This window comes from Eucyclogobius newberryi, unplaced genomic scaffold (assembly GCF_026437365.1).
Source record: "Eucyclogobius newberryi isolate DKJ021-1_F unplaced genomic scaffold, fEucNew1.0.hap1 SCAF_6, whole genome shotgun sequence".
Classification (NCBI taxonomy): domain Eukaryota; kingdom Metazoa; phylum Chordata; class Actinopteri; order Gobiiformes; family Gobiidae; genus Eucyclogobius; species Eucyclogobius newberryi.
The window spans coordinates 22396715-22540893 of record NW_027316278.1 but is presented as its reverse complement, the minus strand read 5'-3'; the positions used below and the strand labels follow the sequence as shown (position 1 = coordinate 22540893).

At 40.0% G+C, this 144179-nt stretch overlaps 4 protein-coding genes across 6 annotated transcripts; all 4 read right to left on the bottom strand.

Moving 5' to 3' along the window:
• Positions 1-10189: 10189 nt before the first annotated feature.
• tars1 (threonyl-tRNA synthetase 1) lies at positions 10190-20462 on the bottom strand. The gene is made up of 19 exons (XM_072432823.1): positions 20310-20462; positions 19616-19678; positions 19155-19345; positions 18960-19083; positions 18448-18569; positions 17561-17678; positions 17418-17482; positions 17258-17336; positions 16929-17075; positions 16316-16414; positions 15317-15483; positions 14499-14661; positions 13495-13632; positions 12429-12506; positions 12252-12352; positions 12069-12173; positions 11867-11939; positions 10694-10808; positions 10190-10609 (listed from the first exon to the last, which is right to left on the bottom strand). Exons 1-19 carry the CDS (start codon positions 20367-20369, stop codon positions 10461-10463), a joined length of 2157 nt encoding a protein of 718 aa, XP_072288924.1. The 5' UTR covers positions 20370-20462; the 3' UTR covers positions 10190-10460.
• Positions 20463-53125: 32663 nt separating this feature from the next.
• tmem8b (transmembrane protein 8B) lies at positions 53126-89095 on the bottom strand. Its single transcript, XM_072433450.1, has 13 exons — positions 88859-89095; positions 83896-84085; positions 83280-83487; positions 79052-79185; positions 78126-78394; positions 74019-74401; positions 68470-68566; positions 68222-68345; positions 64814-64956; positions 62425-62603; positions 61155-61301; positions 55775-55891; positions 53126-53525 (listed from the first exon to the last, which is right to left on the bottom strand). Exons 1-13 carry the CDS (start codon positions 88950-88952, stop codon positions 53190-53192), a joined length of 2421 nt encoding a protein of 806 aa, XP_072289551.1. The 5' UTR covers positions 88953-89095; the 3' UTR covers positions 53126-53189.
• A 3876-nt stretch (positions 89096-92971) lies between these two features.
• mccc2 (methylcrotonyl-CoA carboxylase subunit 2) lies at positions 92972-98194 on the bottom strand. The gene is made up of 17 exons (XM_072433023.1): positions 97914-98194; positions 97532-97598; positions 97276-97360; positions 97090-97191; positions 96871-96998; positions 96630-96742; positions 96426-96539; positions 96286-96350; positions 96108-96207; positions 95946-96041; positions 95765-95837; positions 95611-95687; positions 94599-94665; positions 94371-94527; positions 94048-94162; positions 93610-93695; positions 92972-93116 (listed from the first exon to the last, which is right to left on the bottom strand). Exons 1-17 carry the CDS (start codon positions 98049-98051, stop codon positions 92999-93001), a joined length of 1701 nt encoding a protein of 566 aa, XP_072289124.1. The 5' UTR covers positions 98052-98194; the 3' UTR covers positions 92972-92998.
• A 5429-nt stretch (positions 98195-103623) lies between these two features.
• On the bottom strand, positions 103624-134715 carry LOC140346532 (transducin-like enhancer protein 4). Of its 3 annotated transcripts, none has more exons than XM_072432646.1 (20): positions 134651-134715; positions 133980-134077; positions 131998-132061; positions 131871-131915; positions 124872-124934; positions 119392-119466; positions 116722-116926; positions 115194-115210; positions 112447-112563; positions 112282-112335; positions 111996-112148; positions 111788-111920; positions 111522-111709; positions 110262-110338; positions 109938-110187; positions 109412-109659; positions 108588-108735; positions 107273-107423; positions 106352-106428; positions 103624-106015 (listed from the first exon to the last, which is right to left on the bottom strand). In XM_072432646.1, exons 1-20 carry the CDS (start codon positions 134693-134695, stop codon positions 105908-105910), a joined length of 2316 nt encoding a protein of 771 aa, XP_072288747.1. In that variant the 5' UTR covers positions 134696-134715; the 3' UTR covers positions 103624-105907. The 3 variants fall into 3 exon arrangements, with proteins under 3 accessions (XP_072288747.1, XP_072288748.1, XP_072288746.1); XM_072432647.1 differs by having other exon boundaries at positions 116722-116923; XM_072432645.1 differs by having other exon boundaries at positions 111788-112148; positions 116722-116923.
• Between the last annotated feature and the right edge of the window lie 9464 nt (positions 134716-144179).

The window sequence follows — 144179 nt, the reverse complement described above, 5'->3', positions numbered from 1 at the left end:
TCACTACTAAATAAACCCAAGTGAATTCCAGTGACTCTGACGAGCTTTCTCCTCCCTGTAATTACCCTTTGCTCGACAACCTCCAGGAAAGAGCCGTGCCTTAACCCCCAGCGATATACCACCTCCCTGCTTTGTGCTTGTAATGTAATCATAAAACAACACTGCACTCGAAATTAGCACTGTGCCGCTACACAAGGCTGATGTGAGGGAAGTCGTCCCCAGGCAGCAGACGATTTCATAAATGTCATCTTTAAACATGAAAGGTAAAAGCAGGTTCACAGTAAAAGAAAGAAGTGAATAAATGAAGTGATAGATGCTGATTTGCAAACACTCAAACCATCAAAACATCATGTTCTGATGATGGAAATTGTGCTGATTTAAAATATTCATTCAGCACAGAAAAGCTTCATTAGCTGAAGACTGTGCTCTGATGTGAGATACCGTCGCTATTATCTGTTGCTTGATTACAGTCCATAATAAGTTTACTAATGTTCATGTTGCCTCTCAGATCCTCAAGTGGTTTATGTGGCCTTATCTGACACTCTGGGTGCTTGTTCTTTTAATATGTTTTTACAATTTCGCCTTGATTACTTTGCCCCTGTGACCGAGTGTTGAATTAAATGCCTAATTTAACATGGCTCTTTTGTTGGCTGCCTCTTTGTGGTCGAGCCCTTTCTACCAGCGCAGGGGGCTAGTATTGTGGTCGGCTGCGGGCCAATCACTGGCTGTTATTATAGCTCCATGACAGCGTGTCCTTGGGCAAGGCAGCCGAGCTGTCAGGTCTCCGTGTCACAGTGGTCCACAGGCGCAGGCAGGGGTCCTCCACTTCCAGAGCAGCAGCTCATCTCCAGGATGCCAGCTGCCGTCGTGTAGCAACGGCCAGTGTGAGAGCGCAGAGTGTGATGGAGCCCTGACAGTGGGGGCTACACACAAACAAATCAAACAACACGATGGGCCCTTTGTCACCTCACCAAAGAGGAGGAGCTATCACAGAGACCACTGTGCATCCTTTCATTGGTCCATGTCCTGGGAAGAGCAGACAGCCACGTCCTCACAACAACTCAACAATGAACCCTACGGGCCAAACTGCTCTCATACCACCTGAATGAGCCTTTCTGAACCAGACAAGTGATACGCCATACGTGAATACTCCAAAAATACTCCAGACTCCATACAGGAGAGGAATATCTTTCCACATGTTACATTTATTATTGAACTCGCTCCTCTTGTTTGGAATCAGCTGCCTTGGGACAGACTGTCAGGAGACGTGTCTGCCTTTAAAGCACCACCAATGGCATAGTCAAAGTTACACATTTTTACAGGTGTTACAGCATGTTACTGTACAAAGCTGCAGAGATGCAGCTTTATATTGTATTGTATTTCTCATTAATAAGGTCACTAAGCACATTACAGTTTTTTGTTCCATCATACCTGCATATGTGGTGGATACAGCAGCAGAAGCTACAAAGCGCTGGCAGCTTGTGCCTGAGTGCTTCCTCTTTCTTTCATCTCCTTCTAATCTGCTGTTTGCACAGCTCTCCATCTTGTCAGTGGAGTTTGTTTAGGTTTTATTTCTGACAATACAGCTGTAGTCCTGGACCCAGAGGACTGCCTCCATCTGAAAAGATCATTGGTGATAGATTTGCAGCAGAACATTTCCACAGCCACGATCCAAGGCCTTGCCTTGAAAATGATTAAGGCTCTGTTTCACCCTAAATGGCTGCACAGCAAACATATGTGAACTGGTTATATCTCCACCATTGGAAAGATAAAAAAAACTGCTTATTTCGTTAACAAGCTGAATAACATACATTTGTGTAACAAACTGAGACTACTTTTGTGTATGAAATGGAATACATTTTAGCATTTGTTTGTCACACACCAGAAAGAATTTATCTTTAGAGTAATTGTATTGTTCTTCTGTCACTGCAGTCAAAGTTTACAGATCAGTTTGAACCCAATGCTGTGGCACTACCTCCTCCAGATAAAGACTGTGTTGTTTCACTGCTACGGTGAGTCACACAAAGTGTCCTTCCCACTGACAGACTGACAGTTTCATATTCATGCTGTCAATCCCGGCCTAACCCTGGCAATTAGTGGGGTGGTCCTGGACAGATGTGGACTCAGGGACAAGAGTGCCTTTTGTTGAGGCTTGTTTGAATGCAGTCACCTCTCCCATGACAACATTACGAACCAGACCGAGCCACTGGCACCAACACAGCGAGAGAGTGGATGAAGTCATACATTTAAAAGTATGATGTCACCTGTGGGCGTCACGTCATGTCAGGTTGCATTAGCTGTAGACGTCGCTAACTGTTGGGCTATTAACAGCATTTCATTACTCCGAGTGTAAATATTGTTCAGACTCAAGTGATGCATGTAAAATTGATTGTATATTTTGGCTACGGGTAAATACTAGCAGGTGTGTGGTGTAGTTTCAGAGTCGCAGGTGCATATCTGTCATCAGTCATTTAATCTAGTGAGGACAGAACAGGGAACCTTTGTATTGGCTTCATTTGGAGAGCTATAATGGGCAAAACAGACTGAAAATCAAATGGAAACTTTCACTTTATCTGCACTTAAGAAAATACCAGAACTGCTACGGAAAACTTACGGCTACAGCAACAAAATTAAACAACAACTGTGTTTATATATTTTACATTTACACATATAAAAATGTTAAAAAAAAAAGATAGATAATAATCAATGCTAAAACTAATCAAACCTAGATGCAAATAAAAAAAAATACAGTTAGTTTTAAGAGTCTGGACTAGATATAACTACTAAAAGACCCCTGACCCCCCCTAATATACACCCCGTATACAGATACTATTGGAAGTGTTGTGTTGAAAATAACATTGTACAAAGTGTTTATAATATTATTGTGCTATCAAAATCGGCGAGTTTCACATTTTACTGTTGTGTTGTGACTACAAAATACACAAAAAAAGTACAAAATGTCTGCATACATGGTAAACTAAATCATGTCTATACACCCTTCACTGTGTAGAAAGTGGGTGCATTAAAGGTACGTTGACCATCCAAAACAGTGCAAAGTCATCATATTGCATTGCTGTTTTCTTTTTACCAATGCCACATAAAAGCGTGCTATCCCAATATTTTTAAAACTAATTCGCACATGTACTTTTATGTGTATATTCAGAAAAGTAATCCATAAATGATTTTATTATGTCTGTAGATTCAATCACGAAACCACAGTTGGTCCTAACACTTCATAATTCTGCCTCAGTGACATACAGGCCTCACTGACATCCCCGCTCTCTCTCTCTCTCTCTCTCTCTCTCTCTCTCTCTCTCTCTCTCTCTCTCTCTCTCCTGCAGTGGTCAGTGGTCAGCCCAGTGCTCAGGCCTGGCCTCAGAGCTGTTTTCTCTGCTAACACATCAGGCACCACAAACACCACAAACAGCAGCCTGCGCGCTAACACAAGAGCTCTGATTCAGCCCGTCTGCATAGGTCTGCCTTTGTGAGACACATGTGAGGAGTGCACCAGGAGGGCTTCACGTTCACACCAATGCACAGTGTCAAAGACGCTACTAAAATGGTAAATGTCGCCTGACGCTGTAAGACAGAGGCAAGTTAAAAGGGCGTAACACACACACCCCAAAACAAAAAAACTCTGCAGATCTTCAACTTTAAGAACCTCAAGATTGTATTGTGCCATAACAGAAAAAGAATCGGACACAAGTACCTGCTTATCTTGTTTAATACATTTAAAAAGACAGTGTGTAACAAAGGGTGTATTCACTTTGGACAAACACCCTTTGTTACAGCGCTCACCTGAGTGTTTGACGACACAATCTAACTCGAGATTGTGTCGTCAAACACCATCAGAATTTTTTGTTAGGCTAATGTTAAGCTAGATTGAAAGATTTAAAGAAGCTAAATACTACATTTAGCCTTCATTCACACTATAGAGTGATAAATGTTTCATTATTGTTTTAGCAAATGTATCTCTATGGACGTTTGCACTGCTGCCAAAAATATGTTGCTTTACGGCGTTTCATCCCGAGCTCTATATAATAACAATGTAAGTCATTTTAGTGAGATAATTTCCTCTGCAACAAAATGTTCCCGTGCTTCTCATGGGGCCTTCAAATCAGCAAACTCCATAGTTTATTGTTCTACTATTCCAGTCTCAAATAAGAATGCTCATTTAAATTGCACACTGAGAACAAAATCTTCATTTTCACAGATGAATTGTAAAAAAATACACACACAAAAAACAAATACAAATACTTTTGTCAAATACTTAACAACACTGTACTTGTACTGAGCAAGTCAAAAACACACATCTTCCATTCCATGCTTCATATTCTCAACAGGAAACGGGGCAGTGGGGGTTTGTTGGGTTTCCTCGTGCACACAGCTCAGGGGCCTCCTCCGAAGGTACACTGTTGTTATGCTACAACAGGGACCCGGGCCTTGTTATTGAGCAATATGCTGCGTATTGTGTGTTGGAGGGTCCACCCCCCACCCCTCCTGCTCTGCTTGTGTTTCATCTGCCTTTATACAAAGAAAGAGGCCCCACATTCAGCCACCTTCACACCTCTCCTCACAGCCCCGCTCAATACGCTCCAATGTTCCCTATTTGTACATGGAACAAATTCTCTCACTCACTTCTTGCAAGGACGTCCAAAGATCCTTCTGTGGGAGAGAGCCACACGCTCCTGTTGGCTTGAAATGTTTATAGGTTTTTCCAAAAAGGCCATTGGGGAGCGAAAACGGTCGACAAAACGCCCAAAACAACTGCAGGAGCTTGGAACCTTTATGGAAGTGCCAAATATGAATCAGTGCGCTGCGAATGCCAGACGGGCCTTTCCTGTGTTGCTTAGAGAGCGAGTTGGAGATGGTGTGTGTGAGACGGAGGGGTGGAGGGCTCTAATGTCCCAGGATGGCTCTGCAGTGCTGCACGCTACATCTGACTTGATGCTCCTGCTCCTGGGTGGTCCCACTTCTGATTTTGTACCGCTACCTATTAGCACCACAAGCCAGTGATTTACTCAGCTCCGTCAGGTCCGTCGGACAGGGGGCATTGTCAGTAACAGAAGCCTCTACCGCTGAGTAAACCACCGTCGGAGAATAAAGAGGTGAAAATGCCTACTATACAAGAGACGCAAGAGTTCTGCCCTGTGAAAAACTTCCAGCTAAACATCTGGTCTCTGCAAAGAAGAGACTAAAGCTTGGCGAGAGAGCGGGAATTCACAGATCTACAGAGCCAAACACATTAAGAAATATAACATGTAACAGAAAATAACCCGAGTACAGGTTATGGTGGTGGGATAAAGATTAGAGGGAGGTCACTTTAGCTTGCTGTTCAGTAGCATTGATTTGTAAAGATACTTTGAGGGAAGTTTACAAGGTTAAACTTCTCTCAAAGTATCTTTACAAATCAATTATTCCTCATGAGTCTGAGAAATGGCGAATGAACTACTGAAGACAAATTGTAAGTCAATATGCCAATCTGCACTGGTCATTTTAACAGCTCATAGGAAAAGCCCTGTTCCTTCTCAAAATTAGTGATGAATAAATAAATTTCATTACAGTTGGTGCAATAAAAACGTAAAGGTTTTTAAATCAATGTTGTGTTTTGCGCTAATCAATACAGCAAGTTTCAAGTAAAAGGCTTGAGTTTTTGCTTGGACCGTGTAACGAAATAAATCTTATTCTGAACTAAATACATATTCAAAGTATTTTCCCCATCCTCTACTAACCTCCAGGGGTAAAGAGAGTAGCCAATAATAGTACTTAAGTAAAAGTACTGGTACCTCAAAATAAAGTTACACGAGTAGAATAAAATACTCATAAAAGAGTCAAAAGTATTGGGAAAAACGAGTTGCATTACATTTGATTCATATTTTAAGTTAATGTAATTGGAAGAACATACATAAAGAGACAAACTAAATCATAACTGTATGAGCGGGGCAGGAAACACAAATGCTTAAATCCTTCAATATTGTCAACGTGCTGCTCTGTTAAACAACATACTCAAGCGGGAGTAAAAGTACGCTGCATGGAAAAGTACTTCAGTCAGATCACTCTCTGAAAAAGACAAGGTACATTTCTGTGAGCGAGCACGCGCACAAATGCACAGAGGTTAGAGTTAGAGTACATTACGAGGAGGGGGTCTATGCAAGAAGGTCTATGCAAGATACTGACAGGTGTTTAGGAGAGAGATGTGTAGAATGTATGGAGCTGTGCACTGTTGTAATCTGTTAGGATGGAAGGTGTAGCAAACTCCCTTTATTTACCAGCGAATGAAGAAAAAGGTGTTATTCCTGAGGCTTTAGTCATGTTGTAATGAGGATGCAGGTCTTCCCATAAACCACTGCAGCGCCAGTGCCAACAAACAACGGAATAAAATAACAACAGACCTGATTCGCTCTTACATCAATGAGAAGAGATTTAGCACACACAAAAACAACTCAGGCTCCTGATGGGGAGATGACATGGTGAAAACAGCACAGGTTTTAAGCTGTCAGGAGCTAATTAAAGTCAATTTTGCTTTTACTACTGTTGTAATCTGACACCGTTGAACTTCCTACACTGTTAAATAATACTGTCAAAGTTAGGGCGTGCTAACTGAGTGAATTAAGGAGGGAAAGTGTTTTATCAGGGCAGAGCTTCTCCCAAACACTTGGAAATAAACACAATTTCTTTGGAAATGGTCTGCTATTGCAATCGCCAAATCTTCATATTTAGTTTTTTTGAATGTTCAGCCTGGTTTCACACACACTTTTAGTCATAACTGCCATTGTGCATTATCAAGTATCGGCAATGCTGACTTTTTACCATGGAAAAATGTACAGTAGATCTGCGGCAAAGAAAGGATTTCAGAAAGCATTTGTAAGGGATGGACGGCAGTGAAATGAGGGAGAAACTGAAGCTGGGATAGCGTGAAAGGAAGTGGTAGTTATTTAAATCTATCCAACTCGTTCTTAGCTATCACAAGCTCTTTGGCAAATCAATAATATTCACATGTATGAATCGTGATGATGTAGAGCAGCATTCTTTATGAAGCGAAGAGAAACAGGGGCGGACCGCCGAAGCGCAGTGAGTGCTGGTGACGCTAGTGGCTTTCTTCTGGGTTTGCAATTGATAAAAAGACACGTGCTACTTTTATATACTCTACAGGGACAAACCAAAATATGACAACTTCTGGTGATACATTTTTTTTGTCATAGAAAATGAAAGAACTAAATATATACGTTTTACTGATCAAATTGTGTACAAAGGTAGTATGTCTGACCATACATTTGAGAGGTTTTAGATTAGATGTTTCTGCTCTTTGACATGTATTTGTATTGTATTTGCCCATCCCACAGACCTACATCATAGCCTCGTCTCGTGAAACGTATCCAAATGTTACTGTTGGTTACATGTAGGGTGTGACTGGCGGCGAGGCCCTCCCCTCTGTGTTAAGTGGTTTCCTTAATTTATGCCGGGTCAGAACCGAAGGTCATACTTTAGGAGATGAGAAAATGCATGCCAAGGTCACATGCTATAGCTTTCCAGATGCCGGAGTCGTGTGATCCAACGGTTCCCAATTAGAAGCATATAATTTGCTAACATTATGATATTAAAGATGGCAGCTCGGTTTTCCCAAGCAAAACTAACTTTGCACGCGGCTCACCATAATTTGGGGTTCGGTGGCATTTATGTGTGGGGTAATGGGCCAGAAGGGGCTGCAGTTTGGTTGGCGTGCCAGTGGCTGCTGCAGAGAGGACAGAGGCGAAAGTGCTTGGTCTGTTTTCAAATATGCATTTCTTTGGTTCAGAAACAGCATGACTCTGGGATGAGAAGGCAAGGGAGGGTAAGTATGAGCATGTGCGACGTGGGAGGAGCGGGGCGTTTGGCTGGAACTGTCAGGGAAAAACGCTTCACATGAACAACGATGGAGGCTACTGCTGGTCGCCATGGTGAGGGAAAGTATACACATGATGACAAAAACAACTTTAAACTGTATGTCGTGTGATCAAAGCTCATGGGGGAAAATCCAGTTATATGTTATTTTATTGATTTAACTACTTTGCAATTTACTATGTCCTAAAGACATTCGGAGAAGTGTTAACGTATGCCGATGACATGAAGAAAATAAGCCCTGACAGGAATCAACAATAGAGATTGGGAATGTGTAACCAAACCACAAAGAACTCTGGGAATAGCCCTATTGACACATAATAAATAAAATAGTAATACATTTAATGAATACTGCATGTTCAGGATACTCAAAGACACATAAAGCACATATAAAGTAAGTAAGATGCAACTTTATGAGGTAGTTACGTTAATGTAATAAAACTGTATGGTTCAGTTGTGATTGTATTTTAAAACCACAGGCTACACGCGGTTTAAGCCTTTTAGCAATTTCCAGTACTGCAATATCTACCTGAAACCATAATTGTCTCCAACTTGGTTTGAACAAGTACTCTTGGATTGTAAGGAAACTCAAATGAGCTGTGTTTGATGGCTACCTGTCTCTCCAAAGTAGGTGAACAGAAGTAAAAGGTGCCAATATTCAAAATTGTGTTTGTGTTTAATTTTAAAGATGAACTATTGCCTTGAGCCGTTATATTTAGATCCATCTCTGTGCAGACAAGCAGGCGACGTCACATCTGTGGAGAGGCGAGTGCCCTCAATGTTCTTCGAGGTATATTTGAGTTATAACAACACAGGTTAGATATGCTTAATGCCATTCTGTCTCAATGTAATGGCCTAAATGACTGACCAACCACCAGAAAAGTCACATAGTGCACCTTTAAATAGGTATTACTGGACCACAAATCTGGAATAACATGTAAATTGAAATCTAATGAAGAGACACTATATCATTTCATAAAATTGGGTCCAGAAAATGCAACTAATATAATAAACTGGATAATGGGACCAGCAGCAAGCACCCTGCTGCTGTGCTTCCCAAACAGGATATGCATTTTCCTTATTGTCCCTTTTTCCAAAATAATAGTGCGTCTAAGAGGTGAGAACAAATGTAAAAAGTCTGTTTTTATGAACCGACAGCGACATAAATAGTCCTCAACTCATCCCTGAAGTATTCCAACACATTTCACTTAAAAGGCGTGCACACACTTGGCCAGTTGAAGGGGGCTTTGCTGGATGCAGTGGAGCGTGGTGACCCCGGTGGTGACCCCTCGTCTGCAGGTTTGCACTGGAGCGTCCAGGAGGATTCACTCACACGTGCTGCAGGGCGAAGACGAGCAGGTCCCGCGAGGTTTCCGCCTGTTGCTGCCTCCCTCACTCCATTGACTCTTTCATTAACCCCTTATCAAAATGTTTTTCTCTCCCACACTTTAACAACGTCAGGCTTGGAGTTTTCCCCTGGCCTGAACTGGAAAATTCTTGGTCAGCTGTTCCACCTACTGGTCAGAATTGGATACAAGGTTTATGGAGCCTTTTGTTCTTCTGTTCCATCATTCAGGGTGTAACATTATTGGAGACACAAATAACCAATGCTGGGACAAAAGTTGCATTTCAAATATCCCTAACACACAGTTTACAGTGTCTAGAACACAAACTGCCTTGTAAATGTTGAGGAACCCAACAGGACAGGTCGAGGCCCACAAAATATATATTAATTGAAATGTATTTTAATTTAAAGTCATTTTGAGGTAATGACCAATTTCTTTTTTATGATGAAGGCCTAGTGAAACTTTCAATTAACAATGCAACAAAACATTTCTCTCCGGGTTTTCCACTATACTGAACTTTTATTCCTTTCCAAAATGAACGTTTTGTAATAAGTTTATAGGCCACTTTAATCCTCCTGAGAAACTGCAGCAAGGCCTCCCTAAAAACAATGATTTGTTTTGTGCAAAGAAACAGTGCCCACTAGTGGCAGAGATTATGTCTACAGCAGAATCACTGTCGGGCTCCAAATATGGAAAATATTATGAAAGGCATTTCAGAAGAGAACTCAAGAAGGAAAATAACCTAGTGTTTGCCTTTTTTGTTCATCAAATTTTGATTGGAGCCGTGAATAGTGTGATGGGTTGGTGATCAGGTGTTCACTCAGCAGCACAAACTGAACATTATGATCCCAGCAAGTAGTTCAGCTTTCCATCTTATTCATCAAATGTGATGTTCAATTCAACACGACTGGAAAGCAGTTTAATGAGTTTGAACAGATGAGCAACAAAAACACAACAATCTGAAATTGAAGAGAGTAATAAAATACTTTTATTTTCCCCAATGTTACTAACAAATAGAATAGTTAAGATTCTTCCACAACCATTTCCTTAGTTGTACCGAGCCTTTAACAAGCTCTAAATCAAACAGTGATCTTTTGAAAAGTTGTTTAATTTAAGCATTGCATGATTATATATAATGCATATTACAGCTTTGTATTCATGAGAGTAAAAACAGAAATATTCTTGCACTGACAATTAAAGTTACAAGACCTACAGCCACCGATGACAGACTTATTCTCAAAAGTCTTCTTCAGCGTTCCGGCTTCTGGAGGTTTTGAGCTGCTTCAGTCGCTCGACGCACTCCTCCACGCTGCGCTCGCCGTGCACCTTGTTGTCCCGGGTGCGGACGTTCACCGTGTTGCTGGTCCTCTCCTTCTCCCCCACCACTGCCACGAGTCAAGAACACAAAAGAGTGAGGATCAAGGAGCACAGACTGTAGTGGACAGACAGAGCGGTGTGGAGGCACTAACCCAGGATGAAGTTGTACTGGGCCAACTGTGCGTTCCTGATCTTTTTGTTCAGAGTGCAGCCGGGGTCCAGGTCTACGTCGCTCATGAACCCTGCACTGTGGAAGTCCTGTTGGACCTGCCGCACCAAACAAGACAGAAAAGGCTTTGGATGTATGACTGAAAAGCTTAGATCAGATGCTTAGTTCATCTAGAGTATCAAAACTAGACCAGGGCTTGCATACATTTTAGACTATTTAGCCTAAACTAAAAAAAAAGACCAAGTAACGCCATGGAGAGAACAACACTCTTTTTATGCAATTGCCACATTTCATATGCAAACTTTTACACCGTGTGGTCTGGTGTCTAGGAGATATTGCACATCAATGAACATCAAACAACACGTAAACATGCCCGAGTTAACTGATTTGAGCTCATTATCATTGGTTAGATTAATTCAATGACACGAGCCTTCACATGCAGTAAAGGGAGGACATGCAGTAAAGGGAGGACATGCAGTAAAGGGAGGACATGCAGTAAAGGGAGGACATGCAGTAAACTGTCGGGAGTCTGGATTCAAACTCACAACACTGCGGTCATTGAAAAAAAATGATTTAGTTCTTGTGCTTGTTGCTGAGGATAAGTCCACTTGCTGAACAACTTAACAGATTATTCATTACAGCGCAGGGCACAGTTAAGGGGGACATATTTACGATGAGCTTTAAACCAATGGCTGTAGTTACACGCGCTCTCAAAAAGTGATTATTTGGAGTTCTGTCCGATAACGATCCCTTCAAAGTCAGATTTTGCGGTTTGCGTATAAACGTAGCCAGTGTTCCCTCACACCTCGGGTTGAAATCTATTAGTTACAAGTTATTTTTGAACAATAAAAACACATACATGAACATCTGCAGCAGAGTTGTTTAACTTATTTCAGATCAATATGTCAGTTTACAATGAACAAAATGTAAAATAATGATCTACATTTTAACGCTGAATGCTTGGAAAGAAGCATAATATGGCTTCTTTAAGATATAATCTGTTTAAAACTGTGGTCATATTGAATGGTGCACAAAGAATATGCTGCATGTCCCTATATCTTTGTCTATGTGGTGAACTAACAGAACAGACCCAAGTATGGCAGAGTCTGACTGCGAGGAGCAGTGATAAAGAGCAGAAAGCAAGCAGCAGTCGTACCTTCTGGGCGTACTCTTCGCAGGTCGGTCCCACTGGCACCAGCATCACTTGGCGAGGAGAGAGCCACAGAGGCCTGAAACAGAACAGGGCTGTATTTAGAGCAGGTGACCTCTACATATATTTACTCCCACACAGAGCTGCAGTCCTCCGAGTCTGCGCTGGAAACTATTATCAGTGCTGAATCACTGCCGAGGACACACACCATTTGCCTCCGTAGTTTTCAGTCAGAATGGCAATCATCCTCTCCACTGACCCCAGGATCGCTCTGTGGATAATGACCGGCCTCTTCTTGTCATCTCCATCATGGCTACAAAAAGAAGAGACATTTCTGGTATTTCTGGTATCTTAGTTTGTCTGCTCATTCAACATTCTTTCTTTACCATACCTGACAAAGGTGAGATTGAAGCGGATTGGCAGTTGGAAATCCAGCTGAATCGTTGCACACTGATGATAGCGACCGATGGCGTCCTTGATCTGAATGTCAATCTACAAAGAAAGGGCAGCAGTCTTGAGCAAACCTGCCTATCGTTTAAATAAATCCTGCATGAGTTTTATCGCTTACCTTTGGTCCATAGAACGCTCCATCCCCAGGGTTGAGCACCCATTTTTCACCAAACTCGTTTAAGCTGTTTTCAAGTTGCTAAAATCAGAGGATATATGGACAATCACAGTGTAAATACACTATTAATATAAATATGAAATAATTTAACAATTAATATTTGCCATCATCTTCCACTAGTCACTGAACTGTAAAGTAATACTTTCTGGAGTTAATGAGACGTTTGAGAAAAGCAACGCATTCCAATCTGCCGTGTTTGGAGTTCACAGTTCATTTTGGGAAGTTTTTAATAGGCACTTTGGTGGAAGCAAACATTCATCACAGATTCATCACCACTGCAGATGATTTAATATAAGCACAAGGTTTGGCTGAGAAGAATGGATCTGGTTAAAAGATGACAGCTCAACCACCTGAGCCACAGTTCCCCTGTTGTGATCATTGAATATTACAAGTTTAGAGTTGCCCTTTTCCCCTGATTAACATGTTGCAAAAGGGACTTAGCGGTAAAAGCTTCTGTAAGTCTACCCTAGGGCAGCTGTGGCTACAGTCCACTAAACCACTAAAGTGCAATGCAAATGTAAAGCATTATTATCATCATCAAACTTTCATTTCATCAACTACTGTTCATCACTTTTACTCATGAGATTTTAGCGGTTTTATTTAAGGCTGGAGGCAGAAACCAACACACGGCTATTGTTCAGTGTAATTGTGTTACTTGCATCATTACTTTGTATAAATTTGTTCTAAATATTACCTGCCATCTCAAAGCGGCTCGGCTAGTGCACACAATGTAAAAGTAGAACAATAAATGCGACGCTGCGGCTTTGAGAACTGGTTTTATCTGACAGCCACAGCAGATACTAATAACACTGATGCAGACTCTCAGGAGGACAGGGGACCAATTTCTGCCTCAGAAAAGAAGCCGAATGGGACTTGTTCATTACAATATAAATGCCCTTTGTGCCTTCAAATCACTCTCTCCCCAGTCGCTGCCTGTCCGTGTCTGAAGACTAGCTCCAGCATTTCCAATCTGATCACCTCACCACGGAGCATTCTCATTCATCATTACCTTTTCTGCTTGGTCCCAGATTTGTGGCTCTCCCAGGAACTTCTCTGGCCGTGTCGAAAGATTGAGTTTGAACGTGAAGCCAAACACATCATACACAGTGCGCAGGAAGTCCAGGCAGCCTTTGATCTCCGCCTCAATCTGCAGACAACACCAAACGTTAAAGAATTCCTGTTGATGCCGAATGCAAAACGACTTTTTCCCCTGAATAAAAAAAGGCATTTGCACAGACATCAGCTGTTTCAATCATTCAAAGTAGTAATTCAAACCATCTTAGGGGAAAATGGTTCAGAAGCCAAAAGGAATAGTTGTGTGTCTAGTCTACTGCAGTTAATGACAAGAGGAGTTATCAAATGACTTGGACACCGTCTGTTTAAGGAGGCATAACACAAATACATTTTGAAACCATCATTATATTATTATAATCATTTAAACTGTATCAATTTGAGCAATACTTTCTGTCGGCAAAATTGGCGGCAAGTAAAAAGTCAAATTTACCATGTAAAAAGCACATCTAAAACATCTATTCATCAAACTACCAGCAACTGTGGCCTTCAATGGATTTTGGGTAATTGACCCGCATGTGTAGGCTCAGCACAACTCGGCCGGCACAAATTTGAAAATAATATCCAATTCTTATTTTTCTGACAAGCATTCTGTTCAAGCTGCATTTTAAACATGTTCAGGAGCATTAGAAATCGAAAGAAGACTATAATATAAACAACTAATGTAAGAATTCCATGCATTTCTTTCACATTTATGGATTTAAAGTTTCTTTTTGGCTGGAAATTACGCTTCTCTTGATATAACTGCAGTGTTAGCGATTTGCCACTTGTGTCCACTGCAACTGTGAAGGTTTTAATAACAATGTATCTATGGAGACAAGCAGGTGGCCGACCCTCCACCAGAAAAGCTACATGGTGCACCTTTAAAGTGACAGCGAGACATTTTTATTGGGACAGTGCTGCGAGGCCGAGTAATGTAAGAGCAGGAGCCCGGTCTTTAACCTGGTCCATGGAGCAGAAGATGTGCGCGTCGTCCTGCTGGAACCGGCGGACTCTGGTGAGCCCCGTCAGCGCCCCCGACAGCTCGTTCCTGTGCAGCACGCCGAAGTCAGCCATGCGCAGGGGCAGCTCTCTCCAGGAGCGCGGCCGGTGGTCAAACATCAGGCTGAGGAGCACAGACGAAATGAAAAACTGTCAACGTCAGGCCACAGGGTTGGAATAACTCGGAATATCAATGCGACAAGAAGCAGACGCAGATATTAGCATGTAGCGACCTCATTTTCAAAAAGTTAGAGACGCACCGTGCAACTTTTCTGGAGGAGGGTACACTACCTGCTTCTAGCCATGGAGATGACTTTGCTTGTGAAGAGAGTTCCACAGTAAGGCATTAAATATATCCATCTTACATTTTCCACTTTTGTAGACGTTTTCATTGCTCAAAAATATGCATTCTTACAGTGACCTCTCCATAGGTCTGACCTGTAACTTCACCTGGCGGCCTTCTTGTCTCCATGGCGATAGACAAGTTTAATACCATACTGTGGAACATTCCAGGCAAAGGCATAACCATAATCCTGAACATATGGCACCTTTAAATATACATATAAAGGATTGTGGAGCTGCACTAGAGGATTTAAAATAGTCTACAATCTTAAGACATGACACAGAGACATTTTGAAACGATGCTTTGACTCCCACTCACAGGAAGCACAGCCACACCACACCCGTGCAGATTTCAGGAAAGATTTGTAACAAGTGGAGGAGGTCTTGTGCCACTATCGTCAAACCAGTGACAAACAGAATATAGTCCTCTTGCTCACCAGTGTCCGGGACAATTCATGGGTTTAAGAGCAAACGTCTCCTTTTCCACATCGAAAGAGAACATGTTCTCGCTGTAGTGCTGCCAGTGCCCAGAAGTCTGCCAGAGTTTACTGTTGTAGATATTTGGGGTCACCACCTCCTGGAAGCCCCTTTTTTTGTATTCACTCTACAGGGACGAAAAGAAAATCATATACTTGTTAGTTCTCAGGAATCTGCGCCAAAAACATGATAATGGTTTTGTGAACGCTTCAAAGTCAGAGAAAATATATTTTTGTGACCTGTTGTGTCAAGATAAGAGTGTGGTAAATGACTACACTGCAATTTTCTACAAACCACTTTTACCACATTAGTCCAATCATTAACTAACTTTTCTGGCTCTAACTCAACTAATAAAAGTTGAAAGATGCATTTTGTGCTGGAGTTGGCAAAGCAAAATATTTTGAGTTTCAATTTATTCCTCAAAAAGAGCACAAAGTGGAGCCCTCCATGGGGGTTTAATTTGGCCCTTGAAGGGGTGGTGGTGAGATGTGTGAGGAGAATCTATTTGGATTCAATTAATTGCTGATAGGACTGTCAGCAATTGTAAAGAAGACAAATCAATCTATTCGCCCGAAACATGTTAATTACAGTCAATTAAATCCCAAAAAAATTTGTGAACAAACTGTTTAAAATGCAACACAAAAATTAGGTCTGGCCCCCTGTTCCAACAGAACCATCTTCTGCAAATATTCTACTTCTAACTTGTAATGGAATAAATAAAGTCACTTTTCAGTAGTGTTGTCAAGTTTCCAAAACGTACAACAAGACTAAAAACACTTATTTCTATACCAAATTATTTTAATATGAATGTAATATTTTTTTCAGCATTGATACAAATGAGTATATGGTTTCAATGAGTATCTGGGTATTGATTTCTTTGACAACTCTACTGAGACACAAAATTCCTCTCTGTTTTAACATGACTGGTCTTATTACTGATATTGAAAGTGTGAACTCACTCGGATGAACTCGGTCAAGGTGTTGTAGATGTAGGCGCCTTTAGGCAGGAAAAAGCAGCTGCCGGGGCTCAGATCATGGAAGAAAAACAGGTCTTGCTCCTATTGAAAAAAACAAACAGTTAGTGTGGTGCTGACTGCCCAGTGCTTTGACGCTCATGGGGAAGAGGACTTTTAACCAGGATTCATCAAACTAACATGAATTTGATGAGGAAACAATGTTAGAACAAGGTCAAAACCCAAAAAAATACAATAATTTTGCATATGTGCCTTCTAAATGACAAACTGAACACACGTTCACATCTAAACTGTTAAGATATTTAGACGTTACCGTGTATTATTCATCTTATAATGCCCTCATTGTTTACTTGTTTTTATGTTTGTACCATACGACCAGGCACATTATTAGTTTTAGTTTGTAGAGGCTTATTGTGTGAGAACACGTATCGAGTACACAGTGGACAAAAATATCCAAGACAATTTGACCTAGAACAACATAATCGTTCACAAGGGACATATAGTTTGTTTTAGCCCACTTTGGGAACACAACAGCATCTTTTCATGTTTTACTTATTGCTGAATGACCTTTCTTTGTTAAATCCCCCCCTTTCCCTACCCGGCCCAGTTTGCGGTGGTCTCGGTTCTTGGCTTCCTCCTGGAACTTCTCCCACTCTTTGAGCATTTTGGGGTCGGGGAACGAGATGCCATAGATCCTCTGGAGAGTTTCCATGTCCGCCTTTCCTTCCCAGTATGTAGATGAATTCTAGCATACCAGAGAGAGTGGGGAAAAAAAACACATTTGCCTTTTCATCACTTTCTTACATTCCCTGGGAATGAAGTACAAGGTAAGAGGAAACACTTTTTACACAACCAGGGCATGGTGTATAAAACTGATTTGAACAACCATCAGTCAAAAAGAACACCAAAACTTCTAAATATGCTTACCTTGTGGATCTTGAGGGCCTTAATCTTCCCAGTATGTCTAACATGGGGTCCTCTGCACAAGTCAATTAAAGGACCACATCTACAATGAAAAAAAAGCAATTTCAAGTTAGCTTAATGACATATTATTGTGTATACTAATAAGTCAGAATCCACACGTCACCTGTACACTGTAGTGGTAGGCGTGGTGACCTTCTCATTGAGGATACGGCACTTGAACTTGTTAGTCTGTCAAAACGGACATATGGTTGTTATTGTCAAACCGTTTACTTCGCAGTGTATTGTGATTTTGCGCTCTACATATACCTTAAACATTTCAAGCAATGTCTCCTTCTTGATCTCTAGTCGCTCGAATGGTTGTTTCTCTTTGATTATTTTCTTGCACAAGTTCTCCAGCCCAGGGAGGTCGTTGCTTGATACACCTCTGTTCATAACAGAGACAAACAATGTGTTATTAGATACAAAAAGCATGTTATTATTACTTAAATTCTAAAAATGAATCACAAAAGAGCTGTGAAATCACCGTCAGTATGACCATTCACTGCATTTTATTTTATGGTGACAAAGAACTGCAATGTCAAAATACCCTTGCAAAATGCATTCCCCACAATCGTGATTTGCATAAGGCGGCTTCATTATGGAGGTTATAGAATTAATTAGACAGCGCCCACAGTGTGATCTTTACTGCAGAATGAAGTACATACATTTTGGCAAAAGGTCAAGGGAACAGCTTTTATAAGAAAGGGCTTTGTGGATTCAAACACAAAAGATTTTAGGTGGCTTTATTTTCTCAGAATCAGAATAGGTCTTATTATTGTCGTCGTTATCGTCCGTGAACAAAATTCACAAACTATGAACTTAATTTGGTGTTGAATCTGTGGTTATCATTTAAATTAAACTATGTGAAGGATCCAAACGAAAAATGGCACAAAAACTTGGTAATCGCCATGGAGACAACAACATTTTTGGCAATAAAAATGTAATTGAATAAATGAAAGATCGGATATTTAAGGCCGGCTCAATGACAAAGTACGAAAGACCTCACAATCTCCATACAAGGAGTCGAGACTAAATTCTAAAAGCATTACAGACTTAACTTAATGCAATATGATTTGAGTCATTACATTGGATTTGTCTTAAGCCACCTGGGCCCAAGACCAGATAAAAGACTTTTTCAAGCCTTCACTACTCACTCATTCTCCAGGAACATGTCATAGTAGAAGCCACTCTCAATGGGAGGCCCATAGCAGAGACAGCCACCATACACTCTCTCCATAGCCTCCCCCAAAATGTGAGCACTAGAATGCCAGTAAACCTAAAATCACAAGACAGCTGTGAGGAAAAAAGTGTCCAACTCAAAGTTACGGTAAATGTCAATAAACAGATATATATTAGTTTAATTTCAGGGGTAGCATTTTTAAACCAATTTAGAGCTAATTCAATTATTTTGTTATTATCGCGCTTGCCCTTCTGAGGATGATCTCAGACGCTACAGATTCACACACACTTGATCTCAAACTGATCTTTGCATTGATTGTGTGTCTCAAATTCTTCACTTTGACTTACATCAATGACATGCCAATAAGATCAAACCAGGCTGCCCTTTCACTCAAACCAATTGTATAAACACTATAAAATAAAAAACTGTGTCTGTGATAATGATATAGATCTTTGCCAATTCACAGGGTTTAATAACAAAACTTACAGCTTGAGCCTCTTCATCATCAAACTTGAGTAACTGTAAGCTACAGTCGTCTTCCAAAGGTCTATCCAGGTCCCACACAGCGTTGTTTACTTTGGCAATCACTGTGTTGTCAGCAAGACCTTGACTGAAGAGACGAAAAGAATGCCAAGTTACAGAAGATTATCCTGATATGACTTATACTATTTGTAGGCATACCTGATGCCACAGGCAATCTGGTAAGGAGTGGATTTCCATGATTCACCGTCAATCACCTTCCCATCAGGCAAGGTCACCTTAATGGGCTTACTCTCATTTGACGCTCGCTCGGCTATTAGAACATCGTGCTCAGCTTTTAATTTTGCATATAATGAAAGGCGTGATTCAATGAATTCAGGAGGTGGTGAGAGCTGAAATAAAGCAAAACACTGTGAAGGCTGATTTAAAACAGACAGAAAAATAGCCAGGCAAGCCAAGAATGCATACTTTAGTATGGAATATACAGAGAACCAGTCTGAGTCACAGGCAGTTAAACGTATAAATGTGCAAGAACCCATCTGATTCAACTCTATAAAGAAGCCTGGGCGTGGTCATCAACATAACAAAAAGAAGCTACAGTACATAATTCAGGTTCTGGTCAAACCGGATGATTTGTAGAAGCCAAAAATATCTTTCCACACCTCAGCTCTCCCTGTAGTGTCTCCCGCTGCTCCTTTGGTCTTCTTTTTGCTTTCGGCTCCGCTCTGTTAAAATAGCAAATGCCTTTATTCTTACTTGAATGAATTTGTACTTGAATATGCGCAATAATTAGATGTTGTCACAATCTTGCAAAACCTACTCCACATACAGTGTTGGGAAGAACACTTGGAAAATGAATAAGTAAGATAATACTGAATACCTGCAATAAAATGTATTTGTAATTTATTCCGTAACTTGGTCTAATCAGAGTTTTGTATTCTGAATACTTGGAATAATTTCACATCAACTTGCAGTGTATTATGGTGTGAAAATACGACTAGGATTTTAACAGTTTCTTGATTGTTATGCATTTATTTATAATGTAAGAGAACTGTATCACAAATTAGTGAAGGAAAATGGCACATTTGCCCAAATTGTGACGTCAAATACTGTAATGTCTCTGACACGTTCTGATTTTAGAAATGTAACTGTACTCTGGATATCACAAAAACAAAGAATAACTCGATATTCAAATTAGTGTTCTGAGTGCGTATTTTCGGTACAAGAGGTATTCATTCATGACCTCCCCAGCACTGTCCACATAGAGCGTGCTCGTTGACTGATGACATGAATGGAAACTGAGCTAAAGTTAGCCGCTAACATGCTAGATGAGTTAAAAGGGGAAAATATGATCACCTTTTTGCCATCGTTAACTTGCATTTCACTCATTTTCTTGACGACTGCCTCTTCGGCCATAATATCCTCCAAAACGTCCGATCTACGGAGAGAACTTTTGTAAAACTGGACTAAACTGTGACGAAGACTTCAATGTGCCGGGTGACGGCTAGTGATGACGTACCCGGATGTAGTGGTTCTGATGCAACATTACCGTAATGGGTGGAGAGTGAGTCTCATATTACCGTAATAGAGAGTGACTGCACACCTAAATCTGAAGAGGAAAAAGAAAGAAAAGTCGCAGAGCTGTCTTTGTAAGAGAGAAGTTTTGTAGTGCAGAATATGGAACATGATTGTTTATTTATCTTGGTCGGGACAGTGTATGTCATACATTGTACATGTTTTATATATATATTTTCCATATATTATTATTACAGTGTTGGGGAGCAGTATATATATATATATATATATATATATATATATATATATATATATATATATATATATATATAGATATATATATACAGTAAATGTGTATATATATATATATATATATATATATATATATATATATATATATATATATATATATATATATATATATATATATATATATATATAGATAGATAGATAGATAGATAGATAGATAGATATATAGATATATAGGATGCGTCAAATACAGAGGACAAATTTACCCATGGGGGTAATTAAGTGTGCCTTACCTTATCTGAAGGTGTGCACTATTAACAGGGATCTGCTCATTGCTAGAGAATCTGTGGTTGTCAAGTGGCTCTTTATTAGCATGTGTTTTGGGACTGCCCTATTGTTCACAAATACTGGACTGAGATCAATGAGGCCCTGTGGATTGTCTTTGACATTGATGTTCCATTTGACTGCAAACAAGACCTCAGATATAGGACTCCAGCAATGGAGATGATTAATGGATACCTCTGGGGTGTACTCTTGGCTGCAGAAAAAAGAAATGATGGGAACTGAGCCGACTATCAAGGACTGGACTGAAATAATGTTGGACATTTATAAAATGGAAACATTTATGTTTGCTCTGAACTTAAACATGGACAAATTTAACAAAGACTGGGACAGATGGGACCGATACATTGGAGGACATGCTTCAAACTGACATTTTATTTCGTATTTCCTTTTTATTTTACTTTTCACTCACTCAAAATCAAAACATATTTTATTTAAATTTTTGTTTGAATGGCAAGGAAAGCTACAAAAAAGACAACACACACGCAAAACTTACACAAAACAGAAACCAGAGCTGAACAGAACACTTGTGAAGGTTTATTGTGCTTTAAGCACTTTTTCCCCCTAAGTGGAAAGGAACACTTCTAAGTGGGGGTGGATCTGTATTGTGGTAGAGAAAATAGGCGACATGTCAATGCAAACATAAACCACAGCCTAAAGTTTTAAAGACCGAGGCAAAGCATAATATAAGAAATGACAGATTAGTCTTTGTGTTGATCAGGCTCCTGGTTGCTGTTTTTGTCCTACTGTTAAAGCTTAAAAGCAGAGTCCTGACATCACCATAACTGTCTTTTTTTAAACAGGGGATAAAAGACAGAGCTGCAGCGCCCATGATCCCCAGTGTTCTCGGCCTGTTGTGTGAAGAAGGAAGCTTGAATCATTAACCTTCAAACACTGGAAAAATAAACTCTTCTGTTTTTCAGCCTGAAATACATTTCCATTTTAAGTATAATTTTTGTTGCTGTAGCGCAATATGTCTTCTGCATTTGACCCATCCTAAGCCACCGGGACCTGTCAGGAGTAGAGGGGACCCATCGCCAAATCTTGAGCTCAGCCTGGAAAGGATTAAAATGCTTAATTTTAATCCTTTAATGCTTAACAATTAACAAAGATAAAAACAACCTATATATTAGGCTACGTAATAGAAGCCATAACTGCTGACTAAATTATATCAAAATTCTCTTCTCACCCTCCTTGGGCGGTCTCATCCAGACCCTGGGAGCTTAGGGTTCTGTGCAGTATCTTTGCTGTTCCTGCACTCCACTTTTCTAGACTGAGATGTCTGATGTTTTTTCCAGGGATCTGTTGTAGCCACTACTTTAGTTTGGGGGTCACTGCCCCAAGTGCTCCGATGACCACGGGCACAACTTTAGCCTTTACCTTCCACACCTTCTCCAGCTCCTCTGAGCCCTCAGTATTTCTCCAGTTTCTCAGGTTCCTTTTTCCTGATGTTGCCATCACTTGGTATTGCCATGTCAACGGCTTTCCTCTGCTATTTATCCACCGCCACAGGATCCTTCTCTACCACCTTTGGACATGTTTCCCACTTTGACCTTTGGGTTCCCAGTACTCCGCACATAAGTTCCTGAACACCCTTTGGTCGATCGTGATCTACCTGTCGATCTCAGAGGCAGTGAGCGTCGATCCCAAGAGCTCTACAGCAGTGTGAGTGGACCGAGAGTTACAGTCAGCACGATTACAGTTCTTTTTGGCCAGTTCTGTGAGTTTCAGCGTGAGCGCACTGCTCTGGGTTCAATGTAGCGCACAACACAAGCCCAAAGCTGTGGTGCCCGGTCGAGGGAAAAAGGAGGCAGGACAAGGAGGACACAGGTACCGGTACTTAAGCTCATCCTATTATTTAGCTTAGTTGTGGCAGATATATTTTATTTTCCAATAATTAGCTGTATTAAATAGTTTATTTAAATAACAGATTTTCTCTTCCTTTGTTTTATATTGCACCTTTATCATAAAATATGACGTTGATATTGTGATTCTATAGCCTAATCATGTTTAAAAAATAATAAAAACCTCTTTAATACTGACATTATACAAAACATTACTAAATTCTAATATAGATAGGTAGATATTCTGGCTTTGCTGAATCTAAAAGTAGCTTGTGAGCCGAAAAAATGTGGGAGCCTCTGACGTACACAATGCTCCATGTATGCTTTAAAACATGATATACAAGTTATTCAACTGTATAGTATTAAAACAATAAGATCAAATAACTTTCTGAAGTTGATGAATAGATTTATGTCAGCAGTCATCAACATTGTTCATTCTATGCATGTTGATGTTTGTAAGAAAAGATAGATAGGTCAAATTCTATCCCAATATGCACATAATTTCTGTTTTGTTTTTAAATGCTTGCATATTAACAACATTCTCCTCTGGTACATTATGCGGGCGCTCTTCTCCCCGCACATGTGCAGGTGTAACTGGGTCGTCTGCCTCCCTCTCCTGCAGTTTTCTCAGTTCAGACTGAGGTTCTGCTTTGAGCCCTTTCAAATGCTGCTGATGCTGGTGAAACAGCACTGGCAGCCCTCAATGAAGAACAACAAACAAGGAGAAGTTTTTCAAAGCCCACACAACAATCTCCACTCAAGGTGTTTTAGCACCCAGCTCAGCTCAATTTTATTCAAGGTGACAATAATGTGACTTGACTATCAGGCAACATTAACACTGTGTTGAAATGTAAAAACCTTATCCCACTGTGCTCAAATGAATGGCTGATGATAACAAATACAGACTGAGCAGTATTTTCCTCAAAACAGCAGCACGACACCAATCTCACACAGTTTGTGGGAGGCAGAGATTGTGCGGCTCCGATTGCCATCTCTGATTTGCCACAAAATGTCAACGGACCAAAGAGGGGACTGCCTTTTGGAAATGGCAACAATGATAAAATAAGAAAAATCATGGAACACTCTAAATTGAGTCTTTGAAAGAAATATAAATGGTGTATTAGAGTAAAAATGTACAATGATTCACCCATAAAAATATATATTGTCTTCTTTGTAGAGCTTCGGGTGATAGCAGATCAAAGTTGTGGTTATTCTGAGATACAGATGCATAGGGAGTGAAATGGAAAGATTAGGCCTCATCCTGCTCCTTATCATTCAGTTCAGCCTGCCGCTTCAGCAGCAGTAAGCAAATTGGAGCTAACAGGATCGGCTGTAGCCACCGCCTCTTCAAAGTAAAATGTGAGCTGAGCCGGGCCCAACTGTCATTAGAGGATTATTCTTTATGACCTCTACTACCGGCAGCACAATCCCTTTATTCTTAATGTAACAACTGTCATTGGAGCAAACACATTAAATAGCTATGAGTGAAACTTGAAAATACCTGCCTTATATTTGTGTGTGTGCGTGCGTGCGCGCGCGCGTGTGTGTGTGTGTGTGTGTATGTATGAACCGTTTGCCTATCTACCATAATATAGATTCACCAGTTTATCTTCACTTGAGAAAATATTGTGATACCTCTAAATTCAATTGTTACAACTTTCTGCTATACTCTTTATATTTCTCCCTTTGGTTTATCAAATGCTAATTAACTTCTGGTCTGAAACATGTTTCGTAAAATGACATGGTCTTTTGCCCATGGTGTACAGTCAAAGCCGCCTCAACAACACATTTTGTTCTTTGAGATTTGCCCTAAGCAGTTTGATTTATTCACTCTCACTTTTTCATGCAAGTGCCTTCCAGGGCTTAGGCTACGGCTGCACACTGAGAAGCTCTTGTAATTGTAATAAATAATGTATGATTAATATGGCTGATTAAACAGTCTGGGAATCCTTTCCCTATGGGCAACACTACTTCTAGCAGAATAACAGAATAAGATTACCTCGGAGCTTTCCGCTCTTGTCACGCCATTATGTGATAAGAAGAGAGACAGACACTGCAGATCAAAGAACACCTTTATGCAACACAGCTCGCAGTTGATGTTCAAGCTGTGCACTTAGAGCCAATGTTTTCATACCAGGTACGATTAAAATTACAGACAGTCACTGCGACTTCATTTGGTGATATTTGTTAAATTCACAGACTTGGATCTGGATGTTACTTAGTTGCATCAGATACACTAATCTATGACTGTAAATGATAATACTCCTCATGTTTAATGCTTTACTAAGTGCAGTGCACACAAAGTTCATTGACATAAAGAACATTATAGAACCACTGCATTCTCCACACCACCTGAAGGGAGGGGAAACTTTTGACATAAATTCCCTCTAACAGTCAAGTTTCCTCTGGCTTGGGACAAGGTCAGAATCTTTGTCCGAGAAATGGGCCCCTGGTGAACGAGGAGAAAATGCTATTAGAATTTGAGCTAATCTACCTGATGGGAGCCCCACACACGCAGCCATGCGAGAGGAAGAATGGCGGGTTTCTAATTTAACTAGAAGTGGCTTTGACAGACACTGACCTTTAGCGGGCAGAAGCTCTTAAACACTCTTACAGGATTTTGGGGGAAATAGAAGTCATTTAAACTAATGCCTGACAGCGGCACTCACAAAATCCAATATAAGAGAAGGTTAAAGTCCATTCAAGTTGAGCAGGCCTCTGCTTTGTTGTTATTTAGTGCAGATTCTTTAAAAGATTATGTATAAGCTTAAGAAGCCAAAAATAAGACATCTGTCCCGAAATAAATAAATAAAATAAATTAGAGGTATCTGAAATAGACAAGGCCAGGTGCTTTATCGAATAGTGTACATCATGGAAGCTTTTGAAAAGTTCTTCTAAAAGTGATGATTCACTCCTTTGGTTGACACCACTGAAGTTGAAGCTGTGTGTCTCTTCATTAAAACCTTTCCCAATCGAGTATCAGGGTATGTTGCCAAGCAACTATGAAAGCTTCCTCACATGATTTTTTCAGGATTTTTAATTTTTTCAAATAATTTCTTTACTTTTTAACCTTCAAAAGAGAAGCATTTTTGGCTAGGACAAACAAAATACTGTCCAAAACATGAACTACAGATAGTGATGTCAAAATCATCAGAACTGCTCAGCTTTATGCAAAACGTATGCAAATGAACGTCAAATTCCACACAGACCTACTCTAATAATAAATCCAGTGAGCTTCACTGGCACAGTATGTTTATAACAGTGTTTTGGGACAGATAAAGATGTATTGAGATGTATTCTTTTGGACAGCTAGGTGCTGTGATGAGTGAAGAGAATGAACTGTGGTGAAATCTGTCTGGGTGTTTCTAAGAGGTGTTTTTAATTCTATAAAGACAAAGAAAGTGTGTGACCAAAGAAGACATGACAGATGACAAGACAGCAGACAAGAGCACTCCCTCATCTGCATCATTTTGGACATTATGCTTTTAGTCCAAATGGCAAGCCTGCTTTTGGAGCGCAGCTAAACATTGCAAGGCCACGCGCATGTCATTAAAATATGCATTTATGCAAACCACTCAGCGTGTCACCTGATTCCACCTGGGGTAATTTAAATGTTGGGAAAGTGGCAATGATTATTCCTGCCACATTCAGCTATCAAAAAGCAGGTAACTTTGTGTGAAGGAAGACGGCAGCAAGGGTAATGGCTTGGCTGGGTTTACGACATTAGGGGATGATTACTTTTCGTGGTAATTTACAGTTTATAAGTTAAGTCCCTAAATAGTGCACCCTTGGAAAGTGACAATGTGATTATGGCTTTGGCGACTCCAGATAAGCAAATGCATGTTGCTCTGAGAAAAAGCGTTCTTAGGATTCACTTTCCTTGACCTAAAAAATGTTTAGTCGGCCTCACTCCCACACACGGATTCCCCTGAGACTGTTTAGAAGTGTGGATTGAGGTTTTGAGAGAGCAGGTTTTATAATGTCCAAAAGTCAGCATGCTAAGTGGCTTTTAGACATCAACTTACACATTTCTGTCGTCACTCAATGACTTTAAACTTTTAAATTCTATACTTTTCAAGAACATTCTGATTATCTTTTAAAATGTTTCATGGACAGAATGTTTATACTCATTGGCACTGGTACTATTTCCATTTCTGCTTTAACTTAGCATTGAGACAGAATCATTGCATACCAGCCAACAAGACTTGTTTTTGCCAAACATGGTAATGTCGGTGTAATTCCCTCATTTTTCAAACTGAGTCCAGATGACTACAACTGAAGCTTTTTCTACTATCAAACATGGTAATGTTACTGTTTTGTGTAAATCTAATATATTACCATTGCAAGATTGGGTAAATGTTTTAGGTGTAGAAACAAAGCAAAATCACATATAATTTCTTACTTTTTATTTGTTATTGTTGATTTGGTTTATTTTGTATTCAGAACTTGAAATATGCTTAACTGGTCTCCAACATAAAACAGGAATAAAATGTATTAGAATTTTTTTAGCCCCCTATTCACTTTATAATATAATATTCTACAGGATCTTTTATACATAAACATTGCAGCATAATCTCCCGTCATTGCAAATGGCCGATGACTTACAGATGACCCTATCAAATATAATTTTACTTTTATCTGTGGTGGTCATGAGGGAACAAGTAGACAACACGACTAATAAGGGACTAGACCAGACTGACCACAGCTCCGTTTTTATAACCAGTCTGGCACTTGATGCTAGAAACACATAAAAAATGTGCTCCAGCAGCAATGTCCAGATCTATTCACTCAGCAAAAGTGATCCCTAGTGATCACTGTGATGATTTAAACTTGTTTTTACTGCATCAGAGTCAGTTTCTTCCTGGGTTATTTATACATGACATTTTGAAAATGTCACAATTTATACCTTTGCATTTACCACCACACAGGAGTTTTATAAATAGACAAGGAAGGCGTGGCAGCATATCACAGAACACATCTCTCCTTCTCTCATACAAAATGGACAAGTCAGAAAATATATCAAACCACTGTTTTAAAATACATAAATATTTAAAAAACATAAATATTTGTGAATTGCATGTTGTGAGTTTTTCTGTGTTTCTAAATTTTCGCAGTAAGAATGTTAATGTGGTCCTGTATATGCATGCTTGTATCCACAAATATCTTGCATTACTCACGACCTTTTATAACCTTTAGTTGCCTTGACCCACCATGTTTTAAAGATATGTGCTGCTGCTGTCAATTTGAAGCATAACAAATACAAAATGTATTATCATCTCCTATCTTGGGTGCCGACCTTTTTGAAATGGTTTTGTAGTGGGCATTAATTCATATTCATCATAATGGAAGTTGTTCTTGATAAACCAGAAAACAAAACACACATCTCTGGAAATGTCAACTTAACTAAAGTGGTACTACAATTCCACCAGCTACAGAGAAAAGCTGATTTGAATAAAGTACTTATGGCCGCTGTGTGAATAACCCTTGTACAGCGTTGTTACACCTGATGAGAGAGGGGAGTGCAATCTGTCCTCATACCACCACAATCCTTTCACTGCACTCAGATGACCCCAGCATATGGAGAAGTTTTGTCACCAGCTCCTTGAGCCTTTAGCCCTGTGTATCACAAATATGAGACTGCAAATTCCTTTGGTCATACCAGACTATTGCCCATCGACTTTACCATTAAGACGTATCGTATTGAACACAATGATTGCAACGCTGCAGTGGCTTTCTCGCAATGATTGATTTGTTTCATCTTGGTGCCATTTTAAATCTCTTTTATTTCTCAGCTCAGTTCGCTGTAAATGACAAATGCCTCACTGTGAAAGGGCTCATCATTATTCCAAATTCCTTGTTGGATGCTGGCAAATTTAATGATGCGGTTTCGATCATATTTTGCCACGCAGTCATGGGTGAAATGTGAATGGGAGTGAGCTGAGGACGCTCCTCTGGGGTGCACCTGTGTTCATTACCACTGTGGGTGAGGAGAGAAATTATCTGCTCTCAAAACAACTCCCACCACTTGGGCTCTGCTTTTGATGTGATGCACTTTAATCAAAAGCTATGGCAGGTGTTATGGCCGCGGAAGAACAGCTTTATTTTTGTTAACTTGTTCTTTCACATACAACTTGTTCCTCACCTAACTTTGACAAATTCACACCAATGCTACAGTTTTCTCTCATACCCTTTTTGTCTGACTCTAATAGCTCTTGTAACAGCTTTGTATTAGAGTGTCTTGTCATCAGCCTTATTATTCTGTGAAATATTTAGATTTATTAGATTTGAAGAGTTCCTTTGCTAAAACAAATATGTGTCTTTTAAAAAGTTGCTGGCTTAAAATGTTATTCCATCCCATGATTAAAGTCCTTTAACATTATTTTATATCATTATTTTCATGACAATATCTGTAGTGGATGGTAACAAAAAGAAACTCTGTCCCTTTACTGTATCTTTTTGTAATGTTTTTACTTTTGTCTTCTGTTTCACCGATAGTGACAACAGATGGGAATGTGCATCTCTGCTATAAACTGGCATATTTACACTGAAACTTTTACAGATGTTGTTTAATATGCATGCACTGACTCTGTTTAATTATGTATATATATATATATATATATATATATATATATATATATATACTTTTCTGGCATTCTGGTTGTTTCAAATGGCTTGCCTTAACTGTCATGAGGTGCACAGATCTGACAAATATAGTAATTCCACAATAGTGATTATCCCTACAAACGTTACAAAATGTAATGTAATAAACCCACAAACACATATAATAACAATTTCCCACCACAAAAGTATTACTAAGTAATACATTTGCGGTAGCTTTTTTACACCAAATTTAACAAAATAACTTCAAGAGGAAATATCTCTATGGAGGAAATTGCTCATCTTATGGCCAAACAAAACAGAATAAGAGTGTGGCTTAGAAGAGGGTTTTCCTGTTGTGTCTCCAGAGTTCACCTGGCTTTCCCAGGCTTTACCTGGACACTGTGATGCAGTACACAAAGGAGAGACACTGTGATGCAGTACACAAAGGAGAGACACTGTGATGCAGTAGACAAAGGAGAGACACTGTGATGCTCGGGCTGCTTGACACAGAAGAGTCTTTGGTCCTGATGCCCATTCTCCTCAAAGTGCCCTGACACACCATCTCTGACCTGACCTGAAGAATCCTCCTGCTAAGCTGCACTGAGACCTTTGACTAAGACACAAAGGCGACTGAGAAGCGCAGTGAAATTGTTTCTAAAGCTATATTTGAATTTCCTTTTGGGATCAATAAAGTCTATCTATCTTTTATGTTTGCGGGACCCAAAGAAGAGTAACTGTTAGTTGGGTGACAGCTAATAATGATCCAAATAAATTGATAATAAGTAATGAAAATATGAGCCACAAATGTTATAAACTCCCACAAGTGTAATAACACAATTGATAAGCATCAAAATATAGTGAGGGTTTATAAATCAGCATAATATAGCATGATCAGATTGAACTTGTCATTGGAGGAACCAAAATACATTTTGTACCAAAGATTGCCTGTAAGCATCTGTGTCTGTGACCCTGTGACCCTGTGACCCTGTGACAGTGAATAAAGACAAAGAACTGCCCTGGGGTCTCATTCATAAAACGTGCCAAAAACTCTGACTAAAAAAGTAAGCAAGGACAAAACCCTCCATACTCACTCCTGCCTGTCATTTCCTCGTGGATCAAACCTGGAGCTGAAATCTGCACAGATGAATCTGCTTCATGTCACTCCTCCTCCATTTGACCATGTGAGGCCAATGCAAAGTACATTAAACGTAGTCCCTAATTAAAAGTACATTAAATGTAGTCTCTAAGGCCAGAGAGATTTATCTTAACATGAGCCTATAATGCATTTGTGCACTATGCCAAATGCATTTATTTGTTTACACATTTATATTTTCATCATTTTTCAAATGTTCATTTATGATTTTTATTATTCTATTATCAAAAGCCATTTGGATTTATATGGCCAACTTATTGTGTTTTTTTCCTGATTACAATTCCAAATTTCCTTGGCTGTGGACACAGTAAACGTAGTCTCCAAGGCCAGAGAGGTCAGTTTTAAGGGGCGCGGTCAACACATCTTTATATAAAATGTGGCAATTTGGCAAGTCTGAAGTTTTCTTAGAATCTGAATGTAAACTTAACTCATACATAATGTCACAAACATTCAGGCCTTCGTCACCTTCCATGTGCTGACCAGTTGTTTAACTAAGTTTTAGACTTGCAGAAAACACAGATTTGAAACAGGATTAAACCCAGATTATAACAATGTTTAGTGATTTTATCACCTCAGCATTAGTAAACCATCATTAAACCACTGAGCCAAGGACCTGGTCAGGAGTAGCTGTCCCCTTCTGCACATCTGAGCCAGGATCAGGGCAGGACTACCACAGTTTTGCACAAATGGCCTGTCAGGCCAGAGCGCGGGGGAAATGCTTTGCTGAAGGACAATTTGCAGTGATTAAACTATACCCAGTGTAATGCCACAATGTCCTCACAGTTCCTTCTGGGTGGCTTGCCTAAAAACAAATCACACTCAAATGTTCCTTAAACTTGATAAACTCCCACAAATATAATAGGTATTACATTAGTGGGAAATATTTTTTTTACATTTGTGGTGGGGAATTGTTATTACATCTGTGGGGGGAGTGTTAAATTTGTGATTTCATGACGTTAAATTGTATGATGTTTGTGGTTATTATTATGTATGTGGGGCTTACAAGGTGCAACACATTTTTGTATCATGTTCATCTCGCTTTTCCTCTGCCTCTCAAATTCTGTGTTCCTGTCTGTCAGTTCCAGGAGAACAAGCAGCGCAGGATGCATTCAGACTTACAATGTGGAACACACCAAGCATTTTCTAAATGATTATTCCCAAAATAACTCGTAATAATAACACGTTTCTCCCCTATGCATTGACAGAAGTGTAAAAACATTTTTCTGCTCGCTCCACAAAAACAGTCATGCCTTAAACCCCTATACATTTCAAAACCTCTCCTTCGTCTCTACCACGGCTGTTTACCACGGAAAAAGATGAGACCCAGCGGTTGACCTGGTGTCCCAAGACTAGCGTCCCTCGTCTCCCCAAAGCAATATTTGAAGCCTCTAATTGGAAAGTTTACAGGCTCACAGAAAGCAACGGCCAAACAGAACGTCTTCCTCTCCACAGGACTGGAACTGCATGCTGGTTGTCAAGGCTTGTTAGGGCCCAGCATCACGGGAACTACAGCGCACACACACAAACATACATCAAACATTAAAAGTATGCGTTTGATAGCATTTGTGCAGATCCTGTGTCTAATTGCTTTGTCATTTGAAAATATCACGTTGCTTCCAGCTGTTAGAGTCACAATGTTGGGTTCGTTGAAGAAAAACATGAGAGAGGTGAGTAATAATAAGTTTGGATGTTTCATTGAAGTGGACTCTCACAGAGATGTCAGCAACAGTCACGCAACAAATAGTGCTTTTGCTTAGTAAATGAAGCCGCAGATCCACAAACATACACACACACACACACACACTGTGATAAAATGTGAATATATGATTATATTTCTGTGATGTATTTTATCTGCATAATAGTGATATTTTATCTGCATCATTAGTCTAAGAGAAGAACGGGTGTGTGACAAACTGCATTTGTTTGTGAAGGTATCATAAAGATGGGCCAAAGAATGTTGCCCCGGGGGGGGGAGTTGCACCCCCCCTTGCAGGCTTTATCTCTACGGAAAAATACGAAGTGCCTTGATGTGAGGCTGACCAATGAGAAATGTGACCCGCCTATTCCAGAATATCTAATAAAACCAACCAGCATGGGAAAAAACGGGGTGAGACGCAGGAGGATCACGCAGGCTGCGTACCACAGCCTGCGTGATCAGTCCCGGCGTTTTCTCCCAAGCTTGCCATACAAATGTCTGATATTTCTGTGTCGTTTCATATTCTAAGTTGAATGGTGTTCTCGATGTGTTACGGAATAGCATCGGTGTATCGTCTGATTCCATGACATTTTCTGGTCCTTCGAGCCGGATGACCAGCTGCCCTTCGCGGAGATTGACGGGTGAATCGGTGAAGTCTGTGCACAGCTAAAAGGCAAGGCAAGTTTATTTGTAGAGCACATTTCATACACAAGGCAATTCAAAGTGCTTCACAGCAGGAAAAATGCATTCAAATCACAAAGAAATTACAGAAACAGAAATACAATAAAATTAACTGAATTAAAAATTATCAATCCAACTGATTGTCTAAACTAATAAAATCACAAACAAAAGAGAAGAGTGCAAAGAAAAAATCCTTTCAGTCATATGCACAGCTAAACAAAACTGTTTTTAGCTTAGATTTGAACATTGTCAGAGTAGAAGCCTGTCTCTCATCTTCAGGAAGACTGTTCCAGATTTTAGCTGCATAAAACTGAAACGCAGATTCCCCATGTTTTGTCCTGACTCTGGGCACATGCAGGAGGCTGGTCCCTGAGGTCCTCAGAGTCCGAGATGGTTCATATGGCACTAACATATCCAAGATGTACTTTGGTGCTAGGCCATGGAGAGACTTGTACACAAGCAGAGCTGCTTTAAAGTCTATTCTCTGAGCCACAGGGAGCCAGTGCAGAGACCTGAGAACAGGACTAATGTGATCATACTTCCTGGTTCTAGTCAGGACCCGAGCAGCAGCGTTCTGGATGTACTGCAGCTGTTTTACAACTCGTTTGGAGAGGCCAGTGAGCAGGCTGTTACAGTAGTCTAATCTACTGGAGACAAACGCATGGATAAGTCTCTCTAAATCTGGTTTTGACACTATATTTTTGATTTTGGCAATGTTTTTTATATGGTAAAAAGCTGCTGATGTTATTGATTTGACGTGGCTATTAAAGTTCAAGTCAGAATCCATTATTACCCCCTAATTTGGTTTGTAGGTTTTAGAGCGAGACTCTGGAGGTGACCGCTAACACTTTCTCTTTGTTTCTGTGGGCCAAAAACAATTATTTCAGTCTTGTCTGAGTTCAGCTGGAGAAAGTTGTTTTGCATCCACACACTGATCTGTTGGATGCAGTGACAGAGTGAATCTACTGGTCCATATTCACCTGCCGATAGTGAACTGACCTAATGGCAGCATGTAGAGGTTGAACAGAAGGGGACCCAGGACTGACCCTTGGGGCACGCCACAGGTCAGGGTCATGTGGTCTGAGACACAGCTACCAATTTCAACAAAGTACTTCCTGTCTTCCAGATAGGACCTTAACCAGTTTAGGGCAGTGCCAGTGATGCCCACCCAGTCCTCTAGTCTCTGTAAGAGGATCCCATGATCGACAGTGTCAAAAGCAGCACTCAGATCTAACAGAATTAAGACTGAGGCTTTGCCCGTGTCAGTGTTCAGGCGGATGTCATTTGTCACCTTGACAAGAGCAGTCTCAGTGCTGTGATGAGGTCTAAAACCTGACTGAAAAACATCAAATGAGTTGTTTATTAAGAGGAAATCTGTGAGCTGTTGGTAAACAACCTTTTCAAGGACTTAGCCCCAAAATGGCAGATTAGAGATGGGCCGGTAATTACTCAGTACTGCGGCATCAAGACTGCTCTTCTTTAGGAGAGGCTTTATGACCGCAGTTTTCAAAGGCATTGGGAATGTTCCAGATTGAAGCGACATGTTAACTATGTGAGTGAATGGTGCTAACAAACTGTTCAGCACAGACTTTAGAAATCTGGTGGGTAACACATCGAGGCAGCATGTAGATCAACTCAGACTGGTGATGATCTCATGGACAGTTTTGTCAGTTACTGGTGCAAAGTGAGTTAGCTCTGTGTCTTGGTGGTTTTAGGGTAATTTTTTGCATTGTGGGATTTATAGCATTTTTAATGCCCTGAACTTTGTCATTAAAGAATAATGCAAACTCATTACACTTGGATGTGGAAATGAGTTCTAACGGCAGCTGAGCTGGAGGGTTTGTTAATCTGTTTACTGTGGCAAACAGGACACGCGAGTTGTTACTGCAGCTTCCAATCATTTCAGAAAAATATCTTTCCCTAGTTCTACATAAGATTAGGTTGTACATGTTCAGCTTCTCTTTGTAAATCTCTTTTTGAACCTGGAGCTTTAACTTGCGCCATTTCCGTTCGGCCCTGCGGCACTCCCTTTTCTGTGCCCTGACCGAATCATCATTTCTCCACGGCGCCTTCTGCTTATTTTTAACCATTTTAGCATTTATAGGGGCGATGGTGTCCAGAACATTCAAAACACTAGATGTAACAGAGTTCAACAAATCATTTACATTAGAACATGAGACATTTTCAAAGTTTATCATTTCCATAAACAGTGCACCTGTGCCATCACTTATGTGTCTCCTCTGAACAACTGCAGGACCAACCGGTGGTTTGGGAGAAACAGACAGGTCAAAAAAGACACAGAAATTATCAGACAGAGCAACATCGATCACATTAACATTTGAAATATTTACCCCCTTTGTAATTATGAGATCTAGAGTGTGTCCTCTACTGTGGGTGGGGCCTCTCACATGCTGAGTAAGACTGAAGGTTTCAAGGACAGCATCAAGCTCTTTAGCGTTTCTGTCACAAATATTATCAACATGCACATTGAAATCACCTGTAATGACCAAACCATCAAAGTCTGTGCATACGACTGAAAGCATCTCAGTAAAATCATCAATAAAACTTTGGCAGTGCTGGGGAGGCTTGTATAAAACAATGAAGAGAATGGATGAAGACCGTTTTAGCTCCATTTTAAAGGATACATACTCAAATGATGAAAACACCCCAAAAGACAACCTGCGGGTAATTATTTCATCTCTAAAGACAGCACAGACTCCACCCCCTTTTTTGTTTTCTCGTGTTTCAGATTCAAACTTAAAGTTGGGTGGAGCAGATTCTATCAGAACTACATTTCCTGTTTTTTTGTCAAGCCATGTTTCAGTTAAAAACATAAAATCAAGATTATAAGAAGAAATAAAATTATTAATTAAGAGAGATTTGTTACATAAGGATCTGACATTTAGCCCAGCAAGTTTCAGACTAGTTTCAGTGGGACTGGGCTTTATCTTTTCACAGGGAATATGAATCACATTTCTCAGATTGGGCCTGACTCGCATTTTGTTTTTCCATCTGTGTGATGATGTGACTACAGAAATAGCACTAGGGGGGGCTCTTTTTACATAGGGCCCCGGGTTGGTTTGATTTTTATTGTGACAATAAGTCCCGGCAACGCTGAGACCCAGTGCATCCTAGCTATGGGAGATACCAGGTGAAAGGCCAGGTTGAATGGGTGGTGGGGCTTTTGTAGCCAAGGAGATTTTGGGACCAGGTGAGAGGCGAGGGGGGATGGGTGGTGGGGCTTTTGTTGGTGTAGTCGGCTTGTGCAGGGAAGAGTTGATAAGTATTGATATAGCCCTTGCTATATTGGGCGTGAGTGGAGCCATCTTAATGCCTGATTTGATCAGACTTTCAAAATGGCTGGGAAGGCCCATGGGTGAGAGTGGAGATGAGAAGGCGAATGATGAATCTTTAGTGGGAGTAGATGTTGCAGGGGGAACCCAGGGCTGGTGTGAAGGCAGGGGCGATGACAGGGATGTTGTTGGGCTTGTCACAGATGGGTCCAAGGCCTTTGAAGACTGTTCCTTTGCTGGAGGCGGTGGAGGTGAATGTGGAGCAGCTGGAGCTGAATCCTTTGCTGGTGGTGGTGGAGCAGCTGCTGATGAATCCTTTGGTGGAGGCTGAGGTTGTGGTGCTTTTTATGTTGAAACATTGGCTCGGTCTCTGGCTGATGGAGCAGGAATTCTTCTCTCATTCCTCTCTTCTCTAACTATCTGCTCAGGACCCTGTCCAGGCCCAGTCCAATGCCTCAGAGCGTGGAGCAGGTTCTCTGTCAGCACCCTCACTCCACCTCTGCATAGGTGGGGGCCATTTCTCTTAAACAGGTCCTCTCGTTTCCAGAATAGAACACTCTTTGGACAGCCATGTGTTCAGCTGAAGAAGCCGGCTAAACTTGTTTATCCTCCTGTCGATGTTTGGAAGAGGTCCACTTATGAATGTTTTGATTTCCATTTTATCAAGCACGTCGAATAACTTCAAGAAGTCTTTTTTCAAAACTTCAGTCTGTTCCCGCCGCATGTCCACTGCACCCACGTGCACAATCAGCTGTTTAGCTCCTCCATGCTTAGCCATAATATTTGGAAGGAGTGACGTCATCTCAGAAACAGTGGCGCTTGGAAAAGAATGTGTGTTTATCTTTTCATGCGTCACGTGACTTATCGCACCGTCCTCAACCAAAACAATCTGCGTGACCTTGGCTCCTGGCACAGATCCTCCTCGCTGTATTTTGGCCATGTCATCTTTCCTTTTTTCATTTAATTCCATCTCTGAAAGTGGTAAAAATCTGTTTGTGAGCTGTATTTTAGGTGACTTCACGTTATCTTTGTATCGTTTAGGCTTTGCTCCAAGTTTGTTCCAAGAAACAGCCTGGTCTTTCTGGTTTTTAGACAGTTTTGGAAACGACACAGAGTCACTGCGGTTTAGGTTGAAAGTAGCAGTTTTTCTTGTAAAAAGTGTGCTCTTCTTACCATCGGTTGACACAGGAATGGTATCGTGAAGAACTTTTTCAGATTCCAAAACAAATATCCGTGTTTTCAGCTCATTAATTTCTTGTTGATATTTCCAACAGCGTTCACAGTCTTTCTCCCTTCTTCTCCCAGACATGTCGCTGGCGTCAGATATGTTGTTAAAACTGGAAAAATGTTCTTAAAATCCTTGGTTTACTTGAAAAAGTCTAAAGCAAAAATGTTTGGAAGACAAAAACTGATTAAAAAGCAAAATAAATAAGGAAAGCAGCAATAGCAAGCGGAGCGAGCAAAAAAGCGTGTGCACTCAAAAAAAAGCTCCAAAAAAAAAGAAAAGAAAAGAAGTCCACTTTTCCCCGTGGCCGCCCATCGCACCTCATTCTCCGCAAGGAGAGCGCGTCGTTTCGAAGCAGCAGGAGAACACAGGCGACAAAGAAGGTCAGACAAAACTTTGTGTGTGAAAAAGAGTTAGCCATGAAACGTTTTATGCATAGGCTTTATGCAGGAGTTTAGTTACTCGCATAAAGAGGAGTTTAATATTTCTCACAGACAAAAAAATAAAGGAGTTTAATATTTCTCAGACAAAAAATACAGGAGTTTAATATTTCTCACTGACAAAAAATACAGGAGTTTAATATTTCTCAGACAAAAAATACAGGAGTTTAATATTTACTCATTAAAGTGAAATATTGTTTGGCTATATGCCCAGTTTAGTATTACTGTGAAATATTGTTTGGCTATATGCCCAGTTTAGCATTACTGTGAAATATTGTTTGGCTATATGCCCAGTTTAGTATTACTGTGAAATATTGTTTGGCTATATGCCCAGTTTAGCATTACTGTGAAATATTGTTTGGCTATATGCCCAGTTTAGTATTACTGTGAAATATTGTTTGGCTATATGCCCAGTTTAGTATTACTGTGAAATATTGTTTGGCTAAATGCCCAGTTTAGTATTACTGTGAAATATTGTTTGGCTAAATGCCTAGTTTAGTATTACTGTGAATTATTGTTTGGCTAAATGCCCAGTTTAGTATTACTGTGAAATATTGTTTGGCTTTTTGCCCAGTTTAGTATTACTGTGAAATATTGTAGGCTCTTATGCCCAGTTTGATATTACTGAGGAAATATTGTAGGCTTATGGATGAGATAAGTTTCTCACATAAGCAGGGAGTTTAATATTGCTGGAAAAATATTGGTTGGCTTTGTGTAGATAAGTTTCTCACATAAAGGAGTTAAATTGCTCACCACGAGTTAAGTTTCTCACCGAAAGAAAGTTATGATGCCTTATGCCGAGTTGTTACTGACATAAAGATGTGTGAATGTAAGCGCTGTGCACGAGCGAAGTAAGTAAGAGAGAAGTGTGAATGTGTGAATGAGGATTAATAAGTGATTAACTAACAAGTGTGAATCACAATTAATCATACAAGGGTCACAAGGCGTTAATCTGAGAGATCTAAAATTTGCAGTCACGGGTGAATCATTAAACACCACGTTTATGTCCGGAGGAATCTAATAAGGAATTTTCTCTAGAAGCTTGACATTGACCGTGACTGTAAAGCTAGTAGCATTTCTCTCAGACGACCGAGACCACATAATGCCAAAATTATCACCCCAAGCTGTAAAAAGACAAAGGAAAAGTCATAAGAGGATTTTGGAGGGAGACTTCCAGCGTGCTCAGATGAGGTGACAGAGAGGGGGAGATAAGGGGGGTCAACAAGGCAGGAGAAGGGAAAGCAGTTCAGAGGACGCTCTGAATGAATGAATTAGGAACTAAACCCAGCTGGTTTAAATTTTAGTCTGTAGAACAAATATTAAGGGTTTTGTTTTGATTGACAACAATCAATTATAAAGATTGTATTAAACTTACTAAGAGAGGAAGATTAATTCAGATTTTTATAGATGGCCAATATTTTGGGGAATGGGATCACAGACAGGACACTTCCTATCCCCGACATAGAAGACAAAAGTCGTGTTTTTTGTGTGAACCAAACAAAGCTACGTTTTGTTTTGTTTTGTTTTATTTTTGGACTTGACGAAAATCATCTTTTTGGACTTAATGCATGACTAGATGAAAGTACAGGACGAAAATACAGAAGTGTTTTTAAATTTAGAATCAAATACAGGCACAGGCCTGGGAAGTGATAATATGGGTAAATGAGTGACTACTGAAGTTTTTGGACATAGGAGTAGAACGGGCAGTAAGTAAAGTGAAAAGATATATCAGTAACTTATTTATTTGTATTATCACGAGGAAACCTCGTATTGCGATGTAGACGTAAGTGAGGGAATAAGTTAAATAGTGATGTGCTAATGCCGTCCCAAGACATGACTGTGTGTAATTAACTAGGGCAATTGACGCAGAAGTGGGGGGACATGGGACATACATGTGTTTATTAACTAACAGGGTAACAACAAGACACCAAGTCATAAAAGATAGTCAGAGATAAGGGGCTATTGACTGGGAAATAATTTGGGGAGAGGACTCAGGATTGAGCAGATGTTGTTATCTTTACACAGGATCACAGGGACACCAACGGCAACACCTCAGGGGGGGTTGACTGATGAGTAATAGGAAAAGTTAACATTAAGAGGGAAAGAATTTGACATTCTAAAGTAAATACCTGAAGGATTGTTGAGATTCAATCAAGAATTGAATAGATTTAAATTAGACAATATCGTCTAAATTTAGACGCTATAGAAGTTATGAAACCAGTGGTAACAGGAACTAAACATTACAGGACTCAGGACGGAGTCAGGACGGACCTGGGGGAGGAGTGTAATGCAGAAGAATACATTTTACGAGACCCGCAGATTACCTAAAGATGGTGAAAACTAAACAGGGGGATGGGTAATCAATACATGAGTTTAGAAGCAGAATGACAGGGATATTATAAAGGATAACAGGGGAATCCCAGGGGATGCAGCGTCTGATAGTTATATCAGCAGCGATGAGAAAGTAAAAGCAGGTTACAAGTGAGGGTAAAGAGTAAGTGAAAAGAGAGAGAAAAAAGAGCAGGTTTAGAAATTTGGAAATGGATGTTTCCTCCGAGACAGAGAGGAAGACAGAGAGGAAGATGTGATGAGAGACAAAGAAAAGAGACTTGCCTTATGGACAAGGGGAAGGTTTAGAATCATTTTGATTTTAATACACATATAGACTTGCTAGAACAAACTAATACACAATGTTTGTAAAGCATCACACGAGCAGGTGTGAGAGATTGAGTTTGAAACTCACCTGAAGCACATATAGAAGATTAGCACATATTACATTAGATGTGTGACCTTATTCAGGCCACGCCCACAGAGGAGATGTGAAATTTGATGTTAATACTTTAAGTTGTGAACTGACCCTTATGGCCAGCTCAACGGGGGAATTATTGAGATAATTATTATTGTTTGATGTATTTGTATTGCCCCCACACACACACACACACACACACACATACACACACACACACACACACACATACGCGCGCATACGTGGACACCAGACTTTTAGAGTTTGAAACTTTTAGAGTTTGAAACATTTAGAGTTTTAAACATTTAGAGTTTGAAACAAATGGTGGTAAAACAGATAGGTTTGGCAGGGTCGGATTACAGACACACAGGGTGGGGGCCCAGCGCCGTGGAAGGGGGGGCTCAGCCAGGGATGTGACCACTGAACTGTGAAAGATCAAGAGGTGACATTGCGGAGTTGGAGTGACAGACGCAATTCCATCTCTCCCTTGATTACATCCTGGATTAGTGAACGTTGTAAACTATCTGGATGATTGAATTTTGTTTAAATGTAGAAGTTTGAGAAATGGGCAAGGCCATTTATCAAATGGAGGGAAGGACGTGTAAACAAATATTCCGAATCAATAATTACAAAAAAAAAAATTGTAAACAAGAAAACTGTTTGAATTACACTGAACTGTCGAAAAGACTTTGTTTATCACCGCAGCAAGATCGTGTTGGAGATGTGGTGTTTACAGAGACGAGCCAAGTGGACGAGCCAAGTGGACGGAGCCACACCGTGTCGTCCTCATCAGAGGAGGGACGAGATCATGGGTGCAGCAGACAACACAGCACCAGATCCATAAGCAATCTACAAGACGCAGGACTTCGTTTGTATGAGTTTTGTCCAGAGTCTACGGTAGAGTATGATACTTTGCTACAATGGACGGGAGACAGATTCTACAGTACGCAAAGTGCTATACTCTGCTACGATGAACGAGAGCCAGAGGCTATGGTGCGCAGAGTACCATACTCTGCGAAAAAGAATCAACGAGTTATCATCATCACAGCGATGACGATAATATGGGAGCTGAACACCTGTATTATGCGCCGGACAATCGGTAACATGTGAAAAAAGAGACAGCAGAGAGGCGAAGGTAATCTCGCCCAATCGGGACAATCAGGACAATCGATCAACATACACAGACATGGAATATAGAGGGAAGAAAATAAGTGATCAACATGAAAGGTTATGAAATGTGTAATGTGAAATGTACAATGTACAATTGACATGACAGTAGCTGAAGAAACACAATGGCACATTGTTGCCACCGTTGTTTACACTAACTAAGAGAGTTTTTTATCTGCTACAACACAACTACATGCAATGTTAATGAGATTACAAATTGAGATGGGAAATGTACCAGTTCATATGTGTCATAGGTGTGACCGAAGCGAGCAGCGGAAGAAGGTCTCTTAAGAACCAAGCAAGGACGTATGGTGATGTGGGGACACTTGTGGGACGTTGTGCCTATGTATCCCTTTTGTGGCCAGCCATGGTCATAACAAAGACCAGCATCACCCAGAACCATACCGCAAGGTCAAGGTCTAGAGGTTAGTGGACAATCTGGTTCCAGTAGCACCTGATACTACGTATTTGATTCTATTGGGTGCCCAGAGAGGTCCCTGACGAGTCAAACTGACTGACCAGAGAGCAGCGGGTTTGAGGGCTTTCCGCTTGTACTTCTATATTTCCCATCACACCGCACAAATTATAGACAAGATAAATTGTCTGTTTGTCAAATTACAGAGATTGACCAATCTGACTCAAAATTTAGGACAGTAATGCTGTAGACATGTTGTGGGCCGAGAGAAAAGAAGTGTGTTCAATGTTTGAAGACTGTGCATTACTTTTTGAGTGTAAAAGTGTCATTTTAACACCTATATGAAAGACATGTTGAAAACTGAAAAGAGTAATGTGTTTGGCATATGAGACAGTAGACTAATGCTTTGATAAACAGGAGGTAAATGTGATAAAATGTGAATATATGATTATATTTCTGTGATGTATTTTATCTGCCTAATAGTGATATTTTATCTGCATCATTAGTCTAAGAGAAGAACGGGTGTGTGACAAACACACACTGTTTGTGAAGGTATCATAAAGATGGGCCAAAGAATGTTGCCCCAGGGGGAGAGTTGCACCCCCCCTTGCAGGCTTTATCTCTACGGAAAAATACCAAGTGCCTTGATATGAAGCTGACCAATGAGAAATGTGACCCGCCTATTCCAGAATATCTAATAAAACCAACCAGCATGGGAAAAAACGGGGTGAGACGCAGTCCCGGCGTTTTCTCCCAAGCTTGCCATACAAATGTCTGATATTTCTGTGTCGTTTCATATTCTAAGTTGAATTGTGTTCTCGATGTGTTACGGAATAGCATCGGTGTATTGTCTGATTCCATGACACACACACACACACACACACACACACATAAAAACATGTTAATCAATGCACTTTTGGTCCAATGGTTTTGGATTCTGGCCAATAATATACCAATACCAATCATTAGGCCCGAGCCCCAGCAGGGCGGAGGGCCTATTGCTCCCGCAACGCTGCCGAAGGCAGAGTTGCAACTGTCTGACCTGTCTACATTGCGCCTATGGGAGACGCCCCGAGGTCAACTTTGTCGTAAAGCTACGAAATTCGGGACACGCATTCCTCTCGTGAGGACAAAAAAAAATAATCATTGTGGCCACGCCCCCAGACTTACCCTATGGCCACCATCTTCCTTTGAAAATGAAAACACGCTGTGTTAGCCATTTTGTTCACGTCAAACTTTGACGAACTCCTCCTAGGGCGTTTTGCTCACCGACTTCAAAATCGGCGTACGTCCTCTGGACAAGTGGGGCATCTAAAGTTATCCAATTTTTTGAGATACCTTTTACGGTCTGTGTGCGGCGCAGCCGCAAAGTTGGCCAACTTATTTTGGGATATTGCAGATCTAAAAATTGCTCCCATTTGATCAAAACCAGTCCGATTAGGACCAAATTTGAATCAGTTGTTAAACTTTCTAGTTTGGACCAGTTTATGATGACAAAGTTGAAATGCCCCCTACAGAGTGACCTTTAAATTAACATTGAAGGTCAAAAATTAGTTTTACCAAAATGTTCTAAACTTTACCCAAAATTCTATTTTGGCGTCCCGATCAAAAAAGCCAATCAGACAAATGCCTTATTTTTTACGGCGTAGTCGTAGCGATGACAGAAACCTCCCATGTTATCCCTATGGGAAAACCGCAAAATCTCTCAAATATCCACATTTTTATGTTTCACACTTTAACGAACTCCTCCTAGTGCGTTTTGCCCACGAACCTCAAAATCGGTGTACGTCCTCTAGAGAAGTGGGGCATCTAAAGTTATCCAAATTTTAAGGATAACTTTTACGGTCTCTGTGCGACGGAGCCGCAAACGTTTCCCAGAATTCTGACTATTTGGCCTTCAGAGTGGCCTATAAACAATAGAGTTTTTCCAAATGACATGATATTTTGAACAAAATTCTAATTTGCCATCCTGATCATAAAAGTATGAGAGCCAAAGTCATATTTTGTACGGCGTAACCGTAGCGTTGACAGAAACATCCCATGTTATCCTTATGGGAAAATCGTAGAATCGCTCAAATCACCACATTTTTACGCTTCACACTTTAACAAACTCCTCCTAGGGCGATTGCCCGATCAAGTTCATATTTGGAGAATATCATCTACACAAGCGGGGCATCAAAAGTTATCCATATTTTTATTCCAAGTGCTACGGTCTCTGTGCGGCGGAGCAGCAAATTTGACTGACACTTGTGTTCATTTGCACTGGTTTGGCCATGTCCAATGTGTCGCCGTCTGTCAAGTTATTTTTTAATTCAACACAATAAGGGCGCCATCTTTATCAAGTCGAAAGCGCAGAGTCGGAAGGCCGGCGGCCGGCGAGGGCCGTTGGATGCCGCTTGCGGCTTTAATTTGATATATGTTTTGGTTATTATTTTGCAGACACTCCCTTTAAGTTAATGTGGCTGACATATATACAGCTGTTGTTTTTTCACTCACATTACACTGCTTTTCCTTTAATTGCATGAAAATTGGCTTATTTGGTGGGCTAATAAACACACACGCTGTAAATTCAATGGCATGGGTTAATTTTTACCCCTTTTTCATTCATGCGCCAGTGTAAATGGAGGCAAAGTGGGTAAAGTGTCCTGGCCAAGCACACAACAATAGTATGCAACTGAATACTGAGCCACCGCTGCCTCACTCCGGCACCTAGTATTCCCAGCAGGCTCCCATCCAGTACTAACCAGTGCCATAACCCATCCAAGCTTCCTAGACCAGATGAGATTGGGCATTCTCATGATTCTCTGATAAATTGACAAATGTTATAGTTTATGTGTGTGGGAATGAAATGTGTCTGTAATTTTTGTTCGTCTTGTTTTGTTGTAGCCCAACAAGAAGGTGCTTATTACACAGTTATTTGCCCCAATGCTTCGATATCTCACTGCAGCACCCGTGCCGCAACACATCACCAAAGCAGTTTCTTCTCTCTATAAACAACTAGGAGCCAAATAGATCCAGTAAAAATAAACTAAAGCAGCCTCAAATAAAGCGGTGATGTGAGCGTGGGGCGAGACACTGAACCTTAGATGTGAGAGCGACATGAGTGACACACGCCCAGAGGAGATGTGAGCTCCCGGGTCACAGCAGACCATAACTGTCGAAAAGCAACCAGTGAATGATGAACGCTCTAACAACGTGCTGTCATCACCATTCATCCTCAGGACCGCTTCTGCAACACAGAAGCTCAAACAGGATCAAAAAAGCAATTGCAAGCCAGGGTTGGGCAGGTTTTTGTGGGACGAGACCGTCGGTTTTCAGGAGTTAAAAGCAGTTAAAAGCAGCAGTTTACAAATACATCCCAATGAATGATAAAACCTGGCGGCAGCTAATTGGATCGCTGTTTGGCCTCAAAGAGCACAACAACCTGAGTGACCAGATGTTTCCATGGTATCATGATTACAACTATTGCATTTGAGATACTTACAAACACTTGTATTGTAATTTAACCAGTTATAAGCCTGGTCAAAAGAGAGAATCAGATTCAAGATTTGTGAATTTACCTGGATGTTTCTTAATAAAAAAAAACACTGCATTTCGTCATCTCTGTATTGATTTATATAAAGCTAAGCATCCACATTTTTAGTTTAAACCTAATTAGCACTCACAGAAGCCATCTGTAATGTATTCCTCAATGACAGATCTGTGAGTAGCTTTATATACCCACAACAAACTTTATCGAATCTCCCATTTCCCCCCAAAACGAAATCTCACTGACGCAGGCTCCGAAATGTAGCATGACCTTCACGGTCCCATCAGGCTATCTGCAGTCTGTGATGTGTTCAGGAGCAGTGTGGGCTGACACGAATCAGGAGGAGGAACACCCACAGACAAATAAGACCCCGTAAGACATGCAGGAATATTGTTATGGGAGATCCACCGAGCTGGTAGATGTCTTCATTTGACATTTAGAAAGTGTATGTCTGCAGATTCTGCCTGATGACAACTATAGGAGTGTACACATTGTACCTTATCCATGGGTTTCAGAATGATGAGAAATTAGGACTGCTTCCATAGTGATTTACAATTTACAACAAAATATATCTTGAATGAACCAAAAGTCTTCAACATTTTGCATACAACAGGAACCTGAAACCTATACCCAAGCCCAGTGCCCATGAAATAGAGGGTTTCGACCATTAACTACAACTGTTTTCAGGGCCATTTGTCCCCCAAAAACATATTCAGAATACTAAATTAGAATTCCGGTACAGTTACTCTTTCTTTTTGTGGTTTTCAGAATACAGTTACTTAAAAAAAAATGCAGGCATTTAGTATTTTGTTTTGTTTTGTTTTTGTTTTACATTTTCAAAGTATTCTCCCCAAGACCAGGTCTAGAAATGTAAAATACATAATAATACATAAATAGTTTTGACAGTAACTTCCTAAAGTCAATATATTTCAAACATTTTTTGTAATATTTTTTTTTTCTCTTTTCTATCTTATTTGCATACATTTCTTTAAGACAACTGGCACACATAATCACCTGTACAACATTACACATTGTTTCTAATTATATTCACTAGATATTTATTGATTAACTCTTGTAAGTTGTAAATTTATACAATGTGAATGATATACTTATTATGTTGCGTTATGATTTAGAAACAAAATTGTATATATTTCTGGATAATGTGGAACTGAGACAATACATTTCCACAACTACATCATTAGTGCACTGTTTCTATATGTGGATACAGTAATGGATGAGTGCTGCAACTTCGATGAATGTCCAATTTATCTAATGTCCCTTAGTATCTCAGTGGTCTGACAAAATCACCTGCAAATATAATTATGTCGTACAACTAAGTGACACAAAACAAACAGCAAAAACACTGTTGAAATGTCTCGAAATGAATTTGTGTTTCTCGCTCCCAACTCCTGCATAATAACAATGTAATGATATTTGCCGCAAGTACTCTGTGTTGTAGCTCTAATAAACACAATCTACAGCCCATCTGAATTATTAATGCTTCCACAAAAGATGTAATTTAGGAAGCATATTATCAGGAAAAGAAAGACAGCAGAACTCCACTGTTTGTCATCTCAGGCCAAATTTACACTTCAATTTCAGCCGCGCTCACAAAACTAACAGCCTTAACCCCCCAGGACGGTGATCTACATTTTCAACTCAATATTTATTCTCTTTAATCCTTCTAAAGTCACGATAAATAGATCAACTCCAGCAGAGAAATACGACAATGTGGCAAATAAACAAAGATGAACACTGCAGCTTGGTTGAAGTTCTAGGAAGAATATGATTTGGCCCTTGGATGTCTAAATGTGAAATTGATTGTCTGTGCTGGCTGAGGTGGAGGAATTGATGGAGGGTGATGGGGGGGCTTCCAGTTAAGGTTACTCAGCCCTAAACAATGTTCTGCTGAGTTGGATCTACTATTGATGTCACACAAGTCCCAATCAAAAATCAATACGACAAGCTGCCGGGTTGTACATTACCCCAATTGACGACATTGTATTTGGTTTCCAAGTCAGTGCACTTCCCAATCCTCTGGACTCACTGGCTGTTGGGGGTTGTTTCCCAGCGTTTAACCTGTGACTATACACGCTCTGGCTCCTGTCTGGTTGTGCTGCGGATAGAGGCTCTCTCACCACGCAGTTTCCAGTCTAATCTTCCCCATGGACATCCACTAATCTCTCGTTTATGTCCGCAGAAGTTTGTGCTCAAGTGTATTTCAGGAGCAAAATAAGCCTCTTTAAGGCAAACTTTGGGGATTGGAGAATGACCTAATTCAACTTTGTGCAAGAAATAAAGGGAACTGTTAAGGCTACGGGTTTTCAGTAAGTATGTACCAGTGCATCTGCAAAGTATTCACTCACATTCTTACTTTTTCCCCATTTTGTTATCTTACAGCTTTATTTTCTTTGCAATATTATGAAAAAAAAAAAAAAAAAAAAAAAGTATTCACACCCTTTGCTCAATAATTTGTTGAAGCACCTTTGGCACTAATCACTGCTTCAAGCTTGGCACACCTATTTTTGTTGAGCACTGTATTTATTCAAATCCAACTTTAAAGATGCATTATGTGTTTTTTCTGGTGGAGGGACTATCACCCTTTTCACTCCATGAAGATGTTCCACAGCTGCAGTAAATGTATCTATCTAGCATTTATTCAATTATGTGTGTTTTATTATTATTCATATATAATTTCTGTCGAGATGTATCTATCTATCTATCTATATTATGTTATGATATAAAGATACCTTGAAAAACTGTGCTCGCCATAGATCGACCTGTGACTTGACTTGGTGGCATCTATACCTTCTTTTCATCATTAGATAAATGTAATACAGAGGAACATTCCAGGCCATCTCTGTGGAGACAAGTGTTACCCTGCCACCATCTTACTTTACAATCTAATCTTCTCCAAATGTCGATACGTGTGTTGGTACAGCATTGATAATTGACTGTACTTTAGTACTTTTGTATTTTAGTTTGAACTAGAATCTGATCTGAAGGATGTCACAAGTGCCAAGGCGTAGGAGCCAGTTTCTTGTTGCAAATGACTGTGGTCTTCTAATTCTAATCAAATTGCTCGAGATGTAGCTGATTCAATTAAGATCTTACCAGTGTGCCATTGTGGCTCATTTTTCTGTTGCCATTGTAATCGTCCACCTCCCACCTGCTGTGAGTGCACTGTCCAGATGGAGGCTCAGAGCCGTCATATTCACGCTGGTCAGCAGATGTGCGGGGTTAACCACACACTTCAGAGCGCAGAAATGGAAGCTGATCTGGGTGAAAAACTGAACTCCATCACTAATGTTTTATCACTTTGATCAGTGCTGATGTTTAGACGTTTCGATTGTTTTGGTGCACGTGAACATTTACACCAATTTAGGCATATATGGTTTTAAAATGAATGAAAATTGGACTTAACCGGAAATACGATCACAATGGAGGTGTGTAGCATGTAAAAGTGGGCAGAGAGGAATATGATAAATTGGTCACAATTAGAGTGTTTTTAACTTTACTTGTGAAACTCAACGGCCTCCTTAAAGGCGCAATGGACGATTTTTCGGCAATTTGAGAACGTAGGCAGAGGTGCGCATGCGCACTCCCCCGTGCGGACCGATACAACACACATGTGCGTTTGTTTTTATTAGCGCGACGGAGCGCATCGCATCTCTCGTCTCCCGTAGATTTCAGTCTACTTCTGAGTCAGCTCGAACTGTCTTTCTCCGTCTTAATTTTGCCCCGTACACTGAGGGAACTATATTATGATAGATCAATGCGCTTAGACACGCGGAAATGTGGGACGATCCGCACGCGGCTGCAGGTGAGCGGTAGGTGTGTTTTATGATTGATACGTGGCAGGACTAATCAGCAGTCCACGCCACGAGGAAATAAGACTCAAATTTATGCCAAAAAAATCTTCCATTCAACCTTTAAGTTAGCACTGGAATTTATCCAGACAGTAAAAGTGGATTTGAGATTATCTGTTCTGCTTGTTCCTTTTTTGCTCTCATTTGTCTGTTGGCAGAAAATCATTTTAAATAAATTGAAATGTAAAAGAAGACCCAAGCCTGAACGAGGAAGAGAGAAAATAGAAAAGAGGAAATAAACACATATTTATAATTATAATTATTCATAGGTTTTCACCTTACACATGCTCCTGGTTTGCCACCATTGGCAGCTGAATGGAGCTCCACTTTGTCACAGCCAGTGATTTTTTTTTTATGGTAATTTGCTTTAAATTTACACCAGCTACTTTGTTAATTTGGGTAAGTTTAAAACAGACGTGGTGCTTTAAATCTCTACTCAGCACGGCAAGGTCCATCCACTGCAGTCAGAACCCTCTCAGTGCTTCCAGCAGTGTCTTCATCTTTTTGTTGCTGAGTGGAATACAAAAAATGTAAAGAACCAAAGGTTGTATTTTGTGTGTGTCTGGGGACAATGATGTTTACCAAAGAGAAGAGGGCTGGAAAAGCAGGCAGGAGCTGGGGTGCCGAGGGGTTATGGTGTGTCACACTAATAATCCTGTTAGACATGTAAGGCCCGATCCATGAATACAAAGAAGGTACTTGCTTTGATTTCATGTGTGCAGCGTGAGTGCAGTGTTTGAAATTCCAATATCTGAGACCCTGTCATTTCAATCTAATTGGGATCATTAAGTGCAGTCACAAGCCATTTTATTCGCACAGATGGGCGAGCTGCACACTTGAGATATGGACCCTGCCATTGCACACATTTCCATTACTGAGCCCTTTACTGAAGTGACAAGGCCGGACCTCGAATCTACTCTCGTTTGGGTTTAATACAAGCACTTGAATATATGTTAGCACTTCGACAGGACTTACTGCTTTGTGGGAAAGGGGAATAAGAATGCTTTTATGTTTGTATCGCATGTTGTGGACCAATCAAACAAACAAGGGGCATGTCCTCTACCAGAAGAGTATATCCTTGTGTATGGCTTTCCTCTTCTGTCTATCCACCACGTTAATGTCCGGTTGGATCGCCGTTACCATTCTGTCAGTTTGTATCTGGAAGTCCCACAGGATCCTGGCTCGGTCATTCTCCACCACCTTTTTAGGTGTTTCCCACTTTGTCCTTGGGGTCTCCAGTCCATACTCTGCACAGATGTTTCTGTACACTTTGCCAGCCACCTGGTTATGGCGCTCTATGCATGCCGCACCTGCCAGCATCTTACACCCTGCAGTTATGTGCGGTATTGTCTCAGGGGCCTCTTTGCACAGGCTACACCTTGGGTCCCCTCTATTGATCTGGTGTTCAGGGCCTGTTCCTGTGCTGCCATGATCTGGGCCTCTGTGCTGTCCTTCAGACCGGTCCGCTCTAGCCATTGGTAGGATTTCTTGATATCAGCCACTTCACGTATGTTCCGGTGGTACATCCCATGTCGGGGCTTAAGCTCATGATGGTCCTTGGGAAGGACCTTTAACAAAACACAACCCCATCTTAAAATATGTGACTTTTATTCAAATCACATAAGAAAATGACTAAAGTCAGAACAAAAATGTAAATCCTTCCAAAGTTGCATTTTATGTATTTTGAAGTTTTAGACTATTCACAGTAATAAAAAAAGCCAATTCACGAATTAAATTTAAGTCAAAAAGAGTTCGAAAATGACAATGGCAGCTAAAAGTGTGGAGGCTTTTTATGTGGCTCTCTATTCATAGTGAATAATACTAGCAGCAGATGGAAGAGTGAAAGTAAGAAAGGTTTTCATAACCAAAGCATTGATGTTTTCCTCTATAAATAGCACTGTTTTGGGCCCATATGGTTTCATAATGGATATGTTTTAAATGGTCTAAATGTGAATGAATTCTGTTTTGAGTGCGATTTGATATGAACATCTTTCCCAAGAAATCCACATTTTCATCTCTTCCTCAATAATTAGATGAAGCCGACTTCTCCGTGCGGGATGATAAATTCAGAGCAGCAGATAGTGATGGATTACACCTAATAAGAAGTGGAGCAGTGAATCCTGAACCTTGGCTTTTCCTCCATAAAGACCCGGTGTATTGACAATGTGCTGAAGCTGCCTGCCTGCACAACCCCGCTCTGCAGAAGGAAGAGAATTATTTATTTCTTCTCCATTCCCTGGAGGGTGACACTGACAGCTTCTCATCTCACTGTCTGACTAGTGCTGGCTTCCATTAGGCAGAGAATTGCACTGTGATGTCTTTGTGGGAGGCTTAGTGCATTTACAGATTCAAAAGCATGAGTCAAAACCAGGCCAGAAAAGAAGAAAAACATTTATTGTTTATGAGTGAGGCCTGTCAGAGCGCGACGGGGAGCTGAGGTCTTGATTTGAGGACTCCCCTTTGCGCTCTGCAGGCAGCCGGACTTTGGGCAACATTCGTGTAAAAGCATTACAATGCATTTGCAAAAAAGTAAGGGTCGATAACATTCCACATGACGATTACATTGGTGACAATTATAATATAAAAATGTACAGAATTACATTGTGTGTCTCAGTGCAAAAGATATCCTTTCGAAATGTTCAAAAAAGCAGTGCCCTCACTTATTACCACCCGTGTGTACCCACTCAACCCTAAACAGTAGTGATCTGATGTAGTCTGTATAAAAGACCACGAATAAATAACCCACACAAGCAGTTTACAGTCACCATCAGATAGCAGCAGTGGTATTTCAGACTTTAAATACATATTAACAAAGAACAGTGTGTCACTGTACACCCACAATTTAACTTTTACTACAGAAGATACAAGCCAGCCTCTGAAGAAAATGGAATAATGTGTTTACAGTAAACCCAGCAATAAAATACTGTATTCATAGTATTGTTTTATGAAAAATTACACCGCATTTGTAGGACATTTCCTCATATTAAATTAAATAAGCCTTTGTCAAATGTTAAAAAAATGTTTGATCATTGGTACTTGCATGAGATTGAAAAAAAATCCAAAAAGTGTACAATAGTAGTCACGTCAATGTAAAACAACAAAAGAGATGACCCTGTGACGGTGGAGGTCACAGTGAGGTCAAAGTGAGATCATTCTAACCCGCTTAAAACACAATACTGAAAATACATTTGATTTAGATGATTGAATAATGCTATGTTTTTTGTTTTTTTTTCGTCTTTCGTGGTTATTTCCATTCAAACATACCAATACATTAATACCTTTAGTTTGGGCCATGGGTTGTAAAGTACCACTGTTTTTAATCCTCATAACGACAATAAGTTCAGTCAAACAAATCCGGTGTGTCTTGTGTGTGCCTTGAAATATTTACATTGCTGTTGGAGTTCTGTGGCTTATTTCCCGAGTGGATTTCCAGTAAAAGGCAATGGAGTGTCTGTGGTAGAGGCCGGGTCTATCAGCTGGTGCAGATGCTGTTGATGGAGATGAGGCTTGGATCCACCAGGCCCAGCTCCTCGTGCTCGTTCACGCACAGCTGGTAGCCACAGCCGCGCCGGCGCTTCATGGGCGTCACCTTGGCGTCGGGTTTGGCACGAGGTGGCAGTAGAAAGCCCACGCTGCCGGCGATCAGCATGTGCCAGATACTGTGGATGTAGAAGTAGTTCTCCTCTGTCTCCACAAAGGCGTACAGTGCGACCGCGGAGGTGGCGATCATGGTGCCCGGGAACAGGAAGAAGACCCAGCGCTTCCAGGTGGGCGGGTAGCAGCGGCGCCTCCGGATGGTACGCACCGTCTGAGGAGGAAAGATCAAAAGATATGTTACAGATACAAGGAATTCTTTATAAACTGTTGATCAGAATGTTTAGGAGTGACAAATTCATCAAGAATGAGCCTTTTCAGTAACTTATTTCCATCAATTGGTAGTAGTAGTAGTAGTAGTAGTAGTAGTAGTAGTAGTAGTAGTAGTAGTAGTAGTAGTAGTAGTTGTAGTAGTGAACTAGTAGTTGTTGGTTGAAAAATATCCATCAGAAACGAATATGGCAACAATAAGGTTTATTTTGGTTTGATTGGTTTATCTTGACCTGTTATTTTGTTCTGTCCTGTTCTGTTATTTATGGTATTTGACTACATCCATCCCCCATGAGCATTATCTATTCTCACTCAGTAAGTTTTAAATTCTTCCTAAAACATCACTTCACACATGAATACATGATTTTTGGTGGCACGACGTATGTTTTTACTGGTCAAAGTAGACGTATTTGACAATTGCCAATGGTTTTCAGTCCTCTTCCCACCTCCGTTTTGAGTGATCTAATTCAGTTTGTCTGGGAACATTCGCTTTGGCAGCCATCACAGAAACATGACAAGCTCAAATGAAAGGGCTCATGGAGAAAACTGTAACACTGAAATGTAGAGGTGTAACCGCTCTGAGAAGAAAATACTTGCTACTGAACAACAAATGCATTATTGAGTGTCAGGAAGCAACCGCAGCTTTGAAAAATACCCAGTCTGATCTAAAGGACTTTTTTATGGAGAAGTAGCTGGGATACTGCTGCCACCACAAACGCAGGCATGACACATTAGCACTGCTCTACATAATGCCTGCTTATACATGACTGTGATATCCGTGTGCTATATATATTTGTCAACATAGCACACATAATTGAAACCGAGGAAAGCAGCCGAATCACACAAGCCAATGGTTTTTATGTAAATCTCCGCAAAAACTGAAATGATAGAGGGATATTGGGCAGAAAAGCTAGTTGTTCATCTTAGAAGCAGACTATGGTGAAATATACAGGCTTCTGGTAAACCCGGGGGAGAGCTTTAAGTTGGAATGAAAAGTGTGTCATGTTTCTGTAAGATTACTCCCACATCCAGCACCGCAAGGAACCAACAAAAGTCGTGTCAGAGGCGTGTCCTTTCAGACTTTTCCCCACCTTTTCTCAAACCCTGCATGAAAGACTATTATTTTTTATCTCACTTGCAGCCAAGGGAGCACATTATGACTGGGACTAGAGTGAGAGGAAGTACAAGCTGATTTATAATGGAACTACAACCCCATGACTAATACCTAAAGGCTGCAAAATCTTAAAACGCAGGCTCAGCGTCATTGTCATAAAATGTGTTTAGGCCATTTGCATGTTCAGGCCTTGAAGGATTAGGCCTTTCCTGTGGTGGAGTTTTTCATAGGCATGTTCAACCAACTGGGGAAAATATGTGTTATGATGAACCAACTAGTTTCAAACAAAACAGGGGCATTCATCATGGCGTGAAAATAATTCCAATATGAAACAAATATCACACAATCTTAAAAGTATTGTAAAGCATGCGCTCAAGCAGATTAAAAATAATGACTAAAATCACAACTTCAAACTGGAAAACCAACTAGCCACACTAACAACAATTACAAGTGTGATCGTTGTGCACTGAAACACCCTGTTCCATCTGTTTATGGTAATGTTGTCAATTTATTTTACCTTGCATAAGCAAATGTGAATGCCACACTGTCCACAAATACCCCGTTTCATTTTTCAGTTGCTAAATTTGATTGTTTATTTCATAACATGGGTCAGCAAATATTTTCTCAGAGCACAATTCAATTCAATTTATCTTTGTAACGCCCGAAATCACAGCCGCAGTTGCCTCGAAGGGCAAGTGAAAAACAGATTAAAGAATGTTCATAGGAAGTTAGCAAATGTTCCAACATCCCAGGTCCTTCAACAACTACAGAACATCTTTTGGACTGGACCACATAGACCCTTGCACATCATTTGTTGCCTTTTCATACTGTTAATCGTACCATAACAAAAAAAAACACAAGAACCTCACGGGAGCGGCATTTTTTAGCTATGACCCACACCATTGTTCACTATTGATAGTTTATTGGCAAACTGAAATCCCTAAAGCTCGCTCAATTGCCCAGCTTTGAGGACAGGATATGCGGCTGATGAATAATAATAAATGGGTTGTGTCAAATTCCATAATGCGTTTGACACATAGCAGCAGAGTGTGTTGTGTTGTTTAGGGGTCCGCACTTACCCATGCGACGGCCATGATGCCCAAAGCGAACAGACTGGGCCCCAGCAGGTTCCAAAGCCCGTGTCGGTCCAACTGCAGCGCCATGGACAGAGACATGGCCCCCAACAGATACAGCACCTGGACACGAGCAGCAAAGATGAACACAGCAGTAAAGCAGAGATGTGTTATTGAATTTCTCCTAATTTGATTTATTTACTTTTTTTATTTATTATGAAACTATTATTATTTATTTCCCCATTTATCTGGGCATGCATAAATAGCTTTAGATTAAAATTGAAATTGAATTAGATTGAAATTTTTACTCCACAATTTCAATACAATCACTCCTCAAACATTGTTTTACCTCAGACAGTTGTGATCCAATGATGAAAAAACTAAATTAGCTCTGACAATATTGGTGACATATTTTTACGTATCTTTTAGGGGTTTTAATTTCTTCTTTCTTACTAGGGCAATGGGTTGAGTATGTTGTTTTGTGTTAGTTATTTCAAACCTTCATATGACACAGTTTACAACACATATTTCCAGCAATTATACATGCAGAGAAACTGCCTGGCTTAAAAAGGCGGTTTCTTCTGTTCAGCTGATTTAAATGAAAATATTTGTGAAGAGAAAAAGCACTGTGATTGTGTTGATGTGATTCAACTATTTTGAAGCTATTGTTTCAAAATCTGCTCTGACATTTCCAAATATAGAAACTTTGAAGGCAGAATCCCAGCATGAGCTCCTCCGTGAGGGGTTCGGAATTAAGTAAAACCATTACAACAAAATGCAAATTCCACAACTGTACCAGGTGAGACTTTTGCACGCTCTAAATTTGGAACAGGGCCATAGTGCAGAGTACGGGGGTAATGGTACTTTGGGAGGGCTAGTCTGTTCGAAATGCCTGAGGTGTGCGTTCTTGTGTCTGGTATAAAAACACATGAGGAATGGGTCCGGTGGAGCGGAGGAGGGATGACCTGCCTGGAGGAGAGGATGGCTAATTGGCAAACAGCAGAGCAGAGAGGGGAAGCGAGGAGCTGCCGGAGGACGCAGAGCAGCAGGCCTCATCATTCATACCCATCCACAGAACACAGACAAACTAACATGAGCTGCATACTGTATACTCGCCCGCCATGGCTCCCCCTGTAATGAATCATTAGGTGTCAACGTGACTGGAGGGGCAATAAACTTGCTGCTGTCGTCTATTTTTACCTACACCAATATTGTGTGTGAACTGATACGGCGCAACACAATAGAGATACAACATTGTTGTCCTCACTGTGGCACGTCGGTGATTTCCATTTCAGCATGTCGAGTTTGACTGGTTTGCGACTCAACGAATTACAATAGTCTTCAATGAAATGAGAAGGAGGAAGCAGCACTTACAATCCCTGTCGCATGGCTCTGTGTATCTAAAGAGCAATTTAAGTGACCACAAAAAGTAAATCTCATCATGGCTGCATTTAACATGAAACGCATACTGTATAAAGCCTAACCCTGTCACATGGAGCTCAAAAACATACACTGAAATGCTTGACGTTTTTACTTCCTCCCTTATTACTGTGAGGCAAATGCACTTCTACTCTTTCCACAAAATGTATAAACACAAGATTGCCATATATAGCAACAGTTTCTATAGCTCTCTAAACAGAAATTCACGGACATGTGTTGGGAAGTAACTAAAGATATGTACAAATTGCAGAGTAAAGAGCTCAGGGTCGTGTCTGTATTCAGTAGTGAGACTGCTGTTTATCAGGTTCTTCCACTGCACTTTTATTTACCTATTCTAATATTGTTTTGACTAATGCCTCTCTTTAGACGTCTGCAATTTGCTAATTACAGTTTTTTTTGTTATCTTTTTGATCTTGAACTCTCTTTGTAAGAAAAATATATAATGCCAATCTTAAGGTGTGCAAAGAGCAATATTTTCATCTCTAATTAGTGATACACAACTTCATTGCATATGGTGAAACAAACAACGCTCCTTTTAATCGTGTGTGTGTGTGTGTGTGCGTGTCTGTTATGTGTGTGTGTGTGTGTGTGTGTGTGTGCGTGTCTGTTATGTGTGTGTGTGTGTGTGTGTGTGTGTGTGCGTGTCTGTTATGTGTGTGTGTGTGTGTGTGTGCGTGTCTGTTATGTGTGTGTGTGTGTGTGTGTGTGTGTGTGCGTGTCTGTTATGTGTGTGTGTGTGTGTGTGTGTGTCTGTGTGTGTGCGTGAAATATGAAATGTGAAATACAATGCAGAATACTGTATGTTACAAAATACATTTAATGCAGCTATGCCGTGTTCCGTATTTAAATATTTTAAGTACCTTCACATTCACCACGGACAAGCTGTCTGTCAGGAGGAATATATCTCACTTTTTAAAACAGCGGCTGTGGCTGTGCTGAGTTAGCCGCCAATCACTCCTGAATATAACCGCCCACAGAGCACAAATCAAAGCAGCTTTTGACCTTGACAGCACATAAACAAGAATATATTAAAATAAATCATTTCAAATCTTCAAATAATAGATATTTTTAACTGTATAGGCTTTAGCTGCGTACTTCATTTCCACACTAATCGTTAATATGTCAAAATCAGCAGTGGAAACGATTGCTGACTTTGGCATATTAACCCATGGAAGGTCAAGGGGTCAAACACACACTCCAGACTGAAGCTGGGGGTTGTGCTTTGCTGTTGCGGTCACAGACAAACAAACCGACACGTAAACAGCAAGCGCACACATTGTTTTCCCACTTGCCAGTCCTGACGTGTGCGATTTGATTAGTGACTGTGAAGTGCTGGCCTAAGCAAGTACAAAGTCTCTGGAGGACAGCAGATGTTTGTAGCCTCCTTCGCATCTCTCTCCCGCTCCCTCCCTTTATCCCCCTCCGTCCCCCTCCGTCCCCGCCTCTCTCCCCTTTCCTCCCTTGTTGTTGTCAAACTTATGGACACACACACAAACAGTACACTACAAAAACTGACAAACTTCTATAGCTAAAAGGATATTAATTCAGATTATTTATCTAGATTTATCTTAATTTGACCACTTTGGCTTTATTTAGTTGGCAAGAGCAGAATTTTGGATCTGTTTCAAGCTATTGAGAAAAAACAACATTTATTTTAATAATGTGGGTATTGTATAGGATGTTCGCTGCTTGAGTTAGTTTCAATAAAAAGTATTTTAACACTAGTGTGATGAATACATACTGTTTAATACATCTCTGTAGACGTTTTGCCTCACAATAAAGATGATTTGTTCAGGGACGTTCAATCCTGATCTCGATATCTTGGAAAAAGTCTAAAAATATAAAGCATATATAAACATGCTAAAAATACTCTTTATTGATATTCTGAATTCAAGACATTTAAACTCATGTAGATCTTCTTTTGTGCATTGCAGTGTCCAAACCTATGAGTTCACCGGTAGTGACCCACTGAGAACATGCACCTGTTTTCTGTTATAGCAGCAACTATACTTCAACATGAATAAACTGTGGCACTGCCTTGGCCCCAATAAAAGAATACCAAAAGACAGAGTTAAAAATTGACACACAGCAGCAGTCACCTATAGATGTTCCCCTCACTTGTCGTGAAAGTGTAAAATAGTTCTTCGCTTCGGGGCTTATCCCAAGTTGTCACTAATCTAACATAAACTTGCTTACTGCGCTGCCAAACCAAAATGAATAAATTCACACAAGAACTTCTTCACCTCGGTCACGGAGGTTACGTTTTGGCCAGAGCTATTTTAGATTGTTTAACTTAGCATGTTAAATCCAAAAATGCGGTTGGACTGTGCTTATTTTTTTGATATCATGAAGCAAAATGTAAAAATGTGATGTGAAAATCTGATAATTGAGGTTAAGAAAAACTGCTGTGGCTCAGTCATTCACAAAGAAACAGTATTGTCATGGCAGCGGTCTACACTCTCAAGTAAAACAAATAGTAGATTATCATAGATAGTTTAATTCAAGCTGCAAGTTAGTGCCCCAGAGCTGAACAAGTGGAAATAAGGCTTAAAGGTCCCATAACATGCAAAATTGACTTTTCAGAGCTTTTAACCTTCTTACATTGCTATTTATGCTTCATATATGTACCCAGAGTGTTTTTTTGATTGATTTCCGCAGTGCTTAGCTATATTACAGACTCTCCTTTCCTCGAATCTCCAAACTGACGGGGGGTGGTGCAAGACCGCGTCATACCCACAGGCACGCATCATCATCCCCCCTAAGACTTTTATATATATATATATATATATATATATATATATATATATATATATATATATATATATATATATATATATATATATATATATATATATATATATATATATATATATAGATAGATAGATAGATAGATAGATCTATATCTATATCTGTTCTGCGCACGCTGTAGAATAAACACCAGATTTATTTAGTCTCAAAGTAGTGTTGATCTGAAGTTCTATCGTTTCTCACTCATTCGCGCGGAGCAGCGCAGCGCGGAGCAGACAGCTGTGGGGCAAACACTACGTCACGGGTGGGCGGGGCACACACGCGCTCTGAGACTACATCACGGGTTGGGCGGGGGAGCCAGATCGCTCTTCGCAAGGGTGGGGGCGAATATCAAACCAAGCCGTCTGCATTTCCGGGTTGGTGAGGGGGTCCAAGGTCTGGGTGATATTTCTTAACTATTATGTTAAGGGTGTTGCACAACCCTTATTATTATAAATTATACACTTAGGATAGACTACGAAACGTGAAAAAAGCATGTTATGGCACCTTTAAGAAAGAGCAGCAATAAAATCCCTACATCAAATCAATATTCAAATCACAACACAAGCTGAGGTAGATAATGGGATGAAATGACCCCATAAACCTACAGACAAATTGTGCTTCTCTCTTGGCTTAGACTTTACAAAAACACATGTGTTTAATGTGTCTTGTTAAATAAAGGTAAACTTAGATAAATGTAATGTGAATTGTGGTTTTGTTGAATTATTTGCAGTAGTCTAAGGCTTTGTTTCTCAACCATAGTGGAGGGGAGCACTAGTGTGCCTCCACGTATTAACAGGTTTGCCCTGAAAAAATGGACAAGTTTTTTCCAATACGTTATTTCCCCTGAATTGAAAAGTGTTGTGAAATATTTCAACCAAAAAAAATATAGGTGTCGCAAAGGAAAAAACTCACATCTAAAAGAATGGATTTGCAGACTCTTTTGATGGAATTTATCTAACAACTTGTATATACTTTAAGTGATTATCAGTTTTTCCTGTTTGTTGTAAGGTAAATAATATTCAACTAGTACATGTTTTAATTGAAGTATTTTTTAACTACTTTATCAAAACAATTTCCTTTGTTAAGCAATTCAAAAAGTACATTGAATAAAACAATTCAGCGCTCGCATGTGCCATGGTGTGTTTCTGAGCAGCACCTGTTTGATGATAGACTTGAGGCGCGCCATGGCGATGACGGTAACCCACACTGACATGAGGGAGCCCAGGAAGTCACAGAATTGCAGCACATCATACTCCATTATGCAGAAGACCACGATCCCCGGCTGGTCGCACGCATGGTAGAACTGCCAACATGGATGAAGAGTGGAAAGCTTAGATTTGATGCATTCTCTTATTTAGAAGGAAATAAGCAACATTCGAACCATTTCTCACTGCTACTTTTCATTTCCTAGTAATGTACAAGAATGTAAAAGTTGCTAGTGGGCACAACAGCGGCTGAACCGATCCCATCTATTATACTTGCAGGGTAGACGTGCTGTTTTATGAATAAAATATATCGGCCTGTCTGGTTTGGGGAATAATAGATTTGAGACTGTGCCCTCCTGGTCAGACATAGGCTTTACTTTATAATTGAACAGATTTAAGGTAACCAATGCAGAGCCAGTTCAGGAATTTGAAACTTGTTGCTATTTTTTAACTTTTAAGTACATTTGAATCAAAATGTAGATTGCACAGACTAGTAAATATGAATTGTTCTAGTTGATGATTGAATACCTCCATCTTCATCTCAATTTATTTGTTTTTATATCTAATATGTTGGCCTGTCACGATGCTTTTTCTAGCTCACTATTACTACACTCAATATTTATCATGTATTATCTTTTATTTTATTTTATCTTTTGCGAAAAGCAGTTAATTCATAAATAATCTTACCAAAGAAATCAAATTGAACAAAACAAAGAAAATTAGGTTGTTGCAGATAAAATGGCAGATATCTGTTTTGCAATGAATTAATGTAGTTATTTAAATTAAATTGTTCTTATTTTCTTACTTTTTCTTTCTTTGTCGATGACATTTGAGCTGTAGAGCGTGAAATAAGTAACTTTATGTCTCATTATTGACACCATCTATCTACAAATGTCTTTTATTGTGCTATTTTGTCATTGCAGCTCACGTGTTTTTAACTTCACTGCACGTTTTTTCTCCTGCTGTCAGTGGCATAAAGCAGTAGTAGTTCATTAAATTTCCTTTTGCAACACATCACACTTCAAAATGTGTTATCGTGACAATCCCACTACTTTTGAATGACTTGGATTCACATTGATACTAAAACCAAACAGTCTGGAAAGGGAGTTCATTCCAGTTTGTTCCATCTCCTGCAGTCAAACTCGAGAGTCCACTATGCTGCGCGCTGGTTTGACACCTCAGGGACAGTTTGTTTACTCGTATCACACTGCTCTGACTCACCGTGGAGAAGAACATGGTGAAGATGTAGACGGAGGCCTCCAGAAGGTAGTGGCTGCGGATAGCGATGGCCACGGGCGGCACGAACATCAGGTTGGAGAGACACAGCAGCAGAGTGGACAGGAGCTGGAAACTGTAGGAGTAAGCCTCGGTGTTGTCAGTGCATCCCCAGCCGTCCCAGCCTGGCGAGCACACAAACAACTCCATGTCATATTCACGACACTGATCTTAACGTGAGCGGTTTCAGCAAGGTTATGAAAGTGTCTGCAAAACGGAACGGAGAATGGAGTAATTGCTGCTCAATTAGTTTTGGTTTTAAAGAGAAATCTGAAGAGCAAATCAACTTCTGCTCAAATTTGGATTCAATAGCAGTGTCTACATGTCCTCGTACATCTTTTGACATTTTAAAATTTCATCTCGCAAAAAGGAATAGAATAAATATTGAAACTTCTTATTGCTTTCTAGTGTGTGTGTGTGTGTGTGCGTGCGTGCGTGTGTGTGTGTGCGTGCGTTCTTAATAGTACAGCACTCGGCGTGAACTCCCTGAGAGCTCGACTCCCTCTCACTTCAGAGGAGTTAGACAGCGCCAGAGCAGCGGACTGCATAAGACAGTGTGAATGAAATATTAGCACGCCAAGGGTTTGCAAACAGAGGCTTTGCGGAGTGAGACAGGACAAGGGCGAGTGCCGAATGCTGAATGTGAAGAGCCTGCCAGGAAGCACTCACACATATGAAGACTGACAATGAACCCAACAGAGGAGCACCTCTTTGATAAAAGGCAGATCAAAAGAGGGAATTCTAAAACCGCCTCAAAGGACACGCTTTGTTTGAAATCATAAGCTTATGTTTTATTGAATAGATGATCTTAATTAATGGTTGGTTTTATTGTCTTTTCAAACTGGCTTAAATGGGGAGATTAACGTGGGCCCCTCACTGCACATTAATCGCTTTATTGTCAGCTCAACTACTCACTATATTTTTTGCACAAATAAGAATAGCGTTGGTAAACTAATTACCCAATTTTCCAAACTAACTTTTTATCTAATCTAGACTGTGAGGTCTTTCAATGTAAATTGCATTTGATCCGTCATTTTGCTAATTCCATTATTGATTAGACTAATTGTTATTTGGGAAGCACTTTTAAAGAGAAGCCAAGCATATTTAGTGTGAGAAATGGATAAAAAGTGTACAGGCTCTTTGAAATTTAGACACGCATAAGCAACTTAAATAATTGCCAACAGTTAGAAAAGTGTATAAAGCCAGAAAACACCAAATATAGTCTGTGAAGCTACTACAGTAACTCAGTATGTAAAGCCATTCACCCAGAGTTTCAGGCACATTAACTGACGACATTTTGAGGACTTTTGACCATACTAATGAAATAATGTTTTGAATTATTAATTACTATGCAATTGTTTTAAATGTTCATCTCCCTGAGACATGTTGCATTGTTATTATATAAATAACTATTGCCGTGGTCGTCTGTTTCAAAATACTATATCTTTTGAATGGTAGAAGGTCCACATAAACTCTTCATGAACCTATGAAGACGTTTCCCATCATCACAATGAAGCGCCATTAGTCACACTTCAAATATGTAGAACCATGGATCAGGACCGGCTCCTGCTGGTGCGTTTGATTGTGAACCACCTGTAGTTTTGACCCATCAAAGGGCAACATTGAAGGCAAAAACCATGGAGCCATGGATCTATTAGATTATCTGGATAGGGTACTGCTAGCTTAAAATGTTGTGATTTGGATTAGTGGCCAGTCCATTGGAACAGCAGTGAAAAAATCCTCCACAGCCCAGAAAGCATGTCTTCCCATGGCAATGTAAAAACAAACTGCTCGTGTTCGGCCGAACGGGACCTACAGCTTCACAAAGGTCAGATTTTGTGGGGATTTCTGCATGTTTTTATCATGAACTGTTTCTTAGCCCAAAATCCTTCAGTTTCCTTAGAAATAGCTTTTTGATCTTTAGGTTCGGCTCGCTCTTCTCTGCTCTGAAAACTCTTGCTCTGATTGGTCAGAGCGGTCACGTGGTACGCGAGCTTGGCGTGGGAGAAGAACACTTCTGTGCATGGTCATAGGACTGATCACCGAATGTTTGTTAGAGCAATTCGCAATTGTTATTTAGTGCCATGGAAAAGCTAAACGGAGAAGGTAATACAGGTTTTGCTTAAAGGATTTGTGCAAAGGCATATGCAATTTTCTACTAAAGACTACTTAAAAAACACTGTTTCTATTTGTTTAATTTAATTGTTTATTCATTCTTTCATTCATTAATTTTCTACTGCTTGTTCCCATTAGGGGTCGCGGGTGATTGGAGCCTATCCCAGTGACTTTGGGCCTTAGGCGGGGTAAACCCTGGACAGCCGTGTATTTGTGTCACCTGCTTTGCATTCACAGGCTGCATACAGGTAGTTGTTGGTGCGTAGGAGCTTGCACTGGCCGTAGGTGCCACAGTCGTTGATGCAGGGAGTCAGATAGGATCGCATGTACACCTCAGCGGTGACATTGGTACAAGGCTCAAACCTGGAAATAGAAGATAAAGTAGCATTAGATGGAGGTGAAAGTGGGGACTACACAAGTGCTGCATTACTGCTGAAGGGACCTCTACCTGGTGAAAGCATCAATATTTTACATATGAAGGGTGTTGGGAGGATGGATATATTCAGCACTTGCATACATTTTTTACTGAATATCATACAAGCCTTTCATTACACAACTCTAAAGAAAAAAGTGATTTTCAATTGTACATAGTAAATTCTACTGTTCTTATTGGGTTAAGAAAGCTTAACATTCTTCATATTATAGCAACTAAAGGTTTATCCAAAATAAATACATCAAAATATAAAATTATGCAAATTGAAGATGTGCAATCAGAACTTAACTAAAAACGGTGATATAAATCTAAAAATGTAAATGTTTGTGTTGCATGTATTGTGCAGGTGGGGTCTTCTGTGAAAGCATGTGACCCCCTGTCGCAACACAAATTGCTCCCACAGGAGACAATAAAGAGCTCAATTTAACATTTATTCTCAATTACTGAAACCATTAAAAAACTACATTGAAATCTTTTTCTTTTTTTAAAATCCCATTTGTCTCCTAAAGCTTTAAAAAGAACATTTAAGTTTACTTTTTTGAGCTAAAACGATTTAATTTTGCTTCTAAAATGCTCACAAATAACTTCACACTCCTTAAGATGATATTGTCACCTGTATGATCATTATCCACTTACCAAATAATCTCCATATTCCTTTTTCAAAATGGAATATGTTTTAAGTCTAAGATGGGTTAATCGCCACCAACAGTACACAACGCACTCACATCCCAGTTCTACGCTGACCCCAAACTGAGGAATATCCACATAACATGCTGGTGCTTGCATTGTACCTTCTTTTATTGCAAGGCTTTCATAATCAGCCACAGAGAATGAAACTGTGGGGGATCATAATAATGTCCGCTCTCTTGTACCGGAACACATTTTAATTGACACACCTGTTCACTTTTTTACTTTGGAGTTACATCCATCAACTTAATTGTCGTCTTAAAGAGGACTTGTCATTTGTGTCACTCCGTCATCTCACTCAAACATCCCCGATACCCTAAGTGGCTGTGGAAATCCAACATATCAGACTGAGGAAGCTTATTTGCAGACCTCAGCACAGCTCTCATGTCCCACACCATCTGTTCATATCTGTTACTCACATTCAATTGGAAATCCCTGCCTCATTTCATTTCACAATCTGCCTCATTTCAGTCTGTTCACATTTTGGTTCCATTAATATTTGTCGTAACGGCTCAATGAATAGGTAATAAGGGAGTGTCAAGAAAAGTGTGGAGAAAGCTGTGGACTTTTCAAACTTTTTAAAGAAATGTACAGCTCTGTCTGCAAATATTGTTTCAACTTTATGCTTAAAATGTGCTGCATTAAATTACATTTATACTTTTAGCAACATTGCTGGATTGGGAGTGTATTATATAAGTTAGTCTTCTTATTACAGAATTCACTAGTAAACATCTGTCCTGTAAAGGGTCAAGAAAAATGTTTGTGTGAATCTGAATTAGGATTTAGATCCAAAGATATTTTTTTAAAAAGTATTATATATTGTTGCAAGGTAATAGAGCCGCAACAGATTACCAGGCGACCAAAAGAAAACCTGTAGAACTAGATTATGTTTAAATTTGTCCTGATATGATAAGAAAAGAAAATGTTAATGTTTTTATTTTGATTTGTTTAAAACAATTATGCCTAAATCTCATCTTACAAAATACTGCAGACATCACCAGAAAGTGCATTCAGTGTAAGATGGATGATGAGAACATGCTGACAGTAAATGGAGTGTTCAGGTGAGCACAGTGGGACGGAGCCTGCACAGATGGGACCGGATGGGGCTCACTGCAACAGCCTTTCAATCAACACTCACACGGAATTCATCATTTTCAACAAAGTACTAAATTGTACATGGCTTTTGGAAATAAAAATGGTAGTGTGCCCTCTGTAATTAGATAAAAAATCTGACAACTACTTTGCTGTTTTAAAGTCATAATAGTCCGAGTACAAGTTTGTGGGGTATCATTTTAGTTTGAATACATCAGGTCTTTAAGCGCACTTTCACACACTAAATTAAACTAATTTAAGTCCTGATGTGGACTTGTGTTGTTCCTGTTCTACTCATTGTTTAGTTCTGTTCTATCTTTAATGTGGTGAATGTGCGAGTGTGAACGCACTTTTCTTTGCTCAGCACTATTAAAGTATCAAACTGACAGCATACACTTAGTACACACAGCATAACACTTTCGGGCTGTGTGATGGTGGCAGAAGACAGTGTGACATGTTATCGTACTGAACTGCTGTAGTTCTAATGGTTCACAACACCATTGATGCCACCTCTCAAGGCTCTGGTCGGTGATTCGGGAAGTTGCATCTGTAAAATGATGGCCTATTATTGTGTCACTATAGCCCACTCTGCCGCTTTCTATCAGAGCTATTATTGCATGTTAATGAGCCAGGAGAAGGCTCATTTGGGCTCTATTCAAACAAGCACATTAGCGTGCTATTATGTTGGTTCGCCATGAGAACAGTCACCAATGCTCCCTGCACTTTATCTGGGCTTGTCATTAAGACATAATGAGACAGAGTCAGGTTTTGCTTCACATGGTTTGGCACTACAGTTTTTTAAGTCACATTATCAACAAATTTAAAGCAACACAAAGCAACTGTCACTTCCTCATGATCCCCACACAATTATACACACTACACCTAAATGAAACTGACAAGCAAAATGATCCGGCAGTGGAGAAAGTTTGAGAAATAAAAACAACAAACACACTTATTATTATTTATTTATTGATATTTTTGGCTTGAAAGAAAATATGAAAAATCTAAATCTCAAAACATGTAAACAAATCTATCGGTAGATCAAAAAGTAAATCTAAACCAATAAAAATAAGATAAATGTTCATTTTAACACATTTCCAGTGTTCTATCTAGCAGACAAATAACTACATGTGTATCTGCATTTGATAACACACGAGTGGGTAAGATAAGTTTTGTATTATGTCAGAATTCAAATCAGAACAAGGTAATTACTTAAATGGTTGTATTGGAAAATGAAGAGGACATGAGATTAGATAGAGAGATAGATAAAGTACAAGAACAGTTGATAGCAACAAATGTGGCAACTGTGACGCTCATTATCAGATGTGTTGAAGTGTTTTCATGATCCAAGTGTGCTAGAAATGCAAGAAAAATACAAGCTAGAAATATGTGGTGTATGATTGAAGTGAGACTTACCCGTGTTCAGTGGCGCAGAGTGAGCGCAGGCTGAGGTACCAGGTGCCAGTTTGGGGGTAAGGGATCCTCAGTTTGGTGATATTAGAAGATGTATTGACTGACAAAAAGAAACCTGCGACTGACTCTGCAACAGAACAAGATGCACTGGTGTATTGAGATGTGACACTTTCGGTTAACGCCTCAAGAAGTGCCTAAAATGCCACTTCACAATCCTGATTTTTTTTGTCAACACATGAGACGCACTGTACCTGATTCACACTTGAGCGTGCCGTTCTCCCTCAGGAACAGAGGCATGCCGTGGTTGAGACAGCCGAACACGGTTACATTGGCACCCTTCAGCGTTGACTGGGAAGAGAAGAAGACACAAGAGGAATCAAATCACACACAAGTGTCAGCGCGGGTTCAGAGCCATCTCCCAGTGCCACGGTGCTACGCTAACACCGCTCATGATTACCTTAGGCCTCATTTGCCCTCGGCTGTGCCACGGCTTCACTTAAAAGGGAACAAATCAAGTCAAAGTGCACTCCCTCTGTCCGCCTCGGGCACCTAAATGAAGATGTAGTTCTATCACCTTAAAGACATGTTAGGGATTAAATATGGAGGCTCTTAAAATATTTCAAGAGAAGATATTTCAGTCTATTGGGAATTGCATTAACATATTCAAATGTGCTTGTTGCATGCAGGGTAAAAGAAAACACATCTCATTTTAACAGCAGGACAGCAGCATTAGGATAATGAGCTGAGAAGAATGTTGGTTTGTTTATTAGAACGAGGCTAAAGAAACAAATGTGTGGCACTATCTGTTTCTAAATGGCTTCATTTATTCTGCTCTTACCAGACGTAGCAGAGAACAGAGATTTAGTAAAAGAACAGCAACAGAAGTGCACATAAGTAAGCACAGCACACGTTCCTTGATGGAGAATCACTACTTCCCATGACAAATAATAAGTAATAAGTAAAATGTTGGCATCAAGCTTTTGGGTTATATGGCTGTCTAGTTATTATGGGGATTAGGTCTTGACCTTATATTATAATAATTTTCTATAGCAGCATAAAGGACCATTTAAAATGGACTAAAATAGCTTTAAAGTGTATATTCATATCTACAGAAGCAGTTATATTCTACTTACAATAAGTATTATCTTGTCACTGGGAACTCAAAGCTTGCTCTCACTTCTGACTGAAATGGTCCTCCACACTTATGCTCTAAATGAGTATTATGTATATGCAGGGAGTTGGCAGCGTTGTTGATTAATGTAATGTCTCCTCAAACACGTTGCCAGGTGCAGAAATTCCAGGCTCCCCAAACTCACCATCTGGACCGTGGAGTGCGTGGGAAGTGAGACTGGATCAGGCTCACCTCAGCTCCAGAAACAACAACTACTTTATGTATTGGATGTATTATGTTCTAAAAATGTACCATGATATAGCTTCAGCCACATTAATATGGAGGACTATTTAACACTAAAGACATGACTGAAGATCTGTTTCAGTATTTTGAAAGTGTTTTAAAGGTTACATTAAATCTTTGAAAATACATATTTGGGAATCGCTACACTTTAACAAAGCATGAACAAAGACTTAATTCATAATGAACAAACAGTTTATTGAGAATGATTTTGGCTTAGTATCTTCTTAATTAATGAGTTAGTGATATGAGCCTGACATACACACTTTCATTTGTGCTAATGTTCACAATTCAAGTCCTTTTTATGGCCCAGTGAGCTTGTAATAAATGTATGTATTTGTGTTAATGGTTTGTTTGGCTTTGAGTTACAGCTGTCTCTTGTACAGACTTTGTTATATTGTTGAGAACACATCGCTGCATTAATCTCTCTTAATTTTGCCATTTAGATCCTGCTCCATTATCTAGATGTTGATGGATGTGTAGTTGCCATCAATTCTGTCTGTTTTGTTTCAGTGACAGGACTTTCAAACTGAAACATCACTTTCAGACTTATATTTACATGTAGTCGATATATCAAAAATGTTTTCCCTCCAACAGCTGCTCATTTGTTAAAATGCTGTACCTTATTCCATCCCAGTGTTTCAGTGCTTAATAATGTAGTAGAGATAATTAGTTGAATTACCAATCTTTTTGTCTCATTTGTACAAGATTTACAAAAACCACACCAAGAACAATCAGTCTAATTATTAAAATGTCTTTCAAGGTTAATTAAAATCTTGCATAAAACGTAATCTCTTCCCCTGGTGTGGGAGTATGTTATACAACTAGAAGCCTGAACAAATATGGTGCTATTAAATGGATTTCATATGTGAACTTTTGCTGCTAGGCAACAGCTAACCTGCTGACTTAAGGAGCGTCCTATCAACTGAAAACTTGGTGGTGAAATGACAAATGTGGTTATGATGCAAATAAAGGTGGTGTTGATTGTTTTACAGCAGAGAAAGAGAAAGACACATGACTTGAGCTCAGCTCCTCTGACAAGCAAGTGACATGTCATTGCCAAAGGGACGAGTGCGTCAATAGAATAATATAATGAGACAGCGAGTGAGAAAAATATATTTTTAAAAACACTCGTGCCCTGGGTCATATGGTAATTTTTAGTAAATGGAGGAGTTTAAATGAAGTTCGAGGGTCTGGCAGAAAGCGTTGTGGCGATTACAGTTTATATATCGTATAAATATAAGCACTCATACTTATGACTAAATTGATAAATACAGAGGTCAGACATAAGGTTGGTTGGGAGGTTGGGAGGTAAAAACCTCCCAACCTATCTTCTGAAAGATCATTATCTGTACTTTCTGAATGATAAACTATTGTTAATTGCTTCTAGAATGCTCACAATTATTATTATCATTTTTAGTTCTTATTACATTGCAACCTAAATAACCTCTTGACATCCCCATTGACAGCAAGAAATAAGTATACAAATGTTCAACAAAGCAAAAGTTGTCTTTTTAAAAGGTTATAAGTGGCAATTGAATGGTTATATTCAGATAAGACTGAACTGCCAGTCTGATTAGTGTTTAACACTGATGCCAAAACAGTTCAGAGTCTGTTTAGGAGAAATGCTCCGGAAAGTCTGATTTGTGGTTTGGATGCCAGGCATATATTGACCACAGCAGCAGTTTTAATGCGGGAGGTCAAAACAGTTCATAACTCAACATAGATCTAAATGGTTCAGCTGCTCCCCAGGCAGCCTTCAAGGATGTGAATGGAAATAAAATATAACATGATTTTATTGATCGTACTGTAAATAACATTAATAACTTACTGAATAAGGTGATTAAATCAAAACACAACATCTTAAAAAGATGACACTATTATGAGAGCAACAAATAAACAGTATACCTTATTTTATTTTTGAACATATGATGCTGACTAATTAATGTATATCTTTATTTTATTCTGAGCCAGTGATTCCACTCTAATAAGGTTGAAAAGTTTCAGTATTTGTCTAAATTAGACTTGGGCATGGATGGAGATATGAAGTATAGAGAAAAAATTCTATTGAAACTTTCTGTCTCCTTCTGGCTTGAGTTCGATGTTCAAATGTTCAATAACCAAACATGTTGTTTAAGTTCCATGGTGCAAAGTACAGTAGTTTGGTATGAAAATAATACCGAACTGCACATAAATATTTACATTCATCATTACAGACAATATTGTGGCTGAATGTATGGGCCTACTGTATGTGTATCAGTTGTAAAGCATACATTTCTTACTCCTCTATAATGCCCTGAATGCCCTATGCAGATATGACAGTATACGTTAAATTGATGGTCATGGGAACACAGGGTGACCTATATATTATGATGATGGATGTTGTGTGGAATGACCTATTGAAGTGTGGCATTATGGTCATATCACATAGCTTCCTGTTGCCGGGTCCTTAGAGGGCTGTGGCTGGAGCAGAGCCGTAATTGCACCAAGAATCAGTCAATAAACCTCACAGTTATTTATCAGTTCAATTATTCTCATTTCCCACAACATTAACAATACAGCCTCCGTTGTGTGTGTGACTGTTAGCTTTCATTAGAGGCAGGAAGATCGAACGCCACTTTCATTTCACACGGGTTGAGGCTGTGCATATCATAAAAGTATAGCCAAAGATATTTTTATCAAGTTAAATCACATTTGCTTAATGATGTAAACTTGAATTAAAATGTGGTAAAAAAATATTAAAAATCATAACATAGCTCAATATGCACAAAAACATGCAATGTTTTACTTCTAAATAAACGCAACTCTTTTTGACTTGAGTTGAATCTTGACAAGTCCATTTTATATGATTTTTAAATATGTGAATGGGATTTCTCAGTGTTATTTTCTAAGCACATTTAAATGCCTACCTTTATTCTTGTCAAGCTGAAAACCACATGATGGCGTTTGATGTCCATCCATCGAGAGACTGATGGTGAATTAGTTTCAGGGGGAAGCTTAACAAAGACATTTCAGAAGCTCGGCTGAATTTGGGCATTTCACACGGGTTCAATTAGAGGCATATGTCACCAGCCCAAACATTGGCTTCTGTTTCTTTGTGAACTCTTCTCTCTGGCCATCTGAGCATCCATATTTAGCAGCCGACTGTTCCCTACAGCAAATGTTGAATATTTATTTTCCAAACTACAAGCCACTTTGTGTGGCAGAAATATTGTATTCTATGACACTGGTACAAACTGTAATACAAATTGGGTCGAGGTAATTGATTGTGGATTCAGGAGTCAAATGAATACCAAATGCATATCCTTTTCAGCCAAGCACCATGGACTGAGCCCAGTTTGATGCAAATCTGAGACGAGGGCACATACACATACAGATTTATGGCCACCAATTCATCTTTACATACATGTTTGTTGATTAAGTACACTTAACTATGCAGAATACTCTATACATCCAAACCAATTACTAAAACCTTCATTGAACTTTCAAATGTTGTGTATTGTGAGTATTGACAACAAAACAAATCTTAGAGGGCTTACATTTAAAGCTGCTCAATAACATTTCTGGTGGAGAATCTGCCCCCTGCTTGTCTCCATGGAGATGTTATTACTTTGTGAAGAGAGTTCCCCAGCTATTAAACTATCGAGACTATCGAAAGCGTCTCAACCCCTGGGACGCTTATGGGGGTCACACATTTTCTTTCATGATAGGAAAAAAGGGAAGGTAAAATTTCAAAATATATATATACAATAGTCTTAAGCAGGGCTTGATACCTTTAAAATGCAGTGGCAAATGGAAATTATTATTTGTTGGCCTATAAGTTATTTATCTAAGTCTATGTTCTCAGGATAAAGTCAAGCATTAGACACGAGGCCTTTGGGGGAGCTTACTTTATATGATTGGTTGTCACAAATGTCAACGCTTGCTATTTTGGGGGTCGCAAATGAAAAAGGTTGAGAACCAGTGATCTAGACAAGCAGGTATAAAGTTACAGATCTGTGGAGAGTCGAACCCACTCATAGGAAGATTGCCTGTATTTTTTATAAAATAAACACCTGTGAATAAATAAATGTATGATAAAATACCCAAAACCTAACCCTAATAACAATGTGTTTTTATGGTTAAAATGAATGTGGAGTGTCAGTCACCTTCTAGTCTCCATGGAGATATTATTGCTTTGTCTGATCTATTTTACATGTATTCAATTACAAGAGTTTTTATTGGTAATAATGACCTGGAAAAACATCCGTCTGATCTGACCAGTAGCTGGGCCCCGTGGTGTTTAATGCCATACGGTGGAACATTAGGATAACCAATAACATCTCATTAACAGAGATTAGGTCTACAAGAAAAGTTAGGTAGTGCACGTTTAAAGAAATATGTACTCACCATGTTAAGTTTGAGCTCCATGTTGAGGACTCCTCCACTGTCCAAAACTGGCATGAGGTTGATGGCAAACACTGCAGCTCTATCGGGCGGGACGGATATATTAGGTCCAAAGAACACGTAGAAATGCACTGAGAAGGTGTCCAGCTCGTTCCTCAGGGTGGGACGTATGGGCCAGCACTTGTTAGGGTCCGAGCTTGGGGCAAGGTAAACCACATTGTTCTCTGAGGAGGGCAGAAGGCTCATGTTTTGAATCAGACTTGGGACAGTGGCCAAAGACATAGTTTCAGACAGTGAGAAGCCCATGGGGGTTCCAAAAGACTGGGGCATGTTCATGGAGGAGCTGGGCTGGGGTTGCTCCATTGACAAGTTCGGCTTGGAACAATCTGTGAGGGAAACAAACACACCGCATACTTAGATAGTGGTCTCTTTACCAAGGCTTATATCAATAATGCACATACCAATTATAATAAAGCTTTTGCTTATAATGCATTCTCTGGTTAATTATAAATGTTCAGGTTGTACACATGTAAAGGTCTAGCTTGTGGTGTGGAGTTCTGGAGTTACATCCGGTGGCAAAAAAAATTTAATCAATACAAAACATTGGGATTATTTCTTAATTTATGATAGTTACATGATTGGGTAAGGTTAGGGTTTGGGTTAGGGGTCGATAGAGTGTTAAACCAAATCGGATTTGGAGCTAGTGGAGCCAGTCTCGTCGAAACAGAATGGATTTCTATTGTCCAAAGAAGAAAGAGGCGCTTTTATTTGATAAATAAGGGTGTCATGTCTACGGTCAAAAGCAAAAGATATTCTCAGAAAATTATATTTTTAAGTCGTGAAGCCATTTTGGCAGAAAATGTAAGAAAAAATATCCACTCCTCGCTTAACTGTGGCTATGCGTGAGTATTGTCCGGCATGACATTTACTGTGAAGTACTGTAAAGGGGCAGAATCGAAACCATCACTTTGGTATCAATCACCAATCTTTTAACCTGCCTTTGTCAATATTTATGCCCTGTTTTTTATAAAAGTTTAAGATTTACACTTGATGGTATTTGAACACATTTATTTGCATTTCGTTTGAGAACTATTGCACATAATTACATCTCCTAAAGGTCACTGAAGTCTTTCACTTTTCCCATACTGACAGCTGTGTAATACAACAATCACCATGATAAAATCAAACAAAGAACTCTCAGGCAAACAGGCTGCAGCGAGTCACTGCTTTCACTGACAGTATTATGCACGCTGAGCAACCAAGGGCTTTTGCAAATGTTTGAAATGATCCCCGTTGGCTGGCTCACACAATGTAAACAGTAAGGTTCAGAGCGGCTGTACACTGCTTTTTAATGAGACAAAGATTCACAGTAATTGCAAACTGTAAGTCCACATTCAGCACAAGCAGCTCACAGAAGAAACTCATCGGAAGAGTAGAATCAGAAACCATTGAACAACAACCTGGCATTCCAGCAGGGAGAGTTTCAAAAGCCTACACACATTATAGCTCAGACTGTTTGAGGGGTTTTGATGTCCATGTAGTTCTGTAGAGCCAGTAAAGCAGAAGATAAAGCTAAACTGCAAATATTAAATACATTATAAGCGTGCGGTGTAAAAGAAAATGTCCTAACCCAAAAAAAGGTGATTTATATAATGTAGTATGTAATGTAATATAATTCTTAGAGAAGATATTATTGACAACAATGTAATTAAAGTCAGTGTCAGGTTAGAAAACAATGGTAGCCCACCAAGCTACCGTTGTATCATTGTAGCATTGGCATATTGTTTATATTGTCTAAAAATTATAGTTTCCTAAATTTCAGATTTAATACAGTTTATTCTAATCATCCATCTAATAATCTCATTGAAGATCTAATGAACACTTTTCTATTTGTATATGGTTCAAGCCCTTCACGTCTAACTGGTTGAATGTACCGGTATTAGGCTTGCATTTGAAATAGAAACATTATAATGAAAAAAAATATATATACATGAATATTATAGTACAAGTGACATTTACACTTTCACGTCATTGGAAACACATTTTTCAAGGGGAAATCCAGACACAAGCGGTAAAGCGAGTATCAAGAGAAACGTCCCTATAGTGTCAGTGCATCTTGTTGACAGTTGGTGGCCATGACCCCAATACCGTTAAATTGGAGCAGATTGACACGAGAGGATCTTATTGGTGATACAGCGCCTAACGACCAGAGCCCACAACATCTCAAGAGGTGCTGACTCCAACCTGAGCCCTTTCTCAATTTAAATCCACAAAAGGTCACGCCAAGATCCGCCTGCCAGCCACAGGGAAAGAGAGTGTGAATAATTAGTGTGGGTGTTGCCATGGAGACAAAGTGCAAAGTAGAGCGTGGGGAGGGCAGCGCTGCATGGGAGAGAGGACTTCCTACAGACCTCAGAGCCATCCCCGTGGAGTCAGTCTACAGAATACAGTCCATATCCAAAAAAAAAACAGCATGTAGCACTTAGCCATGCGGTGACTGGCCTCTTAGCAATCCCACAAGCGTCAGAGCTATTTGGCCTTCAGTCTTCCTCCAACAAGACTCCTAATGGTCCCATAGTGCCAGTCTAGGGTTTTCCATCAAAACATATGTCTCAAACACCACTAAAAAGTACAGAACTTTTCAAAGGGGATTGAAAACTGTGATTTGCTGAAGAAAAGAATCCAGACTTTTATAAAAAAGGAAATGTTACCAGGTTTTCTAGTTGTAATGAAAGCTGTACAGTGTTTTTATAGATTAATCATGACTTGGAATATATTGTGCAGTACAAGCCCATAATCATGTGTATTACATTACGCTACATGCAGCCACTCAGGCATTTGCTTGGCCTAATTTATGAGTCAAACAATAGCACCACTCCAGAAGCAGCAGGGTGAAAAATAATGAACCAACAGGAAGCCAGCAGCCCACAGTCACAGGGAGAAGATCGCAATTTATTTGGAAACACTGACAGGAAGATGAAAATCCACAGCACCTCCAAGATATTATTCAATAAATTAGGCTAATTGGAAAATTTGGTAAATTTATACAACAGCAAGGCACTCGGTTTGAAAACCTCAAAGGGAGGCGCTACTGCGACTCGGCAGTCATTTTCAAATGAATAAAAGGAGAACCGAAGCTCATTCACACTTCAGCTTGCTTCAAATCACTTTCATCCTCTAATCCAGGGAGAGCAGCCAGAACAAAAAGTTTTGAAAAAAAATCACAAATTGAATGTAGTTATCTACGTATATTAGACTGTGTAACATCGCAGCCACCTCACATGGCAGGGCTTAGTCCTCACACTTTCTTGTGGGTGACTGGTCCAAAAATAAATAGCAGAAATTGGAATTTACTGCAATTTGAAGCAATCAAGGTGCACACAAAAAAAGAGTCACTTGGAAGAGCAACAGCCACCAGGGCATTGTTCCTCTACCTCAATGACACAATCTATACACTGCACAAACAGACAATATTAGTCTGAGGGAACTATATTATGATAGATCCATGCGCTTAGACACGGGGAAACGTGCTGCTCTCCTGGGGACGAGTCAACGCGGCTGCAGGTGAGCGGTAGGTGAGTTCTATGATTGATACGTGGCAGGACTAATCGGCAGTCCACGCCACGAGGAAATAAGACTCAGATTTGGGCCAAAAAAAATTCCGTTACGCCTTTAAATTTATACATATGATTCCCGGACCAGACCAACATAACATGATCTCTCTGGGTGGAGTTTGCATGTCCTCCCCGTGTTACCGTGGGTTCTCTCCGGGTTCTCCGGCTTCCTCCCACCGTCCAAAGACATGCATGTGTCAGGCAAAATTGGTGACTCTAAATTGGCCCTAGTGAATGAATGTGAGCGTGAACTGTCTGTAATGTCTTTGTCTCTGTGTTGGCCCTGCGACAAGTTGGCCACTGTCCAGGATGTACCCCGCCTAAGGCCCGAAGTCACTGGGATAGGCTCCAGTCACCCGCGACCCCGAAAGGGAACAAGCGGTAGAAAATGGATGGATGGATGGAAATCATTATTATAAAACATCAACAATTGTAGTATATTTGGTTGGAATCAGGATCTTCTGCCATAAACCATACTGTCAAACCAAGCACTCACCTGTGATCTGGACTCCAATGCGAAAGTAAACATCTGCATTACTGAGGTAGCGCTCCACCAGGATGTAGTACCACTTCTCCCAGGCAGGGGCAGCAGTGGTAAGTTCACAGGGATTCCACTCTCGACAGTCCAGGGCACTTGAGTTATGCACTGGCGGCGCCCGAGCTCTTATCTTCAGCACCACGGGACAACTGTCGCTGCTCTTGTTCTTCGTGCTGCAGTTTACCAGCTGAACTTTGACCTTTGATACATAATTGGGGATGAACACTCTGCAAAAGCACAGACACACAGATAGATGTTCAGAATACCAATGTGCTCTAGGAGGAGAGAAGTACTGTTAATGCACATACAAGAAAAGCCTATAACTGGAAATGTACTATTGATACTGTCGAAAAATATATGTGAAAACATTGTAAAATACTTTGAGTCGCCAATGCACATACTTTTATTCCTAAAGCTTCATCGTGTAATGGCCTATGTTATTTATGTTTTGGCCCAAATAATTTTTTCTCTCATTCTTTCCAGACCCTGCTGCATTTCTAGGTGTTATTATTGATCAATCGGAAATAGTTTTACATCCAAAAAACTCTTCCTGTCTGTAAGTGTGTATAGTAAATAGTATGTGTTAGTATTTCCGGAAAACCTTGAAAAATGATTTGGGCCATTATTCTGTGAGGCTAAAAAATGCCAAAGTAACATTTTTGTGTGACTGCAGATATTGCTGTTTATTTCCTAGATCTACAATAAAATGTTTGCGTTCATCTCCCATTCATCTTTTACCACACTCAACGTTCATTCTATGCTGTTGTCACTATATGTCACTTTTATTTTGAACAAGTAACTGTTGTTGTTGTTGTTGTTGTTGTTGTTGTTGTTGTTGTTGTTGTTGTTGTTTGTTGTTTGTTACCTTGGTGGTTCAAACATACTTGTAAAGTGCAGATCTGTTGTGGGCGGGGATCATCTGGTCTATGAAGTATCCAGGGTACAGCACTGAGATCCCGATCAGCCTTTGTACAATGAGCTGAGGCTGGAACAGATACTGGCACTCTTCAGACAGGCCCTGGAAGTACAATAATATAATCACAACAGAGAGGTCTGTTTGTTTTTATTAATTATTACTTTGCCTGGTGGGATAATACTCTTGTTAAATATCTCTGTGTTGACCCTCAGTCAAGCATCTTATTTCCATAGTAAAAGAAAATTTACTTCTGTGACAAAAGTAGCTTCTTCAGTTCCTGAAACGTCTTCACTCTTAAAACATTTCTCTGTCACACTAGGTCAACGTTATCCAAAAGTCAGGCAATATTGACATGCAAAAAAACATACAACATATTGAATGTGTTTTCATATATAACTTTAAGAAAAAGGCAAGGCAAGTTTATTTGTAGAGCACATTTCATACACAAGGCAATTCGAAGTGCTTCACACAACAGGAAAAATTGATTAAAATCACAAAGAAATTACAGAAACAGAAATACAATCAAATTAACTAAATAAAAAATAAAAATAAAAACACCTCCAAATTTATCGGACAACATTGGCAGGCATTCCAGACACTCCTTTCCATATTTAAATGTTTGGTAATGTGACTGTTTCCAATATTTTCTTTCCAATTGGGAAGACGAATTGTGTATTTTAGGGGTATGTGTAATCTTAGGCACTTCATGTATACACACACTGTCAGAGCTACTACAAAAGGAGAACGCCTGAAAATCTTGCACGGGAAGCTGTTATCTTTCTAATAATAGCACCGTCCTATGCTCTGCTACACTGTTCCCTTTCACAATAACATTTATGTGCTTGCCCGAGAAGCTGAGACGCATATACAGTCGTTCATGCATGATCTTGTGTTAGAAAGTGTTTTAGGGTAACAACGCCTTTCCCATCTCATTGAACAGGACAGGTGTGAATGCCAAATAAGGTCATTTATCCTGTCATCTGATGGCTAACCCCTCTTGCTCCAGCCACAATTACTGTGACATGTCATTAGTCCGAGAGGTGCTGCTGGGTGACCCTTTGATTTATTGCAGCCTGTCAGAGCGAGCAGCATGTGTGGAGCTGTGTTTTAAATAAGGCTCAGCATAGAACAAAGAGGTTACCTTGTTGCTTGAGGTTTCAGAAATATAGTCATTGGTCTACTGCAAAAACATGTGATATTATATTCTATTTAATGATAATAAAGGATGTTGAGTAATGTAAAAATATGACATGGCTTCATAGAAATGTTACTGTTTCACCTATGTTCCACAGTATGGCATTAAACGCACTTTTCTCATGAACACACTGCATGTTTTTGGCAATAAAACAGCTGAAATTGAATAAATGCAAGATAGATACGCTTTATGCCGGTGGATTATTACAGGCAGTAACATTTTCTCTGTGGAAACAAGCAGGCAAAGTAGCAGTACAAGCGGTCGCAGAAGTAAGAAAACAAAGTAATAGCACCAGCTGTCATATTTGCTATAGTAAACTTAGAGTAAAAGGGCATGTGCGTATTTACAGTACTACAATGTGTGTATGTAAACAATGTTGCAGGAATAGAAATGTCAGTTTTATACGACGACTTCATGCCACTTTTTTCTAAATCCATCTTTTTTACACATCCACTTTTAATAGAATATGTGCCTAATTTGCAAGAATTCCTGCCCTTTTCATTTTAATGCCAGCGAAAGTGCATTTAGGCCGTAGAACAAAAGAAGTCCCGGCTGAAACCTTTGACTAATTGGATTGTGTTTGCTCCTTCACTCAGACCGACCCACAGAGAATATTCACTTTTAGAAAGACAAAAAAAAACTCTGCGGCACTGGTGAAGTTTTCTGTCTGAAGGAAACACCTGAACTATCTAACGCAACACACGGTAACAGCTCTGCAATCTGACAATGTGAACTACAGTTTACCTTTTTTTTCAGCTCTGTTTCATCATGTAAAATCCTCTCACTAACAAACTGCACAAAGGAGCATGAATAAGCAGATAAAACAGATTAAAGACGAGTACTTTTAATGAAGCCATAAACCCACGCACAAAGAAAAGGGAAGAGCTGAACATTCAAATGTATTTAAAATAAATCAGGCTGTGGAAGAATTATTTTTTACTTTCACTTTCACTACTTTGCCTCTAAAACCGTATCGTATACAGTAGGTGTTGAATACTGGCGGTCTCTGGTCTGGTCGAGTAAATTTCATCCACATTCATGTCGTCTTGTGGGGTTAGTCATAAAACGTCATTATTGAATACCTGGTTTTCCTCTAGACTCCTGTAGATCTGTTGATAAAATAATTACTGAGGTGAAAAGTTTGAAAACCACTGATGTAATATTTCTGTCTCTGCCACAGGCTACAACCGCTGACTGTATAAATTACACCGCTACAAACCTCCTCTGCTCTATCTTAGATTCAGAAGAAGAACAATCAGCCTCCACAACCTCACCATCTTCTGAAAAGAAGAGGGATAATAAATTCTGTCCAAGGCATATAATCAAACATGGCTCTGCTCATCTTTCACTGAATGATTTTGTGAACTTTAGGTCCAGTGAGGGCAGAGTGACCAGAGCAGCAGTGAGGGAAGTCTGCATCACCTCAAGCACAAGAAATGTGTTTGGTCTCCGTCTCTGAGTGAGGCCGTCTCCCTCAGGCTTTACTTTGAATATGCAAAAAAGTGCCTTATGAAAACACAGATTTTTGAGCAGTGTATCAATTATATTTGCCTTTGCAATTTTATTTTTTATATGTGATTTTGGATGTGTGTTTTTTACATTAGCTCTAATCAGCATTTACAGAGTTTGATGTTGATGTGTGCAATGTCTCTTTTACAAAATAAAGAAGTAAAATAAAATGGAATCCATTGACAGGAATGAAGAAATAAAAAAACGTAAATCAAATAAGTATTGAGAATGGGGAAAGACATACAGTGTATTTTAAATAAAGCCTGACGATCTCTGGCTATAGTGTTATTATTATCAATGTGGTGTGTAATCTGTGTTCTGCTTTCTTTGCCTTCAGAGGACACATCCCTCGGTGAATGCGATGAGATTGCCTCTCCGAGCACAATTTACAGTAGGTGTGATTTTCTTCATCATTCAGTGTGTCAATAGAAACTGGTCACATTTTCACTGCGATTCTTCTTATTCTCATGGCTTCTTCTGGACACGCTGCACGGATGGCAACTTTTGATGGTATTTTTGATTGTTTGTTGCAGGGGCACTTTTGCCAGTCGGTAAAAAAAATCCACAAAGCAAATGCCGGTGGTAAATAAATTGGCTGAAATGGAAATCAGCAGGAGTTTAGGTGGCCAAATAGAAGAGTAATAGGACGAAATAACTTGAGCTCAGTCACACAGTGCCGAGCCAATGTGTATATGGCCTTTTTACATTCTTGCGTTGTAAGAGAGAGCTAAGTAACCGTGAAGGGAGACGCTACATTAGATGTAGATTTCATCAAAGTGAAATTACATAACACTTGTTATCTTTCTGCTGATTGAAAAGTGGTACAAGAGTGATTCAGATTTGCAGTTCTCAAGCACAGGCCTGACATTTGTGTATTTGTGTATGTATTTGCATAGATTTTGCTTCATTTGCATAATAATAGAGGATGCAATATATTCTCTTGATAGATTAAGTCGTGACGAGATACTGTACTGAGTATAAAAGAAACTAAAAGTCCATTATTCCCACAATTTACAGGCACACAGTTTGCATGACAACTAAACTAAATGGTGCATTTTTTGAAAAGGTCGTTACTTTTATCAAGTTAAGTATGTCAAGCGTTATTTTTGTGAATTGATACTATTGTCTGTATCTTATAGATAGAACTGTAGAAAAAGATTCAGTTGTAGTCATCTGGACTCGGATTTTTTTTTGCAAAAACGAGTTTTAGTTTAAGAACATCAATACTTGGATTTGCAAGACAGAAGCAGATCTGATTAAACTCCTGATTCTACTAATCAAGAAAATACTAAATGTGTATTCAGCAGCTATGAAATCATCACACAGTACACTAAGAGCAATTTCACAGCTTGACAAGCAATTGGATTTATAGTATAGTGTTAATGCAATTACCGAGCGATAATGAAAAAGTGCTACCAGCAATGAGTCACGAAAGATATATATATATATATATATATATATTTAATATATACACACACAAAAGCGGTCTTACCTTGACTGAGATCTTCCCTTCATCCTTGGGAAGATGTGCAGCCAGGAACCAGTCTCCAGGGAGTGGGCTGGTGACATTAAACGCTCCAGTGGTCCGGTTTGGAAGTGTCCAGGTCAATGTCACTGCAAAAGATCCTGGGACCACCGTGTCCCGAGGGAATCTGGTGTACAGGGGGTTTATTACAGGTGGAGCCCCAGACCGGAAGTACCTGTTAGATACAAAATATAGTAAATATTAGGTATTTTTCTTGAAGAAGAGAGAACATTTCTATTCTATTATGATAATCATGCGTGTCAATCAAACTGTCAAAGCAGCAAGCTATAGTTACTTCTCCTTATGACAAGCTACATAGCTGTCAGATAAAAATAGGCCTAATTAAGAATATATGCAGAATATATAGCTAATATTCCAGAAGAAACTCCTCATGCTGAAGCACAGAGTAAAAGCATATACAGTGTTCTCTCCAGCACCTTGGTTATATAAAACTCTGAGGAACAGATTATTTTTATACTACACAGGAAGAGAACTACAGATTCGTATTCAGTCAAAAAGAAAACAACTCAGCCTATGACCCATTTTATACTCTACATTTTCTTGTGCAGTAGCTTGGTCTTACACAGTCACGTTCCGGTTTGGGCAGTTGTCTCCGAAAGTGCCCCCTTGCTCCTTGAAGGTGATGAGGTTCCAAACGGCCATCATGGTGTCATCAGGCACATTGAAGTGGAACAATTCCACACTGGCGAAGGAGTTGAAAGCATTGAGCTTACGAGGCGTTCTTGTGAAGTACTCTGTGACAAAGAGGCAGTCTGAGGGAGGAGAAAACAGAGGGGTTTGAGGAAAAGTACAAGGCATAGCTTAGTAGCCTGATTAAAAAGCGAGTTATGATTAATACAGCAGCCTGCCTACAGTCATTGCACAAAGATGACTTCCTCATCTTCAATGTAATGACAAGCTTCTCCTTGAACCTGGCAAACAGCATGGACAAGGCTAGATCATCTCAAGATGTGATCAGACATCTCCTCCTTTATAAGCAGCTGAGAGGAGTCTGTATGCACACTCAATCTTGCCCTGCATAATGTCAATTCCTGGGATTACATCCACTGAAGGCGCTGCATATAAAAGCACGGAACAAGTGACAGGTGTAATCTGCCATATTACCTACGTGAGTCATCAGGCAGCCGCTTGCCCCTTGGGTGGGCCCAGCTGAGAGGAACCAAGTGAGCCCTGCAATTACTATGGCACATCTCAGATAAGACAGTTAAACACAGAGAAACTGAGGCTGAGGCTGCAGTGTGGGTGATGGAGCAGTCATGTGTCAATGAAGGAGAGTTTATCTGCGTGTTTACAGTGTGTTTGAAGAGCAGCCACTGACAGGTTTGATGTGGTGTTTTGTTTAACACATTTACAGGTTAAAACAAACACCACACACTTGGGGAACAATGGGGAGTAAAATGGCTCCAGTGATCTTAGAAATGCATGAAATGTGCACTTCCCAACACCTTTATACTAACTATACTACTTTAATTATAATTTAATCAATCACTCACTGAACTCTTCTCTTTCAGCACTGCATCTGTGAATTTAATTCTAATGTTGTGTACATAATAAGCCTATTTTAATTGTTATCCTATAGTAGAATTAAATTGTTTTCCTTTAATGCATGCGCCTTTTGCATTTTATTATTGTTCATTGTTTTATGTTGCACCAAATCACCAAAGCAAGTTCCTATGTTTGTGAATTTTGTTCATTGACAATGGCAATAAACCTTTTCTGATTCCGAAATAATATAAAGAATATTACATTATGCAACTATCACTGCTTGAATCAATAACATATGACACAGGTATTATCACCATGCTGCTGCTGCTGCTGCTGCTGCTGCTGCTGCTGCTGCTGCTGCTGCTGCTGCTGCTGCTGCTGCTGCTGCTGCTGCTGCTGCTGCTGCTGCTGCTGCTGCTGCTGCTGCTGCTGCTATTAATAGGGGTGAGATGAGATATAAATCCCATGCGGCAAGACATAGTATTGGGTCCACAAGAACAAGACAAGATAAGATTGAGACATAATTACATACATTTAGGTGTTTTTTTGTTCTTTATTGCTTTTTATAACATGTTTTCTGATGCTTTAGTTTCAGGAAGAGCAAAGGTTCCTTGGCCAATTATTATAATTGTTATCACACGCTCCACCTGTCTAATGTAACCTAGCCTTTATTGGTTGATGAGTGTCTAATTAAAAAGAAAATTGTAATTCAGATCATTCTCCAGGAGGACAATAATCTTTAGACATTTGCAGGATCTTGTAGCACTACCATTACAAAACAACCTCTTCTCTACCTTCTCTACCCTCTGTGTGCCTAAAAAAATAACCCAGATTAGTTACAGTCTCTCCAGGATAATTCTCACAGACTGCCCACCTGTAATGTGTACAAAAAGAGCCATATTACCAGAGTGCACTATGAAAAGCGAGTGCCTCTAAAACAGCATGACACCAATTTGCCTCGAGTTAATAGCGAGACAGTAAGTGAGCTCACTGTACTAATGCTGTGATTTGTGTTTGCACGCTTGGCCATTGTTTGAGCGCTTTTGCCTTGACGATGATCCAAGCACTGAGGTACGAGGAAAGATAGGCTTTTCCAATGGAGGTATGTAATGTATGACTCCCGCACTATATTGCCGGGCCGAGCACCTAGAGGAGCAGTGTGGAATGCTAAGAGGAGCTGTAAGGAGGCGCAAACGCAGACGGATGAAGCAATCTGGATGTCAACAGCTGAAGTCTAATCCCAGACAAAGCTTGCAGGCCGTATTTCTCACTGGCCATGCACGTTTATTGCATCTGCTGCTATAGGTTGTATATGGACTCTTAAAATTACAGGTTTGACTGTTCAGGCAAAACACATGTCACAAATTGCCAGTGAAGGCTGTGGTTTCACAATATGTGCCTTTCAAACATTTGGTCATGAACAGAAATGTATATATTTTAGATGTTTCAGAGAGGAAAATATGCACTACTAAATAATCCAATCACACAAAATGTTGCATTTACAGAAGATCACAACATAATGGTGAAAGTTTACAATTGAATTGGAGGAAAGGTCAGAATTCAACGGTGGAATTTTCAGATGTTTGACCTGGGTGAGGTTTAATATAATTTCACTGTAATTACTGGGACAATCCACATAAGACAACAACTGGTACAAAGTTCAACACCTTCTCTTCAAGTGAAAATAAATTGAATGAAGTTTTTTCAGAAAGTAGTGCAATTTTTCAACCACATCTGTGATTGCTGTCAGTTGAGTTGAGTATTCTGGAGCCAATCCAAAAACAAATCATGACAAAGTTCAACATTTGTGGATCACAAGTTTTGATATTTCAACCATAGTGAATCTACACAGGGCCCTGCCCTCCATCTGAAAGTATGTATCATAAAATTCAAGAATGGTAACACCACCTATTACTGAATGTTTTCCAAAGAGTTTGCAATTCTAACAGTTTTGCCATTGCTGACATATGCTGACCCTCTCCTTCAGTTTATAAATTGCTCAATTCATAACACAAATTTATTTTTCACAAAGAATCTACGGGCTACTTCTCCCATTTCTATTTATATGCAAATAATTGGAAAGCTTCTCAGAAAAATGCTAAATAACCTTGTTTGGAGCTCTGGTTAATCAAATTTTAGGTCCAGAAGAAGAAAAAAGTAAAAATCTACGCAGACATATTTTCTATGCAAGTTTATTGTCAACAGTCCCTGTTTTTACAGTCCCAACAGAATGAATATTAAAACTGTAAAATTATGTGAACTGTATAATTATTAAGATTTTATTTATGTCTGGTTAAGGGTTTTATGGTGCTCGCTACATTCACAATGGGAATGAGATTGGCGCTAATGTTTTGGGCTTTCCTCCACCTCCTAGTGTGAAGTACATTATGATTTGGCATTGGTTTAACACTGTTTTTTCAGTGGGACTCACACAAGAATGTCAAGAAGACTTCAAGAATGTTATTTCATAAAGAAACCTTGAGTGACTAGCCTTAGGATTGAGCCAACAGCCCCGAAGCTCACAGAGAAAAGCATCTCTTTATTACACATTTTCTCTTCTGTGAGTGTCATACAAGAAAATAATTAGCAACCTTACAGCCCCAAGAATATTGCAGACATTACCCCAGTCATTAAGGCTCAAATAAAAAAAGGGTTTGAAAGCTATTGTCACTGAAACACACAAAGCCCTTTAAAAATAAGAGGCACATGGGCAATTAACCTCACTGTATCCGCATGTATTTATGGCTACTGTCTCCAGGAAACTGCATCTCGATCCACTGCCATGATAATAACCAAAAAAGGTTATACATCCAACGGTGTCATGACAGCAGACTAATACAGACATCACGTTCAGAGCACAAAGAACTGCCAGGTTTTCTCTACAGCGTGTTTTGACATGCACTAATCTCTTCAACGAGCACCTCCCCAACCACTGTTTTATTCATTTACAAGCTTAACATAGACATAATCCCACTTTTTTGTCATCTCTGCTAGAGATGTATTCAGAGCGCTTTAAAACAGCGGAGTTCAAACGTATTTTATGAGAAATGCATGTAATGTTTTTTTCCAGTGTTTCAAGAGGAGAATGAAATAAATCAGCTCTAGTTATGATATATTCTACTTGATAGATCTTAGCTAAGAATAACAGCTTTCCAACTCAAATTATTCCCCATAGTCAAATAAACAGTCGGACAAGAACTGCAACATCCATGACTCACAGAGGCCACAAAATGACAAATATTGAAAACACTGGGCGGTTAAAATACTACTGGGAGTTTTTTTTTTTTTTGCTCTAATAGCAGACTTAGTTGTAAGTGAACGATAGTTGCAAATGCCAATATCACAATCAGGTGATCAATCTATTGTCTTTTTGTTCACAGCCAAAACAAAAGACTTCTACCCAGTCTGCAAAACACTAAAGCTTAAACAATGATGCAACTCCACAAATTCAGATGAGTAAATTCAGATGCCCAGTCACACAATGTTTCCCAAAAGCCACGACAACAGCAGCAACAAGTAAAAGTCCGAATGACCGCATTTTCCCACACGCCTCAGATCTGGACACATCCCATGACGGAGCGCGGGGCTTTATGTTCTCCGCTGTTGCTGCTGTTTCCATACAGCTCAGTGTATGGAAACACTATGTGTGGTGTCAAAATAACGGGTCTAGTTTTCCTTTAAATGAGGTGATTAGTTGCAAAATGTGTGTAATTATTCCTCCAAACTCCCCCAAACTTCTTATCTGTGATCTTAACCACGGCTGAGAACGACAAGCTCGCCTAAAACGCCCGGAGTCTAGCGTTCAACTAGTCCAGTGTCTGCTGCTATACATCACATCAGTAATCTCACAGACTATCTGTCAACATGTGATTAGTCCGTGTTCTCCGCGTGTCAGAACCATCGCTGTCACACTGCTTTATGCCTTCATGACTGGCGACTGAACCGGGACGCGGCGCTTGTTACAGTTGGATTTCAGCACCACGACAAAGGAACAGCTCCCGTGAAGCCGCGCGTGCAGACGGGACCCGGAGTGGACTCACCTCCGAGCGCGCACAGACAGGCGCAGCCCAGCACCAGCAGCCTCGCAGGGCTGTGTCCCCGGGCCGACCGCGCCGACCGCGCCAGCTGCCACATCTTTGCGAGCGCCGTGTCTGCGATGGGCTACAGCCCGGCTGCGGTTCTCAGACGCTCTGCTGCTCTACATTTCTTCAGCTCTTTTGCCAACGACCAGCTGTTTGTGCATGACGTAATGAAGACGACTTCCTCCTCGTTGGCTTTGATTTGACAACCTCAATATGTCGGAGCTGCTCATTGGACACGGGGCCCTGTCAGTCTGGCCGCAGTGCGCACGTAGATTGCAGCAGCAGCAGCTCGTAGCTCCGGCGCGGGGCCACAATCAGAGCAAACACTTCACACAAGCAGGATGCTGCCCCCCGAGGAGCTGCACCCCCAGAGCGGGACTATGAGCATCTGGCCCGGGCTGATCAACCAGCATCTCCCTTTAGATAAAAACTACATTGAATTTGTGTTGCCGCAAGGTCTGCAATGCAGTCTATTTGACTTGGACACCAATCACCAGAAATCAATTGTGTCCATTTAAATAATGAAACAATCACGTGTTGGCTCTCATTATATGAACAGCTCAGGGAACCAATAATGTGCTTGAGATCTTTAATGAGGACTGTTATAAGACCAAATATGTAAATACCACATAAGAGTCACCCCTGCTTTACATTACAGTAGGTTGACTGTATGTGGGCCTTCTAGATTAAATGTCAATACATGATGAAGAATACAAGTCTTACGTTTTGTTTGGGTGTTTCCAAACTTTTGCAAGAACCAATTAAAATGAGCATTAAAATCATAATTCTGCCTTACTGTGGATCCCACCACTAAGATCAAATACATTTTTGTAATCACTGATTTCTGTGAAGGACAAGCTGCAGATATGTTTGCACACTAGTGTTCAGTAAATGTGACGGTTTACTCAATGACATCTGTTTTTCCATGGTAGTTTTGTAATGATCAGTTTAGCACCAGGCACTGCACAGAAACAAGGCAGAAGTCCTCGTGTGGATTATTTTAGGTTGTGGGGGACTAGAGCATGACTCATATCTGTCCAAGCCAATTCATCAAGCAGAGAATGAGCTCCTAAATCACAGCAGCTCTAATTTATGACTTAATGAGCCATTAAACTCAAGTGTTAGCACTGAACTATGGGCAAATCTGTGCCAACTTAAAGAACCAGAAGACATTTCTTAAACTGCAGCAGGTTGCTTCTCGTACAGTATGTACCTTTGTTAATAGAAAGCACACACTGCGCACCTTTTATAGTAATATTCTGTTTTTTTATAAGTGCCCGTTGATTTCAAGAGATAGGAAGATCTTTAATAAGCACTTTGTACCGTCTTTCATTAGTTTTGACAGAAAAATGCAGCTTTGGAACTGTGAGCATTTCTGTAGATAAAGACATATTACCACAATACCTCAAGCTGTTCTAGTTTTTTTTTTTTTTAACAGATATTTATACTAAATCGTATTGTAGTGCAATAATGTCAAAGACAATATTTTGATTACTGCAGGATGTTGCAAAAGAAGAAATTGATCTGTATTAAAACATGTTATTGCAGAATGGAACAACCTTTAAGAACAATGACAGAAGCACAGAATCCTGATTGTATTGGTTAGTGGCGGAAAGTACCAATATATAATTTTATGTACTTTAGGTACTTTTTACATTGGATGGTATTTACTTTACTTCATTACATTTGAGAGCAGGTATTTGTAGTTTCGACTCCACTGTATTTTTGAACTGGACTGAAAAAAGTTTGAATATGGTCAGCGCAGTTAAATTTAACACGTTCGTGGTGACATCGTGGGTTTGAGTTAAATATGAGCTTTGAGCAAACAAAAATATACGCATAAATTCACTAGAAAATTAAGAAATGTATTGGGTGCTTCTCAGTGGCCAAGTGATTAAGGCGGCAGCACATGTGCCAGGCTCTATGTGCAGTGTGTGTGTCCTGACATGCGTCCGGTCAAGTAAAATAATACTACTAATAATAATAATTTGTATAGTACTTCTCTGATCAAGTTCCAAAGCACTTCACACAACACAGGTTAGAAATAATGAAAAAACAGATTATACATCATTACACAATTTGAAATGCCAGTGTAGAGACTTAAGAGTGGGGGGAATATGCAAATGTGTTAACACCAGTAAGAAGACGGCAGCAGCATTCTGTACAATATGGAGATGATGAATGAACATAGAGTGCGTTACAACAATCGAGACGTGAATAAATAAAAGTATAAATGCACAAAATCTATTTGAATTGACCTTTGTTGACCAATCAAATACATTTAAGACTTTTTACTCTTAATGTACATTTTGAAACCTATACTTCAACGGGTATTAGGGTCAGGGTTATTTTGTAAGGTACCGTACACTTTGTCGCCGTAGAGAAATTCATCCTCTGCGTCCGCTTCAGATCTTTGTGCTAGGCTTGGTCAGGACTACCTTCTCACTTCTTGGTATTGATAGTATTGATATTAAAAGTGTGCATATGTTTTAATGTTCTTTTGTATAAAAATGAAAAAATGTCCCGCGGTCATAATGGGTCAATATTCTTTATGTGACACTGGGCTTAGATTTATCAGGTTTGCCACTGGACAGAATTTGCTAATCGATACAGCTAACATTTGCAGACCTTTTTAAACCAGGGCTACTTTATGCATTCCTCTATGACAAAATGAACCGTATGAATGTTACAAATAGTATTTAGGCTTTATTTTAACATGGAGCCGTTCCCATGTCATTAAGCTGCATCATAACCGTGATTATTCAGGTTACAAAATTGTAAGAACTAAAACAATTTCAGAAGTAAAATTAAATAATTATATCATTCCAGTCTGTACTCCAAACCTAATGCAAAATGTGTTTAATGTGGCCGTTTTTAACCACCAAATCCACTTTATTTCTCGAGCTCATTTTATAAACAAGACAGTTTCTAAAGTGCCGCACAGACTCAAAACAGTAATGTGTTTTTAAGTGTTCAATTTGATCTTACTAGTCCTAAAACAACAAAGCCAGTCAAAACAACAGCAAAATCATAAAAACATCAAATAACAATAAATAAGTCAAATTAATTAAAATGCATTAGAATGTATCATAGTGACTTTGCGTTTCTATTTAGAAAGTTTGATTTAAGGCCCGAAGTCACTGGGATAGGCTCCAGTCACCCGCGACCCCAAAAAGGGAACAAGCGGTAGAAAATGGATGGATGGATTTCATTGAGCTAGTCACAGACTATTTGAACAGTATTAGAATGATAGAAAATGAAGGATTCACCTTCGGTTTTATTGTCAATAATAGTATATAGTATCTTTATAATGCAGGGTTTCTTTTCACAAAAATCTAAGAAATAGAATTCGACATGAGTAACTTCACATTCCTCCATGACATTTTCACAGCAAACTATTCCAATAACTACAAGACAAACATTTGGATTAGAGTTGGAGGACGATGTGTGTGGGCGGTGAACAAACTCAGGCTATATCATGGACAGTATCATTTCCGCTCCGACTAAAGTCATGGAGAAGAATAAAAATCCTGTTATTTACACATATCGGTGTATTGGCTTGTGACAAAAAGTTCCAGCTTTCATAAATGTCTTCTTTGTACTCACAATTGGGCAACATGTTTATTAAAAGACTCATTCAACAATCGTTGAGAAATTATATCTATATGCAGGCGAACACAAATAATTGTTGGATAGAGCACTTGATTAACAAGAATTGCACTGTACTTTGGGTTAGTTACTAGACTTTTGCTTTTCCTTGAGGTCTAAGATAGCTTAATGGCGCCCTCTAGGAACAAGAATCATGATGTAGTAGTGACAAAATTAACATTGACATTTATGAAAACAGCATTGTAGCGAACACATGGATCACAGGGATTGTAACAGCACACATCTTTATTTTCCAACACAAGTTCCTAAAATATGACTCGAAACACTATACAGAAAATTTACAGTAGAAGAGAAACCATTAAGGCACAAATGTAGCTCGTCGTCAAAGACAGCAGTTAATATTACAAGTTTGTTCTAAAACGTACATGATATATTAGATAAGGTGTTGTTACTTTTTGTACTTTGTTTACAAATTACAAATAAGTACAGTTACATCCTAAAAACTCCAAACTGTGTCTTTTTGGTTGGTGCATTGAGCGCCGCACTGAGACTAAGCCCAAGGACCAGCCGCGTATCAGCCGGATCGATAATTCCATCATCCCACAGCCTGCAAAAAAGCCATCACATTATTAGATGCACATTATGCCTGATTCATGCGAGGCTTCCTGTAGCACGTTAGCACTGCTCTATAATGGGAGACTTTAATCAAGATGCTGTGACACTCATCTTCCTGTTTTAATGCCCTCACGTCTTAATCAAGGACGGTCTGTTTCCTCTTCTCTGCGCTGCGCTCAAAGTCACAGCCAAATGTTAGATACAAAACAAGCTTTAGGTTTGCTACAGGAAAAGCAATAATCACAAAGAAAAAGGGCTGGAAGGCAGGGGATTCTTGTATTAGTTCAGCAGTTCATATGTCACTCTCTCTGAAATGTTAAAGCTCTGGGACGGGCTCAAGTTGTACACCGTGCACCAAATTTTATTGCAAAATTGTAATCGCAAGTCAAACTGCAATGACAGAATCACATCAAGATACGTTTCCAAATTATTGTACAACAAATATTATCAAACCTTTAAAAAACACAGATATTTGAACACCTCACCTCGCGCTGGAATAATACGGGCTGCCTTCTTCCTCAAAGCGACGCACGATTGGCTCCTTCATGGCAGCTTCCTGTTCTGCTGTGAACTGAAAGGAAAGAGAAAAACTATTACAAACACAGAAAAGCTATTGCACTGTACAGGCAATTAATATTGATCGCATCCGTACATTCCTAGAGACTGACGTAGATTTCAGTAAGTCCTTGATTGAACTGAATTAAATGCTACCAATGTCTAATGGACCGTCTAATAAAGCCACTAATGCATTCTCAATAAACCCATAACAGCTTTTCTGATGCAGCCCAATTACAGCCACTTGATTTTATTCTATAATCGAGTTAAAACCATTTCACGGGGACAAGTGTGGTTCATAATGTTTATGCTTTTGGCAGCGGCTCCTCTGACTAATTTCAGCAGTGATAATTAATATGAATGATTACCTCTTTTCCCTCACGCGCCCTCTGATCCTTGGTGATTGTAGCCAGCACCGTGGCGGCCTGCTCTCCCCCCATCACTGAGATACGAGAGTTGGGCCACATGTACAAGAAACGAGGGCTGTAATAAAACGGAAAGCATTTCAAATCGACGGCAAACATACGGGCCCCTGGGATGAGATGGGATCGGCGTGGTTTTGAGGAAATTAATACATGAAAAGATGCAATAGATTCTCTGTGTTCGATTCTTTTTTGGGAGGGAATATTTCCTTTCATTCTTTTAATAACACAAAATCTAATGAAAAACACACATAAAACATAAGTCCCACCTGTACGCCCTTCCACACATGCCATAGTTTCCAGCTCCATATGAACCTCCGATGAGGACGGTGATCTTGGGCACACTGGCACAGGCAACGGCCATCACCATCTTGGCCCCGTCCTTGGCGATGCCGCCCGCTTCGTACTCTCTGCCCACCATGAAGCCTGGGGAGGGAAACGGTACATGTGTAATCCAAGCACTTTAGTACGTGTATAACACGCTCATTATCACCCACCTGTAATGTTTTGTAGAAAAACCAAAGGAATGTTTCGCTGACAACACAGCTCAATGAAATGTGTTCCCTAAGAAGACACAGGAAAGCATCAAATATAACAGCCGTAACTGGACAAGATAAAGAGAGGCGTTACATACAATAAGACTATGTGCTTTAGAGAAAATAAAACTCTCATTTCAGCCTACAGCAGACACTTGGGAGAGCTTTCAACAGTTTAGCAGAGTAAAGACTCCAGCACGCGATGAAAGGCTGTCATAAAATGTGTGTGCTGTATTGATTTTTGTGGATTCGCTTTCAGAGCATGTCGGTGTCCACATGAACACAGCGACCTACACAACAACAGAGACGCTGCTGATGAGACAATCACTGCTCAAGCCATCAAATTGAGATCTCTGAGAAAAATCAAAGTCAAAAAGTATTTTAGGTCAGTCAGGGCTTGTGAGATCTCATTTACACAGTCTGCAGAAGTACAAGCCTGTCATGACAAACAGATCCCTGCACAGCCTCGGTGGCACTAAGATGATTTGGTTCGTCAATAATTGTGAATATTCAGGTCAAAATATAATCGTATTAATTCAAAAATTGTGGCCAGTTCAGAATATAAAATACGTTATTTCAGTTCAATCTATAATAGGTAAACCTGAATTTAAAAGGCATTTATTTTAACTTAGATAATTATAAGTGTATTATTAATTTACTAACTTAACTTTATCATTCAGAAGTTTTGCTGAAGCTGGTCACAGACTACACAGGAACTGAGATCTATCCGAATGAGAGAACATTAAAAAGATGTCACTGTCGTTTAGTCTTGGTGTCTGCAATCGTGAACAATCGTTGTCATGTCCAGTTTAGACCATTGTCAGTTGGTTTAAAAAATTGATGTATATTTTCTGTTTTCAAATTCACGGTTGCTCTGCGTTTCTATGTGCGTTCTCCATTCGATCATTAGTGAAAACCCAATGTATATATCCTGTAGTATCCTGTACAAACAAAGTCCTCTGGTGACACGAACCTTTTTGGCAGATTCTGAAAAAAGCACTCCGTTGTTGCCGATGATGCCTACAGGGTAACCAAAAACTCTTGCAAAGCCTTATGGGGCAGAGTTTGAAAGATCAGTAAATCATTCATAAGAAACAACATATGACATTGTTTGCTGATTGTTTTACCTGTGACTAGTGTATCTCCATAGAAAGCCTTGAACTCATCAAACTTGCTGCCATCCACTACTCGGGCAATGACCTGCAAAGACAAAATACAGATCTTATGCACATAATGCACACAAATCTTTGCCTTTCTTTTCATTAGGCAAATTCCTTTTTGTTCCAAGTGGATAAGCCGATAGTATACCTCTCTGACATCAAAGTTGCGTTTTAAGTTGTCTCCCACGATGCCATAAAGCTCTTCTGCTGGAAACAGAGGGGCCTCAGTTGGTTCTGTCATCACCTAAAAACACAAGAATAATATCAACTGCATGGCTGATATCTACACGGGCAAATATCCTGGGCATACATCGATATTCTTCCTGTAGTTGAGCGTTCTAACGGCTTTTCTTGCTAAATGGAGTGCGTGATTGTCATCTAAAGCGTAGTGGTCCGTTACACCAGATTTTCTATAAACAAAGCACCAGTAATTGTGAGTAACATTAAAACATCCAATAAACTGCTGTGGATGATTTGTGTTTTCTTACTTGCAGTGCAGATCAGCCCCTCCAAGATCTTCAGCAGATACTTCTTCTCCAGTAGCAGCTTTGACCTAAAATGAATAGGTTAACAGTGAATTACTTTAGTAAACAGGGGAAACAATATATTTACAATCGTTTTAACATACCAAAGGTGGTCCTCCGAGAAAAATAGTTCCTTGCTTCCTTACAATGACACTTTCGTCTGCCATGGCTGGTACATAAGCTCCTCCTGCCGTACAAGAACCCATGACAACCGCAATCTGCCACAGGAAGTGGACAACAGTGAGATATTTTAAAAACTGAGCTTCACTTTGAATGAACTCTGTTCAACCATCTACAGTTCTATTCACCTGTGCAATCCCCTGTGATGACAGGTTAGCCTGGTTAAAAAAGATACGGCCAAAGTGATCTCTGTCTGGGAAGACATCAGCCTGTCTGGGCAGATTGGCACCTCCAGAGTCCACTAGAGGAGAGGAGTGTATTAATATATGTATTATTAAAGCTGAAGTGACAATTGACAAGTCAAATTGGTCTATGCTTTAAATTAATCAGATCTTTAATCAGAGCTATTTGATATTTTTTCAAACTGACCCAGATAAATGCACGGCAAGTGATTTTGTTGAGCTATTTCTTGAGCACGAAGGTGTTTCTTCACTGTGATTGGATAATATGTGCCCCCTTTGACAGTGGCATCGTTTGCAACAATGACACACTCCACTCTGTTAGAGAAAAGGAAATATATATATGGTGTTTATATAATTCTAAAATGTATTTTAGAACTAAATCTCTCAATTCGCTGTTTGAACTTACCCTGAAACTCGACCAATGCCAGTGATGATGCCACCTGCAGGTACCTCCTCTTTCCCGTACAGCTCATATGCAGCAAACTGTGAGAACTCGAGAAAGGGGCTCCTGTAAAAGTAGGAAATATACAATACATTGTTGTAAATTGAGTATTACATGTACAATTGTATACAATTCAAAATATCTACATACCCTGGGTCTAGGAGTCTGTCAATGCGTTCTCTAGGCAAGAGTTTTCCTCTAGATGTGTGAAGTGTTCGAGCCTTCACACCACCACCTAAAAAGAACATTTGCATTAGACTTGTGTCCTACTTTTCTTTTCAAATCTATCTATCTATCTATCTATCTATCTATCTATCAGATAGATAGATAGATAGATAGATAGATAGATAGATAGATGGATTGTGTTTACTAAAAACATAGATAGTGATTATTTGGCACTTTATACCCAGTTTGATCTTCTCTGTCCGTGTTTTTAACTCGTCAACAAGAACTTTCATACGTTGATAATTTTCCTGCAGGAAAAAAGACAAATGCAGTGTCAGAAGTAAGTACACAAACATTATCAACAGTCTCTAGAAAACAACATAATTAACTTCATACATTTTTGTCAATTACATTACATGAGACCAATAAATGTATATAAAAGGGCTTATTTTAATGAGGGCCGATACAAAATGACATTAGGCTAAAACATTAACATTAGAAAGGCTTTATTGCTGATGTTGCATAAAATAATACGAAGATGCATTGGCTTCTGTATAATATGCACCTCCACAGCTCAAGGCTCCTGACATGTCTGTGGCTACATTAGCATGTGGCTAAGCTACCTGGTAGTCAGATGATTGTTTATCAGGCTGTGATCCAAGTCGAGCCACTGGGTCTGCGTGGTACAGCCGTGTAGCGGACACGGTCCCGGGGCTCGTCCTGCAGCGGAGCAGCGCCGGTCTGAGCGCACGGACCAGCATTTTCACGTGAAAGTGACTGACTGAGGTGAGCACTAGGAGACTAGCTAACTGGCTAACCTAGCATTGAGAACACATTTAGAATACTATTTTGTGGCGGTCTGGACTTCAGTGTGAAGTTCCCTTCTGTTCTGTTCTGTTCTGTTGTGCAGCAGCAGCAGAAGTGTCTTTTGCTGTTTCAAAACAAAAATCCCAGAGTGTTTTCTGCTAAAAACACCAGCTTCTTGTCTCAGAGCTAAAGAGGGTAAAGTCAAACAGGACGCGTTGTCCCGCAGCGCGACCTGCTGGTCATTTTAGTTCATTACAGAAATCATTAACTTCACGACACACAACATGTCTTTTAAAGTTTGAACCTATCTTATTGCATTTTTGAGTCATAGCAGTTTTTACTGTTTTTTTGCTCCAAAAGCCTTTTCAGCCCATGAACAGTTGTTTGTGAGTTTCGAAAAAAGTGCAAGAGCTATTCGAACCCTTTTTGCTGGGCAAGTAGGACCTGTAAATCTACACAATATACATTTTAAAGTTTGAGTCTATCATATTAGGTTTTGGATTTATAGCTGTTTTTGTGTCTATTGCTTCAAAAGCATTTTCAGATAATTTGTGTGTTCTGAAGAAACTACAAGAGATATCTAACCCATACTTTCTCTGCAAGAGGGGCTTGTACATCTGCACAACATGTCTTTTAAAGTTTGTAGAATACTTATTTGAGATGAAAGCCCAAGTTGACACAGATTCCCTGTACTTTTCTCAATATTGGCATTAGTACCTAACACTCAACAAACACATTGACTTTTGACCTTGTGTTTAATGTGTTTCATTTTTATAGTCGACACCCTTTACAAGACAGAACATTGGCCGCATCAACAAAGGGCTGCACACAATGTGTATTGTCTTATTTTGAGGCATCTATCCCTCCTCCACTCATGCTTCTCATAATAAAGTCAAAATGGTTGATAAACTTGTTTGAAGAGTATGTGGATGTGTTTTAAAGAGTTAGCCTAAAAGCTTTTAAAATCCACACCTTCTGGTCTGTACGCTTTATTCCAGGTGCATTGGGCAGAGACCAAACTGAAGAGCATTCAAACCAAGAGCTTTTAGTTCATTTAGTTGTAAGAGGCCTTTTCTCCTCCAACACTCCCACCTATTCTATCAGCATACACTGAGGCGGCCATGACCCCCACTCAAATGACTGCTCCTGTTTTCTTAGGATATATACAATCCTCCACTCTGCAGTGAACTTGCCCCTCTCACTCATACCGCTCTCTCTACTTTAGCGTGAACCCTGACCTTCTCACTGCTGCAGCCGTGAAGTGAGGGAATAAATGTAGAGGCATGAAAAGCCTCTTAGTGAAGGGAAAAAATGAAAAGAATTAAATGAGAAAAAAATGGACCAGGTTAGGCTGCAGAATATAGAGGAATCTTTCAATTGTTGAAAATGGTTTTATTTTTAGAAATACAAATAAAACATCTCTGTGTTCATCGTGCAGACCGTGCAGCATTGACCATTATTTAAAGAAGAGTGTCTGGCTCTTGCTTTTGGCTAAAGAATAGCCCTGGATAACATTTGTACATGTTTTATATTGTCAGAGCATGACAAATTGGTAGTAATTCAGCCACAGATGCAAAGGTCAGTGTGGGCCAGTCGAGCATCTAAACTCTAAATGAAATAAGATCTATGTGAGCAGCAGAAGCAACAGTGCTAATGACTATATTCTGATGCATGCTGGTACTATTACTTAAAGGTACACGATGTAACCTTTCCTTTGACACTTCATCAGAAAGGTTAAAGGTTGTCTACCACATCTGCCTGCCTCAATGATGTCACTGCTTTGCTGAATGTCCCACAGTATGGCATTAAACATGTCTATCTCTGCAGAAGTCAGAGGTTACTGGTCAGATCAGTAAGAGGGCGTGGTTTTCAATGCAATTTAAACACCTGTAAGTGAATGCATGAAAGATAGATAGATCAAGTTTAATACCATACTAAGGAACAATCCAGGCAAAGCAATAACATCTCCATGGTAACAATGTCTCACCTCCACCCGATAGGTTATGTATAAGTACAGTGTACAGTACACTACACATGTACTGCAGACATTTACTTGTATACAGCCCACATTTAGCCAGCGGTGGAACAAGTACTGAAAAAAATATAAAAATATCAATTACAAGTGCAAGTACTGCAGCTAAATGTACTCAAACTATAAAGTATGCATACATTGATGAGACTCTGTAATCATGAATTAATTCATTTTTATTTATTTATTTCATTTTCTAACTCTTGTTCCCGTTAGGCATCACGGGTGACTGGAGCCTGTACCAGTGACTTTGGGCCTTAGGCGGGGTTCACCCAGGACAGGGGCCAGCTCATCGCAGGGTCAGACACACAGACATTCACCCTCACATTCACTAGGGCAAATTTAGAGCTGCCAATTTTGCCTAACACATGTTAATTGTTAATTAATTGCTGTGTATTTTGTATCTTGTCTTCTTTTAATTATGGACTAACTTTTTGACTGCAATAAAAGTCAACAAAAATGTACAGTTTGAATCTGAATCAAGTTAAAATACAATGAACTCTGGCAGACAATGCAGTGCAGTTATGTATGTATGTTTTTATGCTTGTTTCTATTGAAAGGAGCAGAGACAGATGTGAGACAGCTGTGCGTTGGGAAGAGTGGAACATGATTAACAATTTAATTTTATAAAGAACAACTAGCCAAATACTCTACTATTACAGTGACTTGAGTATTTGTAAAAGTCTATTTTCCACCTCTGCATTTAGCAATAGATCTTTACCTTTACACTACATCATTGTATTTCATCTCTTCAGTTTTGTCCCTCAAAAAACAAATTACCCTCACTTTCAAGTCAATTTAGGGCCAAAAATGGAAAACAACAGAGTTTTAGAAAACCGCTCACATGTACTCACACACACCAGTGAATCCAAATCATCTTTTCCACCAGCCGTGCTATAAAAAAAAAATCTCATCCTCCTCTTTTTGGATGGAGATAATGATGCTCGTTTCCAAGCTCAAAGAAGTCATTAATGTGTGACACAGCCTTGAATGTAGCATATCAAAGCTTTTGCAACTGCGCCCCCATCCCGCCCACTAACCGCACCGCCTTGTAAGACAAACATGAATTAATCATCATGGTTGACCTGCAACTTGCCGCCAGACTGTCAGTGGCAGCAGCATCAGATGTTGGTAAGAGGAAAAAATTCTGCTTTTGAATCCCTCCAGACTGTAAGCTATACAAAAAAAAAAAAATCCGTACAAATCTCTCATCTCGTTGTAGGATCAGTGCCAAATTTACTCCGGCAGATAAAATGACGGATACGCTCCCACCCGACGCGCCGTCACCCAATCTCCACCGCTCCCCTTCTCTCGCACGGATATGATGAGAGTGGCAAGGTGAAAAATGGGAGGAGGAGATGAACAGCACAGTGTCAGATGTGATAAGCAGAATGAATGAGAGTGTGTCGTGTGAGGTCAAGTACAATAGAAAGAATTACAAAAAGAGTGGATTCATACAGCCGATTGTACAATCATACTGGCCGCCCCCTGCAATCCTCCACATTAATAACAATATAAGCCCCAGCAGTCCCCTTGTTTTGATCTTGTGATTCAAAAAGACATATTGCCTTTATACTATCTGATAATGGTTCGTGAGGTTTGAGCTTAGCAACAGATCGGTTGAAATGACTGCTAAGGTAAAAGATCAACAATATGTACAGTATGTGACATGACAGGATTTCACCGTCTTTCATATCCACTTCAAAGAATAATATTTACTGAATGTTGATTGAAAGAACTGCTATAAGAAGCCGTTTTAAGGGAATTCTAGATTATTTTTATCTTATAGGTAAAGGTACTGAGGGTGCAAAGTCTTTTCTGGTGGAGGGTACATCATCCGTTATTTAGCTTCCACAATATATAATAATGATCTATCTCCATGAAGACAAGCCAGTGATGCCACACCAAGTTACAGGCCGGATCTGTGGAGAGGTGATTGCAGCAAGGTATTGGTTTTCAATGTGTTTTCAAGCAAGGTATAGTTAATGCCATAAGGTGGAAGATTCCAGGCAAGACCATAACATCTCCATGGAGACAAGCATGTGGCGGACCCTCCTGCGGAAATGTTACAAAGTGCAACATGAATTTTATCACTAATAAACAAAACCTCATTATGTGCAGTGTTCATCAAAGGTTCCATCTTTCTTCACATGCACAGCAGCACTCGGTTGCGTCCAAGCTCCTCTGTTTTCATGTAAAAAACTGTACACACACCTAGATTATTTGCAATTAGTCACAAAATTCTCAGAAAACAAACAAACAGCAGCCAATGGGATTCAAGCAGATGTTTTGCATTGTTTCTTCTTATTCCAAGTATACAACTATAGCATACTTGACAGCACGCTGAGCTGATGAGGTTATTGACTCTGCTTATTATTATCATTGCGTCTGTGTTTTTGATATGCAGACTGCCACTATTTGTAATTGCCAAACTTTAAGAATCAAAGGATTTTCGACTGGAACTTTCTGTGGCTGTTTAAACAGCAGCAAAAGAAATGGAACAATCGTACAATCTTACATAATAGAAAATACTTATAGCATAATAATTTATTGACAGTGAAACGTTTTCTTTGTTTTTTTAAAGACGTGTTAATATTTTTTGATCCATGTTTTTCTAATATTATCCTGCTTAAACTGTGTAAAAATAAATCTTTTTAGAAACATTTCCAACAATCTCCAAAGTGCTCTTGTGTTGGTACAGAGTTGTAATGGCTCTACAAAGTGGCTCTTCACAGATACAGCCTCAGCCAGCTCTGGGGTCACTGACAGCCACACAGGTCTGCCCATTAAAATTTCATGTGGCAGCAGTGGCCAAGGACAAACAAACTGCCAACATTATTCTCATTAATGCAACACATCGAGCCACACACACCTCCCTGCCACAGTGTGGCCTGTTTGTTTAAACCACGTCTAGTTGAAAAGTGGGTAATTTGCAAGAGCTAAGTGCACTTCATATAAAAATGTTGAAGTAGGGTCCCTCTTTGCATCACCTCCTTTCCCCACTCTTGTGTATGTGCACTATCATTCACTGGACTCCTCCACAACTCTCACGTGGATCTCTTCATCTCCAACTGTCCTGGATACAGCATGAGATGATCTGAAGTACACATTAATAATCGCCACCAAATAATTGTTCTTATCCTGATTTTAATAGAATGCACACTTTTGTTACAATCTGCACTACAAAGAGCTAACTTGACAACAATAACAGTGTGATTCAGTTATAAACTGAACTTAAAAAAAAAAGTTAAGTTGTGAGTTGGTTAAATCCAGTTCATTTAACTGGCACTGCTCTCGTTACATAATACAAGATCAAAGACTAAACTGAGCCCAAGACAGAAACAAACTGTACAGTATTAGTGTATTATTTATTGTTTTCAATTATGACTCAAATTACATCCCACAAATAATGATATATGCCTGTGTTATGTGAGAATTATTATTAGGATACAGTTCCTATGACATTCGTTCAAACAATAATGAGTCTCAGCCCAAATATTTTGCATGATCGTTTAATAAAATCAACCACAGACTAGAAAAGGTAGCAGAGGAATTTTGTATTGAAGCTCAACTATAGCAACAGGAAGTGTCTGACTGTAATCTCCAGTTATCACAAGTTTGTTACACCTTATGAGCCTGTTAAGGTAATGTTATTCACATCATGTAGATCTGCTCCTGTCAACAGTCCGGTTGAGAGACTCTTAACACTAACGTCGTTGCGTATTTCGTGTTACTATGGCTGAAGTTTGCAGAGTATCTATTACATACAAAAGGTGGTGTCAAGGTAAATTGATCGTGTACAAGCAGATCACACAGCATCAATGGCAGCAGAGTCAACGACTGCTTTGAAATGGGAACGTATCAAAGCTGACTGGCGCAAATGATGAAAAACGGGGACTCAAATACAAGCTTCTTCACATGTGTCGTATAGAAGTGCCAAATAAATGGTTTAAAAGGTTTAAGCAGGACTGCACAATATATTGCAAACCGGGAAGTAGACAGGGGGGAGGGCAAAGGGATCTAAGGGGCCCAGAATTATACAATCTCCCTATTGTTTTATATGAAAGGGCTCATGTGAGGTTTCTTGCCCTGGACCCATAAAAATCTGTTAATGGGCCTAATTAATAGCCACAGGACAGCCACTTACACACACCATTCACTGTCGCATAACCAGCAACACAGGGATGGCACCCAAAATCTGTTTTTCAGCAGCAAAAGCATTGAGGTCTACTCATTTAAACGGCCTTTGTTAAGTTTTACTCATGCCATTTAATGTAATGTAATGTAGTGTGCAGAATGCAAAATGGTTGTCAAAATATTGTGCAGCTCTAGGTGGTAATATCTAATGTAAAAAGCAAAATCAAAAGCAGAGTAAAGAAAAATACAGTTTTGCCAGCACCATGCATCTTACAGGCAAACTGAAGCCATGAGGATTGACGTGCAAGTGTGGAGCACAGCAAAACAAAGAGCGCTTTGGTCCTGCTGACATCAAAGTTAAAAGGGATAGTTAGAAAATGTGACACTGTTTCATGTTCATCTGCTCATAATGGGGCCATTCAATAAATCCATTTCCAAAGTTTAAAAATATACACTGAAGACGGTAATTGAAAAAACATTTTGACAACAAAGTCCATCGCATTCAGTCTTTGTGTGGCTAAAATGGAGGCAGAAGCGCGGCAGAATAAAAGGCACTGTGTTACTTGTACAACACCAGGAAATCAGAGAGTCCACTTTTCATCTTTTCAACAGAAATTTCACAGAGGGAGGAATGGTTGACCTCTCACGGCCGGTCTGACAGTTATGTGGACCAAGCATTGACGATGGAAACTGTGGGCAGAGCAACACTGGTTCAGTAGTCATAGATCAGAGGGTAGCCCAGTTTCAGTTTGCACATGTGATCAGAGGAGTGCAAAAAACAAGCTTTACAAAATAATAGACACATACAAGCATGTAGAAGAAAGTATTAAAAAACACAAATTAAATGTAAGTGCAAATAATGTTAAATTGACTATAAACTTTAACAACTCTGTTAATATCACATCAATACTTGGACTGTCCTTGTGTAATGGAGGATAATGGCTATGATGTACTTTTCTACTCAATATTTTGTAATACATTTCAGCTTAAATGAAAGGAATTTTGAGAAGTTTTACATAGACAAGAGCCTATTTTACCTTATTTTTGGTCATTCAAAAAACTTTTATCTTAATTAAGCAGAGCTTTTTTATAACAATACGGGACCATCATCCACTTGAGGGTGTTCTCTATGAGCTGTGATAAATGTGGCCTTTATGGTAAAACCTTAGCCATGTTGTGTGAGCCACTGCATGTTACTATACACTGTAGAGGGCAGGTGATCCATGTAGCTGTAATTTTGTAACGACCAATAACGACCAGACCTGCCCCAAAAGCATTCAAATGGATGAATAGAACTTTACATGTAAACAGATAAGACATCTCGGTGTGAGGTACAACATACAAAGGCAAATATGACACACTTAAAAAATAAAGCACAATTATTAAATATCGTACAAACAGTAGCCTTGCCTTAGAATAAAGTTGAAGAAATACTGGGTAGTGCTATGAGATAAGTATCCTCTTCTCAGTGCATTTGAACATTCAGTCATCATTACAAAACACAAAAACGTCTGTGCTTAGTTCTGCTGTCCGGCTTCAGTCCATCATACAACAGGTATTTACACGACAAGGTCTGCTTTGTTTCATTCACGTCCACTGAAACACATTATAAACTGTACAGGGGGCAGAGTCATCCAGTGGCTCTCAGTAAATGACCTCGTAGACAGTGGCTTTCTTATCTCCAGATCCCGTCACAATGTACTTATCGTCTATGGAGATGTCGCAGCTCAGCACGGATGAAGATTCCTTTGACTGCAATGACAATGAAAGGTGGTCAACAATGCCTGGAGCAGTCTTCACTTGTACGAAACCCCCAAAAGAGTGAAGGTTATCAGTCTCAGAACGATGTACTAGACTCGTTGGTTATACTTTTCTTCTTTCTAATAATCAATTTTATCTTCTTTATTTTTCTGAATTGTTACTGAATGCCTGATTCTGTCCTCTGTGTTATGTGGTTGAGCTCAAGATACATTTCCCTCGGGGTGACAGTGAAGTTGACTTTAATTACCGTAAGTAACATGAATAAAGCCTATACCCTTTTGAACAGCAATATACAGTCCAGTCTTATGTTTCTCTAACGTATTTTACCTGAAAAATGCTGGCCCCATAAGGTGTTCTCCAGGCATTGAGAAGATTGTCCTTTCCAGTGCTCACAAACCATTTCCCTGGAGCACACAAAAAGGTCACAAACCATTAGGTGCCACCTACAATCTTTTATAAATGAGTGAGTAAAATAATCAGAGAAGTCTCTTACTACTGTAACAGTAGAAATATATGCAATTAGAAGGAAAGAATGATGAACCAAGTAAGCTCTATTTTATCACACTTGCAAGATTACATTACTCATATTACTAAAATACCTTAATGATAAAATGTGCAATGATGATCAACAATAACTACATAAATACTCACAAAAATAGCATCGTAGCGGTTAATCACATTTTAATAAACTTGAGATCTACCATAATTATTTCAAATTATATGCTTTTGTTTTACTGCCAATCCTCTGTCAGTAAAAGAAAAGTAAAATGTGGTGGAGCAAGTAATATAACATTTTTTCATTATGTGTTGGATTATGAAGGACATTAAATAAAAGTCAAAATACTATTAAAAGTCATTCCAGCCATGTTGCCCAGTAGTATTAGTAGAAGAAGTAGTACTAGAAGTGATACCACAAAGTACATCCACCTTTATTCTTATGTATTATGTATTTTACATAGAGCAGCAGATCTCAATAACAAATAAGTTACACTTTCAAGGCCCCAAGAGAATCTGTGCATTGTTGACTTTTTGCTGCACATTCATATCTTACACAAATCAATCAACTTTTAGCAGCAGGACTTTTCCCTCGTTCTTATCCAGATGTGCCAAAACAATGGAAGTACAATTCTGTAGCAGAAAGAGGCAAAAGTAGGCGGGGCGGAATAAAGTGCAGTAGTATCAGAATCAGAATACTGTATTAATCCTGAAAAAAAAACAATTCTTTGTAAACGTGCACGGAGCTCTTACCACAGTGAGCAAATCGCAGAGACAGCACACAGCTCTCGTGCAGATGGAGCTGGTACTTGTCAGGTTTAGTCACATGTAGAACTTCCACGTTACTATTCTCCATCCCCACAGCCAGCCACTCTCCAGTCGGACAGTAGCCCAGGGAAAAGATCTGCAGCACAATATGGACACGATACAGAGAGGTTTAGCAATAGATATACTTCTGTCCAGTGGTGCACTGTAGATCAATCCATAATAGTTGACATTCTGAAAATGTAAGTACCACTGCATATTATCCTATGGTTTTGGAAATGCAACATGTTCATTCATCTTTTACAACTATGGTTGTGAGACAGTGATGTGCACTTTCTGCTCCAATCTCCAGTGATTGCAGCAGGGTATATACTCTGGATTAAACCCAAGATCAATCTCACGTTTCAGTCTCAGGCCTAAGGATTAAAAGCATTGAATGCAATTAACCAACTCAATGCAACATGAACATGCTCTTCAGGGTGTCATCTATAGAGAGCCGTCTGTAGTTGATGTAAAAGTATAAAAAAGTCACTAAAATAAGATGTATTTTACTTGTTAAATCAGGAAGAACTTCACGCAATAAAACATAATTTGTGCAATTGAAATAGATACTCAAAAACTCAGTATTACACAACTTAAACTAATGCTAGAAAATAGCAATGAATTTTCCTGAATATCTAACATGGCAACAGTCTTCTTAAACAAGAAGGAAAGGAGTAATAAAACATTTACATGACATTTACATTCAACAACATGTAATACAAGAGAATGTAAAACAGCAGTAAATAGCTGATATTACATGTGATGTGCTGTTCTCAGAGGGCTTTCTTAAATACAGTACACACTGGCCTCCTTCTGTGCACACTGAGCTTGTGAAATTGGCTTTTCAGTAAAATTGCTATAATAGTCCATTATTGCTGCTCTTCTCCTTATCGAGAAAAAAATAAATCAAAATTCACTATTATTATGGTATGTGAGTTGAAGCTGGAAAGCCAGTGTTCAGCTCGCCCTTTATTGTCAGCTAAACGCTTTGAGCTGAGCCACTGAATGACTGCAATAAATCACAGCCCAGGCGTGTGTAATCACAAACGTGTGTGACTGGTCTCGCAATGCACCATTTACCACAATCTGGGCGATTTTACTTTCACAAATGTCGCAAAGGGAACATTTGTGAGAACAGACTTGTAAATGTAACTGCCATAACGAGGGAGTAAACCTTAAAGGGCAGGATGCACTTTAGTGCAGAAGCATACATTAGTGGTTAAGGTTTGTAGTTGTAAGTAAGTGTATTTGTTGCATTTACCTGTGAGGTGAAGTCGTGCTGCTGGAGTTGCCGACCTTCTCTCAGGTCCCACGAGCGCACAGTGTTATCCAGACCCCCGGTCCACAGCTTAGTGCCATCATTAGAGATGTCTATACAACTGGCCCCATCAGTGTGGCCTTGAAACTGCCTGTAGGGAAAAAAAACAGGGGACTCTCTTAAAGGGGAAATATTATGTTGAAAAGAGCTTTTAACTTAAATTAATTAATTAAAATGTATCTTTTGATTTATTCATGCACGTTTGAGTAAGCCTGTTCTATTGTCCTGCAACTGAGGCTCTAGTCTAGTGCTCAGAAAAAATATTTTTTCACCTACCCCCACTTTGCTGTACTGCTCTGTGATATTCATAAAATTCAAGCTCTGGGTCATACGTGTGCTAATATGTCACGTAGCCCTTTCTCAACAATAAAGTCAGTAAAAATGTGCAGCTTATTACGGTGAAATTGCAGTGATTATTCCAGCGATTTTTAAAAGGAAGTCAGTGGACCGCAATATTGCAGTTTACAATTAACAATTTGAAAAATAATGATCTACGTGTGTGATGGTTAAATACTAAATACCTCCCAAAAGCATAGCATGGCCCCTTTTAAGAGGCTGGGAACAGCGTTTTTTAAATCTTTCTAGAGTCTAGAAAAATATATGAAATTAAGTCCAAGAAATGTATGCTTGTCTTTGTAACTAAGCTGCTTATGCTTTACTATGAACACAGGCAACTATGAACATTTTGTACAGTAATTTGGGAGAAAAGATTCCATGGAAATTAATAATTGCCAAAAGTGGTCATACTGTGACCTGATGCTTCATACCTGACCAGAGTCTGGTTGTGCAGATCCCACACTGCGATGTTCCCGTCGGAACAGCAGGAGAAGCAGACCTTTGAGTCTGGGCTGATGGCCAGAGCGTAGCAGGCAGGTGCAGACGAGGTCAGCTCTGCCTTGATGCGCGGAGTCGGAGCAGCCAGATCCCAGATGGACAAAGTACTGGCCTCGCCCCCAACAATCAGAGTACGTCCATCAGGGAGGAGGCGACAGGATCGGATGTAGTTATCCCTGTTCTGTTACAGCATTGAAAAAAAAAAAATACCAAGCAAAAAAGGAAGTAAATAAAGGAAACTGATCAGGAGGCAAGTTTGGCATTAACTGACATTAACACGTCTGTGCAAAATACATTTTAGTGGTGCATGTAAAAACATTTTTTTCTAATGATCCTCAGGACCACAAGCAACACTGCATAAAAAGACTTGTTATTACATTTGATGGCATTTGGGATTTAAGTGTTTCGCAGTTGTAAATGCTATAGAATGTACCTAACATTTGACCCATGTGTACTTACAAGGCAGTCTAGTTGAGACACTGGCGTTTTGTTTCCAGGATGACTGATGTCCCACACCTTGACGCAGCCCTTCCCCCCAGTGTAGACATGACGAGTGGGGTTACTGATGGTGACAGCACACACCACCTCGCCATGGCTCAAGGTATTTATCTGTCGGGCATGACGCGGAATGCCAGGACCAATCAAAGCGTCTGGAGGAAAAGGAACAGGCTGCATCTGTCCATCAGCACTCACATGGAAGGAGTAGGCCCTACACATGGTGATTCAAAGAAAATATGATTTTATGAACATTTAAACTGTACTGTGTTACTTGAAGACACTTACGGTTTTCCTCCAGGAATGCCTGAAAGGTTTGGAGGAAGGCCAGGAACTCGTATGTGGTGATGAGGATCAAATCCCACCTACAGGGACATAGTATAATTCAGACGAAACAAAAGGACATGCAGTATAAGGCTAAAGAGATCCACACATATGGAGTACAAATGGAGTAGAACAGGTTATTGTTATGTCCAACTCACAGAACATTTATGATTAGATTATCTCAAAACCAGATTTTACCAGATGAACCAGACTCCTGATAGACCCCAGAACGCACTAGCTTCAGACAACTGCCTGCAACGGTCACTTAGTGTGGTCAAGTAAGGAAAAGGATGGTTGGATTTAGCTTATTTTCCGGAAATAGTCTTGGTTGTATTTGTAGCTTACATCAGCTTGTGATCACAGGGTAAGCATAGCATCCCTATTCAAGTATTAGTATCTATCTCCTCATGTGTAGACAAAGACAAACCATTTGGTGAGTGGGTGTGTTCCCCATTTGGGTGACCCTTGTTTTTGACACACAAATGTATTCTTGCAGGCATATAACTAACTATTTAAAACAGACAGTATGTACATCAAAACTATTGCTGTTTTTTATTAGGTAAGCAACAGCTGTACTCTGCATTGCATCTGTATTAGTTAAGTATAATTGGCCTCTAGAATGTACTGTATTAATTAGATAACAAAACATCACAGTTGATGCACTCAGGACAGAAGCAGTTTGAATCAGGCTTAAAAACTGTAGCTGCTGCAGATATACAACTTATCCATCAAATTAAGCAAATTGGGCATTGAAATGATCAGAATGAGTATTGTAATGGTGTAAGGTTAAGGAACACTCTATTGTCCCCGTACCGAAATTTGCCCTCTGCATTTGGCTTGGTCAGGACTACCGTAGCTGGAGGACTTTTATCCATTGTGCATATTTTGGGTGTATGGACATAAAATAGGGAGCAACGGATGGATCATAAGGTATAAGAAAATGAATGATGAAAGCAGGCAGCATTAAAATAACAAAAAACAAAACCAGGCTCCAGAACAATTTTCGAGGTAACAAAATGTTAATAGAGCTCAAAATAAATCAGTAGTTACACCTTTTGGAGTTTTTGCAGTCCTCCACTGACTGTATTAGAACTGGTGTTTATAATGAACTGCAATTGAACAATGTGAAGGATTGATGTGTTTTCACTGATTACTGGCCTTTGTTGTAATCAGCGTAATTATTTAGTGTGATACAGAGAGAAATACATAAGTGTGTTTTCATACCACTTGTGTGCGTCCATATGCGGCCACAGCTGCAGCCGCCACCGCGCTCATCTGAGGAGACATGTTGTGCAGGCCGGGGTAGGCAGCTCCGGCTCCACTCAGCTCTCCATTCATGCCCGGGTGAGGAACCATCCCAAACGGTCCAGGATAAGAACAGGGCACTGCCAGTGGGGTCCGCAGGCCAGGGGCTAAAGGATCAAAGTAAGAGGCTTAGTTTGTGTATTTACTTTTCAGATTGAAGCGTCAACAATTAAAAGTTTAAGCACCAAGAGTTTCTATGCCTGTTGGTTTGCTGGATGCTGTTCTCAGACCGGGAGTGGAGGTGCTGCTCGGTGTCGGGGCGTCTGTGCGAGATACTGGACTACTAGATTTAGACACTGGTGTTGTGGACTTTTCATTCTGAAACACAAAACAGAAGAATAATAGGAAAATCCACTGATTAATATAAAAATAAACATAAGCATTTTGGCTCACCAAATTGATTTCTTTGGATTTGGATGAAGGTGTGCTGCTTGAAGAAGCAATAGACGAAGGACTGAGAGGAGCATCCTTTTTCAAAAGACGACTCTTGTCAATCCCATTTTCCCGGGGAGAGTGGGCAGGACTTCCTCTTGGAGAGCCTGGGTCCTGAAGGACATTTTGTTCTGTAAATCAACTATTGTCTAAAGTATTAACAGTATTAAAATGTATGTATAAAAGAAAAAGAAAAAGTATTCTGTCAGTAGTTCTGTAAAGAAATATGTGTTTATATGTTGTTTACCTCATTGGAGACATCTACTACCAAGTTTTCATCACTCTTCTCTCCATCACTTTCCTGAGACCAGAAAACACACTTTATGCGCAGTACATCACAATACAAAAGAGACCTTAAATGGGCCATTTGGATATTTTACAGCTCCAGTGTTGGCGTTCGTGCTACACCTACGTATCGTGTGGACTCCTTATCATCTGTCTTTTGTTTTTTGGAGTCTGAGGTGAAGTCACCAGAATTCCTGTGCTTCTCTCCAGTCCGAAAACTGGCTGATGGTGACACGGAGGAGCTCTGGGAAAAAAAAAAGAAAAGAAAAAAACAGTTTTACAGCTATTTCAATAGATCCATTGTCATAACCCAATGGATTCACCATTCAGAACTGAGATCATCTCATTTAAATCTGTCAATTAAAAGACTATTAAATATTTTTACTTTCAACCAGGCAACGCCAGTGCTGTATTCATTACGGTTAATTATACCATCATGACTTTGTCTGATGACAATTACTTTGAGGGCAGTGAAGATTAGCATACTAAAGGAAGTCAGTAATCAAACATGTCCTCTTTTAAATACCATTAGTGAGGGATTAATCTTCAAAATAAGGTCATCAGAACATGTCTCTCTCTCGCTCTGTCCCTCCTGCGCAGTGCGTCCCTGTCTGCTCATTCCTTGCTCAGCTCACAGAAGAAAAATAAAGCAGGACCTTTAAGTCGACCTTTATACTAACTCACGCCTGTAACCTTTCAGCTGCCCTTTGGCGTGCTGCAAGTGTTGATGACACAGATTGTGTGAGGGAAGAGTCTGTGCATGTGTATGTGTCTGCAGGCTGGGTCACTTGTATCTGTTTGCGTTTTAGTGCAGCGCCAGGACAAACACTGAGTGAGAGAGAGACAGAGCAGGGCACAGCCTCACCTTGACTCTTCCCCTTCACACACTGATTAGATTAATTACCCTGAAAATTAACTTTCTCAAAAACATCAAGGCGAATTAATTTGGCTTCAGAGACAAATGGAGGCTCTGTCAGAATAGGGCACAGTGAGAGCATGACTAAACACATCGATATAAAAATACTAATTCTTGGCTTCTAATTTCAATTGATTTAACAAGTCCTGATAATGATATATCCATCCCTTTTCTAAGAATTTACCCCAAGATGACACATTTATAATTAACACACTGTTGAAAGAGGACTAGGACTTCTGCTCAAGTACAGTGGTGGAGCACAGTTATGTGGTTATGATTTCAAAATTACATTTACTATATAAATTTCCACAACAAAATGCATTTTTCTGTTTCTATTTTAGCAAATGAAACCAGTAAATTAATGTTCTCGAATGTCTAGCTCTCTAAATGAAAAATGATCTCGCTTGCTTGCTTGGCACATTGTGCTTGTTAAGGTTCGCTAGTTTTGTCTAAACCATCAAAAGCATCTGGTTCACATTTTCTGCTTTTAGTGGTCGACCTTTCATAACAATATTATCTATACACCAAAAAAAGAGCCTTAAGGAAAATGCCAGCAGATTGTCTTGACATGGTGTGAACTTGGGTATGATATAAACTGCACTGATATGATGACCGTAACAGATGCACGTATTTCTCCAGCAGACCTTGAGCATGACAACAAGAAGCCGACACACATCTCCGCCCCACACCGCCACACCTTCAGCCTTCACAAGGTGCTAACACCAAGGACATTAGGCACAGATGTTCATCCTATTCACACACACTTGTACCCAGTGGACCGTTGCCAGGGCAACTGTGGACCACTGATGAGGGGCTTATTGGTTTCATGAAGTGACTGTTGGCCGCTGTGTCAAAGAGCAGCTCTGAATGTTTGTGCGCGCGCAGCCATCAGCGTGTGTGCTAATGAACACCATTCATCATCTATCCCCATCTTAACCTCTGCATTCTGACCTCTCACAAACTGCTAATCACCGCCGTCACAAGCCTATATGTGCGCGAGGCACGGAGGCGGCAGATGACATATTAAACGCTCTTGTCTAGGAAACTGTAAAACACCAGAGAAAACACCAGCCGCTAAACGGATGCCAGAGTGTTACAGAGCTGAGACTGCTGGAGTAAAGAAATGCTAATCTTCTCATTGAGTATTCAACAAACCAAATGTTTGCCTTGGGAGAAAGGCTGTGCTTAAGGGACTAATTACTACAAGCAGGGGATGTAGAGCAGCGCCTGACTCCAGTCTCTGCTGCCTGCCATTGAGGCACAATTTATTCTGCTTATCAAAGCTTTTGTGTCACCTCTTTGTCTCAATTCACATACACCATATTGGAAAGGATCAACTGGAAAAGTGAAATGACTGCAATATATGGCTTATAGTTATACATTTAAGAAGGTATTCATATTGATATTGGTCACTATTGCATATTACTTCGAAATAGTAAAACTGTAAAAGTGAGGTTGTTGCTTAAAACTAAATAAATAACTATATGAATATGAATATTTCTTGATTTTTATTCTGACTTTTTACATGGGAAGCCCTTCAAGACAAAATTCAAGCAATTCTAGGCTTGGTGCCATGATTTACTTATTTTGTTGTCGAACAAATACAATGTTACAGTAAGAAATAATCTGACCATTTCCAATTAAATGCCAAAAAATCTTCCAGTTGAGTTACTTTTACCTGTCGTTAACTGGGAGTATGCCAACTGACTGGACCTGATGGTTAGGAGGCTACTTATATATATTATATTATATATATATATATATATATATATATATATATATATATATATATATATATATATATATATATATATATATATATATATATATAATAGCAGTAATGAGAAAAATGTCTCAGACTATTCAGACTGGATATGGTGTTGTTCATCCCTGAGAAATCAGAAATCAATATAAAATGTAATTTCTTTGGAGTCATTAAGAAATATAAAGTGACTTACCTTCACAGAATCTCGGTCTGTAAAGCAAAGCAAGAGAATCATTAGACAATTAAAGTAAGATGTTACCATTAATTCAAGGTAAAAACTGCAATCACTTCACTACAAATAGAGATGGAGTTGCCGCACCTCATCAGTTAGCCTAACCTTAAATAGAACCAATGAAGATTTTAAATACTAAACTTGGCGTTCATTCAAAAGTATTCTGACACTATAGAGTGATAAACGTAGTGACCCAGCAGCTTACTTTTTATATTGTTTTGGCTCATAGATCTTTATGGACGTTTTGCTCAACACAAGCTCTATAAAGGCAAATATTTACAAAAACTCTAAATAGAGAAGGCTGGGAAATGTAAAAATAACCCCGAACTAATCCGCTTTTAGCCCAGGACGGAAGTCAGCTGAGTGAGCAAATTGCATTGTTATTGATTGCACTGTTAATGGGTCTGCTGTATGTTTTATGTGAATTATCAGTGGCTAGCTTTTCTGTTGCTGAAGGGCAGGGTTAACTGCTCTAGTGCATTGTATGAAAAAGTCCCAGCCGCAGTTCCACGCGGTAATTAAGAGCTGGCACAGTGTGTTTCTGCAGCGCGCACACACACCTCCGCGCGCTGTCGGCTAATTAAACACACCGGCTCAAAGTCAGCTGTAGTAAGATCAGCGAGTGTTTACCAGAGAAAAGAGGCATTGTTCAGCCCTCGTCTCACTCCCTATTAGGCCAATTAAAATGGCATAATGACAAATCAGCTGTTAATTGCTTTGAAGTCTGTTCATTCAGAGCAACAACAATTAGACACCTGTCAGTACATGTAGTAATAATGATCTGTACTTTGGGTCAATCCAGTATTATTCGGCTTTTGAGGCTATGTTCCTATGTCTGTTATGAAACCAAAAGATTTGTATTTGTTAGATAGCAAACTTTCTGATTCGTGTTGCATGTATTATATTTACTACATCATTAACATTTGTGGCTGTACTGTACATTTTAACTTCTTTTTCCTTGTTTTACCACAGCTACTTATTTCTATTCTTACACGTAAAAGGGCAATGTTTGAGTTTGAATTGCCAAGTTATTTCATTTAAGAACAGGCTTATATTTGACTCAGTGGGTCATTAATAAGAAGCTCGATAGTAATATTGCAGCTTGGTGTTCCAATACTGATGCTGGCTCCAGGCATTGACTCTGATATGGTAAAAATAGCTGGATCTGGTATCGGTTCCAGGATATCAGTTATTTACACACATATTTCAATCAGTTTTGTTATATGTTGTTAGTACTTTAATGAAATACATGCTATTTTCATCCTTTGCAGTGGTATCATTTAATATTGGTTACCAACAGATAGAAAATATTGATATCGGAACTGTCAAAGCTGAATCGGTGCGGTGTGTCTCTACTTTGTTAAAATTCTTTCCTTGGTAGTTCTGTTTTTACATAATTTGTCCAGATACATAATAAACCGTCTTAATATAAGCCTGCATGGATTCTTGCCTATAAAATCCACTCAGTGTGAGACATATAAGGCTGTACCTCTCTGGTGCTCAGAGCTGCTGTTGTCGTGGTGCTTCCGCTCATCTTTGAGTGGCAGCTGGTGGCTGAGGGCGGAGGACAGGGCGAGGAGGCTAGCAGCGCTGGCCCCGGGGGGTAAGGGGGGCTGCAGGCCGGCCGGGTGAGGCGTCAGGGGTACAGGGATGGCATGACCGTGGGAGAGATGCTGGGCTTGGAGCTGCTGCTGCTGGAACACACAAGCACATCATTAAGGATGGATTTTAAATGTGGTGAAGCACACTAGAACAGGCATGTCCAAACTACGGCCTGGGGGCCAAATGCGGCCATCAGACCAATTTTTGTTGGCCCTCTGGCTTTCTGCTAAGTCCAAACAACAAAAGGTAGTACTTTTTACTGTACAATTGGGGGGGAAATCAAGCATTTTGATGTTACACCAACCTAAGGAAAAACATGTCCGTAATGCCCTCTCAGCCTGTGGTTACCCCGCTTGGGCTCTCAACAGAGTGAAGAGAACCAAGAAGCAGGACAAAAGGGAAACTGAACAGAGAAGGAAGGGTGTTTCTATCCCTTATGTGTCTGGCCTGTCGGAAAAACTGCAGAGAATTTTTAGACAACACGAAGTCCCTGTTTATTTTAAACCAGGAAACACTTTAAGACAAAAACTGGTTCACCCTAAGGACAAGTTGCCGACTCAAAAACAGAGCAATGTAGTTTATTCGTTCCAATGCAGTGAAGAAAGCTGTAAAGAACGGTACATAGGTGAGACAAAACAGTCTCTACACAAGAGGCTTTATCAGCACAGAAGAAATACAAGTTCAGGACCTCAGAGTGCCGTGCATCTCCATCTTGAAGCCTCTAATCACTCGTTTGAAGACGGTGAGGTGAAGGTTTTAAGCAGGGAAAAAAAATGGTTTGAAAGAGGAGTCAAGGAAGCTATTTTTGTTAAAAAAGAAAGACCTTCTTTAAACAGAAATGGAGGGCTAAGGTTTAATCTTCCTGTTATTTATAATGGGTTACTGAACCCCTGGAAAGGTAGAGGACATTCAGATGCTAATCAGGTACTCAGGGTGGTTGAGCCAGGGTCTCACAAAGACAAAGAGGATTCTAATAGCCCATTAAGATTCTGAATAGGCTAGCTCGGTAGATACAAGGGGGGAGTTTCTGTTGAAACAAACAACTCTTTCTACTTCAGGAAGGCTCCTCCCAATGGGCGGGTCTTACCACAGAACAGTATTAATATCGGAGTTCTCGACCTAAATTCTGTTATTGACAATGACTCTTGGATGAGAGTCGAAACGTCTACTTTTTCAAACTGAGTCCAGATGACTACAACTGAAGCTTTTTCTACTATGGAACACGCCTGGACGAATGAGGGATTACACCGACATGTTCTTATTAAAGGTGTGGAGGCTCATTGAAACGATGTAAAATGCAAAATTTCAAATGATTAACTTTCTTCCTGAATTTGTTTTTAAAATTCAGCATTGTTGGGTTGTTTGTGGCCCTCTACTCTGTAGAACTTTAAAAATGCGGCCATCTGTGAAAAAAGTTTGGACACCCCTGCACTAGAAAGACTGAGATCTGGTAAGTTGTATACAGTTTTCTATGTGTCTCGTCAGTCACAGCATTATTAGCACAACTTTTGTGATTATGAGTAAGTGTAAAGTTAAAATGGACAAATATAGCCTATGTGGACCGAGCAAACTCACAAATCATTGTGATGTGTGGTCATAAGTAAAATGTATGTCACTTCTACTAAATACAACAAGCAAAATATCTAAATTCCCTTTCTGTGTTTTGTTTCCAGTTCACCAATGTCATGGAATTAGAAAATGTCCTTGGGAGGAGACATACACCGATGCTATTCCATAACACATTGAGAACACAATTCAACTTAGAATATGAAACGACACAGAAATATCAGACATTTGTATGGCAAGCTTGGGAGAAAACGCTGGGCTGTGTCAGCCAGGCCGTTGTAAGGAGCCTGGCTGACCCTCCTGCGCCTCACCCCGTTTTTTCCCATGCTGGTTGGTTTTATTAGATATTCTGGAATAGGCGGGTCACATTTCTCATTGGTCAGCCTCACATCAAGGCACTTGGTATTTTTCCTAGAGATCAAGCCTGCAGGGGGGGGCAACTCCCCCCCTGGGGCAACATTCTTTGGCCCATCTTTATGATACCTTCACAAACAAATGCAGTTTGTCACACACCCGTTCTTCTCTTAGACTAATGATGCAGATAAAATATATCACTATTATGCAGATAAAATACATCACAGAAATATAATCATATATTCACATTTTATCACAACCAATGAAAGGACATACTTCAGTTTACTACATACTGTGGATACTACATACAGTGTATTACACAGGATCATTTTATACATAGATTTAATATTGTTAAGATGTTGTTTTGACATATATTTAATTAAACATTTTCCAAGAAAGGTTGTTCTCTTCAGTCTAGTTTAAGATTTGTTTCTCTGTGTGTGTGTGTGTGTGTGTGTGTGTGTGTGTGTCTGTGTCTGTGTCTGTGTCTGTGTGTGTGTGTGTGTGTGTCTGTGTCTGTGTCTGTGTCTGTGTCTGTGTCTGTGTCTGTGTGTGTGTGTGTGTGTGTGTGTGTGTGTGTGTGTGTGTGTGTGTGTGTGTGTGTGTGTGTGCGTGCGTGCGTGTGCAGTCCACCCACTCCGATGATGGCGTTGAGTTCAGCCATGGTGACCTGCTTGGCTCGCTCCACCGCCTGCACCACCTGCTGCTGATGCTGAAACACACACAGACGGACACACTTTAGTCCCTGATACACTGCGCCTGTGTGAGGTTTGGGAGAGGCTCGAAATGACCCTGACCTCTGTGGACACAACAGGAACAACATCACACCTCCTACGCAGGAACACAGGGCATAAATACGGAAACTGTCTTCAGACACGATCAGAAATGTCCTGCACACCTGCGAATCACAAGCTGCGCATTTTAATGTCTTAAAAGTTAATGGGTTTATGAACACTCCTTCACTTTGCTAGTTTTAGACCATTTCTGTTTGTTTTTTTAAAAATAGACAATTATTTGACAATGGCTTTCAGGTGTTAAGATTTTGGGGGACACAAAGACTTGGGTTGCCCTGTAGCTGGACTGCTGCAAAAAAAAGACACTTCATTGTGCTGAATGGTGTCCCCGGCAAATTTCAGCTGTTAAAGTTGCAAGGTTAAAGTAAGGTTAAAGTTTAATATATAGAACATGACTCAAAAGTGGCTGGACCATATAAATACAAATAATACAAATGATTCACAGAAAACTTACATTACATATTAAGCTAATTGATTTGAGTTGGTTATAAATTGATATAAAATAGTCCTAAATTTGAATATACATTAATTTTATTATTATTACAGCGTATTTATATAGCGCTTTTACACCTTCAAAGCGCTTGACTAGGTAATGTTGGTGAAGTGTCTTGCTTAAGGGCACAACAACATTTCCTCTGGCATCCCACTGTGGTGTTCCAGCAGTCTCCCATCCAAGTACTAACCAGGCATTGCATTACAATATTTACAATGGATATGTACCTAATTTAAAAACTGTCTTCAAATTACACAGAACAAAGATATAGATACAAAAAAAATTCATGAGCTGAACTCAAAACTATGTTCACATACATGTTCAAATATTGTTCACATGTCGGTCCAAATCTGTCTTACTGTGCAATTAATATGAATATTATAAACAGTCCCAGATCACAATGTGGTATATGAAGATACTGATGACGGCATGAATAGTGCACAGGTGTGCCTTAGGCTGGCCACAATAAAAGGACTATGAAAGGTTTGATTTTGTTTTATTGGGGGCTCTGGGGGTCCATTGTTGTGCCATTCATCCAAAACCATCACCTCATGTTGCAACAATTCATGGAGGCTGAAAACATCCCAGTTCTTGCATGGCCAGCACACTCACCAGGCATGTCACCCATTGAGCATGTTTGGGATGCTCTGGATCAGCGTATACAACGGCGTGTTCCAGTTCTTTATCCTTCAATGACCGTTTTAGTGGTCACACCAAATACTGACTGTTTTTTCCCTCCAGACCCTCACAATAAAGCAGACTGAACATTTCACAGTCTTTTTATTGTGGCCAGCCTAAAGCCTAGTACACACCGAGGCGTCAAATTCGCGCCTGATGCAGAAGTTGGACGCCTGTACATTTGAAGACAGACGCCCCCCGGACTCACATCCGTAAAATAGATTCAACAGCAGACGTGCGAGTTTAATTGCGGACCATGGCTTTGGTTTATTAACTTTACAAAGTCCAAAAGTGGCGGCGATGGGCACAGGGGCTTGTCTGGGACCCGCATATACTTCAGAGGTGAGCAGAGTTTAGTCAATATCATTATTTGCTCCAAGAGCTGCTTCTTGAGGATTTTTTTGTTTGTTTTGGGTCTTCTTCCGGGTCGGGTCATCTCTGATTGGCTGCTGCAGCGCATCTGCAGCAGAAAGTTGGACAAAGCTGAACATCTCGGCATCAGACGCGTGTCCAAAGCGTCGAGAGCGCCAAAAACGCAGGAATCGCTCCGCGGAAAACGCAGGAGGCGTTCGATGCGCGTTTACATAGACTTTGAATGTAAGCTGGACGCTTTGGACGCCGCGGTGTGTAACCCCCTAAAGCGGGGTGGGCAATTATTTTCCTCCAAGGGCCATATTCAAATCCAGGCAAGTAGCGGAGGGCCGGTCCGCGATCATTGGTGTGAAAAAAAAAAATCAAAAAAATTAAGTATCAAATAAAATATCACTTTTCTGTCAAATATAGGCTATTGACTATATCATTTAATTCATTTGACGTCATATTTATTAAGGATACAAGTGCAGACAGATGCCTAAGGGCAAAAAAAAAAAAAAAAGCCAAATATTACTTGACATGTTTGGCGGGCCGGATTATAAAGACAAACGGGCCACATGTGGCCCGCGGGCCGCAGTTTGTCCACCCCTGCCCTAAAGGCACACCTGTGCAGGATTCTTGCTGCCTCATCAGCATCTTGATATGCTACACTGTGAAGTGGGATAGATTATTAATTTTAATATTATTTGCTCAGACAGATGTGACACATTTTTAACAATATTTGAGAGATATTTTGTGTAACTAGAAAAAGGTGCATATTTTTGAGTTCAGTTCATGAGAAATGGGAGCAAAAACAAAAGTGTTGCATACATTTTTTGATCAGTGTAGTACAAACTTAGTCAAAGCTCCTACTATTCTCAAAGCTTCATTATGAAACCTGAGAAATCATGGCAAATGAGTAGGCGATCTTTTTTTTTTTTTTAGTTCAAACAGCCGTGCACCTGAGTCTGAGCAAATGTGATTTAAAAGGTGCTGGAGACACCTCTGAGTCATCTCTGTCTCTTTACCATTTACACAAATGCCCTCGCTCTCAATGTACTCACCACTGACCTTTACTTCAACACACACTTTGTCTTGTAAAAGCAGCCACACATATTACTGATAACATTAGCTACAGCACAGTAACAGGATGGAATGCAGAAACTAATTATATTACATATAATCCAATACATAATCCAATCTACACAAGAAACACAGTAAGTAAAAAGAAGTGATACATTTTTCTTTCAATACTAAATGTTCAAGGGTAAAATTAAAACTGTATAAGCTAAGCAATAACAACAACATCCCTTTATATTGTAGACCCAGATCACACTATACATTAGATTACATGATTATTTGGGTCATAATTGAAATAGCAATTATTTGAAACAATTGTATACTGTCGGTCTGACAAGTGGCTTTATTCCATATTTTCTGGGGCAGAACAAGCACCCATATCATTCAGCACATCATTATCATTAAACGTTTTGTTTATGGACAGTGATGGAAAGTAACGCAAATAGAATATATCACTTTGCAGTGTATATATGTGTAAGTTTTCCCCATCGCTGTATGTGTGTAATGGGAGAGTTCTAAACGTTTCATCTGGACAATATTTTAAAAATCATGCCAAAATTAACTTTCAGTTTGTACTGATAATTCCCTTTTGGGCTTTTTTCTGCTATGGATCACTCCTGGACTATTGAAGCTTTACTGCATCAACTTACCTTCATATATAACTCTGTCTCATAAACTCTGATATAAAAAGTACTTTGGCGGGAAAGAGAGGCATTAATGGAAGCAAGTTTGTCCTGTCCGTGTCTTGTAAACTGTGTACTGTATTGTATTGTATGTAAAACAATGTCTTTTTATTATCATGTGTTTTGGACCCCCTCGAAAATGAGATGGCACATCTCAAAGGGCTTTCCACTAAATAAATACATGCTTAATGGCACTGCCCTTGTACACATTTTCCCGATGAGGCCCAGTGTGTGTATATTTTGTTGATTTCTTATATAAAGATATTTTTATGTTCTGGACAAAAAGTGTACGCATGTATCTGGACGTACAAAAAAACAAAAAACATTAATTTCAAAATTCTATTGGAGAAAACTAGAATACTACAACAACAAATACTTGCAACAATAAAATCCAGGACCAGCTCTTGTTATTGCTTTGTGTCGATTCTCCTTATCCAAAATACCACAAGTCTGTTTCCTACCAGCACAAAGAAACGAATATACGCGGGGACAGGCAGAGCAAAGTCATCCAAAGGGTACACAGAAGGCAGAAGATTCACCTGCAGCACACATCAAAGTGGGCCTGAGATGAAAGAGCTTATCAGGTGTGGAAATGAACCGGACCATGAGGTTCAGAGACATGCCTGGCACAGAAGAAAACCACACCAATGTGAACGTTAAAAAAACACATTAGCAAACACCTCGTCAGAGGAATTTACTCTTCCTTAAGATTGTCACGCTGAGATATAATGCTTCAGAAAATACAGCAATAAATAATAACATTGATGCCCATTTTAGCAGGATAGTAAACCTTTTGGAAATATATTATAAAGAAAAAAGTTCCTGTAATCATAAAATGGCCCAATGAATCAAGAGTCATTGTTATCATTAATCTACCTTCAGCAACAACAAAAAAGGACAGAAAATGATTGTGTATCTTTTGTTTTTAGAATGATAAGTTAATTACTTTTCCTACATTAACTCTTTCGTGTAATCTTGAAAACTGTTTTTCTTTGGTGTTACGTCCGATTTTAAATTAACTGCAAGCATATTGGCTATTACGTCATTGTCTTTGACAGTGTATGAAAGAGAAAACATGGAGAATTAAACTCAAAACCTGTTTTCAGTTTTTAAAGGATTTTTTGGCCCGTATATTTTATTAAACAGCACAGGTCATTCTGAAATGGGGATGAGAGAGAAGCAGTAAATTGTCAGAGCCAGGATTCGACACTGCAGCCAGCCGCGCATGGAGCCTGGAATGTGCAGCCGCCTTAACCAGTTGACCACCGGGCAGCACTGAGCCCGGAGTTCTAACCACTGCACCACATCTAATCTGCAAACAATAGTCTAAAAACAAACCCACTCACACGCATTTAAACATTTGGTGATTAATAATACAATGGTGTTATGCCTTATATTGACTTGCTGCATCTGTGGCATCAAAACAATGCAGTGAAAGCTGCTTGGTGAGTGCCTGCCTCTGTGGGCCCGGGGTCTATGTAGCAGCACTACAGTCTAATGCCATTATTCCTAATCCACCCTAAACCCTCCTAATCCATGGCTAATCTGGAGGAGAGCTTTGGAGTCCCACACACACTTTTCCCTGCTGTTCCCACCCCTCACACAAACACGCTCGACTCCTCCAGAGAACCCATTTATCAGTCCCAAACACACAGCTCTGCCGTCTGCAATAAACAAAGTGTAAAATTCAAACGTGCCTCACACCTTCCACTGTAGGAGAACATATTGCTGCGCCTTAGCACAATATGCCCGAGCAGGTGGACAAACAGTCGCGCTTAAACAAACGCAAAGCTCTTCCTCACACGAGCGCTGCCAGCATGTGCATATGTTAGTGGGAGACATTTAATAAGTTTACTGCATATCTGGCTATCCCGAGCAGAGAGGATTAGCCCGGGATAATCTCTGGGGATGTGTATGTCTGTGTGAGGCTTTTGGGCCCACACTCCGCAGCACACTTCTTCTGCTCTTTTCAACAGTACGTGTCCTCCCTCTCCTCCCACCTGCGTTTAACCAACGCTGACAGCCGTGGGGGGCTTACCTCCTGAGAGAGGAAGGGGATGACTTGGGCACAGATTGCATTCAGACGTTTGACGATCTCCGCCTGTATGAGAGAGCAGGGAAAGCACAATTAGCACCAATACATTCTAATCCACCTACTTACAGTGCTTTAGCTGTGTGTTTGTAGATATGAGGTTTAGTATTTACATTAGGATCCATTTTCTTGATATATGCATATACACATGACCGTGCAAGAGAGAGAAAGAAACAATTGTGCCATTTGTCGGCTCGTGTAGGAATAAAGCAATAGTGTGTGTGTGTGTGTGTGCGTGTGCGTGCGTGCGTGTGTGCGTGTGTGCGTGTATAAAGAAAACAAAAACTCAAAGAAAAAAATACACCATTATTATGTAAAACAGGGTTGTGATTGGTCCCTAAGAAGGTGCAGTAGGATATAGACAAGATAGTATAATTACTGTTATATATATTTTAAGCGTGTTCAATACGGTAATAAGATACATAAACAATGACATACAGAAAAGTACACTAGCTTCCACAGCTAAGGGATATGATTAGGTAAGAGTATAATAATTTATGCTAATTACAAAGAGAAGGCATGATAAACTATAATGGTTTTGAGAGGTTATTTGCAACAGCATTATCTGATAATAAAACCTCTTTGAGAGTAATTAAATAAAAAGCTCAAACCTCAAAGCACCGACCTCTGAATTTGGTCAACGCCAATGTGAAATAAATATAAGTGTGACCTAATATAAACTGGGATTGATCTATGGTTTTGACTCAACGATAGACTGAATATAATAAAAATGTTATGAATATGTTTTGAGTCAAATCTTCAAGAGGAGAGTTCTACCAGGAAGTCAAAGCGTTCCATATGTAGTAAATGAACTGGAAGCAGGTCTCTGTGGTAAGGTGTTTCATGTAACCTTGTGAGGGCTGATCTTCCCCTCGATATCAGGGCTAACAGACGCCCCCGGAGGCCAAACACACCAACTACACACACACATACATCTGTATTCATCTGATGTCTTCACCACCCCTGGGCAGCCTTTAAAGATTATACAGGCCTGTCTCTGCTGCCTTCAGCTGGGGTTTAACACCACATTTCCTGATCCACTGGCCCAAAGGGAGTGCTAGCAGTGCAGCTCCAATCCACAACACACACAAACAACATGAGGAATTGCTCTGACTTAAAAAAAACACCACACTCTAACACTAAATATGTACGATTATGAAAATGAATTGTGCAAGGTTATCTATTTATTCAAAAATGCAATAAATGCAACCAGTCTAAGATATAATAACATCTATCTTAGAAAAAGCACTATGCAATTCACTATACAAAGCATTGAAAGAATTTATTCAAAAAGAGGTCCAGGTGGAAAATCTACTAATTAATAATATATCCAAACAAAACCAAGTTGAGACTTAGATATCAAATCATCATTTCAAATTGCTCCAGATATCCCCATAGTCCTGCCTGTCTGTGAAATCTTACAATAAAACTGTATTTAAAAGGTTGTCTTTCAATTTAACACAATGCATTTTTGACATTAAAATTAAATCAAACCAATTCGCAACAATCCCTGAAAAATAATGCCCATTCATTTGTCATCACAAGGTACAAACAAGAAAATGGCTTTAGTAAACCAGACTGTTCTGTGGGGCGACAATCTTCGGCAACTTTTGACATTGGCCACTGTGTTTGTGTGTTTGACCAACATGTTTGTTCACACCAAAGACCAAAGGAAAAGTCTCTTATCTGTCCTGAGGAATTGCACTGGGTTATGTACAAACCTGTGGGCAACTGGGATTTGATTCTTTGGTGAGCCAGTCCTGTCTTTACCCAGACGTATCATCATCGTCTCCGTGGATAAATAATAGGAATAGGATGGACCAGCAAACTTTGAGGTTAAGAACATGATGTCTTGATGTGAACCCTGTGTGGCCACAAAACACCAGGTAACCTCCAAGTTACTAGTCTGCAGTCAACTCTGACCAACGATCTGAGTCATGAACTATGTGGTGAAAAATAAAGTTTAAAACAATTTCTCAAACTGGGCGATGTGCCAAAAACGTATCACAATTTTTCAGAGCAGTGGTTTTCAAAATACTGCTCCGGTGGTTCTGCTCTAGTGCTGGTGTTAATCCAGTTTAGAGTCAGTAATTAGTGGGTTAGTTCTAGTTCAGACCTCGTTTAGTAGCCCTAGTCCAGACCTGCAATCGTCCCGTTATAGAGCAGGTTTAGATCTGGTTGTTTTATAGCCAAGATTTTAATTTCATCATGATTCAGCTTTATACTGACTTAAAGGCGCAATGGACGATTTTTCGGCGATTTGAGAACGCAGGCGGAAGTGCGCATGCGCACTCCCCCGTGCGGACCAATACAACACACACGTGCGTTAGTTTATTAGCGCAATGGAGCACATCGCATCGCTCGTCTCCCGTAGATTTCTGTCCACTTCTGAGTCAGCTCGAACTGTCTTTCTCCGTCTTCATTTTGCCCCGTACACTGAGGGAACTATATTATGATAGATCCATGCGCTTAGGCACGCGGAAATGTGGGGACGAACCGCACGCGGCTGCAGGTGAGCGATAGGTGCGTTTTATGATTGATACATGGCAGGACAAATGATTTATCCACACCACGAGGAAATAAGATAAAAAATTTGCTGAAAAAAATCGTCCATTCCACCTTTAAAGAGGTAACTACAATTGTCTGCCTTTTTGGAAAGTTCATACTTCACTGTGACTGGTTAAATCCGCCTGTCACTTACCCAAAGCTGACCAATAAGTATCATTTGTACTCATCTGTAACGCAATCATGGTGTGATTTGTAGAGATATGTAGTGAGATCGTGACTGGACTAAGTAAATGTTACAGACAATTAATATTAGTTTAGCTGTGTCTGGCAATGTTTGAAGTTGTAGAGGGTGTAGTGTTAGTAGTAGTACTATGTTCTACAGCCAATACTTTGAAGTAGCGACCAGTAGGAAGAGTATTTATTGCTCTTCTCACTTAAGGCTTAAGGCTCTTCAGTCGGACATGATTATAATGTTGAGAAGTTCAGAAACATTAAAGTACCGAGCGGTTGCCATCAGAAGTTGCCCAGGGGAGAAATAACAGACCCCACCCCTCACCCCGTTTCCCCAAGAGACACGCACGCGCACGCACGCACGCACGCACGCACACACACACACACACACACACACACACACACACACACACACACACACACACACACACACACACACACACATTAAAGTGAGGTGAGACTGTGGCCCTGGAGTCAGATTGGGTCAGATAGAAGATCAAATGTCCATCTCCCCCACAGAGCTTTGTAAGCACCACATCAGCAGCACTACTTTTCACCAGCAGCTAATACATCTAATGGACCCCAGCGCACACAGGCTGCCCTCCCCCGAGGCATGAGGTTAGGCTGGGAGTGTGAGACGCGCAGCCATACTCACCCAGACTGAGGTAGTTTAAAAGACTAACGATGGATTATTATAGACTGTGCAAACAAATAGTCAACTTTAAGGAGGCATAGTATGCAAAATCAACTTTAATGAGCTTTTCACCTTTTTACAGCTGATTGCTCATCATTAATTTACTCAAAGTTGTATCTTAATTGATTCCTGTCTGTTTGAGTAATCTGTATTGAGTGCTCAGAAAATTCCTGTTTTCACCTACCCCTTATCTCCACCCACATCCATGTATTATTTTTTGACATGAAAAAAAAAACAAGAAAAAAAAACAACACATAGCTACTTTGCAAAAATAAAAACATGTACCGGTATATGACAATCTGCTGCTTGTTACGGTGAGTATACATTTTGCAGTTTTGAACAGGAAGTCAAAGGACCAGTCTCTATTACTAAGCCTTTCAAGATCAATACTTCAGTTTACAGTGAAAATGTAAAATGATGACCTACTTTTGTTATAATTCAATACTAAGTACCTGAAAAAGCATAATGTCTCCTTTAAAGATGGGGTACCGGATTTTCAAACCACAAAAATGTGAAGTATGTATATAAATCTGGCTAATATAACTAGTTCCTGGCTCACACAGACCCTTTGGAAAATTGTTAATATTCACATGCATTCATTTTTGCTTGCAAGGCTTTAAAACTGCTTTTTTCAGATGGAGAAATTAAACAGGGGCATATCACCAAAGCTCAGTCAGTCAGCTCTTACTTACAGCTTACATATGGCTTACAGCTCTTACTTCTGGGTTGGCAAAAGATAAAATACTTTTTCCTTTAGTTGCAGACAATGCACCGCTGACTGATTTTGTCACAAAGTGCTGCTTCTACAAGATACTATTCACTTTATTCTGGAAGCTACCGCAAGTGTGGCCATTGTGTCATCTCCTTCCGCTTATGTTGTTAACATAGGGCTGCAAACCTCGAGAGAAAGTAAGTTCTACACAGACTAAAAAGCACATTTCAAGCCGCTTAGAGAATAGTTGCATTGTTGAATTAATGGAGCAATTAATGGAGAAAACATTTTACACAAACCTATCAACTTTATATCATATTTTAGCAGCAAGACTTTTCCCTTGTTCTCCACTTAGTGAACGGAGTTCCCGCTCTACTGGAAGTGTCAACAGAAGCCAATCCATGGCAAAAAGAGGAAAAGTGTGCAGGGCGGAATAAGGTCAATATAGGGTCAATATAAAGAACCTTTATTTGTCCCACTGAAGTACCCAAATATCAAAGGTATCTATGCCTTTCAGAATGGTGAAAAGTTAGCACAGTTGCCATAGCAATATTAGCAACATTATAACTACAACAAGCAATATAAAAATGTTGCTTGTTGTAATTGTAATGTAATTACAACATTAAATGTATATAGTTGAGATAAAAAAAATACTCTAAATAGCCCATAAACATAAAGCTAAAACCCATAAAAAGCAAAGTTGGCTCTCTAAATTGTATATGTTTAACACTGACATCAATATTTTCAATGAGGTTTATAGTACAGCAGGTTGTGGGAAATAGTTAGTCCTGTTATATAAAGCCTACATATTTCTCATACATAACACATGTGACAGATAAAACTGTTGCTTTATTTGGCATGTTTAGGCTTAATGTTAATCTTAGAAATATATCCTGTAAAATCAATACACACATTCTCAAACTATGTGTTGTTCAAATTAATAGACAATGAATATGTATATGTATATTATAATAGGACTGACTCCACCGAATCAGTCAAATCAGAGTCAAATCAGCCAAAGAGCCCCGTGTCTGCCGCTGTAAAATGAGCTGTCAGAGCTGATTGAAACCACTGCCACTCTTCAGTATCACATTGTCTTATTGGCTTCCTTTTTTCAGCACTTTCAGCCACGCGCTCTCCCTATCCCCGGTTTGCCTTATTCCTCCCATCGTCCCGCTAATTTGCAATTGATTATCTGTCCTCCAGCAACTCGCTCCTCTGCGCGCCTCCTCCTCCCTCATTCGCCTCCTCTCTCCTCCCACCCCTGCTCTGTCGACGAGTCAATTTCTCTTTAACGAGCGCTACATTTCACTCCCCAGGCACCCGGGCCCTTCTGTGTAAATAAAACAGAGAGCCGAGCCAGAAATCAATGGGCCTATTACCCCCAGAAAATGCTAAACAAGCAATATTAGCAATTCGCCTGGAAGTGGAGGCCCCAGCTCCTAATGGCACGGTAGATCTATCCGCCGTGCTTTCAGACTCCGCATGCACTCTGCTGCTGTAACCATATACTGTTACTGTCCTGATCTCTACATTATTGATATATACTGTGTCAAGTTGGGATTATATAAAACTTGTATGTTGCCCCTAACTGTAGACTGTAAATGTGCAGCAATAACTGAGACAAGTCAAAGCAAATTTCAAATGTTGAAGGGTGTAAGCCACCTCCCAGTAAGAATATTATGGATTTGATCATAATAGAATTGTCCAATATCTCTCGTGTTACCAATTTCTTACAACCCCAATAGTAAAACAATCAGTTTCTATGTAGATGTCATTTCATTGACTTGAACGTTCTACAATATGGCCACCTGTGACTTGGCCTGGTGGCGTCATCTGATCGTCTCCATGGAAATACGTTTCATGCCATATTGTGGACCATTCTAGGCCAAGCACACCAGAGATGTGACATAGTGCACACGCTCCGCCATGATGTTTTTCAAGCGACAATTGGAGCTATTGCCATCGAATGAACAATTCAAAGCGAACTATTTAATCTTTAGATCAATAAAATGTTCTTTAAGTGGAGTCCGAAACAGTGCAATGTCATGAATTCAACTCAATGGTGTTCCCCCACCTCAAGCCCATAGTGGTGTATTAAAATAAGGTGCATCTCCTCTTCACGCTCATAAATAGTAAACAGTTCCTAAAGCAGACTGGTCACACGGGCTTGACAGAGGAACCACAATCTCCACAACAGCAGCATAAACACAAACACTTAGACAGTGCGTTTATAGCCTACTATCACATTCACCAGACAAGTGTGATTAGTGCGAGTGCGAGGAGCTGCTACCTTCACACACTGACAACCAGCAAACAGCTCTGAGTAAATGTCTGCTGCGGCCTGTGCATACAATCTGAATAAACACGCGTGGAATATATATAGGGCAAAAACACACATGGAGAAGTAACAAAGACAAGGCGAGCCATTTATCACGGCGCTCGCACACACCATTTCCCTGGCCCATTTAACCTGGCAGCTGATGTGTGGTTAACAGAGACATTTATGCTAATGACTGGCTGTGTTTAAAAGAGGCAGCAGTAATGTAAAGGTGAAATCCTCATTCACTGCACTCATTTTTCACACCATTTCCTCATTCGCTAACGCTGACGAATTTCTCCTTAACTTCACACCAGAGCTAAGCTACAACAGTTGAGATGACAAATGACACTGGCTTTTTCCAAGTACTAAAGTGGGAGAAATCTATTTACATGAACCTCTACATAGACAAAAATGCTGTTGTTCCAAAATAATCTACAACAGCTACAACTGATGATGAATATAAAAGGTGCTTCTTACCTGCTTGTGCATCTCGATGTTGAGCCCGTACGACATTTCGTAGTACTGAGGAGACACAGATCAAAGCCAAATCAAGCAAATGCATTCAGTCTTTTAGCATAATTTCCACATCTGAGCGAGGACTCACCATGACATAGTGTCTTTGCATCTCCGTCTTCTCACTGGCCAGTTTCTCACACTCCAGCTTGAGACTGTGAGGCGAAAAGAAAATCTTAGTCATTGTCAACAGCATTTTTATGAGTCTTGAAAAATGTGATTTAAATTATTACACCAACATATCAGAAAAGCCATGACTCTAAATCTCTGATACCATTTCCAGCAGCAGATGACAAAATAATAACAAAGTAAGAATGGTAACATCCTGTTTTCTTCCTACATTTGCATTTCTAAATTTGCTTACAACTAAAACAAAGATAAAAAACTAGACCAGATTCCCCTTGAGAGGCAGACACTTACTCAGCAGGTACGGAGCAGTAATTAATGGATCAATAGGTGACCGCACAAACCTCATCATATATTTTTTACAGTGCGAAGAGGATGCTCAAACTGCACCATAGACAAAAAGCAGGAGGATAATGAGGATCCATCTTAACAGTGGTTACACTTAAGCTTCAAATGTTGCTTATTACAGGAAAAAAGCTTAAGCATCTGCTACTTAGGACAATGGCCAGGTGGGCGATGCAGGTAATGTCAGGACACACAAGAATGCTGTATGCTCCCCGCGGGGATTGGAATGAAACAAAAAAACGAGTTTCATGAAGCCTTTGCAGGCAAACATATATAAAAGAACAAAAAGACCAAGTCATTTTAGAAAATAAAGCTGGAGTGGCCTATTTCTAAATCACGATGCAAAAATTCAACAAAAACAAATATAAATCCAGCCACATTCAAATATTTGACAACGAGGAGCAATGTAGACCTCTGTCTTAAAGGCTCAACAGCAACTGTTGGTTTTGAGTAGAACAATAAATTCTGGGGAAGAAATAAACACTAATGTATCAAACTGCAGAGCAATTGTTCCGAATTTTACCCTGGTTTTACAAGCAAATGTATGGATTTATCTTATTTTCAGCTAAAAAGAACCTACTTATCTTATATATGTATATCATTTTAATTATAAATGGTGCTGTTCTATAATGTGCATGTGATTTAAATGTGGGGTCTTCAATTTTCACTCAAAAATAAACTGTCCAGTGTATAATTACAAATATTTGCTCTATGAAATAATGTTTATCTGAATGATCTATCTGTGAGTTTGTGTGCGGACCATCAATTGCACAACAAGTTCCTGTATCCACAACACAAAAAATGCCTTTTCCTTTTTTTGAGATAAAGAGATTTGACACATCTGTCAAGACATCCATTCCCTCCGTACGTTGTCTTGTAAATCTGCTTGCCCTATGGAGTCCATTCATCCTCGGGACAGGCGAGAACACCACAAGCCTGCTTCATCTCACAAGGCCATTGGGCTATAATTATGGGTTGGCCAGAGGTGGGCCATTATTATGCATTGGTATCATGTTTTTGGTTCTGCCCTGAGCAATGTATTTCACACTTCATCATGTTGGCTAAAAGTATTTCACAGCACTTGCACTAGGAGAGAGACGTGAAAACCAAGGTTGATGGGTTCACCTGCCGAGAGAGCGCTCGTGATAGATGACCTCAAACAAGTGCAGTCTTCCTCAAGGAATTCATTCACAGTATGCAAATTTAATTTCCAGGCAAACATCTGTGTTTGCCTTTTGATTTCATGTCACTGTGTCATGCATTTACCAGAACATTATTGTCACAGAAGATGATTCATATGCTGTGGTTTTGGCAAGAACCTTCAAACACAAAATCCATTTTAGTCTTTAATATAATTCTGTAATAAACTAGATACAAGACTTTAACCTGCAAGATAATATTCTATTATCATATGTAGATATATAAGTAGTGTTTTCCCAGTAAATTGGAGGTGGATATCAACGACCACTGAACTGTATGTCTCCAGTCACGGTTAAACAAGTGACATGTAATAATAACTCCAAACTAAACTGCAAACTAAAAGGTGAATGCAGAGCACTTTGTCTCCATTGCTGAGCTGTTGTTGATGCTGGCTGCACTTACCTGTGGTACTGGGCTTGCAGAAACTGAAACTCCTCCTTGATGCGGTCACAGGACTCTGTGACAGTGAATTTGAACGGCTGACCCTGCTGGTGCGGCACCTCCAAAATGAGCCCAACCCACAGGAGAGAAGAGAGGAGAGAAGAGATGTAAGACAAAAATACATCCTGTGTAGCAATAGGATTAAGATAATTTAATCAAACAAATGACTTACTAAGCAGAAAACAAATAAAACAATTTAGGCAATTACAAGATATGACCACGTGATTTAAAGCCCCATGCCCCAAGTTCAGCACCAAATAACCTTGACTCTTAATATTAACACCAACTTAACTGTGACCCTGACGTGACCCTAAGCTTGTATTGGATTTAAATGAATTAAATAGATGCGTGGTGAGATGACTTCATCTTTATGGGAAACAGCAGCCCACTTCTCATTTACGCGCGCACGCGGCTCAGAGTCGAGGGTGACAATACGCGCCTGTGCTTCAGATGGCCTTTCGCCCCGGATTCCGCGCACACAGACGGCGCACACACAGCTGCACCGGCGACAATGGGCGCGATTGTGCGCTCGCGGGCGCTCGCGGGGGCACGGGAACTGACTGAAAGTGATTACGCGCGCGCGGCTGCTCATCTGCGCACTGTCTGGGGCCGCGCGCGGGCTCAGCACTTACCGGATGCCGCGCCGGGGGGTACATCTTACTCAGATCTCGAATCATTAAAAAAAAGCAAAGGCAAAGTTCCTCTTGCGCGGAAACAAAAAGCACGGGACGCGTCGGGCTGGTCAGTCAGTGGGAGCCGTTTGGGAAAACATCCTCAAAGTCCATTCTTGGTCGAACAAGTGCGAGTTTAGTTCATTTCCCCCGATATTCTTTCGCAAATGCCATCAAACTGAGTGTCTCCTGTTCGGTGGTCCTTGTTCACAATCCTTCCCGGTGAGTTCCGTCCGTGTGCTAATCTCCTCCACACATCCCAGCGGCGGCGGCGGCGGCAGCAGCGGTGCACCTCGCAGACTGGAGCGGACAGCCCGTGCTACGCCAAATTTAGAAGCAGCCAGTCGAGCGGACGCAATTACACATCCACGACGATTACGCGAGCCCCGTGTAGCGTGACGTCGGGACGTGTAGTTTAATTCATATTAGTCGATAATGAGCGCCGCCGACTCGCGCCCGGTCCAAAGAACTACAACTTCCCGGTTCGCTCCCACGGTGCCCCCGGGAACCAATGGCGTGCGGTCGCGAGGAGGAGCGCCCATTAAAGGCAGCCAATCCGCGGGACGAGGTGCGCTCCATCGCGGGTTCTCTCCTCCAATCACCGACGCCCAGGATGCAATTGATGCTCCGTCCCCCACGTGGGGTCCAGAGACGACTGCTGCTAAAAGATGTCACAAGGATTAATGTAATATCTGTTGCCTCCCGTGTTTTATAGAGATTCACAGAGACTGCACAGCTCCCAGGTGCACTGCCTTTACACGTTTTAATTGAAACCTTGCTAAACATAACATTTATAATGCAAAAATATGTGCTCATTCAAGACTACATTGTTAGCACACCCAACAAATCAGAGGAGAAAATGAATGGCTTCTATTTGTTGACTATAAGCAATATATTCACAAACCTTTCCCATTAAGTTAACTCACCAGTAGAACCACACTGCATGGCATGTTTCCAATCATTTGGCGGCTTCCTTTTTTTCAGGAGTGGCCTCAGCAAACTAGTCCTGTGGAAATAGCACATATTTACTTCAGATGTTGTTCTTGTCTTCACCATGTACATTACTGTGACAATAAACCTTCGAGCGAGGATTGAACCACAACCTGCACTGAAGAAACGACTTTCCAACGAGTTAAAGTTACATTCTTAATCCCATGATTTCCTATAACGTAAGTACATCCACATTAACAACATTATTAATTAATATTTTATAGTACTCCAGGATGTATCCATATCCTGGTACTATAGAACAGACAATTACCAAAATGAGGATGCAGGAAGGAAGCAATCATTAGGGGCATTCAAAGTGCAACTTGCTAGTAGACGAAGCGCAGTAGACTTTGTATGCATGTCTTGTTCAGTTTGATCCCACTATTATCCTTAGCTCAAAAGTTGATTTCCTTAAGCTATTTTTGTTATAAGTCCCAACAAATAAATCCTGTGCGATCCATTTTGTTAAAGTTCTTTGATGATTTTATTGACACCGGCCATTAAACTAAGCACACAGTTTAGGAGTCAGTTGTGTCTTTATGTCCCTGCAGACTCACGCTGATGTAGTTGAAGGTAGCGAGTGTGCCCGGCCATATCTACCACTGTGACCGTGTTCAGTGTGGGTAGATGAAACTGTTGCTTCGCCTAATCACCACATTCACTCATCTATAGCGACTCTAACTGAATGTTCTCAATTTGCTGTCCCTTTGTTTTCTTCCCTTATATTGTTCTGTCTTTGTTTTATGTATCTTTCATATTTTCCTTCAGACTCAGGCACACACACAAATGGTTATCTCTGCTCTATATGGCTCCACATCTACGCTTGTCTGTCTCTCTTTACTGTTGTCCCAGCTTCTACCCCATACATACAAGGAACTGCACGTACAGCTCCAGCCTTTCAAATACACATTTCTGTGAGGCACACATACAAACTAATATCTCAGGTAAGCACAGGGCCTAAAGTGACCTGCTGTCGTGGAGCGTGAATCCACTAAGGCTACGAAAAGGTAATATCGTGCCCTCCCTCGTTCGCCTCCAAGGGTTGAGCAGTGGTGTAGGCGAGTGGGTCGTAGCGAGGGGGGGCAGGTGAAGAGGAATAAACAGATTTATTTGCCTGCGCCCCTCTCTGATTATTTTGCCCCTGCCTTTTGTTCCAGACCTTATGAAACCCAAATGTCAAGTGAGGCGAGGGCCTCATATCAAGCGCTGTCAATCATGGCCCCGTGCGCACCTGAAGCCCGACGCCGGATTATTGGCTTCAACACAAGGGCCGCCTGCCTATGCTCACTGCCCGCCAGGCCTCACACCATTCAACAACCAAGTTTTTTTTTTCTTTCCTAGAGAGGAACTTCATTTGGCAGCTGATGCACAGGAGATTGCGCCCGAGCGGATTTTGATGGGAGATTGTAGCTGGCTGGATGTGAGTATGAAGAGTGGAGTGGCTTATCAAGGGAGGGGGATTAAGGGGAGGAGGCTGGGACCAGAGCTGGCCTTAACATTTGATCCCGAGCAGCCATCACCAGTACATATGTCTCCTAATCTCACCTCAACCCCCCGCTCTTCTGTCATTCTCAGTGTGTCCTTCACACTACTCTCCTCCATATTCTCTCCTTCTTACACATCTCCTGCACATCTTTTCACACCCATTAATCACAGTAGCACAGTATTTGGACTTGGCTGGTCCATATCTGAACACTGAAACCCTGAAATCAGTCTGAATGGTTTATCCAGTGAGCCACCCTCTGGTCGAACGAGACACCCAGCATTTTAGATTTGAATGAGATTATAATGCTGTAGTAACAATAAAATCCTTTACCCTTTACATTGCTGTTAAACAAGCAGCTTAATAAAGGCTGCTTCTTGAATAATGCCCCCTGAAAGTATTGTTTCTGCCTGAAAAGTCTTAAACGTTATAGCAAATAATATAATATGAATATTTTCAGACCACATACAGAAATAGTACTGATAATGTTCAACAATATAATATCCCAAAATCAAAATACTGTCTAATCTTATAGTATAATGATGAAACTTTAGCAACCTATATATGATACATTAATTATAATCACAAGGATCTTCTTTAATTTAAACCCTTTATTGAAAGTACCACTTGACAATAACCTTTATTAGCCTGAATAAAGCATAAGCAAGGACTTAATTCGTAATTAGCAAATAGATTTTAACAAACGATTCACCCTTAGTAATGAATCATTATTAATATAATATTTGTTCATGCTTAATTAAGGCTTTTAATACTGTTACTGTCCTAATTTCACATATGAAAATTACACACAACTGATTAGTAGCACTGATTAGTATCTGATTAGCATATGCTCAGAATGTAAAGTAGAACACTGGCCAAATAAATCCAACAAAGTTCCTCACTGAGTTCCTGTACACAGTAGAAGTTGAAATACATGGTTTGTGTTTTATGTGACTTTTGCACCTTGTCACTCACTGCCATTGCTGCTGACACTGACTCCAGCCCGGTGACAGTGACATGACTAGCGTGTTTGTGCTGTCGCGCTCCTGGTCAGCCGGGATGGACAAGCACATTGACTGTTTATCTAACCCAGAAGAATTCCCCCCTTGCCCACGATAACTATAGAGCACCTGTCTGTCAGCTTGATGTCTAACTAACCGTCCGCCGCATTAGCCACCGGTCCGTGCCCTCTCAAATCCCCTGTTCTTACAGCAAGCGGCGCGTCAATCCCCCGCGATCTCCCCTTTAACACATCATTAATCCCCAGCGGCCTGGCCTTTTTCAATGGGGAGCAGCGCGGAGGGATAACCAACATCCTCACACTGCAATACAAGGCAAAGGCAGCTGGATGGAGTCGGCAAGCAGCAGGTTAATCCGGGCTTCACGCTGGGCCAGGCACGGTAAGGCAGTGTGTGTGTGTGTGTGTGTGTGTTGTGTGTTGTGTGTTGTGTGTGTGTGGCATTATTGAAGACAGTTAAGGATCGGCTCTGTCAGAGTAATGACTTCAGGGCTACAGCATCAGCATCTGGTGTTCAAAGTCATCTAGTTCCCCTGCCCAAACATGGAAAGAACAAATTGCTGCCATTTCTGTATTGGATTACAAATGAGAGAGAAGCATGAAATGTTTGCTCAGATAAAACCCGGCACAGCATGCGACAACCAAATGACAGACAGACCTGTGAGGGACAATTAATTATTAGCGAAGTGGCGACATCCTGAGACTGTACAAGAAAGTATTCCTTTGGGTTTGGAGACTGGAATGAGCTAATAAGAGTAACACAAAGTAAATTGCACTAGCTCCATCAACACCTTCTCAACACAGCATGCACTTGTAGTCCAAGGACTTTAAAAATAGCAAGATTTTTATTTTAAACAAAGTGCTTTGTCTCAAAAAACATTAACTTCATCCTAATATCGTCGCTAACCATTTTACAACACAGAAGGGATGCAATGTTTTAGCTATCGGTCTGTTAGGCTGTCTGTTTTGGGATTGTGTTTTCATATGGCATATGGCGTCACATGCGTTCTTTGCATCATTAGCTCCGTTGGTAGACCCATTTAAAATCCTGCTACACAAAATGTCCCATCTTGCTAGTTTGCATGTGTGTTTGTTGGCGATTGGAGATTGAGGGATTGAGCCATGCACTTCTTCTTCTACAAAGACATTTCATTTTTTTAACTTGTCTTGTACTGATAATTTAATCAAACGTATGAAAACTGTGGTGATTTGAATTTAATATCATATTTTAGAAAGGATTCAGAGCCTCAATTCTGAGTCGACAATGGAGCAGAGCTAACTTTTCTTTTTTTTTTTGGGTTACAGTCTTCTCAGTGTGGGGTGTGCAGACCATAGTGAGTGGGGCGGACGGACTTAACATTCTGTCTTCTCTTCACTGTAAAAGACTAATCAAGCACTCTGCAGGGCTCTGGCCGCTAACCAGGACTAATTCTGCTTCCTGCTGGTTGGTGACACACACTGAGACAGCCGTGATTGGCTGTTTAGCGCTGGGGGGTACACCTCTGATTGTCTGCTTAGCATATTCTTTCCCCACGTATTCACTCTTATCTTTATTGCATGGCGCTCTGCAAAGGGAACCGAAAGGGTGGATTGATGGCAGTGCGTGCGTGTGTGTGTGTGTGTGTGTCAAGACATACCACAAGTGTGCATTTTCAGAAAGCCAAACATTGCTTTCTTGCCCGTAATTGTCCCTTGCTTCTTTCTTGTATCTTTTCTCGCACAGCACAGATCAGATAGAATGTCACCTCTACAAACTGCCGCAAGCTAATTAGCTGTTAGCCGTGTTTGTGTTCTTGACTGATGACAGGATCATTTACTCTGGTCTCCAGCTGGCTGTGTTCGTCGGAGCCATCTCATTAGCATGGCAAATTAGTCCCACTCAGTCAGGGTTCTGCCTCGTCCAATAAAAAGTGATTGGAATGCAAATCAATCAAGAGGGCGGGGACATCAAAATCATTACATTGTGCTGAAGAGGGTGGAATAATTATATTGCATAAACCTTTATTTTGAGAGCTCATAACAATACAGTGTGCTTGTTAGTGCAAAAAATAATGGAATCCAAAGACAGCGAAAGGGCAGTGTTGAGCCAATTTGGGGATGTGCGGGTTATATTTGCACAATGAGCCGTGAATGGATGGAATCTGTTGCTATAATCATGCTTCCTGTTTACAGGCAATATCTTGAGTAGTTTTCACCATTCAAAAGATTCAATATTTAGTTTGAATTAATTGTTAATTGCTATGGCATTGTCAACAGTGCTCATTTTTCTTCGCTCTGACACCCATGGATTGGCCTGGGGGCAACAATTTACAAGGACAACTCTTTTCTATGTATTTACTTCAGTAATCATGGTGTACAGATGCAGAGTGCTTAGATATCGCAGAAGTTTGGGAATTTGTTCACTGACAATGGCAATAAAATGTCTTTTGAGTCTGATAATACCTGTTGAGTCCCCTGCAGTTTTCCTTTAACACGACATACATAATTGGTCATTGGTGAATCTAAATGTGTCCATTTGTGTGTCTCACTCTTGAAAAAAAGATTTATCCAGTAAAATAACACACTTTATTTCCACTATATTTCGTATAGTTCCATTGTCCTGTTTGTCCAGTCGTCCTATTCCTTACTAATTATTTCAGCTTACTGAGCATGTTAAGTATGATAGCTACATGCAGTCTTTAGTTTTGTCTTGTAAACAGCGATTATATGTTGTCACGGCCCCAACAACAGAATAAACCTTCAAGGGCAGAGCCCTAGCATATGACTTTGATTAGCCCAAGGAGGAAATTGGCTGTGAACTGGAGAGACATTGCTTTGAATTTGTGACTTTAATCCCCCTAAAAGCTGCACGGTCTATTACCTTTAGCTTTATTTAATCTACTGCCACCCTTAATCAAATCTGGTCAGGTACAGTAAGTGTTCAGCAAAATGTATTGATACAGATTCTCAAACTAACAAGCAGCAATGCCTGGCAGAGTAAGCCTTGTTTGTCATCATTGCTCAGTAATTCTGCTAAGTGAGGTGTTAATACATTCTCAGTGTAAAACAATCTCTTTAATTTAATATTCTGTCATCAGGTTTTCTTCTTCATCAGCAGGAAGTTATTGATTGTGCTTGAGGCTGCTTTTACAACATGCACGGCTGCATTTTATCTGTGCATTTACATGGCCCGACTCACCCAAACAGCTGAGATTTATGGGGTTGCTGACACCAGTGAAATTCACATGTAGAAACCTATAGAGTCAGGTTGCCTGTTTGTGGGGTTCCTTTTAATTCTGCAGATCTGATATTGATCTGAGTTGCACTTAATCACCACATGATGCATTTGATGATGTCCGTACCAATGGTGTACGAATATATAGAGATTCTGTGTTGAAAATACTTTTGTTTTTATATATGTTTTATGTGCTTATTTTATTATTACACTATTGCTTCACTGTCTAGACTAGATCAATCCATATTGTTCCAAAACAGGCCGATAGAATGAGTACTTTATGTGTAGAAGATAAATTGACACATTGTTGCTATCTACGATTCTCACGATTATTCTTTCTTAGTTCTTAAGAATAATCATGGTTATCGATTAACCCAATAATCTTGACATATCTGGTCACAAGCTCTTGCATTGTTGTGCCTGTCCCAAGCTCTGATAAATGAAGCGGGTTACGTTAATCTGAATAATTGTGACTTTTTAATCATCGTTAGTAACTATCTGCAGTATAAAAAGACAAAACATATACCATTTGCAATCAAAATAGGTTAAATAATTGTTTGTTGCTGCCTTACATACTCTACCAGACTCTTCCTAGTGAAAAAACAACAACAAAGCAATAGAACAAACAAAGAATTACAGATCAAACAATGCTACAATGCTACAAAGTAAGATGAACTGAATGCTTGTGCAAATAAAAATGCTTTTAAATTGGTTTTAAAAGTGCAGACATTTAACTCTAGGGGTGATGAATTCCACAGACGAGTGGAAAGTGGCAAGTTTAGTCCTAACTAAGTACCACAAGAAAGTATTTGCTGTTGTGAATAACATAGTAATACTTGAACAAGATGTATGACGCACAATAATGCATATTTTATGAGCCTATGTTTTTGTGTGTGGCTAAGTTACCGTACAAGAAGAGGTACATTATGGGGAAGAGTCAATGTGTATGAGGGGAGGGGGGGTAATGTACAAAAATTGGAGGAGTAGACGGCTAGCCCTCTTCCTGTCTGCTTCAGAGCTCCTCCCCCTTTCTGTTCCTCTTTCTCACCTCTGTCCAGTGCTCACTAATAATACAGACTGACTCCCATCCTAAAATGATTTGGCATCCTCCATATCCATTTTGAAAGCTAAATATTACACTCCTATGAAAATCGATGAAAAATACACCTGTAAAAATACACCTGTTACATTTTCACCCAGCTTATGTAATTACAAAAGCCTTCTCAATGGACTGCTGTAACCCTTATACTACTGAGGATAATTAGATCTGCTTTAAATGTTTTTTGAGAAAAAGTGGATTGTACCATTTCAGGTATTTAGAAATATAAGCACACAATGTCAATATTTTACATTTAACACCTTGATCGAATGTGATGATGACATGCATACCTACCTTTGTGTCTTATCAGCTTCTATGCACACACAACACATCAAAACTGGGACTGAATCTGGATCCAGGACTTGGCCATTACCAGACCAGAAGCAGTATAGGACCAAACCAAGTCTACATCAGGACTAAATCAACAGCAAAAGAGGACCAAACACAAGCAAGCGTGTGAAATTGGACTATTTCAGCTATTGCTTCTTGTACTGCTGGTGCTACTACCTTTAGTGCGCGTAAAATAATAATGGCTACTAAAAAGGGTAAAAAAGGCGCAGTTCAACCAAAATCTGAAGGAACAAAATTGTTCTATTTACAATGAAAAACTGACCTGTTCTGACCCTGCCGTCCCTGTGGAGTCTCATTTAATACCAACAGTTTGTGAGAATTTAGCTGTATGCATGTTCCGTCTGTACTTTGAGGAAGACGTTTTGTGTCATTGTGTTTTTTGCTCGGTTCCAGAGCACAGTAATCTGACACAATGCGAGGTGGGGACGTGAAGGAAGGGGCTATTGAGGAGTGAGCGACGAGCGGCAGTCTCCAAGTGTACGCGTAGGGGTCTGAAAGAGCCTAAATGGATCCGCGATTGGACTCTCTGAGGTCGTCATCAGCCCAGATTGGCGGCCATTAGGGCCTGTTTAAAAGAATTACTTCCAGGATGCAATCAAAAACCCTGATAGGTAATCAATGGCAACTAGATCAGCGCACAAAGGCAGTCCATGTGTCTCAATCAGCCACCATTCAGCAGGACAGCCAGATCTGTACAGGCCAGATACGAGTGCACACAAAATGCACAACCCGGCAATACCTGGGACACATGTACACAAATCACATTGCCTACAATCACTGTAAGTAGCACAACGTCCACATGACCAAGTCCAGCACAAAAAACTGGACAGGAGTTCTGCATCACTTTTCAAGAGGTGTGTAATGTGTCTAACACCACCCCAGAGATGTGATGGAGGCATTTTAGGATGAAACGAGAACGAGAGGAGGGACAGAGGAAGATCGAGCGGAAGGATTTAAATAAAAGTACAGTGATGCTTCGGACAGACACATAGATTTTATTTGAATATGTAACAAATTAAATTAAATGTGAAATACACAGAAACCATTTTATAACATACAGTATAAAATAGTATAAAATGCATGCCATAATCTTTCATCATAAAAACAAAAAGTTGACAGCGTTTAGCAATAAAAAGCTCTCTATAGTTGATTTAAATATTTGAAATATATTGGATAAATATAGCAATTTTTTATCCAATTTATTGTGTAATTTTTCACAATCTGTTGGAGGAACCATAGTTACACAGTGACACAGTGCATTGTACCAGAGGATATAAGATGAAAGCTAATTTTCTTCTAAAGGTTTCTTCTACATACTGTAAATGCTTTAAAGTC

Bases quoted from the DNA above. Each gene is read 5' to 3' on its own strand.
- tars1 (XM_072432823.1), bottom strand. From the start codon at position 20,369: ATGGCCGAAGAGGCAGTCGTCAAGAAAATGAGTGAAATGCAAGTTAAC. The intron at 17,679-18,447 runs GTGAGTAGTGAA...TGTTATGAACAG, and splicing joins GACATGTTCCTGGAGAATGA to AGGTGTATCAAGCAACGACC. The intron at 12,507-13,494 runs GTAATGATGAAT...CTCTGATTTTAG, and splicing joins TCTGGGACCAAGCAGAAAAG to CAACTTGAAAACAGCTTAAA.
- tmem8b (XM_072433450.1), bottom strand. From the start codon at position 88,952: ATGTGGCAGCTGGCGCGGTCGGCGCGGTCGGCCCGGGGACACAGCCCT. The intron at 64,957-68,221 runs GTAAGTCTCACT...TTCTATTTCCAG, and splicing joins CTCTGCGCCACTGAACACGG to GTTTGAGCCTTGTACCAATG. The intron at 53,526-55,774 runs GTAAGTGCGGAC...TTTCCTCCTCAG, and splicing joins GCATCATGGCCGTCGCATGG to ACGGTGCGTACCATCCGGAG.
- LOC140346532 (XM_072432645.1), bottom strand. From the start codon at position 134,695: ATGATTCGAGATCTGAGTAAGATGTACCCCCCGGCGCGGCATCCG. The intron at 134,078-134,650 runs GTAAGTGCTGAG...CTCATTTTGGAG, and splicing joins ACCCCCCGGCGCGGCATCCG to GTGCCGCACCAGCAGGGTCA. The intron at 119,467-124,871 runs GTAAGCCCCCCA...TGTGTGTTTCAG, and splicing joins TCCCCTTCCTCTCTCAGGAG to CATCAGCAGCAGGTGGTGCA.
- mccc2 (XM_072433023.1), bottom strand. From the start codon at position 98,051: ATGCTGGTCCGTGCGCTCAGACCGGCGCTGCTCCGCTGCAGGACGAGC. The intron at 96,042-96,107 runs GTATGCCCAGGA...TTGTGTTTTTAG, and splicing joins ACTACAGGAAGAATATCGAT to GTGATGACAGAACCAACTGA. The intron at 95,688-95,764 runs GTAAAACAATCA...CTGCCCCATAAG, and splicing joins TGGAGATACACTAGTCACAG to GCTTTGCAAGAGTTTTTGGT.